The sequence below is a fragment of the Tripterygium wilfordii genome, chromosome 21 (genome assembly GCF_013401445.1).
Source record: "Tripterygium wilfordii isolate XIE 37 chromosome 21, ASM1340144v1, whole genome shotgun sequence".
Classification (NCBI taxonomy): Eukaryota; Viridiplantae; Streptophyta; class Magnoliopsida; order Celastrales; family Celastraceae; genus Tripterygium; species Tripterygium wilfordii.
This window is the reverse complement of record NC_052252.1, coordinates 14,474,285-14,594,052: the sequence shown is the minus strand read 5'-3', so window position 1 is coordinate 14,594,052 and position 119,768 is coordinate 14,474,285. Positions and strand designations below refer to the sequence as shown.

Sequence of the window (119,768 nt, the reverse complement as noted above, 5' to 3'; positions counted from 1 at the left end):
ACACATAAAGTCAATCAAGGTCCATTAGGTTGATAAACCAAAGTCTTGATTTCTCCAAAACCTCTATTAAATTTGTCTCTTCTCCACGAAAACGACCTTTAATCTCCTGTGGTTAAGATTGCGTACACCTTGGCTATATATATCTTCTTACACAAACCAATTTTGTTGAACAAGTCGTGTTCACTGGCTCAGTGGGACGTAGCTACTGGGCTTTGGAATCCGTCCACGAAAACGGTGACGTATTAACACATCACCTACAGTTACTGTGACGCACAACAATACGTAACTGCCGTTGACGTTAGAGTCTCCGCACTTCCCCCTTCATAAATCTCTCCCCCCCCCCCACTCTCTCTCTCTCTTCATCGCATCCTCGAACAACGCGCACTCCCTCTCTCTCTATCTGTTGGATTTAGCATCCATGCAAGAAACAATCAGTTACCGGACCTCCATCTCATCCGCCGTGCAACTGAACGGATCTGGAATCGAAAAACCGGTATTGGAGAATGCGATTATAGTGTTTGCGAGGCAGGGATGCTGCATGTGCCACGTAATCAAGCGGTTGTTGCTGAGTCACGGAGTCAATCCTCCGGTTTTTGAGGTAGAGGAGAAGGAAGAAGCTGACGTGGTGGATCAATTGTTGAAGATGAATAATGGCGCGACTGGTGGGGACAAAGGAGGAGGAGTTGTGTTGGAGAATCTTCCGGCGGTTGTAGTGGGTGGGAAGTTGTTTGGTGGACTAGAAAGAGTCATGGGTGCTCATATTACTGGTGAATTAGTGCCAATCTTGAAGGATGCTGGTGCTCTCTGGCTATGATTGACTGGTTTTTATTAAAAACAAATAATCCATAAATTTGCTCTGTTTTCTGTGTAAATGTTCAATACTTTCAATAATGTTGAGAGGGATTGATGTGAATTTTGAATTTGCTTTACACTTGTTTTGTCTGTTCGGATTTCAAAAGTGGAGGATTTCAATTGTAGCTTAGATGATCATACACCATTTTCCTTCTTCTTGTTCAGATTTCTCAAGATATGGCAGAGAATCTCAAAGAGCCAAACACAGAGTATGAGGAAACCAAAAGGGGAACGGAACAATTATCACCTAATTGATGAACCCATAATTGTTGATGTGAAAATCAATAGCATCTCAAATGGTTGGGAGTGATTTCATCAAGATATCTGCATAAATCACATCATATATTCATCATTATTTTAGCTAAAAAATGCTATGGGAGTTGGGTCTTACAGTGAGATTGGCCTTATCAAAATTGCCACTGAGAATCCCATGATGCGCATAAGTTTATCCATTTTGTGGGCTTGGGGAAATTAGTCAAATCATAAGTCTCTTGTCTTTTAATGAACTTCCAAAAACCCCATTATCTGTCTCCCTTGATTTTTATGCTACACATGTAGAAACGATAACCAGACAATCAGTGATTGGACATTTTAGAGAGACGATTGTTTGTTTGTAGAACATACACGTGTTGGTGTATATGTATCCTCTGTTAAAGTGTTAATCTGATGATGTACTAGCGTCTGGCCCGCGCTCCGCTGCGGGAGCTTTTTGGTAGTTTTAATGGGATGTTTTTCTTTTGGGCCTTGCAGTCGGAGTTGGTTTTCACAAATGTCTCTGCTCAACTTACAGGTAGTGAAAGGATATTTTGTTGCATTAAATGTATTTTCAAGTACCTTTGTTTAAGCTCCACCCCTGCCTCAGATTCAACTTTATCACAGATGACAAATAAATTGAAAACAATTGCAATCCACAATATTTTTCTGGAATCAAAATACATGAAAAATGATAGATTCCTCCCATATTGTAGTTGGTGGGTTATGTTGTTGAATAACCGTGAACGAAGGAACAAAGTTGTGGCATCCGGGAATTTAAATTTTCAAATACAGGTAAAGTAGTTGAAACCCACAAGAGAATAGTCTCTTGTTCCTCAGAGCATGAGAAGCACCAGATAACAGGACATCCATACTTGATTGCATGTTAGTCTGCCTTTGCATACACACATATGGGGTGGCATAAGATAAGAATCCTCAATAATAACCGCATCAACTTTTTTGCTCATATCCAAGAAAGTCACTTGTGCAACTTGTTTGCTCTCAGCCAAGAAAGTCATTGTCAGGAGCCAGAGTGTACTGCAAATTCTACTGCTTTAAGACCTTCCACATTCATGTGCTGATCAGATCAGATTATGGAAACTAATTCAAAGATGATGTGAATTCTCACCCGGATTAATTCATGTGCAAACAAAGATAAAATATCAACAGTGCAGCCCATTAACATAACCATAACTATAATCAAGTATCATACATTGAAATTTGTTTGTTTTGAAATGTATTAACAAGGGATAACGGTTTTCTGTTTGGTAATTTAAGGCTTTATATTGGAACTTTTAGCAGGCATAATTTGCTTTTACCTCCTATAAAGAATGGTCATCCAAAGAGTTGATAGTTGATACATAGTTGGTAATATGAACTCTTATGATAATCGACAGGCCAGACGCGCCAAGATACAATGCTTCACCAGGATTAAGCTTCACATGCTTGAAAAAGGCGGCTGATACGACACCAATATCAGTAGGACATTGGTTTTCTAACTTCAGTACCAACTGTTTGTTATCAGTTAATTGCCCTAACTGAAGGGAGGAAAAATGGGAAATCCACTAGGACCACTACATTCTAATCAACCTGCATTCTAACAGAAAATAGTCATGGCAGTTGGATCTTGAGGTCTGGCAAAAAACAAAACTTTTACCTCAACAGATGAGCCCTCAATTACTGCAGGTGTACTTAAGAATTTTCAGTCATGATTTCTGCTCCAGATCATCCATGGTGGCAAAGGACTAAAGTGAGTTAAATATAACTCTGCAGCAGTAACCATTTCCAAATTTTAAGAGCTAATCCAACTCAAGAGCCAGAAAGTTCAAAATAAAACAAAGTAAAGAGAAGGCTACAATGATGCCACCAAGATATTTGATTTCACACCTTTCAGAACACCACTAAGAACAAAGCCAGCATTTTCAAGATCTCACTCATAATGTTTGGGGGAAAGGACATACAAAAAGCAGTTATGAAAAAAATCCAGAAAACAGGTCAGAAGGCACTTGAAGCTATTAATCAATTTTCTCATGTATGGGCATACCAACCATTTTTCCCTTCCCTAAAGAATAACCTAATGCAGAAATCACCACATGCTTTAAAATCAAAAGCTTGAAGCTATAAAATTGCACCTTAAGAAACCCACAGAGTGAGCAACTACCTTAGAAGATGATTCCAAAGCCTCTCAATGCAAATGGTTTCCCATATCTTCACCTTTGGAAAGATCGTTTTAGTATACTTGTATTCCCACCTGAAAAAGTCCCCAGAAGAAGAAGAATTAAATTTTCAATGTTGAATCCATTGGAAAAGAAAGCCACGGAAAGAATTTGTTCACCAAAGAAAATAAATCAGAAAAAAATAATGGAAGGGTCCATTTTATGTGTCCCTCAAAGTTGCAGATCATAAAGACAGAAAAAAAAATCAAACAGTGAAACAGGGATCCCCTATAGTTTCTGACATGTACATCATGTCCAATGTCATGGATTCAAAGTGCACAGAAAGTTACAAACCTTACCTGCAATTTATATAGCATTCACCAAAGAAAATAAACAAAATTTATTAATAGACTATAGACATGGTATATACCGAGAGAAATCAAACAAAATGCAAGTAAAATGGACACATAGTAAATCCACCAGAGACTGGATAAGGGCGTGTGTATATTTTGAACACAAAGTTACATATTGCTAAACCCAGACCTGGTAAACAAAAGGAAAGCATGAACAAAATAGATCCCAATTTGTGAGTACATACATGTTGACGAACAATATTGGCTCTCATTAGCTTGCTGTCCTAGACAGAGACTTATGTATATTTCGAACACAAAATTACATATCACTAAACCCAGACCTGATAAACAAAAGAAGGAAAGCAGGAACAAAATAGATCCCAATTTGTAAGAACGCACATGTTGACGATCAATATTGGCTCTCATTAGCTTGTTGTCCAACTCAGAAACTGACTTCTTCATTGGTCACCTTGTAGCTCCTGCAATAATAGCTTGTCAACGACCAGAAGATAGAAAGTAGAGCAGATCATTAAATGATCAAAAGAAACAACTATAAAATACTAAAGTACAGAGTAAATTACAGTTGTATTGTTGTCTTCATGAAAAAGGTGACCATTCTACATCCTCTGCAAAAAAGAATTCAACACAAAATACACTAAAGAAGATCAAGTACTCACAAGTATATTGTTTCCCCTCCTAAATAAATCCTTGAAAATGGCCTGGAGACGGTTGATACATACATAAAATGAATAATACAAAATAGAAATCATGAAATGTAACACTATCTGATGATGATAATCTACAGTTGATAATGTACGGTTCATAGACAGTTTGACGCAGGTTATTCAAGAATCCTTGTGGGCACCATAGCTGTGTTTCCAATGAGAATTTTCTCCATCCATTTGTCCTGTCTTCAACCTTAAGTGATAAAGCACAAGATGTAATTTTAATGGTGTTTCAGTAAAAAAAAGATTAAAAACAAACAAAGAAATCTTCACTTAAAGGATAAGAAAATTGGGTAAATGGTGTACCTGAAACCCAGTTGCAAACCTAGACAGATGTATCAAATTTCCAGACAGGCCTGCCATGATTTACATCAGCAGAGAAAATTGATGCTCTTTAATAAATTATTGTCGTGGCTAATAAACTATAGTTTTGTTCTGAAGAATGCACTCTCAATTAAATTTTACATGATATTATTAGGCCTTTGTTGGACAACAAACTTGTGCACAAATAGAATAAACTAGATTGGACTCAGAATAAGGAAAAAAAGAAGACTAACAGACATAAAGAGTATAACTGTATAAGCTCGTAGTCATACTTTGATTGAGCCTCACATAATCTCCATAGAGTGCAGTGTCCTACCATTACGGATACCTACATAAATGAAACAATCAAACGAAAAATAATTTTTTTTTGTGACCGTAACTCAACATATCATATAAAAAATGAGAAGACAACGGGAAACCATGAACACAATCCTTCAAACAAAGCTCCCAAACCATTGCAAACCAAGAGCCGCTCAATATATTATTTGAAGGAGCAGTTATTATTTCAATAGAGAAATAAACAACTTATCACATAACTTCAATAGGGTGAATGTTGTTGCAGCTATGAAAAAGACCATTGAAATTGCAACCCAAAAGTGTTGGAATCCAAAAATTGGTACTTGGTATGCAACTTATATAAAAAAAAAGGAATCAGATACAACAACCATGATTGTCAATTCTATTTTATTTTTTTAAAAAAAAAAAAAAACCATAACTTTATATATATTAAAAAAAAAACCACCTTGATTATCAGGACTATATTTAAGCATAGTGAGAACAGAATTCTTGTAACAATCTTTTTAAGGCCATTTGTCTTACCTCTTTGTATTTTTCTGTGCACCTTCTTGATGTTCTCTCAACAGAATTCTTTTTCCATTTGAAAAAATAAAAAATAAGGACAGGACCCATAGAATATTAAAACTTACAGGAAGGGTCTCCCATATCGCTTCATCACTCATTGTTTCATCATCTCCAGCGATCAAAGCCCTACACATCCTATGTAAAACAGAAACATTAGTTAGCACGGGTAAGGAAACCAAACCTCATCCATTTACACCACTATAAACATTATTGAAGCAAAACTATAATTTAATGATGAAATTATTTTGCCTACACTTTCTTACACCAACTATGCAAATCAAGTAATCAAGAACCCTCATAAAAATTGGCACCGCCAAAATCAATTAGAACAAACAAACAGCGCTGACCTTTGGCTCCTCGTCTATAGCAGAAATGAGATCGGAGAGCAGATCAAAACAGAGGAGAGGATTAAGGGACTGCTGCGCGGCGGAAGCGACTATGGCCTCCAGCTGCGTCACCAAGACCCCGAAACGCGATAGCGGTACATTCCATCTCACTAAATTCCACGCCATCAGAGAATAACAACTCCAGATTGGAGAGACTCACGATTTGTGCTCTCCTTTACTACTCTGGACCGAAGCTCACGCCAACAGCCCATCAATTGCTGCTTGGAGGAAGAAGAACATAGAGAGATGGGATCGAAGAACTAGAAGACAAAACTAAAAGATGAGGACTATTTACATCTTTACTTAACTAAGCAGGTCACATTCTGATAGGAACTTGATTCTAAGTTAACTCGGGGGTACAACAGTCCAAAAAACAAAGGCGAACAACATAATAATTGAAGTATCCAAATAAGTGAATAACCAATCAAAAGAAGACAACTCAACACATGAAAGTACCACGCAGATGCATACACCGAAACCAACATGATTCCAAGTGAGGAAATTCCCACCTGTTAGCGAGATCAACGACGTAGGCAGAGGATATTACCTTCTGCAGATGCTCATCCTTCAGCAGATGCACGCACCTCTGTAGTTTTGTATTTCGCAAATCGAATTTCGGATGAAAGAGAAGTAGAGACGTGCGGAAGGAGAGAAGCGAGGATCAAATGACATAATCCGAACGGTCAGAGGCCATAGTGACATGCAAAACCACGCAAAAATGAAGACAGAAAAAAAAAAAAAAAAAAAAAAAACCAATAGACTAACCAAACCACAAAGACCCTACCCTCTAACCAAAAGAGCCATGATCTGGGATCAAACCTCCTGTGGCTAACCTGTCTAACCACTGCGTCTATATCAGGAGGAACCACCATGGACCAAGAATGGAAGTATGGAAGCATGGCCCCCTCTTGCCCAAAAGGTTGGCTGCTTCATTATAGTCTCGCCGCACATGAGATGCAGTCCAGCACTCCAGCGGGAGAACCTCCCCAATACAAAGAGAATATCATGGACTACAAGTCTCCAGTCCGATCAGTGCCTTAACACAACATGATTCTTCGCTAGAATAGCATTAATAATCGTCAAGCCTCCCAATGGATGCATCTGTAGCCCAAATTAAATAGGGATAAGATCCAAAATGACCCCTCTATTTTGATAAAAGTGTTTTTTGGCTCCTCTACTTTTATTTGTTAAAAATAAACCCTTATATTATGTGAATCGAAACATTTAAGGCCTTAGAGCATCCACAATGGCTTTTGTATAATGACCCTCTATCCTATTTTACCGTTTGAAACACCAAAAAATTCAAAAATGATTGCCACAGCAGTCCCTGCATTTTGCAGGAGCAGCCCCGCTATTTTGCCGAAACACTACAGTGCTCCTCTATCCCTAGCGGAGCACTGTAGCTCTTGTAAACAATTTTTTAGTATTAATTAATAAGAGATATGGCCCACTTGTAATTCTATCCAATCATATATCCCTATTTTGTCAAAAATAGACTTGTTTTTTGTCTAATAAACAACTTTTTTTTTATATTTATATTTCCTATTTAATCGGATAAACCTTAAAACAAATAACAAATTTTTATTAGATTAACTTAAAATTACTTAAAAGTTACACTTTTCTAATAAAATAATTAAAATATAATGTAAAGAGTACAAACTACGATTCACTATAAATATTCCATAAATGCTCGATAAGATCACTTTGGAGCTGAGAATGAACTTGTCTATCTCTGATTTGAAAATGTTGATCTATGAAATCCTGAAGTTCATATGCATGGTCTTCTGGCACTTCTATTGATGGAGGACTTTCATCGATTTGATCATATATGAAGGACATATTTGGTGTAGATGTCGCTCGTCTTCAACGATCATGTTGTGCAATATGACACATGCAAGCATAATATATTATTTTATTTTAAAAATGATATTGTCAAAAATATATTTGTTATTGTATAATGTAATTGATAAAAATTAAACATAAAAGATTTTAAAAGTGATTGGAGAAATGAATATTTTAAGTTATAGAAGATGGTTTAGAGGAGCTGTTGTGGAGTGCTGTTGAATTGTGATTCTGTAAAACTGTAAAATGACTCATTTTACTGTATTTTAGAGAATCTGTTAAGAGGAACTGCTGTGGATGCTCTTATAATGAATTTCTGTTAAATCGTTGTTCACGTGGAGTAACAACACCGTTAACTTATGACGTGGACATTACAGGTGCCACACAAATTACACTTAAAAGAACAAATAAACCTTTCAACTTCAATAAATGGAACAAATAAGCCCCTATACTGTTGGGAAAATAACATCCAAAATAACATGAATAACATTCAAAATGCCATAAATAACATCCAAATTAGCTGCCCCCTTAACATCCAAAATAACATCCAAAATAGCATAAATAACATCCAAATAGCAGTCATAATATCCAGAATAAGCCCCTTTACTATTGAAAAAATAACTTGTTCCTCTCAACTACATGATCTATTGTGGGGGCACGATCTTCTTTGACTTGTTCTTTCCGTGGTCTAGACATTGAAGTTATTTTTTCAATAGTAGAAGGGTTTATTTGTTCCTTTTGTTGAAGTTGAAGGGTTTATTTGTTCCTTTAAGTGTAATTTGTATGTCACCTGTAATGTCCACATCATAAGTTAACAGTGCCGTTACTCCACGAGGACAATAATTTAACAGAAGTTTGTCATAAGGGCTTAAATGTTCCTATTCACATAGTATAAGGGCTTATTTTTAACAAATAAAAGTAGAGAGGCCAAAATGACACTTTTGTCAAAGTAGAGGAGTCATTTTGGATCTTATCCCAATGCAAATTGAAGGGCCAAAAGAGCAGCTGAGGCTTCAGCCAGTAAAGGATTAACACAACCGAGTTTATTAGTGCCTTAACACAACATGATTCTTATTACATTTGCACTAAAATGAAACCAAACAATGCCTTAACACAACAGGAATGCGTTCCATTCACAAATTTCCAAATGATATTCCTAAAATAAACCTCATAATAGGAGAAGGTCACGTGACGGAAAGATTGCCAACAAGGCCATGGATGAAGAAAAACCGAAGGGTGTACTTCGGTTTTTGACCGAAGTATACGCCTCGTTACAAAAAGAAATAAGGTACTTCGGCTCAGTCGAAGTGTCAATCTCAGTGTATAACAGAAGGGGCTACTTCGGTAAACAAGGTTTAGCTACAAAAGAGTCCTACTCCCCTTTGGAGAGGGATACAGATGGAATTTACCATCCGAGAAACCCTTTGGAAAACCAATGAGAGAGAGTTTGACTCCAACTACAACTCAAACACTTCAAACCCATATAAAAGGGGAACCTCTGCCCCCAGGTAAGCCATCTAACTCCTGCACTCTAAAATACTTACTGAGTAAGAGGTAACGCTCGAAGCAACGAGCCATCCTCCCAGGTTTATTACTGTACTGACTTGAGCGTCGGAAAGGTCCCCTGAGTACACCCTCGGGGCCCTACCGAAGCTTACGTTCGCCTCTTGTGCAGGAAGGAAGGAAGAGAACACGTACCAGCGAAAAAGAAGTCAGTTATTCCTACTCAGTCTGACTTGGTTGATTCGTCTAATAAGGCTTGGTTGATTCGTCTAATAAGGCAAACCTGTTTCAGATGTCATCACCAAACTATCAGGAAAAAATGCCCTCAAATCGAACATTACAAAAAAAAAAGCTTCTAAAGTTCAATTCAAACTAGAGAAACAAACACCTCACTACTCCACATAAAATGTATTTCCTCCATAGAAGATATATTCAGGACCAGCACAATGCTCAAGTTTATTTTGGACAGCAAAACTTTTGTAATTTGCATTAATTTTTTTTATTGGCTTTCAAAATTAATATGTTCATATATGTTTTTTTTTGAAGGGCATACACCCTGAATTTCATTAGGATAGAACAATCTTCTTACAGATAAACTGGCATGGGAACGAAGGCAACACAACCCATACCAAATAAATGAACAAGATCGACAACACAAGAATACCGAAGTTTAGCATGTACGTAGCAACCAACCTCGACCAAAACCTCCCACAATAGCGAGATCACACTTGAGCAACTGGATGTAAATCACAATGCATCGCATTCATCAAAAACTGAGGGGGATCAGTAATCCAAAAACAATGAGACCTAGAGATAACGACCTCCTTTGCTAGTAAATGGGCACAAGAATTCAAATCACGCTTGACATGATGAATCATCCTCGTTTCAACTGAACGAAACATAAACAAGGTCTCCTTAAGAACATTTCGCCAACTGGATAGATAGCCTATATCATCTTGTATGGCATCAACAACAATCCTTGAATCCCCTTCTAGTTCATTTTTTTATACCCGAATGAGACAACAAAACGAACAGCTTCAAGAAGAGATTCGGCCTCTGCATCAGCAGCATCCAAAGCAATTGGTCAGGAATTGATTGAGGCAGCAAGAAACCTACCAAACTCATCCCGGATTATAGCACCAAAAACCCGAACAGCATAAACTGCACATTAGATGTCGCATCCCAATTAATTTTAATAAAACTCATCCATGGAGGAAACCATGAACAGGGCACAATGTTGCAATGGGTACTTGGATGAGAATTGTGGCCTACCAAAGGAGGAACCATCGCATCCCCGAAGCATATCATACCTCAATACATGTAACTATATTGTCCGCGGGTTCTTGTTCTCTATATTGTTCGCCTTGGGGTTTTTGTTATTGTGAATACATCAGGGATTATCCTCACTGATTTATTCCTCATGGACCTAACAATTTAGGTATGACCCAAATCACTTAAGCTCATGAAAAATGCATAATTGACATATAAGAGTAGGCTTTATCCATATAAGCCCATCGGTTGGGACATACCCAACCGATGTGGTATATTTGTTCTCAACAAAGCAGGACATTCCCACAAAACATGAAGAACTGATTCATGTGTTTGCAAGCAAATAGGGTATAAATCCTTGTGCAGGATATCACGTTTCTTTAAGTTCTGCTTCCTAGGTAAACCATCATGTAAGGCCCACCATAGAAAAACCTTCGTCGATTAATGGACTTCCAAACTCCACACAATAATATTCTATATATTATCGTCAACAAAATAAGAAGTGGAAGGTTGTGAAGGGGTCAATATCTCCCGAGCTTTATGATAACCACTGTGAACAGTAAAAATACCATTATTTATGATATCCCTACTTAATTAAAAAAGTCTAATTTTTATAATTTTATGTGGTAAGATTATTTAATTTTATAAAAATGTTTTATTTAATCCAAATATAATAGTATGAGGGATTTTAATATTGACCAGTAATACACAAGGGTTTAAAATTCACCTGAAATGTAATAAGAAGATTTAATGTTTGATCGGAGAAAGTAAAAGAGCTTAAAATTTAGTAGACAAGTGTTTTTTTTTTTTTTTTAGTACAAATTTAGTAGAGAAGTTTAAAGTGTTTTTATACCTTAAAAGTAATAATAATAAATTAATTTATCAAAAAGAAAGTTTGTGTAAATTTCATTGAGGCCCAATAAATAATCCTGAAAGGATTTTTTTTGAGTACAAGTACAAACAATATACGACACACTACCATATCAAGTCTATGAAAGTACAGGTGTCAACAGGCCCCACGCAGAAGGCACAAATCAAGCCCACGCAGGGGCAAACTATCAAGCCCACGTAGGGGCAGACGAAGCCCACACACCTACTTATAAATATTCGGAGGAGGTGAGACTAGAACCCATGACCTCAGTCAGGGACATGCAAAGTCATTGCCACTCAACCAATGGCTCATTTGCATAATCCTGAAAGGATTGAATGATATGGGAATCGAAATTATTATTCTAAATCAATCCATTTATTTGTAAACCATATTATATGAAATCGATGAAACAAAAAATAATCAAAGGCCGCATGACATTGACAGCTACTCAGCTTTATATCCACGCCGTCCTTCCCGACCATAACACCGCGAGTTGACTCAAATCGCCCTTCTCGCTTAGGGAAATTACCATATATTCCCTGAAACCAGTAGTAAATTACCCCTCTCGTAGGGTAAAAAAATCCCCAATCCCTTTTTCCCTCCCCAATTTTAAACCAACTCAGCGACCTTTCTCTACCATCTGCAAAAGAGAGTGTCCAAGCAAAGCTAAAAAGCACCGGCAGAAAAACGAAGCAGCGAAAGAGAAACAAGCGACACAGCAAGAGAAGAAATTAGAAGAAGAAACACAGAGTGGCTGGCAAGATGATGAAATTTTTCAGAGGGAAGGAAACAGCCGCGGATTCTTCACCGGAATCATCACCGTCTTTTTCTCCGTCCTTGTCTTGCACGCCGCCCTCTTCGTCGTATCAAGTGACAGGTCCTGCCAGGCCGATCCGGTTGGTCTACTGCGATGAGAAGGGCAAGTTTCGTATGGATCCGGAAGCGGTGGCCACGTTGCAGCTCGTCAAGGAACCTATTGGCGTCGTTTCGTTGTGTGGCCGGGCTCGTCAGGGCAAAAGCTTTATCTTAAATCAGGTGAATCCTTGTTGATTCGAACGGAAAACCTTGAAGAATTTCCTTAGTTGTTCATTGTGTTATGTAGAATCTTGAAATCTAGGGTTTGATCGTTTGGTATGTCCGCTACATGAATTGACGTTGCTCTGGTTACTATAATTAGCTTAGACAATACATTTTGCTTAAACATGTAGAAAAAGGTAACGAAGCTGTCGAGAGCCTAGGAATGGTATTGGCAGGGGTTTTCTGCTTCAATTGTAAAGCCATGTTGAATAGGAAGGTAAGGTTAGGCACTGTTGAAGGGTTTGACTAGTCATCCCTGAGGAGCAAGGGTTTTCGATGCACGCTAATAATATTTTCACTGAAGAGGTTCAATACTCCTATGAAATTTACACAATATCTTTTAGTTGTTGCAACCAGTGTTTAATTTTTTTCTTGCTACTATGGAAAACAAGATGCTAGTCAGTAGTGATGAAATATTTAGTATTACCTCATGTATTGTGTTTTCGTTTTGGGAAACTAGACTAGGTGAGTTTCTGTCCAGTTCATAATTTAATGTATCGTGAAACTGTTTCCTTTTTATGTTTTGATTGTCGAATTCCTTAAGAGGTTTTCTTGCATTGATGTGTTAGCTTCTTGGGAGAAGTAGTGGATTTCAAGTGGCATCAACCCACCGACCATGCACAAAAGGTCTTTGGTTATGGAGTGCACCGATAAAGAGAACTGCTATTGATGGGACTGAGTACAATCTTTTGCTACTAGATAGTGAAGGGATAGATGCTTATGATCAGACGGTGAGTTCTCATTCTCTTCCTCTAGAGTCTACTTAATTACCATTTCGATTGACTATGTGGATTGTTTATTTTTCAAGATGGATCCTTCAAAAAGTTCGATGCTGACTGTCTGTACCTCTAGTGTATAATTTGAGTCTATTTTACTTCATTTATTTGTTGCTGGAGAAATATTTGATTTCTGGTTCTCTTTTTATTTTTTAACACTGTCGATATATTTTGTTAATCAACTAATTCTTTGTTATTTGACAGGGAACATACAGCATTCAGATATTTTCCTTAGCTGTCCTCTTATCTAGCATGTTCATTTATAATCAGGTTAAGAAAACTTATTCTGAGACCTTGAGACCTTGGTTCTTTTCAACTGTATATTATGATGTACTTGTCTTCTGTTTTATTTTACTTTACAATTTCTATTCAGATGGGTGGTATAGACGAGGCTGCAATTGATCGTCTCTCTCTAGTTACTCAAATGACAAAACACATTCGCATCAGAGCCTCTGGAGGGAGGACTACTGCTTCTGAACTCGGGCAATTCTCCCCAATTTTTGTTTGGCTTCTAAGGGTAATTTTCTTAGATAGCAATTTGCAGTTTGCACATGCTGTAGTACTCTCTCTCGCTCAGTCTATCTTATTTCTTTGGCAGTACAGGTTGATTACATGATTATCTTTTGTTTATTAATGATTATTACATGAGTTGATATTGTGGTAATCTTGCATTTTTTCCATGGTTTGGTGGTACACTTTGAGGGTATCTTCTGAGTGACATTTAACTCTGTATTCATAGGACTTCTACTTGGATTTGGTCGAGGATAATCGGAAAATAACACCCCGCGACTATCTAGAGCTTGCTTTGCGTTCAGTCCAGGGGAGTGGAAAAGATATAGCTTCCAAAAATGAGGTATTTTGGCTTTGGTTCAAACTTTAAATTCTTCCAATAAGAAATTTATGTGTTTGTTTTGTTGTTTACTGTTTTTCTTATGGGTATATATATTGGTTTGTCAAGTACTTTTTAAAATTCCAATTCCATTTGTTAGATTTGAAAGCTTTAATTCTATTTCTATAATAATCAACAGATTCGAGACTCCATCAGAGCTCTTTTTCCAGATAGAGAATGCTTTACACTTGTGAGGCCAATAAATCGTGAAAATGATCTCCAGCGACTGGATCAAATTTCGGTTAGCCCCCCCTCTCTCATACTTCAAGGAGAGACTTCTTTTGATGCTTTTATTGATTATTGGTTAGGCTCTTTGTAGCATTGGTGTTCATTATTGTGGAATCATTTTTGGTGGCTCTCAATGCTTTCCTCTATGTAGTTTTTTGTCCCGTTGGTGCCTTTTAAACTTATTTTCCAATTGGAAGAACATTGTAAGCCATTCATCAAACAATTATAAGCCTAGATACTCGGGTTGCTATTTTCTGCCATATATAATTTTTCGTATTGAAATTTGAAACCATCACTTATATGCAGCTTGACAGGTTAAGGCCTGAGTTTAGATCTGGGCTGGATGCATTGACAAAATTTGTGTTCGAGAGAACGAGGCCCAAGCAACTTGGCGCTACTGTGATGACTGGTCCTGTTCTTATTGGTATTACGGAGTCGTATCTGGAGGCTTTGAATAATGGTGCAGTGCCAACAATATCCTCTTCATGGCAGGTTTGTGTGATATTTTTAGCTTTGTTATTTTCTTAGAATTTATACTCTTCATGAATTTAGTTTTTGCATGTACAAAATATTTATCGCTTAAAGAAAAAAAAAGGAGAGGGGGAGAGAGAAGCACATTGAAGAGGAGGTGAAGGAAGTTCATGAACTATAAAGGATTACTCAGAGAGACTTTAATTTGGATTAATTGGCAAAGGAAAATCCTTGGTTCCGTCTTATTTCTATAATGTTGTCATGTACTTGACCCCCTTTTTTTTCGGTTTGAAAGGCTTTACCGATGCTGTAAAGTGGATGAAATTATGTGATTCTAAGTGCCCACAATAATGTAAAGATCAAACACTTGGTGCTTGCTCTTTGAATAAAAAGTGTTGGTCCTTGTCAGTCTCCAACTTGAAATTTTTGTTTTCTGAAAATAAGACCTGGAAGCTTGTTACACTAAATTTGATATTTGTTTCTTTTTTTAGAAAACTAATTTATCTTCATCTTCTTTATTTTTTGCCTTTTTCATTTTATTACTTATAATTGGTTCTGTTGATTCTCTTGTGGCGCTGCCATATGATTTAGTTAAGCTGTCTGATATTGTGTTGCTGGTGTTTTTTTCACCATTTTTTTGTTGAATTATTATTTGTTATGTTAAATTTATTATTATCAGTGGTTTAAAATGCTTTAGAAAAAAAATCACCTAGTGTTTCAATGGTTGGAAAAAGATGGTTAATACTCACTGAATCTTGATAAGGAAATTTTCCAGTGCATCAAATAAGTCAATTCTCTTATATTTAAACACATTTGGTTTCAGAGTGTTGAAGAAGTGGAGTGTCGTAGAGCATTTGACTCTGCTACTGAGTCTTATATGTCCAGTTTTGACCGCTCAAAGCCAATTGAGGAAGTAAGTGATGCTTTGTTCTAACTGTTTATAATCTCTGTCATTTTTCTAATGATACTGCTTTTCTAGGTTGCTTTGAGGGAAGCACATGATGAGGCGGTTCAAAAAGCACTGGCTGTCTTTAATACTAGTGCTGTTGGGGTTGGTTCTGCAAGGAAGAAGTATGAGGGCCTTCTCCAGAAGTTCTTCAAAAAGGCATTTGAGGTAATGTGATATTCATACAGATCGCCAACCTGGGTATGTGGTGTAGCGGGCCCCACCCCACAGAGGTCCTCCCTCTCGTGGGCGTGGGCTGTCAACCCCGAACCCGTCGCAACCCACGCATGGGCCACGGCCTAGGGGCCTAGCCCAACTACAACAGACCTGCAGGCCGCACACTCCAACCCATCACGAGGCTATTACGGCCAACGCAGGTTGTTGGTGCTGAGAGTCGAACCCCAGCACCCTTTAACACTAAGGCGTTAAGCCTTAGCATCAACCATCAAGCTGCACTTTTATGGTGTAGCGGGCCCCACCCCACAGAGGTCCTCCCTCTCGTGGGCGTGGGCTGTCAACCCCGAACCCGTCGCAACCCACACATGGGCCACGGGCCTAAGAGCCTAGCCCAACTACAACAGACCTACAGGCCGCACACTCTAACCCATCACGAGGCTATTACGGCCAACGCAGGTTGTTGGTGCTGGGAGTCGAACCCCAGCACCCTTTAACACTAAGGCGTTAAGCCTTAGCATCAACCATCAAGTTGCAGCCTCGTGATGGGTTGGAGTGTGCGGCCTGTAGGTCTGTTGTAGTTGGGCTAGGCCCGTGGCCCATGCGTGGGTTGCGACGGGTTCGGGGTTGACAGCCCACGCCCACGAGAGGGAGGACCTCTGTGGGGTGGGGCCCGCTACACCAGTATGATAGAATGTACTCAGGGTGCGGTAAACTCAGATATCTTTTATATGCATCTTGTCTGGCTCATTGTGGATTTAAACTGATACTTTTAGTTTGAGGCTGACTGCAAGTATTTGAGGTTTTCGTTGTAAGGGTGGGATATATGTACAGCTTCTAGTATGATAACGCCATGTAAAATGAAGAATATCAATTCTATTCTCCAATTGGCTATTGGCTGTTGCTTTGATTTCTTAAAGCTCTTTGTTCCAATAAACATTCCATGCTAGGGCTAGAGCCTAGAGGTAAGGTTGCAATCACTGCCCTCTTAAGAGTGGGGCCAAGCTTTAAGCTCGTTATATTAGAGTAGGTTGGAATCCAAGAAACTCGGATGAAGTTGAGAGCAATCTCCCAAGTCTTCATAACCAATAGTTTTCTGATTCTTCCTTGGACAATTAGCATCTATACTACCTCTTCTTTGTAAGTTAGCTATTGCTAAGATTTTCGTGTTTGTCCAATTTGAAAAAGCCACACTTGATGGATTCTTAGTCTTCAATCTTAGCTTCTTCATGTAGCTTTTATATCATCTTGGCAGATTATTGATATTGGGAATTAAATCAACCCACTGGCTATTTAGTTCAACTACACGTGGGTGATGCCATAAGCAAGGCGGCAAGGCCGTCCAAGAGCGCATGAGATTTTGATTTTACATTTTTTTTTTCCTTTTCTTTGAATACAGAAAGATGTATGTCATATGATCATTGATAATACAGAATCGTATTGAAGAAAAGAGCGTACGCCTTGAATGTTCTGCTTAGCACAAGAATACTATCTAAACTATCTGTTACTTCCAAAAACAAATTTTCATCTACGATACTACTTTTATATGCCAATTTCGTGAAGTATATGACATTTTATGCATGATTGGCAACAATTTTTCCATAGATGCTATGAAGTCTCACTTTCATCACATATGTGCTAAAGGGTACTGTTAGGAGTTGTTATACCGGCCAAGAAACTGTGCTTAGTTTACTAGTATGGAAATATGCCTTTTTTGCCCCAGAAAAGGGTCTGGTAGATCTGCATCTGTTACTGTTTTCGGAAAGGGTCTCATATTATAGGTAATGATTATTGCATCTAGTAGTACTGACTATCCCTGTTCACTGATGCAGGATTACAAGAGGAATGCATTTATGGAGGCAGACTTGCAATGTTCAAGTGTCATACAGAGCATGGAAAAGAGGCTTAGAGCAGCTTGCCTTGCTTCCGATGCAAACATAGATAATGTTGTGAAAGTAAGTATTTCATGTTTAGTTCTAAACTAAATGTATAAATGATGTGAAATACCCCAATTCAACAATCCAATGAAAATTTAAATATTCTAAACAAGGTTTTGGGATTTTGAGGTTCCTAATTAGAAGCCTTGCTGTATTTTTTTTTTTTAAAAAAATATGTTCTGCAGGTTCTTGATGCCCTTCTATCGGAGTATGAAGCATCTTGCCATGGCCCAGGGAAATGGCAGAAGGTGACAGTTTTCCTTCAACGAAGGTTTGAATGAGGTCCTTTTAATCTCTTATTTATGTGATCTTGTGTTTCTGAGATTTACTGACTTCGCTTTCTTCTCTGTTTTCCATTATAATGCAATTTACTACTCCAGCTTGGAAGGCCCAATTTTTGACCTTGCCAAGAGGCTTGCCGATCAAATAGGATCGGAGAAGAGTTCTCTCATGTTGAAATTCCGATCTATCGAAGATAAGATGAAGTTGCTTAATCAGCAACTAGAAGCTAGTGAGAAATACAAGTCAGAATATCTGAAGCGTTATGATGATGCTATTAATGAGAAGAACAAGCTTTCTGCTGATTATGTTGGTCGCATAACAAATTTGCAGAGTAATTACAGTTCACTGAATGAGAGGTGTTCTAGCTTGATGAAAGCATTGGATTCTGCCAGGCAAGAGACTTCGGACTGGAAAAGAAAATATGATCAGCTGATGACAAAGTGGAAAGCTGAGGAAGATCAGGCCAGTTCAGAAATTGCACTTCTGAAGTCCAGGAGCAGTGCTGCGGACGCAAGGCTGGCTGCTGCTCAGGAGCAAGTTAAGTCTGCTCAAGAGGAGTCAGATGAGTGGAAACGGAAGTATGATGTTGCTGTTAGAGAAACAAAAGCTGCTCTTGAGAAGGCAGCAATTGTTCAAGAACGTGCTAATATGGAAACACAACTCAGAGAGGATACATTACGAGAGGAGTTCTCCAGCAGTTTGGCTGAAAAGGTATTACAACCTAAGACCACACATCTATGTTTTCAAGGGCCTTGATTACTCAAACACAGTTCAATATTCATCTTGCTAATACAAAGATGCAAGTTATTTATTTTCTATGCAAATGAATATACAGGAGGAAGAAATAAAGGTGAAAAAGGCAAGGCTTGAGCACGCTGAGCAGTGTTTGACAACACTAAAATTAGAGTTGGAGGTGAGCTTCTAGACTATTCACTTGTGCAAACTGACCTTAAATCCTGACTAATGGACAAATCCCAGGCATAATTTGTGCACACTCGTAATCCACTTAGGCTCCGTCAGGTAAAATCTGATGATAATTTGATTGAATTAAAAAAATTGTATCTGAAGAAAAAATTTAAATGCTTACTCTTTTTTTTCCCTTTCTATATCCTGACTTGTTTAAAATAAATTAGCCCGTAAAACTCTGATGTATGTTGTTGCTAATAAGCACTTGTCATTGCATGTATGGATGCAAATGTTTGATGTCAACAATATTTTTTCAGGCTGCAAGGTCTAAAATGAAGAGCTATGATGCGGAGATAACATCACTGAAACTTGAAATCAAAGGGTTGGGTGAAAAGCTTGAGACTGTTAATGGTAAGGCCCAATCGTTTGAGAGAGACGCGAGGATATTAGAGCAGGAGAAGATCCATCTGGAGCAAAAGTACCAATCTGAATTCAAGAGGTTTGATGAAGTCCAGGAACGATGTAAACTCGCTGAAAGGGAATCTAAGAGGGCCTTTGAATCAGCTGAAAAAGCGCAGTCTGAAGCGGTTGAGGCACAGAGGGAAAAGAATGAGATTCAGAAGTTGGCAATGGAAAGATTGACCCAAATCGAGAGAGCAAATAGGACAATTGAAAGTTTGGAGAGAGAGAAAACTGACATGATGAACGAATTAGATAGAGTACGTGTATCGGAGATGAATGCGCTTTCCAAAGTTACAACTCTAGAAATAAGAGTTGAAGCAAGAGAGAAAGAAATCGAGTCATTATTGAAGTCAAACAATGAGGATAGGGCAACTAATGTTAAAGTCCTTAAAAATCTTCTGGAAGAGGAACGCGCAGCCCATGGTGTTGCAAACCATAGGGCAGAAACCTTGTCTATTCAATTGCAGGAAGCACAGACGAAACTTGATGGGCTCCAACAACAATTGACTGCGGTTCGTTTCAATGAAACAGCACTGGATGGTAAGCTTAAGACTACTTCCCATGGGAAACGTCTAAGAGAGCACGACTATGAAGTAGGTGTGGGTTCTGTTCAAGACATGGGCACAAATGACAAAAGTTTAAGAGGAAATAAGAGATCGAGAAGCACAACAAGCCCTCTAAAGCACAAGCAGCCGGAAGATGGTGGTTCTGTGTTCATGGATGATGCAGACAATCGGAGTCAAAATATTGATCAAGAAGACTACACTAAGTTTACCGTGCAGAAACTTAAGCAGGAGCTCACGAAGCATAATTTTGGTGCTGAGCTACTTCAGTTGAGGAATCCCAACAAGAAAGACATCATTGCTCTGTACGAAAAATGTGTTCTGCAGAAGTCTTGACATTCCATTGGGGTTGTACAGCGTTAATGCGTGTATTTTTTCGTAATTTACTTGCTCCTGCAGTTTGTGAATTGTGACTTAAGAGGTAGTTTTAATGGTCTGCTTCCCTGAAATTCTTTCCAGTTTTAGCACAGGAAATATGATATTTAAGTGTGATAAAAGGATTCCATCATTTTACGTTTCACTAACATGAGCATTTTCTTTGACATTTGATGTAGGTCTCAAACAAATGTCCCATGAATTTGATCTGCTGGTAATGGGTTGATTGTGGAGTTTAGGTTTGTGATGTGTGTCTTGTATCAACATTAGTCCTTTTGAGTTGGGCTGAGCAAGTTCAAAAGTCGTTCTATTTATCGTGATTGAAAAAACCATGTACTTGTTATCTTGTTTCATTGTGTTGAGCGTAGGCATTTTAGACGTGCCTTCCAATTGTCTTTATTTTTAGGAACATATTTCCTCGGGATGTTTCAATCTTCCATATCCTATTATCCTGGAAACATGGTACGACTTTTTATATGGATAAATGGATAAAGGGGAATGGAAACACACGCACATCGATTCAAGGAGGCCAGGGTACGACTGGAAACAGTTCGGACGGTCATACTGGAAACTGCCAACAGATACCCCATTCAGGTTAGCGACATCCACGAACGATGGGTTATATACTCCGGGCAGCACGTCTCAACCAATCACTCATAAAAGGTTCACGGTAGTTGGAACGACTCGGTGTGGGCCAAATGGTCATGGGCCTGTCAATTAGACCAGAAGTCCAATAAAGTACGACTTGGTGTGGGCCAAATGATCATGGGCCTGTCAATTTGTCCAAAAGTCCAATAAACTTCTAAACTTGAATGGTGCTTGAACTAAAAAATGAAACCCCGCTATGTACTAGTATTTTATATTTTCTTCATTGATGGAGCTCTAAAGAAATGGGCTGATTATATTGTCACACTATAACTGTCGGAGAGTTGCAGGGACATGATATTTTCTTGATTGCTCGCTTAAGAACCTACTATTGATCTTTTGATTTACAGAGGGGTAAGTATAGTTCTACTTTATTGCAACAAGTCTCGTGTAAAATAGAGCTCTTGTAGCCTACCAGTAATTAGCTGCTTACACTTGTATAAAGTGCAAGATGCGATTCTTTTCTTCTCATTTATAAAAAAACATAAAACAAAACAACTTTTAAGAGAATAATTATGATCGAGCACCATATAGCTAGTGCAAAATTAGCCAACAATCACCCTCTTACAAGTACTCTTCATATAATACATACATATAAATATATATACACAATGGTTCTCAGGCGCAAAATCCGGCACTTGAAAATGTGTGAACCCATCTTTTTTAGTCAAGTTTTAGCAAGTGTAGGGCCCACATACATTAGGCCTCCACTTGCTTTTTATGTTGACCTACCCAACAATGGATAGGTCTACACGCTTCTTACGCATATGAGAAGTCTTATATATATGTATATCACTGCATACTAAGTGTGCATTCATGTGACCATATCCGACTCCAACTGAAAAATAGAGTTCTTGTATATACATACACTAGTCGAAATCTCGTGCGATGCACGGTTTTTTTTGTTTAACTCATAGTTTTTTAGATGTTACATTTCATATTTTATATTTTGTTTCAATTTCTTTATTCAATTTTTTTTATAAGAGAGAGTAATTTTTTTGATTATCGATTTGATTTTTAGTAATTATTTATGAGAAATTGTATCAAATATAATTGAAATCATTCAGTTGTTAGTTATAGACTGTACTATTTTTTAAAATTTATTTTTTTATTAAATCATTTTTGAGTTTTTGATATTTTTAATCACATTTCATTGTCATTTTTTTGTCTTTAGTTGGCCAAAAGTTATAGCCCTTCAATATATATCTCTTGATTTTTATTGATTCTATTATATTTTACATTTTTATTGTTGTTCTATAAAGAGGCTAGTGTTGATTCCATTTTACATTAAAGTAAAATGTTAAAAATATCCATAACAAAATTGTTATTCTTTTTTTCAAATGAGATTAAAAAATATATTTTTAAAATTTTATAATACGCATATTTATAGTGTAATTAAAGAGCAATTTATATTATCGGTTTTAAACGGTTTTGTAATTGAATGTGCAAATAAATCTTTTTAAAAAAATTCAATTTCAATATGACAATTAATGTATATAGAGCTTTTTTGAAAAATGAGAAATAGAGAATTCTTATGAATCCACGTAACAACTAATCTTACAAATAGGTTATCCAAGTGTCAAATAAAGAGAACAGTTGGTTAGAATCTCTGTTTTATATATAGTATAGACTTAATCATGAACGTCTGTACAAAGTATATATGAACGTATGATACGACGTAAGAAAAACTAAATCCATAAGAGATCAAGCTTGCATCTTTTTCTTTATTAATGCTACTCACCATTAATAATATACGGGCATAGAGGCACCATTTGCCGATCCCCTTTGCTTGAAAATCTTCCAAAGAACCTGTCTCTTCCTTCCACAAAGAAACCTATCCTTTGCTTATTCTTATTCCTTTCTCTGATCTTTTCAAATTCCCTACCTAATAAGTTATTCAATTACACTACACAACATCAATAACAACACTCAAAAATGAAATTCTTAATTATTAAGCTTCCCCTTGCTTGTATCAGAAGTTAATCGAATGAACGATGACCCTTCACCTTGAACAACCATATTGGGAATCAACTGTGTTGGGCTTTCTCTACCATGACTCCCATGATCATAACCAATAAAAGAAGGATTGTAGTAGTCAACAAGAAGAGCAGATTTAGTTGCAGGATTATTGTGAAGATAATGACTTGGGTTTTTCAGTTTCCTATCAAAAGAACCTTTGATGCTTGAACCACATTGTCTTGGCTGAGTTTGATAGAACACCTTAGACACAACTAGCTCTCCTTCTTTTTCTTCTTCATTGTTGCCAAGATGGTATTGGTGCATCACCCAATTAGTCTTTTCAGGCTTCCTTTGCCTTCCATAGTTGGTGTATAACACTAGTATCTTCTTGAATCCCTTAATTGTTCCATCAACAAAGACTGGCCTTGTCTTGCCTGTTTTGTGCCATCTTGTCTCACTTCCATCATCATCTGTGTGTACCTTTCTTCGTTTCCTTGTTCCCGTCGTGTATGCCTTTGAAGGTCGATGAAAGAAGTGTCGAATTTGGCCATCTTTGCTTACTCCTGCATTGTCAAATTTGTAGACGAAATAATAATGTGAACTACAGTACTGCTGAGGAAATATTAACAGTTCAAAAGAATGTAAATTTAATTAGTGGAATTATGGATCAAAAAAGATTTGCATGATACTATTAACATATCGAATCTAATCATCAATAAAGCAACAAGTCATTTCATATACAGATGTGTCTGATTCCCGATCTCGATCATACTCAGTGCATGAACGTAAGAGGAAATCTCTGCACAAGCTTTTTACGGATTGCATGTGTGTGTGTGTGTATATATACACACACATATATATACATATATATATTCTCCAAAAAAAAAAAAAAGAATAAGTCAACAATCAGATATTTTTCCTTGGAATCAAAAGAAGTAAGGTTCTACAGGCAACCTTAATGGGGTATAAAAAATTGAAAGGTAGGTTGCACAATGTTATTTTTTGACCCAAGAATTGTCACCTGCATTCTTATAGTCAAAATTATTAAGACTCTTTCGAAAGAAAAATATATACATATAACAGATTATCAAAAGCTTATATTATTTGGCCCAACAATTATGTAATCTCTATTATTAATTGGCTTTTGCTATAAATTGTTATATATCAAAAACAGATGCTAGCTAATGAAAATTGTGATCGATATATGTATGTTTTTCTGGATTAGAAGTGAAGGTCTAACAAGATCTCCAATATCTTTGTGGTTACCTCTTATGGGTTTTAACCCAACTTATAGGTGTTTATAATTATAACATACTCAAACGATTTGGTTAGCAGTAGCAAGCAAATCCGTCCATGTTACATAGGCTTTTATGTTTAAACTAAATGTCACCTATCAATGGAGATAGATACACCATCAAACATGAGGAGATCCCTCACCCTCCTTAAAATACAAAATTTGAGATAAAATCTATTTACGAATCAAAATAAAAATATAAAAACTTTTGTAATTTGAATATCCAAATATGCACATGCTATTAATTAGTAGCACTCAACCATATTGGATCAGGAATAACTTCTTGAATAAGAAAAAAAAACAAACTTGGAAGATATTTATATAAATGTATATGTATGTACATACCTGGGAGCTTCTCTGGGTGGGTATAGCAAATACCATTCTCCCCCTCTAGTGTTGGAATAAATTCATCAATAAGAGAATTGAACTTTCGAGAATCTGATAATTTAATCTTGGCCTCTAAGTGTTCTAGTATTTCCTGGTCACTTGGATCAAACTTCACTCCTGCTGGTAGCCCTGCCAAATCCTCTACTCCTCCCTATTATTTTTTTGCCAACACATATTTATATAAATAACAGTAATAATAATAATAATAAATTCAATATTTTTATACATATTTTTTCAAAAAAAATCCCAAAAATAAAAATAAAAATAAGTACCTGATCTTGAATTTGAATGTGATGGCCACAGGAAGGGCATGTTATGGTACGAACCTCATCGATTAAGGTGTTGTTTTGTTTAGGGTTTTGTGTGACTGCTGCTACTTGAATGTCCGAGTTATTATTGCACCATGTCATCTCTCTAGCTTTCTTTGCAATTATGTTATGCCCATGAACAAATGATGAATTCCTTCGATTCCTCCCCCAATAATTCAAACCAGATCGACACAAAGAAAGAAGCTAGAGTCTCTTTGAAAGCACGTTTTCTTCAGATTGTTGAGTTGTGTACTCCTCCTCTCTCAATTTGGTAATTCTTGCAGAACAAACAGAAAGAGAGAATTAGAGAGCGGAAGGGTTTAAAGGTTATAAAAGAAAGCACAAAGAGAGAGGGGTGGAGAGAGAATTTCTAGAAAGAAAACAGGTTGCTTGGACGTCAAGTTTGGTTATGCTACTCTACATACGCTTCTATTAGAGAATATATGCACTCTTTATTTTTATTATTGTTATTATTATATCCAAACATTGATTTGGTAAAGTTGACAATAAATAAGAGATAAATTTTAAAAACCCTAAGGGATTGGCCGGGTTGATTCCTGACATTTCGTATAAATTCATGGGTCCTAAGTTTCAAAATCTCTTATCAATACTTTGGGGCCACATCCCCTAAACAAAAAATGCTAGCGAAATACCTTGATTCTGTGTAGGAAAACTTCCGAAAATACGGTGTACTGATACGAGGGTTTACTCCACTAGGTGCGTCCAAAATACTCTGCCTTGGAGAGGTTCCACGATAAAAAAAGGAAAATACAATTTAAAGAGATATATGGTGCGTAGAGTGGGTATGGTGCAACCTTGTGATTCTTGTGAGACGTTTCACCTTCTTCTTGTACATGTATGTATATAGAGAGAGAGAGTGATGAAGATTTAGCTGTAGTGTCAACCTAGAGTGTGCTTAAAGATAGTTATATATACTTTTGATGAATATACGAACCAACAAATTATGAAAATAACTACATACATTGTTGTCGCAACAACCCAACCCCTCGTATGAGTAGCTACTACTATTCTTCTATTCCATTTCTTCGCTTAGACTTGTCATGTCAAGCAAGGAATATATCATCTTATTTAACACGAAAATTCATTACAAGTTTTCAATATGGAATATCCCTACAAGTAATCAATAATGGTAGTGAATGACTCTTCAATTAAACTGTTTGACTATATATATATATACACGATGCTTTTTCCAGACAAAACATATATATGTGTGTAATTGTAATTTTAAATTCTTTGATTTGGTATACAGAAGTGATAGAGATCCCAGTAAAAGATATCTCAGTCATCCCAGTAATCAATTATGTCCCTTGATTTATATACATCAGGTTTTGTAGGGCCTACACGTACATCAATCAATGGTCAAGATTGATTACTGTAATAACTGAGATCCCTAACATTTTTGTTTGGTATATAATTGGCTACAATCACAAACATATTAAATGGTATCTTACTATCAACATACGCGTATGTATATTTAGTGTATACCATAATTTATTTATTTTTGAAAATGGCATAAACCTGATGGTATTAATTCACCCAATAAATTAAGTAATTGAGACTTATAGGCACTCGGGTCACCATAAAAGATGAAGTACAACCAAAAAAACCAAACGAAAATAAGAAAAAAACAAGAGAATACAAACACTAAAAAGACCATCGCCGGACACTCCTGTACAATCCATATTACATTGGACATTGTTAGATTCCACCGGATAAAAATCTCACCACCTTTAGTGTACCATGATAAATTGATGACACATTAGAAGTGGTGAGATTTTCTGTGTATTTAGTTACATGCATGCGAATCTACTTTATATATACTCTTTTTTGTTGGGTAGGTACTTATATATACACATACACGTCGACACTTAACATCTATATATTAATTAATAGACAAATTAATATACTGAAAACCTGTAATTAATGGCATAAAAATTAAATGAGTTGGTTTTGCTTTTTCCACAAGAATACCCAGTCAGCACGCATCTAAAGAAGCTACGCAACGAAAGCTTATGCAATAAGCTATAAACATATATCATACATATATATGGGGCCATTAACTTGAAAGCGTGGATTAGGGTTTGACCCTGTATGGACATTTTATAAAAATGGAGGCTGCACTGTTCATTTGGTCTTATACGGCACAAGCGCGTTAAGACAACTAACATAAATAGAAATATGTTATAAATTAAATTAAATTTTGTGTATATTATAATGTCACAAAGTATTCCTTGGCTACTAAGTCTCAAACGAAAAAATAATCGGCTACTACGTGGAAAATTCACGTAAATAACTCTATATTTAGCTATATAAAGAGAGAAAGAAAGGGTTGCATGTGTATATCTATATATATATGACAGAAATAATATTTTTGCCAAGAATTCATAGTATGAATTCTTAATGTTACGACTTGTGTCAACTTTTGCTTTATGGAAAAACGTTTTCGGTTTCGCTTCACTTGCATAAGCCTAAGGAGGGAATTAACTTGATGGGCAAAAGCTATATATGACTTTGTCATCTACCTTGACTTCAAAACCCACTTTATATAAATGAGCAATGGAGAATCTATAACTTAATCTGCATTCCTACAGTTGAATAGGAGCGTAGACATTTTAGTCACTTCCATTTTTAGAAAAATCAATATTTTTTTAATATTCTAACTAATTGAATTGCCAGTTTAATCAAAATGAAACCTTCTTTTTTTTTTTTAATTCAGGCACATATTGGGTGGCAAATCTTTTTCATAAAATCTTTCCTGGCCCAAATATTGTGTCAAAAAGATAAATTCCCAAGCAGGCCTTATAATGCGACGAAGCATTTGCCTTTTGGGTTGAAAAAGCTAGGCCCAAGTCTCACGGGCTTACGGTCCATGCAATATGGGCCGCATTGCTGCACTAAGCTGTTTTCAGTATTTCTTTCCAGTTTCCACGTACTGTTAGTGTTCGATATGGGTCGAAATTACCTCTACTACAAGCCCAATTCAAGGAATGAATATGAACAAGAAGCCCATATAACCTTCAAAATAAAAAATTTCGAATACCATTTTGCACGTGTTTATGTTGACTGAAATCCGAAAAACAGGTTTATAGTTTATACTCCACCATAGCTATGCAGAATCTAAGGACCTTTTTTTCTTTTTTTTTTGAAAAGATCTGTAAATCTGAATATATTCAATAACTCAATCAATCTGGGATCTGAACTGGAGGCCAAAAAATGGCACTCGTGCAGAATCTAAGGACCATGATTGCAATATTAGCTCTAATTTTATTTTACCAAATATGAAAATGGACCTACATTTTGTTGTTTCTCATCAGCACCGACAGGTAAACAAAGGAATCCTCCATTTGCCATACAAAAATACTAAATAAATAAAGAACTTATATTCTGTAATAATTAGTTATTGATTGAAAACTGTACGTTTGGCAAGGTACCAACAGACATTTTCTACATAAAATTAATGTTTGTTTTTCGTAAGGTGTCTTTCTTCTGTTAAGAAATTTACATGGAAGAAATTTCAGAAGCCATAAAGAGTCATGTAAAGAACAAATAGCAAACAAATTAAATAGAAAAAATTTTAATGGCCATAAAGAAAGATGGGATCCCTTTCAAGTAAGTATACATTAACATTGCCCAATTTATATACAAAAAGTGATGTATATTCCCCACTCCACACGCAAAAGAAGATTAAATTCACCGCCCCCAATTGACAACCCACCTTGCCCCACCTTTTCATTTCAACATTAATTTCTTCTCCAATACTCTAATTCCTGGTGAGACCAGACCAATCTATCACAGTCGTTGTTCAAAAGTCCAACCAATCCCAAATTCAAATTTTACTGTTTTTCTTCATTTCTCCTGTTCAAAATTGGCGACTCATAAAAGTCTTGGCTGGCTCAATCACACACAGAGACGTCAATCTCCACACTGTTCAAAATTGCTGCAATTTGAACAATTGATGGTCTACTCTTTCTATTATTGCTTACACAAGCTGAAGCAACTTTAGCCAATCTGATAATGGGTTTCATATCTGAAGGCATTGCAATTCTTGGGTCCAAAGCTTCACTAAACCTCATTTCTTTAATCAAAGGCAATGCCCACTTCACAAGCAAACCTTCTTCACTTCTCCTCCCACACAAAAGCTCCAACAAAACAACTCCAAACCCATAAACATCACTTTCTTTGCAAGCGCCACCACTGCTATTGTTAATCCAATACTCATCATCCACATGCCCCACAAGCCCCCTTTTTTCCTTTGGTGCCAAGAAAGACAACCCATAATCACAAACTCTAGCACGAAATTTCACATCTAATAAAATGTTTGAGGACTTAACACACCCATGTATTATGTTTGGTGTCATCCCTTCATGTAGATATTCGAGTCCTCTCGCTGCTCCGGCGGCCAATCTTGATCTCCGGCTCCAATCTAATAGTGATGCCCCATCTGGGTTTTGATGCAAATAGAATTCCAAACTTCCTATACCAACAAATTCGGTGACCATAATTCGCTCACCAGGTGCTTGTGAAAATGCCAGAATGGGGACTATATTGGGGTGTTGGGCTAAAGATAGAGTTTTGATTACTGAAGAGAAACCAAATCCAGCATTGCTTAAAACAAACCTCGAATGTATTCTTTTAACCGCAAGAAGCTCTCCTTTTGCGAATATACCGGCATATACAGTCCCCAGACGTCCTTGACCCACAATTCTGTTTTGTTTGAATCCATCAGTGGCAGCATCAATATCCGTTAATGGAAAAGCACACGCAGAACTCTTGACTGGAACCGAAAGAGTTTCTTCAGATTCTTTTTGAGCAGGTATCTTTCTTCTGCATAGAATGTAAAGAACAATCCCCATGATGATGAGTGACACCGGGAGAAGAACCATAACAAAATCATAGCCAATCTGCCCGCTGCGAGTCATGCCGGCCTGTGATCTTAATTTGCTAGACCTCTCTCTGTAGAGGCAGAGGAAATGGAAGCATCAAGGGAGGTTATTTTGGGCTAATAAATTAGGTTGAAGTTGTTAATGAGTTTTATCTATATCTATATGTATAAAATAGGAGAATTGGTAGCTTGTACGGACCATAGAGTTTTCAAATAGAAAAGTAAGAGAGAACTAAATTTGACGTAAATGTGGATGCTTTGAAGAGGCTAGCCTAGGAGGATGAATTTGGTGAAGGAAGTAGGAAACTTGATAAGTCTGTTTTAGTGGTGTTGGTTCATGGTTGGACGTCTCCTTAATTTTTGAAAACAAAACAAAACAAAGGGATCACATAATGATAATGTCAAAATGTGGTAAAGCTGTTCAAAGAAAATCTATATCGTTAGATGTCTTTTTCTTCTCTGGGTATGGTCACTTTCAATGATATTTGTTATGATGCGTTACCTTCGTGGGCCTCCCTAAATCCTGGGAAAAAAAAAAGGAGTTAACTTGTCCAGTTTCAGAAGATAACTTGATTAAAATATATGCAGGTGATGGTTACCTTCACTTTCCGTATGGGGACATCACATTTCTTATAATGATTCATAATAAGCCAAAAAAATGTCGAGTAGTGTTTTTTTATCCTGATTATCTCAAAAATGTTAAGATAGACGCATATGATTCATGTGAAATCTTATACTCTACATGTCTCACATAGGGATGGCAATTTGTGTCCGACCCGCCCCGATCCGCACGGATTTTCTCCGATCCGAGACTTGTGCGGGGTGGGGATGGGGGTAAAAATTTTCAACTAGCGCGGGGGCGGATATGCCTCGCAATCCGCCCCGCACCCCGCCCCGCAATAAATGTTTATGTACATAATATATATATATATATGTGTATATATATATATATATATATATATATATATATAAGATTTCTTTTATAATATAGATAAATATTTGTTTATCTAAACATTTATTAATTTGATATTATTATTAAAATCAAAGTAACCCCTAAACTTCTTTAATAAGATTTAAGTACTTAAACATTAAAACCCTATACATAATATTTACAATACTCCTATACTCTTCATTAGATTGATTATTGAATAAATATTGATAAAAACATAAAACCCTAAATCTTAAATTAAATATAGTCTACCCCTAATTCAATTGAAGTGATGTTGATAAAAAATAATTTAAGATTCCTAAACCCTAACTTAAATTGACTTGATTTGAATTTTGAACACATTGATTCTAATATAGTAATAAACTAATAATGTCAAAATAGAGATTTGAATGCTTAGTTTTAATCCAATATAAATAATCCTTAAACCCTAAGCACTAAATAATCCATGAACCCTAAACCATTAAACCTAAGTACTAAATAATTCATAAACCCTAACCCCTAAAGCTGAGCGCTAAACCCTAAACCATATAATTAATCCAATATAAATAATCCCTAAACCCTAAGTCAATTGAATTGATATTGATAAAAATATAGGACCCTAAATCTTAAGTTAAATATGACCCTATACTCCCAAATCCTAATCTCCAAAACCCTAGAGGTTCTAAACCCTAAACCCCAAATCCTTAAATACCCTAAATCTCTAAACCCTAAAGGCTTTAAACCCTAAACCCCAAAACCCTAAAGACTCTAAACCCTAAAGGCTTTGAACCCTAAACCTAAGCACTAAACCCTAAAGCCATAATATGACCCTCTACTCATTAATGTTGATAAAATCTTTAAGACCCTAAGATTTTATAAAATAAAGTATAAAATTAAACAATTTAAAACTATAGATGTGTATAATATAAACTTTAAAATCAATACCATTAAGTAAAACTAAAATTATTTAATGGTGTTAAAAATATAATAGGTGGTATGTAAAGATAATAATTTAATTAGTTGGCAAGTGTAACATGAAAATAGCTTGGGCTTGTTGGTTAGTTCATTACTTTCCTATCTAGAAGTCTCATGTTCGAATCCTAGAATGTGTAATTTAATTTTACAATTTTCAAAGATGTTGATAGGGGCGGGGATCCGCGGGGTAGGGCGGGGCGTAAAAGTTGCCCCGAGGTGCGGGGCGGGGAGCGGGCGCCACCTGGAGGTGCGGGGCGGGGGCGGGGCGACCATGATCCGCCCCCGCCCCGCTCCGTTGTCATCCTTAATCTCACATCATACATATGAAACTGTGTGTGTTCGTCAGTTCATCTCAACATTTTGATTAGTTGAAACAAAAAACGTTGGGATTGTAGTACTATTGACGAATAAGATAGTATTATTATGCAAGTGCATGTGCATACAAAAACAAGGGGGTCTCACACTCTCACATGGTAAACAACGATTTTGGTTATAACAACTAAGATATAAAGTATAGCTTGCCTTTTAGTGGTTGTGAGACATAAGGTTGGTAAACATTAGGTGCACGATTTTAGGCTCTGCCACATACTATATAGAATCTTTTTCAAAAAGTAAAATAAAATTAGGATTGATGTGTGGGTTCTCTATTTACAATTACCATAATGACCTTGTTTTGTACAATATTAAGAATGAGTTTGTTAAATTTACACACAAATCAACCACAGCTCAATATTCTCCTCCCTCACCGTTCTCTAATCTTGACCGTCCCTATAATCCCATGGTAGAAAGAAGAGCCAGGTTAGAAATCCAAAACCCTACTCTCCAAAAGAAGAAAGAATCATGTTCTCCCTCAGAGCATCTCTAATGGAAGACTTGAAATCTATTTTTCAAGCACACAAAACATCAGTTTCAAGTGCTATTTGGCTACAATGGAAGAAAAATAACATTTGAAACACACTTCAAATTTTAGATACTCTTAATATATCAAGAGTGACTGGAGAGTACTTTTTAGAGTTGCACAACCAATCAACACTTGACACTTGTAAGTTTAGTCAACAGAGAGAGTATAATAGAAAAAATTGAGGGAAATTGTAGTTGAAAATATGAGTTTGGAGTGTTTTATATTATGTATCATTGTAGATGAAACTCTTGATAATGTGATGATACACAAATTATAAGGTATTTTGGAGTGTTAAAATTTCTATAGCATTAGAGATGTTCTCGCTCCCTCTCACTCTCGTATCTCTCTCCGACAAATACTCCAATGAGCTTGGTTGACGGTGGCTTGATCTTCTGTTGGATTTTCCCAACTTTCAGAGGACATGGCCTAAACTTGCATAAATATCACTGAAATAGAAATTCGCACTGCATATTTAATTTGATATAATCTCTTCCGATCTCATACATTCTACATCAGTAAGACATTCAACTTCAAATTTTGGGTTTCTTATGCCCTAAAGGCATCGATTCAAAACTTCCTCACTCGACAACAAAACGAACTATTTTGATAATTACAAGAAAATTTTCATTTTTCTGATTTGTCCCTCCTCTATCTTTACTCTATATCTATGCCTTCCCTCACCCGTGACCTTCACCATGGATTGGACGGGGCACGGAAGTGGATGGGGCCATAAGAGGGCTCGGTATTAGTATGTTTGCGAAGGAGTTTCCGTCGTAGTCTCTCTATCTTGGGTCGATTTTGAGAGACGCGAGAGTCAGAGGGAAACTTTACAGACTTGTTTGGAGGGCAACTTCTGATCTGTTGTATAAATTTTGTATCTCCACTGATTTTTTATCCAATATGTGATGTATGCTTTAATGTCTTTATAAAAAAAAAAAAAAGGTTTCAAAGTAAGTAATTCTAGAGATCTGAAACAAATATGGTGATGAGGGCTGCAAAACAACAAAAGGAGGAAGGTAGATGAAAATTGGTGGTGAAGAGAGAACTTGACCCTCAATTTATTTAGAAAATTATAAAAATAATAATTGGATTTTTTTTTCGTTTTTAAAATTTTTATTGTAAACTTAATATTACTTAATTAAATATGTAAAAATTATTTCTTTTAAATTTTAAATTTAAGGATTAATATGTTATTGTATATAAGCATATTTATATAAATTATAAAAAATTAAAAATTAAAAAGTGATGTAAAGATAATATTTTTGTGATGTGGTTATAAATTTTCTCGTAAAAATTAAAGTTGCTGGGTCAAAGGCCGTACAAGGGCCTTATGCTTTGACCCAGGCCGAGCCCGTTAAGGGCAAAAGAAGAGTAGTTGAGCGGGTCTACATATTGGGCTGTAAAGAAGGAAAGTCGAGTTTCAAATATGGGCCGATTGACGTATCCCAAAGCACAGTTCTCTTCCCGCTCCCTTTGAACATAAATGGGCTTTTCCTAAATCTACTACTACATACAAGCGACCCAATGGTGGCCCAATGTGCAAGAACTGGTGTGGTGGTGGGCTCAGCCTCAGCTGTCCAATTATGGAAAATGGCGGGGAAATTGAGATTTCAACGTTGAAATTGAGTTCTGTGGTCCATCTGGTGTGTTAAAGTCAGTGCAGGAAGACCCATACCAGATTAAATCATGGTCCCTCCCCTTTAGAATAATGAGAAGACCCAACTACAGAAGGTTGCATTAACTACCTCTCTCTCAATGGTTTCAGGCTTTCATCTCCGACAGTAGAGTCCTTGGCAATTGGTCCACCCGTGCACCACCACTAATATTCTTACCAACCAATTTTATTCGTCATTATAGCAATTGCATAAATACGTACATAGTTGTTGATGAATATGCATTTATATTTTGTCATGAAACTGACCAATCCGACCTAAATATCGAAAGCTGAGACAGAGTTTACCCTGTTTAACAGGGCTCCAGTTACTGAGGACCCAAACTTTCAATTTCAAGTTGAAAACTACAGCAGTGGCTACGTTGAAGGTGTTCCAAAAAGACCAGGTCGACCAGGTTTGTGAATTGTGATTGTGAGTTCCTATGCATAACATTGACGGCTTAAAATTCCCCCACTGATATTTTAGACTTGAAAATGAGATCTGTCCTTGGATTTTTGATAAATCTCTTTCAAAACTAAATTCATGACAGCAATTCGACAACCAATTTACCAACCCAAATGTACCCTCAACAGTTGAATTACTGTCGTGTCCTAGTTATTTTCCCAAAAGACTGCAGTCCATATGCCGCCACCTACCCTAATAAGAGGGGATGCACGGTAGCAGGAGCTCTGTTTCACTCAAGGGAGAAGAACCATGGACTAGTTCTAATAACCAACCTGGGTCTATCCCACAAAACACAGTGCACCACTGCAGAAGTTATATCATAGATTAGCTTAGCCTGGAACATTAACCGCACAGGCTTCTACATTTTAAAGTCACCTGACCGATTCTACTTATTCTAGGAACGAATCATTTATTAATGAACTGTGCAAGTATCGTATTCAAAACAAGTAGAGTTGCTAAATCCAGAATAAAAATTAATAGTAACTGATCACTTTACAGTGTACAATAAGACCACCATAACTCCCCCCCACAATAATTTCTTGTTGTTTTTCTGCAGAAACAAACCTTCAATCCACTCTTTCTTCCCAGAAACACAAACCGGGGATCATCATGGAAATGTCAACAAGTCAACAAGAAAAATAGGAGCTTTTTAAAAGCTTACTCCTTCCATGACTTTCACACCACAATTGTGTAAAATAAATAATAAAAAAAAAAAACACAGTTCTCAAGCTACACTACCATTATCTGAGGCATCTTCATAGTAATAAGGAGTCAACTTCCCATCCTTTGAATCAATAATAGTCGTCTTGACCTGCTTCTCACCACCCACTTCTTGCAACATTTTCACAACCCTTCTCATAGATGGCCTGTTGATTGGGAGGGGACTGGTGCAGAGGAGCCCAATGTTGAGTACTTTACATATTTCTTCTTTGAAACAGGAATCAAGTTTTGTATCAAGCACATGGTCCACTCCTTTCTGATCTAAAGTGGTGCACACCCACTTTACCAAGTCTTTTTCCCCAAATTCTGGATCAACTGGACGTTTCCCTGTAACCAACTCAAGTATCACCACACCAAAGCTGTATATATCGCTCTTTTCGTTCACGCGAAGTGTGTATGCATACTCTGCAACGAGTTCAAGCAAAGAGAGATTGTTTCAGAGTGAGCTCAAAATGTATAGATAAGAACTGTTAGGAAGGAAAATCACAGTTAAAAAGTGCAGAAGAAAGCACAACTAAACAAGAAATCTAGAAATCACAAGCTAAATTGAACACAGCAGACATATAAATGTAATAGATTCACAAGCTAACCTGGTGCAATGTATCCACAAGAACCGGCAATGATGGACATGGACTTAGGACCTTTTCCAGTTACATCAACAATCTTGGCTACTCCAAAATCAGCCACTCTTGCTCCATAATCCCCATCCAACAAAATGTTACTAGACTTGACATCTCTATGCACAATTGGAGGAACACAATCGTGATGCAGATATGAAAGCCCTTCAGCTGCGTCTACTATAATCTTATACCTCGTAAGCCAATCCAACAAACCCGCCTTGTTGCTATGAAGCAAATCACCCAAGCTACCGTTTGGCATGTACTCATAGACTAAAAGCTTGCAATCTCTAGTAGTGCAACAACACCAAAGCTTAACAATGTTCTTGTGCCTGATCTTTCCCAAAGTCCCAACCTCAGCATCAAAGACATCATCTTTGACCTCGCCTTTCTCGATATCGCCAGTGTCGGCATTCTCACAGTCCTTTTTCACCACTCCCCAAAGCCTCTTCACCGCAACGGCCTCACCGTTGCTAAGCACAACCTTGTAAACTTTCCCTGAAGATCCACTGCCTATGACATTATCCTCGTCAAGGCTATCCAAGATCTCCTGTTCACTAAAACCAAGTTTATGAAACGACATCAATGTCCATTTAGACTTGTCCACAGCTCTTGCTTTCTTGAAATTCCAGTACTTCCAGAAAAACCAGACCATTCCAACAATAAACACCAAACCGGCTAAAACAAAAATAGACCTAAACAACCAAGCATAAGCTTCGTTGTTATTCTCCCTTCTACGTTCACACAAACCCTCCATATCTCCACATAAACCACGGTTACCCATAAAGCTAGTCCTGTATATCTCCTTCGCAAATAATGGAGGGATCTCACCTGAAAGCCGGTTATTCGATAAATTGAGCTCGTTGAGCTTCAGATTCTGTAAACTGAGGGGGATTTGCCCAAAAAGTCTATTAGCAGACAAATCAAGATAATTAAGCACAGACAAGCTTCCAATTTCCTCAGGAATCGTCCCTGAAAAAGAGTTATTCGCTAGATTCAGCTCGTTTAATTTCTTCCAGGACGCAATCCCATCTGGTATCTCACCCGAAAGCTCGTTGTTGTGAAGATCGATAGTCCCTAGTTTGGTTAGTTTCACTATACTCCCAGGCAAAGCCCCACTGAGCCTATTATCACTGCCTGAAAACTCCACAAGATTATCTAGAAAACCAATCTCCTCCGGTATTGCTCCTTCAAATTCATTTCTTGATATCTTTATCAAAGACAAATTCGACGCGCTAGCGATGTCCTTCGAAATTGGGCCCGAAAGTGAATTATCGGTAAGATCAAGCAGGTAAACATGAGGGAGACCCCAGAAGCCGCTCGGTACTTCACCAGATAGCTTGTTGTAACACAGTCTGACCCGGCGCAAGCTCCGGCATTCGCTCAAACTTGAGGGAATTCGACCCGAGAAAGAGTTGTATATCATCAGCAGCTCCTCTAGGCGGCCTTCGTCGCACACAGTTTGCGGGATTTCACCGGAAAATTGGTTGCTGGAAACGTCAATCCACCGTAAAGGCGAGTTTTTGCCGAGATTTTGAGGCAGCTCGCCACTCAGTCGGTTCTGAAACAGCCTGAGTTCGTACAAATTCGGCGAGTTCGCGATGCTTGTAGGCAAAATACCTTCTAAATTGTTCTCGTACAGATTCAAGCTCTCGAGTGGCAGCCGACACAGCTCGTCGGGAATCGTTCCTGTCAACCGGTTCATTGACGCGTCGAGCAGTCGCAATGCGGTCAATTTCCCCCACCCGCGCGGCAACTCCCCTGTCAGCGAGTTGTTGTAGAGCTCCAGCTGAACGAGACTGGTCATCTCAGTGAGCGAACTCGGAATCACACCGACCAAATCGTTGAGAGCGAGGTCCAAATCGTGAAGATTTTGGAGTCGACCCAGCGAGTCAGGAATCTCGCCCACCAAATTGCACTCAGTCAGCCACAAAATTTCCAAATTCGTCAAGTTCCCAAGCTCCGCCGGGATCCGACCAGGAGTAAAAGGGTTGTATGACAAATTGAGCGTCTTAAGCGTGGAAATGTTGCCCAGAAACGCCGGAATAATCCCATCAAACAGATTATAAACAACAGATATGACCTCAAGCTTCTGAAACCGCCCAAAACTCTCCGGTATATCACCGGAGAAATTATTACCAGTCAAGTCGAGGTGCTTGAGATTTCGAATCTCCGGGAGCGTGTTGGGCAGAGGGCCAGTGAGCAAGTTCTGAGCGAGATCAAGGTGTTCGAGGGAACTACAGTCGGAGATGGAAAGAGGGAGGGTTGAATTGATGGAGTTGTTGTCTAAGGAAAGGAAAGTTAGGTTCTTTAAACGACATAGCAAGGAAGGAAAAGGACCACCTAAGTTGGCATTGGAAAGATCAACAGAGTAAACAGAGCCAGAAACGGCATCGCATTTGATGCCGAACCAGTTACAGGGAGTGTCGTCGCGGTCATTCCAGTCGTTGAGGACCGAGTCAGGGTCGGAGAGAGCGAGTTTCAGTTGGTGGAGGATTAAAGCTTCTTGGTTGAGTGAGAGTGTGAAGAGCGGAGAGAGGAGGAGACAGAGGAAGGAGAGAAGCAGAGGAGTCATGTTAAGTTGTGGGCGTGGAGAAGAGTGAGTAATTTGAGAGGGGGGTGGCGTGAATATAACAGAAGAATTCTACTTATTTTGTCCATTACCCACTTGTGCGTGTTCAATGGCGTGGGTAGGCAACAATAATAGTGCATAAGAAATTCAAAGTAGAAGTATTTTTTACGTGAGTGAAAAGTTGGTTCTTTTTTGTTTTGGTTTTGATTGGATTAGAAATGATGATAAATGGCGTGGGATTTAGAGACGTTACATGTTTTGTTTATATGACATGGATTTTCATGTGAATCTGTTCGAAACTGTTGGGGAGCCTTTTTCTTTCCACTTTTAGGATAAAGAGTAGTCTCAAGAGGTTTCAGAAAATTTTGTAGAGGATAAAGAGTTAAGAGCTCGTAACAAACCATTCAACAAAGCAATATATATTATGTAATCGGATTGCCTTTTCTTGACTGTTGAAATATTTCCAACTTACGTTGCTAATTGCAACTGTTGAAAAAGGGGGGGGGGGGGATGGAGTATCTGCAAATGCATGCTTGTTTGAATAGATCATTACCGGCATTTTTTTATTATTGTTGGATTACAACTAAATACAAAGGAGAAGTGGATAACGTCTAAGTGGGTCAATATACATATATATATATCATTAATGCGGGGGGCAGGTGGCAATGATCTCAAGTAGCAAGAAAGAATCCAGCGGTTAATAATGGTGTTGTTACTTCTTAGGAGTAGTTAATTAGATTGTATGAGACAGATTAGGAAATTGTGTTTTGGGAGGACAGAACAAGGCAACAAGCAGTGCAGTATTGTTTTGTGTGTTAAAAGTCAAAAAGTGGTGGGTTGACCAGAGAAAATTTTACCCCGTATTCAGAGTCACTGTAACTTGCGTGCAATGGTCAAATCTTTTTGACACAAAGCGACTATAAAAAAATCTGCAAAAAACAAGACTTGCAAACAAAAGGTAATAGTCAATCCGAGTGAAAGTGAAATCTATTTTTCATATCTTTTCAAATTAAAAAATTAATCGCTGTCAGTCACTGATTTATATAATCTGGATTATTAATTATGAATTCTCTCATTTTCTAGACAGTGTATCATGACGAATGAAAAGTAAATTTGTGGGAAACTCAACTTGATAAATCCAAACAAAGTTGTTCTTCCAAACACATGTTATTGTAAAACACACAACTTTATGTCTTTGGTTTCACGTCAGATTGACATAACTCTCAATTGAGTGGTATACAGGGGCGGCCCTGGGCCTGGGCGAACTGGGCCGCCGCCCAGGACCCCAAATTTAAAAATTTTTAGTTATAGGATAGTTTATTTTAAAACTTATCTCATCCTACTTTAAAGCCCACAAATATCACTTATAAAGCTCAAAAAGAATTGAGAGTTAAAACAAACTAATAAAAGTGAGGGGCCCAACCCAATTAGAAAGTAAGAAAGACCACTTAAGGTTTTAGACTCTTAAAAGTTAGATCAGCCCATAAAGAAATTAAGGGAAAAAAAATCAAAAGCCTCTTCAAAAATCAAAAGACTTTTTAAAGTGTGACCCTTTTTATGATACTGATGGAAGAGATTTAACTTTAGAATCAAAAGTTTTGTGTAACATTTTACCTAAAGAAATAAAAAAGCCTATTTAAATACTAAATCATTTGCAAACAATGGATGATGGTTTTCTAAATGCATGGATTGCATATAAAATATTGTTGACTATTCCAATAACGGTAGCATTCGCAGAAAGAAGTTTTTCAAAGTTAAAGTTGATAAAATCATATATTCTGTCCACCATGTCGCAAGAAAGGTTAAATGAGTTAGTTTTGTTGTATATTGAAAGTGATTTGATGAAAACAATTGATTATATTAAAGTAATTCATGATTTTGCATATCAAAATGTTAGAAGAGTCATATTTAAGTAATTTTTTTAGAGTTAAACTTTTAAGAACTATATGATAATAACGAAAAAAAAATTAAGGGGCCCCTTTTTTAAAGTTTGCCCAGGGCCCCCGTAAACTTGGGTACGCCACTAGTGGTATATAAACAAAGTTTCATCTTGTCTCACACAAATGATGTTTTTTCTGAGCATGAATAATTGGAAAACGGCCCAAAAGAACAAATTCGTGCAAACTTTCGATCCAGAGCGGACAATATCAATTTGAGATGTTTGGATTTTCAAACACTTAATACGTGTTATTTAGTGGGTGATTACTAGTTGAGACAATTTAAGTATAACTTAATAAAAAAGTTAACCTAAACTAATTGGACATGGAATAGTCTCCACTAGAAATTGAACATGATCTACAGTCAAAAGTTGTTATACAATAAAGTGATAAGCATTGCGAAACTTCAATTTGATGGTGTAATTAATGGAAGATACAAAGGCAGGCTTTAAAAAGGGAGGAGAACGAGCGTCCAAGAGAATATTGGAATAGCAATACAAGTACACGTTATTACCCAAGAAGTCCAAATTAAACAGAGAAAGTGAGTCACGGGATTCTAAAGAGAAATTTCCTTTTTTAAACACTTACCCAAATGTATTACAAATCCCCATGAACTGGATGTTATTGTATTGCTTGTGGATTATCTTCAAGCACAAAAATGAGCACTAAACTCTATTCCCAGACACATGCCACTTTGTTCTAGGACAAGTGTTTTTGTTGTTTTGGTAGTGGAAGCTAGCTCTTGCGGTTCATGACAAACACCACAGTCAATTTGTACAAGGGAGGATTGTTACTGCAAATATGTGTAGTATATTATCTCCATGCACATGCATATTTATAGACAGACATGCACGTGCACATGTATTTATCTGCGTAACTATTGTCTGTACAATTTAATAATATTGTATGAACAAGATAACATATGAACGTGGAAGATTTTTGTGTGATCTCCAATCTAATTGGAAAAAATATATATATTTCAGTTCAAACTCGTAGACAGCAAAGGTGGGTCCAAGCTCTCTCAAACGATTGTAAAATGACAACACGAGAGAGCATGGTGTAATTAGTAATGCAATTGTGTACGGGGTATTCTAAGCAAAAAAGTAAGTAGATATGGTAGGATTCCTAGGAATACTCCCACCGATTCAAATTTTGAAATCTTGTGTGTTAATTGACCTAGGTTAAATTCAGGTTCAAGGGTCTGGTCTGTCATATTTAAATCTAGGTCAGAATCCTTGAAGAAATTAAAAAGAGAGAGATATCACACATTAAAGAGAGAGTGCAATGACTTTGCATGTCCCTGACTGAGGTCATTGGTTCTAGTCTCACCTCCTCCGAATATTTATAAGGAGGTGTGTGGGCTTAGTCTACCCCTGCGTGGGCTTGATAGTCTACCCCTGCGTGGGCTTGATTTGTGCCTCCTGCGTGGAGCCTGTAGACACCTGTACTTTCATAAGCTTGATATGGTGGTGTGTTGTATATTGTATTTGTACTTGTAATCAAAAAAGAGAGGGTGCAATGCATTCAAAATAAATACGATATTTATTGTTACAAGATAATATAGTTGATATATAACTATTTAGCAAAAAAAAGAAGATGTTGGCCAAAGAAATACAAATAATCAAAATCAATAATTATTGTGTCCATTCCACTGGAGCAGTAAAAACGGCAATTATTGGATTACATGAAGAGTAAAAAAACAAGATTAAATAGGGGAAAAAAGCATTCGTAAATATACAAAAAAGAGGTCAACGACCCGTTCACTGTCCAATTGACATGGCCTCTTCTGTGTCCCCCCACATTTCATTTTAGTGAAGAAGCCCACCAAATATTGATTCACAGTGACTTCGAGAAGAAGACCGTCTTTGAAAAAATAGAAAGAAATCATTGAACCGAATTAAGATTAATATGGTCCACCTGGGCAACCGTACATTGATGTGGAGTGTGGGCTCCACTTTTATTGTGCATAATATTACATTATATATATATATATATATATAATGATTAATGGTAAGTCAGTTCCAAAATTGTCTGTGTGCGTGTGTTTGCATATATATAGGGTTATTTTTGATGACCTACAAACACAACACAATTTTCTGAAATTTGGCATGGATTAAGAATTAATTGTGCACGTTTTTGAGGAAAATAAGGATTTGATGAGGAGAGCAATGACTTAATTAAGATTTTAAGTTCCACTTTTGGGGTTAAAATATAAGGGAGACAAAATATACACATGAAAAAAAAAAGAAAAAAAAAAGATGATAATATGTCCAAATTAAATTAATTAATTATATGTGAAACTTTCTACGCTTCCACATTGTCTTTATATGTGGAGAGTCTTTTAGTGAATTGTCTCTCATTGATGTGATATATTTTGTTGCAAAAAGTGAAAAACTATACACAAATAAAGACAAAAAAGAAAAACACGACGGATATCTGTACTTGGAATTTCTATTTTGTTTGCTTTTCAGACATATTAATCAGAATCAAAGGAATCTATACCTAGCTAGTAATTAATTTTGTATAATTCATAAATTAATTGCTTTCAAAAATACACTAATCAATGATTAGTAATTTTGAGAATTTTGTTCCATGCTGACCCATATAACATGCATGGGATTGGGGTCCTGCATTTAAGTTGCAAAATAATTAAAGCTGTCATGTGTTTGCATGATTAATGAAGTAAAGAATAATAATTAGGTGAAGAAGGCTTGATATTGGAAAAGTATGTAGGTTTTGACCCTAAACAAAAAGATAAAGAAAAAAAAAGGGTAGTAGTACCTGAAAAAGGTAAAAGACCAGTAGCTTTTGAGGGTAGCCATGTGTGATAGCATGAGTTTTTGGGGAGAGATTTTAACCCACATAACATCATCATCAGTGGAAGAAAGAAAAATATAGACAATCAAATGTCTCTCTGTCTGTGAGTGTGTAATGAATGGATTGAGTGAAGAGTTTGTGCTAGTGTAGTGGGTGAAGCTTCTTGTCGAACACTCTTGGTATACCACGGGTCGTGTTGGAATATTGGGTTGGATTCGTACAATATATGAACTTAGCTAAATAATTAACATTGTTCATCAATTGAGTGTGCCGATTACCGTGATGGGTGATGCTAATTCATCTTTTTCAAATTTTAATGAGCCGATTGATCTAATAGATACAAATGATTCTTCATCAATTGATTCAAGCTCAGTTACGTTCTCAGTGATCGATGTTAAATCCGATCCTGATTTAATCATCATCATAAGAAACATTAATTACCCTAGAATCTGATTTAATATCAAGCACTGAGGTCACTGAGCTTGAATCATCCATATCCATTAGATCAACCGCACAAAATTTCGATCCAAAATATTTTCATTTCCTAACCATTAGTGGTACTCCAACAAAAGGAACTATATCTATTAAGAAAAATAACATTCAATGATGATAGGAACTTAGTGTTCTGGTCCAAAAGATGTAAAAAATAAGTGATCTAACCAACACATACCCAACTCAGCACCTTCTTTTAATTCAATGATGATCGAGTTTTTTTAGTATTTTGTACAATAAAATGTGCTAAAGAAATATAATAAATTTCAGTGCACAATTGACCCATGTCACCCCTCACCGCCTTTATTGGAGATATCAAACTATATATTAATGTGGAACTCTCAAGAGCAAGATTTTTGTAGGACCAAAATCAAAGTCCTTTACAAACTTTGAGGCAAGCTTCTTTTATGCACTGATTTAGTATAATATATAGTCTTTTAAGAATGCAAAAGGAATAGTAAAAGCAAAAGGTGGCTCCAACCCATTTGAGTCTGTCCCAAACCGCAATCATAATTGTCCTCTTATGCTTCAATTAATTTCCATGCCACCAGCATCTCCTATGCCCTTCACACACTCATACTTCTTTTGAATGAAATTTAATTGCTAATCTTGTGAATGATTAGTAATTAAATCTGATCATAATTGTGCATGCAGTGTGGAAAATCTGACCTCCTTTGGGATTAGGTTGGGTTTTTAGTGCGTATTAATTACTATAAAGTATTGTTGATTTAATTGTTTATGTACATTATGGTCCATTTTGGATCTTTTAGATGAGCAAGTCAAATAAACAAGTACAATCTTTGGAAAGGCTGTATTATACAACTTTTTTTATTGACCAAGAGTGAGATCCTAGATTTTAACAGGAATCTGGTCAAATTGTGAGAGAAATACTCACACGATGAACTACCAATCCAGCTAATAATGCCTAAAATAAGGCATAAATTGTAAAAATCCCACGTCGTTTAAAGATGTGGTGACTATGCCCTTTATAAAGGTTAAACCCACCTCTTATCATCAACAATGCATTTTTCTAGGTTTGAGTGAGTTGGGTCTAGTCCACTTGTTTGGGCCTAAGGAGAAACAAAGTCGTGTGGGCCCGATGTATTCTTGGAAATCGGACAACCCAAAGCGGACAATATTGTTGGTGTATGTGGGAGTGTGGATTTACGATATGGTATCGGAGCAATTCGATCCAATTAGACATGACCTCTACTCCACTTGTTGGGTCTGGCATAACCCAGCCCACAACCCAGCCAACAAGTGTGGGGGAGTGTAAAAGTCGCACATCGTTTAAAGATGTGGTGACTATGTCCTTTATAAGGGCTAAGCCCACATCTTACCACCAACAATGCCTTTTCCTAGGCTTGAGTGAGTTGGGCCTAGCCCAGTTGCTTGGGTATAAGGAAAAACAAAGCATTGCGGATCCGATGTATCCACGGAAACCGGACAACCTAAAACGAACAATATTATTGATGTATGTGGGAGTGTGAATTTACAACATAAATTGCTATCGAACAGAACAAATATCATGCTATGAACAATGATTGTGAGATGATCATGATTTGTTATGCACTCAACAATCATAAAATCAGATGAGTTACTGGATATATATATATATATATATTAAATATGCATGCATGTGTTAGCTTTAAAAATAACAACAGATTTTGCAAAGAAATGGGGGCTGCATGATAATAAAATCCATGTGCTTACCATAATAAGGTTGCATTTCCAATATTGTTGCCCATCTTAATTGTTTGTTCATATATGATATATCTAAGTTTCACTACTTCGCTTGTGTATGTATGTATGTATGTATGTCAGTATGTGTATATATATATATGGCCAGGGTAGAATCACATGTGGCAAAGGCCCCACAATCAATGTTTTTTGCAAGAAGAAATTAGCTAACCTAGGTGGGCTAAATATATAGTGAGGAAGTGACATTGATTGATAGCTACCCTTTGTTTTGGATTTCTTGTTAATAATATTCATCTGTCACTGATCAAGTATATCGTCTGCATAGAATCATATATACAAAAGGTGAAAAATATATAGATGGATTGGATGGTATTGTGGCTAGCTTAGGGGCAGACCCGGCCTGTCCTGAATGATCATATCCATGTTGTCCTATACTCCTATATTACTGGATATAGGACAGAACACATGAGATAGAGACTATAGAGAATCACATATGTATTGGGTTCCTAACCCGACCCACCCGAAACCATATGGAGAAAGCTAAATGGGTCATCATGTCCAATGTAAATGAGAGTGTTGATCATTGCTTGTTTGTGCATACGGACTCCCTTATTCTCATTGCAATTTAGACAGTATTAATTAATTCTTCATCATCACACAAACACTCTCCCTCTCTGTCTCTCCCTCTCTCTCTATCATGATTGGCTCAATTGACATTGAACATTTTCTGTGCCTTCGTAGGATTAATCAATAAACATAAAAGGGAATGTCTCGAATACTTGAAGCACAATGATTATTTTTTTTCTTTTGGAATTTAAAGAATGGCTACTTCCAGTGATCAGCATATAATATTACAGAAACCCACATGAGCCCTGTGGTTCGTATCAAGATCATCAAATTTTGATGGAAAAGTGTATATATATATGTATATGTGTATATGTGTGTATATATATATATAGTTTTATAATGATTGTCTAATAGTGGCGTTTACGATTAATTAATTACGGACTTTGTCTTTTAATGATTATTCCAACTTACTGATTCTCTTCGTAATAAAAAAATAAAATTTATAGAAATAATAACTTCACACTCCCGACATATTAAAAGATGGATACCTACCCATATTGACCAGGTATGAATTCTGAGAAGATTCATCCCCTTCAAAATTACTATACTTCTCAGATTTTTTCACGTGACATACAATCTGGGCCGTAAAGCCCACTATCACATGACTTACTTATGGGCTTCCTGAAGTTGGCCCAGTGTGATTGTCCACTGCAATTTTTTTTAAATTTTTTCAACTCAAATAATAATGCGTGACGCGAGCATTAGTTCACATGCTCGATCGTCGCAGCTTTCACACTCAAACGAGTTATGGTTGTTAAAGTGGTTGGACAAACGTGATTAATTACTTATTTATTACCAGTTCAAGTCATGAGAAAACTAATTATTATGAAATCTAATCCTCCTTATTAATCAATAATGTGACGTAGAACTAGACCAACAAATTTATTATTTTTTTTAACAAAACCAGACTAGGTATGGTTGCATGAAACTTGACATGGCTTAAATTCACGTGAAATGGGGACATTTTTAAGGTCATAAAAAAGACATTTGAGAACAATTTTTCTAAAAATCCTAAAAAAATTGTCATTTGTGCCATTAATTTAATTAGTCCAAAACATTGTCATATCAAGGAAGACGAAGACATATTATCTATTATCTACCATGTAGTATGCATCTATCACTTTCATTTATATAACAAAAATATCTATTTCCCAACTGGTTTGGTGTGGAAAATAAAAAACAAATGGAAGAAAGATGTTGAGATCTTGGAATAATTACTTAAAATGTGTTTAATTAATTTCATAGCTCTAACAAGCATTAAACATAAGAAATCTGATACTGATAGATAGGGCCAGTTTACCTACTAATTAATCAAATAATATATAGTAATAACCATTTTAAAACAATCATTTGTTAGAAATAGAGTGGATGCATGGGAGATATAATTAAATAGAAGTAGCTTGATTTTTTTTTTTTTTTTGTCGAGGGAGATAGCGAAAACTAGTAAATAAGTACATAATATAATTTTCAAAATAAAAAAGACTAGTAGATAAGAATTAACGTTAAAAAATGGATTCCATTCGTGGCCTACCTAACGTTAATATTTTACAGAACAATATGTATAGACTACGAACATATGATGGCATGAGAAACAATGAAATTTGTGAATGAAGAAAATCTATCTTAGCCCAAGGCTTGTTTGGGCCGCATTAATATTTCATGCATACAGAAACAGATAAAGAGCCCAATTCAATGGGCTTCGAGCAATGGCAAGCCCAGTCCACAAGATCCAGAATCCAGATGAACACAGCAAGTCAGCAACAATGAAACAGGTAATGACAGCCAAGCGTATCTGTGGGATCTCTTTCAGAAGTCATGGCGTGCAAGAAGCAAGACTCGCCAACAAGTGCGTTTGCTTTCCATTAACCCTAACCATCAAATCCCCCTAATCAGTTATTTCTGCAAATGGTCTTTAGAAAAATGAACCAGACACTGCCGATCACTGTTCCTTGGATTGCGTTTGAAGAAAACAAAATGACAGGTCACAAAAGAGATAAGCAACAAAGCCCCATAAGAAGAGAAGTTAACCCATTAAAGCTAAGCAACCACTAAACAAAAACCTCACTCAACTCTTTCGCTAACTGCTTTTCATACATAACTGTGAAGTCAACCAACATCAGCAATGCCTTTAACCAACTTCTCCTGGATGCCAAACATGGATGTTTTTAACATATATCCCTCAGGAATTCTGGAATTAACCGACTTTTCCAAAAATGGGTTACAGATTAAGTTTCTGTTTCTTGCAAGGCATCAATGACAACCCAGATCTTCTCCCTTCACCGTCACTCTTATGTGATTCTCTCCTTATAAAACACAGTTCCTCTGGATAAACATGATAGATATTAACAAACCGAGAAGGATACCGAACATAGTTGTCAATCATGGTGGAGATTAAGGTTGAAGCTGATGACAAGGAACAAAAACTCCCACTCTTGCAAGATGTACCAATACCCAATCGAGCAGAGAAGACCTTGATACAGAAAGCTATTAGTCAGACATTTCAGAGCACAGCACATTTAGCAAATCTCTTGCCTACAGGAACAGTTCTCACTTTCCAACTCTTGGCACCCATTTTTTCGAACCAAGGTAACTGTGACCCTGTCAGCCGGTTCATGACTGCAGGGCTTGTAGCCCTTTGTGGGCTCTCATGCTTCCTGACGAGTTTCACAGACAGCTTTAGGGACAAGAATGGCATTGTGTGCTATGGGCTTGCTACATTTCGAGGCTTATGGGTCATTGATGGTTCAGCAACCATATCGCCTGAGCTTGCAGCAAATTACAGGGTGCAATTTATAGATTTCGCGCATGCCTTAATGTCCATTCTTGTGTTTGCAGCTGTTGCTCTGTTTGATCAGAATGTTGTGAGCTGCTTCTGTCCAACACCATCAGTTGAGGCTCAAGAAATACTCACAGCAGTCCCAGTTGGTATTGGTGTCATTTGCAGCATGTTGTTTGTTACATTTCCTACCAAGCGCCATGGAATTGGCTTCCCACTATCTGGCAATTGAGTGCAAACTCCGTTGATTTCATATGTACTTCATTGATCTTTTTGAATATGGTGACCGTTTGTGCTGTCCACAAATCATTTCCTACAACCGAACAATTCTAGTCATAACTTATACAGACTGGTTTACCTGAATTTCTCAATTCTCAAATGCTATTCAGCTGCCTTAATTTTCAAAGAATCCATAACTTACAACGACTGAAAAATGCAATAAGATGGCAATTTCAAAAAATGGGGAAAAACACGTTTTCCTTGTATTAGACTGCATAAGACCATAAAAATGACTGCTTATAGATGGGTGTTTCAAAATTCTTTTACAAAAGAGAACAGAATCTCAAACTTCTTCGAATGGAATATGAATGATATCAATGTGGATTCATGCATTTTAACACATCAAATATGCAGATAGGGCCTTCTAGCAGCCGAGAAACTATCAGCATTGGAAAATTAGACCATAGATGAAACCTCATAAGATCAATGATTAGAGTTTGATGACACAGAGTGGAGGAACAGATAAGATGGTTACCTTGAATATCGATCCTCAGCCACTCATGCGTATTGCAGCAACCAATCTGCATTTGTCGACACCATCCTGGACATCATCATTATCAAGCAAACTGACAGAAGCAGTCGCTGAACTTCAAAAATTTATTAAAAATTTGTCAAACAAACAGCTGGCGATTCAGGGGGCAATATAGCTTCAGCCCAAATCACAATGTCAATCCAATAGTTACATCATGGATGAATTGCCACTAACCAAATAAAAGAGGTTGCTGACAACCATTTTTGTTGGCATACCAAATGGCCCTTCAATCAAGCCACTCTGTCCATAACAAATGTGAATCATTTCAAGCGGTCTAGAAATTCAATTTAATCTAAAATTTGAACTTATATGACACCTCAAGGTTCTCTATCTAAGATGTCACTCATTGGCTGCATGTGCAAATCCTATTTCCTTCCTAATAGAAAATTATATGAAAACAAATACATTGAAAAATCTGAACATAACATATAGATTTCAACGTAAGGCACCTTGCTGCTTGTCATCCAAAAAAGTTCCACGACTGACCTTTTAAGTCCTGTAAAAAGTTCAGGATAATTTAAACTTTTAAACCTACACAAAATACACTTACATAGTCATAAAACTTTGTTTGAGATTTGTATCACAGGCTCATCAACTTAATCCATAACGATTGAGTAGCTTCCCTTGCCTTCTTCCGATCCCAAAATCCATTGATCACTGTACTCTAAGTTCCTTCATCGGGAACACATTCACTAAGAACCATCTCATTGACAATGCGATAAACTTTGTGCAAGTCTCCCTTCTTACAATAACATTTCACAAGGAAATAAAAAATTTCAGCATTAATTGAGATACCCATAGCCTGCATGCTTAAATACAATTGGAAAGTACGATTTGGATCACCATTACTACAAAGGCCTGGATGACCTTATAATGAATTCTAACATGAAGGCTCCAAGTTAATCTGTTTGGTGAGACTCCAGTGAGGACAATCTCATCAAGGAAGTTTGCAGCCTCCTGGAACTTGCATAATCACAGAAGCCATTGATGATCTCCCCACACAATCCAGCATCTGGTTTCACACCCTGAAGCTTCATTCTGTCAAGGATCTCTACAGCTTCTTGGAGCTTCCCTTCTTTACAAAGGCCATTGATTAAAGTACTATAAGTTATCATGTTGGGCTTCTGGTGCTCGCTAACCATCGTCTCCAATAGCTCCAGGGCTTGTGCCCACATTTGCAAAGATCATTCATCAAAGAACTGTAAGTAAACACATTGGGCTCATTGCCATAGGTCTTCATCTCTTCAAGTAATTCGAATTCTTCATCTACATTGCTAGACTGGCACAAGCCACATATCAAAGAAGTGCAGGTAACCACAGAAGGAAAGCAACCTTTTCCTTCCATTTCTTTGAACAACTCCTTTGCCCCATTGATCTTCCCAATTTTAGAAAACCCATTAATCAAAGTACTATAAGTGTATGAATCAGGCATACACTACACCCACAGTTGGGCATCTCATGTAATATTCGAAGAGCAGCATCAATTGTTCCACTGCTTTTGCAGAGTGCCTTAAATCAAAATATTCAGGGAAGCAACGCTGGGTTGAATACCCATTCCTCTCATATCCTTGTAAAACCTCAATGCAATCTTCAAAATATTATCTTCAACAAGAATGGAAAAAATTGCAATCTAAGATTTCTCAGTAGGTTTGCAGCTGAAGTCATTCATCTTATGAAAAACCCTGACAGCATCCAGTAGGCTCTGAAAACAGTAAGGAATATGTCTTCTGTGATTGCACACTTCTCCTCCATTATGTCAAGAAGATTCTCAGCTAATCTAAATTGGGTTGCAGAAGTCAGTCTAGAGATCATGACACCAAATATTCAGCAGTCATGGCGGAAACCATTACAGTACTCAGCTGTGGCTGAATCAAATATAAGAGTTGCATTATGTATATCTTTTTCAGCCCATATCAGCTGCTCAACTTGGGAAGGCATAATTTGTTTTGACCATTTATACATAGCTTTACTGCCCATTAGTGTCACCTTTTCTTCTGCACAGTTATCCTTACAAATTCAGATGTTGCTCTTATCTGTCATTTGTGTCTCTGCAGTTCCAGTTGTACGCAATATCATACACAATGCAACAATATCAGCCACACTCCATAAGAGATGGATCCTTAAAACGTTCCTGATGTCAACGAATCAAAACTAAATAAAATATACCTAATAATATTGGTAGGTTTCAGTCATTCAAAGTCTGGTAATGTCTAAAGAATTAGATGCTGTTTTGAGATATCATTCTTCTAATAAACCTTCCAATCATGTTATTTTTCTTTTATATTCACAAATTATATGACAGTAGAATCTCCCAATCCAAAAACTACTCATTGAAGTTAATTCGGGGAATTGCAATTGACAATTTGAGTTCGTTTTCTCACTTAAACAGCAATTGTTTACCCACTGTTTTACGCACCATTTTCTTTCACTGGTAGCACAGATGGATGCAGAACGGTAGATACAAACTAACCTCAAAGAACAATTGAAATTATTGCTATAGTATCTGGAAACCGTAAATTAAATCTGAGAGAACACATGACAACGCATTCAAAGCATACCTTTGAAAGCTGATGTGGAGAAGGTTCCAATGGACGATAGTATGATCAAAAGGACCAAACAAAGATAGGCCCCCAAGGGAGAAGCGGGCTCGCACATAGGTGAGTGAGGCAGAGAAGGCTGCCGAGGACCAGACATGGTCGAGAAGGTGAATTGCTGCCATATACGAATTCTGCTAATTACAATTATGCCATTTATGTAAAAAACGCTGTCGTATTTATGGTTTTTGGGCAAAACCAGGGGTTAGGACATCGCGTTTACACCCCTCAAGCTTTCATTTTGTCTTTAAACTATTTTTACATATGATATAAATAATAAATATTATTTTAGTTCTTTTATTATTCAAAAATATTAGAGATTCAGTAAAAAACATTCCAATAGTGGATCTTGTCATTTGATTAATGTAAACGTAGAGGCTCACAAAACCTTGTGATTGGATAAGAGAGTGACACATCCTTATGATTAAATCAGAGAATGACACATCCACTACTGAAATGATTGAGATATTTTTTATTGGGATCCATATCACTTCTATTTATTATTTTAGTCTGCTTATATGGTCAGAACATAAATCTATACCTTCCAATTCTTGTCAATTACAAAAGTAATTGTAATTTTTTACTCAAACCAAACTTCAAACATGGCCAAAGAACTCAATGATGTTAGAAAAGTTTTTATAACAATGTGATCCAAAATTTGACGTGGAATAAAGATGTCAGGAAAACAATTTTACTGTCATCCTCTCTCCATTCCCCTCCCCAAATCCGTGAAACGAACTAGCTGTAAACGTAGATTATTTTTCAACAAAAAGAAACAGCATAATCAAAACATGCTACAAGCTGGAAAGTCGAAATAACGTTGATGCATCCGAACTCAAGCCCAAAGTGATCCATTTCGCTATTTTTGGGCCAAGGAAATGCCAAATTTTAAGGTCAATATGGCAACAATATTAGTTATACTCATATGTGAGTGACCTAGTATTTACACCTCCCTATCATAACTCACAAGAAAGTAATATGGGAGGATAAGGGAGGTGGATATCGATTGGACAATACATGGCCTCCATCACAAGCTTCTCGCTTCAGATAAGATTACCCCACTCCATATCCTCTTCTCCCACACTGTGCACCACAGCATCTCCCAATAAAATTTCTATATCCCTCTCAAACCCCTCCTCACCGTCGATCATTATTTTTCTGTACTCTGCTTTTACCATTCTCTTTTTTTACTCAATCACACTGGCCGATGAAATTTTGTATTGTGCACCGCATTTCATAGGATCATAACGGAACCGAATGAAATCAAAATGATTATGACCGCTCTACGCGTCGTCATCTGATTTGGGACGGCACAAAACGGTTTTTGCTCTTCCCAGTGTTTGCGAATACCACATCGTTTCTCTGTGTAGGTACAGCTATGGAGTCTCGGGTGCTTTCACGCGCTGCCGCATTTGCCGCCGTATCGCGCATCCCGAGGCTGCTTCGAGAGAGTGGAAACTCTGCAAGCGTCGTGGCTGTGAGGCAGATCGGAGCCGTTGGCGAGGGCGGTAACTTGATATGGGGGAGGCAGCTCAGGCCGGCTCTGCTGCTTGAGAGCTCGCCGGCCTCGTGCGTCTTGTCTGGGAAGAGGGAGACTCTGAAGCCGTGCTTCGCATCCGCTTCCTCTCCCGCTGAGGGGAGTGATTCCGCAGGGTGAGGTCCGTTTCCTGTATGTGACTCGGTCTCCCCGCCCTGTGTCGGAGTTGACTCATTGTTTCTTCCGACTCGGTGTTTTTGCAGGGAACCGAAGGTTGCTCCAGTTGGCTTATTTAACAAGTACCCGGCTCTGGTTACGGGTTTCTTCTTCTTTATGTGGTACGTCACTTGCTTTCTCTTAATAACGACTCTCAACTGTAAAACAGTCCTCGGACTGACCTTCCGGTCCGGTTTCGTTTACTGATTTTACTGAGATTGTACTCCTGCAGGTACTTCCTGAACGTGATATTCAACATACTAAACAAGAAGATCTACAATTACTTCCCCTATCCATAGTGAGTGATCCTCCGTTCGTGATCCTGTTGGGGCCATTATGTAGTAATACGTTCGTACGCCATGGTTCCGAATTCTAATGAGCGATTTTATCTTGTGCTGTGCCTGTGCAGCTTTGTGTCAGTTATTCATTTGCTGGTTGGCGTGGTGTACTGTTTGGTGAGCTGGGCCGTGGGCCTTCCGAAGCGTGCAGTACGTGATCCTCATTAAGCCCATAAACTCTGAGAAATGAGATATTGTTTGATTTATATATTTTTTTTGGAGTTGTATTAGTTTATTAGACCATTTGTTTAGGGATATTTTATTTATTTCCTTCGTTCAGAAAATGTGAAATTATGTTTAGTGATATTTTCAATCGTCTGGGTTTTATATCATTTCTGTTTCCATGATTATAATTGCAGCTCACGTAATTGATCATGCCACGTTATTGGTGTTTCTATGTGTAGCCGATTGACTCAAAAGTTTTGAAGCTGTTGATCCCTGTTGCTGTATGTCATGCATTAGGCCATGTGACCAGTAATGTATCATTTGCAGCAGTAGCCGTCTCTTTCACTCACACAATCAAAGGTGACATCAATTGATTAGACCAGGGAAAATACAACCCTTTGCTGTACATATATGATATATTAGCACATTTTAATTCTGTTCCCTATCATTGTATTTCAGCTCTTGAGCCATTCTTCAATGCTTCTGCTTCTCAGTTCATACTAGGACAACCAATACCCTTGACTCTATGGCTTTCTCTGGCTCCTGTTGTTCTTGGTAAGTTATTCTGAACTTTGCATTGTGCAATTGTCTGAAACTGTCTCTTTCATTGTTTCAACACCAGTTTTTATTGGATTGTTCATTAATATGCGCACTACAATGCTTATCATGTGATGCAAGCCATGAATTGTGTGACTCAACCCAATTGTCTTTTCAGTGACAAAGAATTTCAACTAGGTTATGAATTGTCATTATATAATCATAATCAAAACCTTTTACCCAATTCCATATTCGAAATTAGAGAGAATCCCTTGCCATCTATTTCTATCAAAAGCTAGAGCTATAGTGCTAGACTCTCAGCTAAACCCCATTGGCTCTAGGTTAGAATTAACTCAGTATATTTTTCTATCTGTTCCGATTTTTATACATTGATCACAGGTGTGTCCATCGCATCACTGACTGAGCTGTCATTCAATTGGACTGGCTTCATTAGTGCTATGATTTCCAACATCTCCTTCACATACAGGAGTATATACTCAAAGAAAGCCATGGTAATCTCTCATAACATCCTTGGTGTCCTACTTTCTAAACCTACCTCTCTCTCTCCCCCTTTTTATTTGAATTTTTGAATCAATTTCTATCATTTCTGATTATTACATTTTCATTTTTCCCCCCTGCAGACTGATATGGATAGTACTAATGTTTATGCCTACATTTCCATAATTGCTCTCTTTGTTTGTATTCCACCAGCCATCATTGTGAGTATAGACAGAAAGCTACAAGGCCTGGAAATTTAATTCCTCAGATTAAACTAAAGTTTTGACCATTCAATCTTGTAAAAGGCCCTCCTTTTTTCGTTTTCTTGTGCTATCTTGCAGTTTGAGGGACCACAGCTGATGAAGCATGGTTTTAGCAGTGCAATTACTAAAGTCGGAACAACCAAGTTCATCTCAGACCTCTTTTGGGTGGGTATGTTTTACCACCTTTACAACCAGGTAAGACCGATATATGCATTCTTATTTTAACCTAAGCTTCTTATGCATTGTCCTGAAATTGTTCTTTATCCAATTACTAATAAGTAATCTGCAACTAGTTTCATAGCATGATACATTGTTTCTGCTTCATTTCTTTTTAATTTCCAGTGCCATAATTTTCCAAACAAGGCATGCCAAAATTTGTGTATTGGGCTGATAAAAGCACCTTTTGCTCTATTTTCAGTTGGCTACCAATACCCTTGAGAGGGTTGCTCCTCTTACACATGCAGTTGGCAATGTGCTGAAACGTGTATTTGTGATTGGCTTCTCAATCTTGGTCTTTGGTAAATATATATTTCTTTTCGACGTTGATTTTGTCTTTTTGCCCTCTTCATTATTTGTTCAAAATAGCAAATGAAACAATGGCGGGCTATGCTATGATTTACAGGAAACAAGATATCAACACAAACAGGTATCGGTACAGCCATTGCAATTGCTGGAGTGGCAATCTACTCTTACATCAAAGCCAAGATGGAAGAAGAGAAAAGAGTGAGTCTCCGATACTATATAGCAACTTTAATATGATTAATTTTTATTCTGAATGAAAATTTAGATAATTTAAGGACTCGGTGTCAGTTTTTAGCATTGGCCTAGCGATCATTTTAAGTGTCTATTGTCAAATCAATTGCTTGTTTAACCTTCTCTCCGTTTTCATCTACTTAGTTAGGATGATTTGTCCATAACTTGAATCTGCATTTCTCTACGACGCCTTATTGGCCAAGGTGATTGAATTAATCAATGCTGCTTTCTGCTAATTGCTAAAGTTTTAGAATAAGTGGGTCTTTGGATCCAATGAGAAGGCCAGCCTCATTTTTTTAAGAGGACTTTACAGATAGAGCACCCTAGGCGCCTTATTTTCTGTCCCAAATGAACTTGTCTCAAGGAAAGGAAAGTTGGAAAAACACATGTACGGGTTGCTTGGTTAGCTCGTAGACATGCTCTTTAATTATTGAAGGGGATGGGGCAATACGAGGAGTTCAGGACAAACACAAATGGCTGGAGATTGGTGTTTTCTGCTTAAAAGTTTTCTCAGGCTGGAGCCTGGAGTAACTGATTTTCATGTATCCATTTCTTTTTGCAGAGAACTAAAGCAGCTTGAATTGAGAAGACGAGAAGGGTGGGGCTGGAGCCTTCTTGGGTGTAAAAATCAATTCCTATGATGTCGAAAATTAAAAAGAAATTTGAGTACATTGTTAATGTTTTCCAGTTATTTTTCACTAAAATTTCTTATATTCCGTGAACAAACAGTTGCAAATTATCACCAGCTCTTGTTTGGCTATCAATAACGTAATCTTTACAGTCTCTCAGAACACGCTTATATAAGACCTGACCAGACACTTTCTGGGGGAATTCGACAAGGAGTGATAATAGAGCATGTAAATAGTAAACTTACCACTTGCAGTTTGAGTGGTTTGAACAAAACACTATTTCTGAGCTTCTGGACATCTTTTACATATCCTCATATTTCTCTAAAATTTTCCTTTGTAAAGTTTCAGCATCAAAGCAATTATATGATTATAGAAGTAGCAAGGCATACTTGTCTACTTGCATAAGAAGTCATATACCCTATTGAAGCCACGAGGAAGGAAAGAAATCCTAGAAAAGTTTCTCCTAGCTGAGGTCCACTAAGACGATGTGGAGTTGAATGAATGACGGAAGCCCAAGCCCATAAAAATGCAGCTGATTGGCCCCGCAACAACAGGATCCCGAAACGTTCGATGAACAGAAGAAATCACGAAACTGGAGTTTTAGACTCGAACCCAACTATAATCCAAAACAAGAAAATAAGGCAAAAAAAAACAAAATTAGTGGGTTTCTTCAACGAAAACGAAAGTTAATTATACAAATAAGAAAAACAAAAACAAGGAAAGAAAGAAAAGAGGAAGAAACACACAGCAGAACCGGGCTCCGCAGAAAGTGTGGATTAAAATGGTCCAAATTAGCACACAGTCGCACCCAAGGATTAAGGATTTCATATATATATATATATATATTATTTTTTTTTTCTTTTTATTTTGATACTAAAACAAAAACAAACACACCGTTCGATAAAAACTTAAGAAAAACAAAAACACGGAGTGAAAATTATGATGGAATGTGGAATTAGAGTCAAGATCAAGGACAGTTGGTTTTTGGTTCCTGATTTCTCCTTTTCCCTTTTTCGATTTGTTTTATTATTATTATTTTTATTATTCTCATTCATATTTACTCATCCAATCCTCAATCTCCATGCTTTACCATTATTATTAATGTTATTGCTATTCGATATTTCTTGACTATGACGATATCAAGAGATATAGCTGGATAATAAATCCCAATCTTGTGATATTCGCTTTGCGTTTTCTCTCGGAAACCCTAGGTTTTCGTTTCCTTTGTTGATTTTCTTGATCTTCGATGGAGGCGAATTCTGAAGCAGAAGATCGCGAAAGAATGGGCAAGAACGCCAATAGTTCTAGCGAAGGACAACAGGCCAGGCCTAAGCGCCAGATGAAGACGCCTTTCCAACTCGAAACACTGGAGAAAGCATATGCTAGTATGTGATGTTTCTCCAGATTTTATATGCGTTTAATTTGTATGTTTTTTTTTTTTGAATATTGGATGATTTTTTTTTTTTGTTTTTTGTTTTTTGTTTTGGTGATTTGATCAGTGGACACGTATCCCTCAGAGGCGGTACGAGTGGAATTGTCCGAGAAATTGGGACTCACGGATCGGCAATTGCAGATGTGGTTTTGCCATAGAAGGCTGAAGGACAAGAAGGAGAATCAGGCAAAGAAGCCCCGTAAAACGGCAGTTATGGAGGCTCCTGTTGAGGATTTTAGGACAGAGGCGGGAAGTGATTACGGGTCAGGGTCTGGTTCCGGGTCTAGCCCATTAGCGGAGCTGAGGAAGCCCGTACTTGATGACGTGCCCTTGGGAAGGAGACACTATGAGTCCTCGCCGCAGTCGGTGATGGAGCTCAGGGCTATTGCATGTGTTGAGGACCAGTTGGGGGAGCCAATAAGGGAGGATGGGCCAATTCTGGGGATAGAGTTTGATTCCTTGCCTCCAGATGCTTTTGGAGCCCCTTTAGGTAAAAGCTGCTATTGTTATTGAATTGGAAACTCCATTGGCTATAGTTTATGCAATTAAACTCTCAGTATATTATAATTTCAATTGTTGGTACTTGATACTAGTACCATTGTGTAGGGCTATAGTGAAGTTGACATTCATAATATCGGCAATGTAGGTAATATGTAGTATTTGATGATTCGATAAACAATTGAGTGCTAGTGCATTTCTTGATAAGTTCCACTAGGGTATCAGTTTTTAATTATAGTGATGTTTCATTTATTCTATGAGGTATTGACATGGTATATCTATATTGATTTCATGTTTCTGCTTAAAAATGTTTTTTCTATAAAGTTTGGTTATCAATGATGTACGTAGGAGCTGCTTCCATCTTTTACTCAGTTTAGTTTATGCACAATTTCTTTTGGCCTTAATTCATTCTCACTTGTGTTAAGAGAAGATGTGCATTACACATGTTTTCCTCTATAATTGGTCTAGCTGGAGGACTCGTAGTTTTGATTTGATGTCAGTGTTTCAATTCTTTGAATAATTTTTTTTGTTTCCTTCAACATTTTGTTCATTTAATTGCAGCCTCAACAGCGGAGCAGCAGAAGCGGCTTGGGCATTCTTACGAGAGTAAAATATATGAGCAACGTGATGTTAAGTTAGGCAAGGTTGGTTTCCCAATCCTTTATTCATATTCTTATTTTAAAGTGTCACATATTAAAAGTGCGCTGTTACGTATGAGATGCATGGTTTCTTGCTTTGGTGATATAAATCTGAAATAAGTTTCAGTTTCCTTGTACATGAGCACCATTGTGGTTTGCATGCTTTTAGTCAGTTTAGCATGAATATTCTCTTTGCCCTATCAAATTCAGGCCTTGCTACTTCTATTTAATCATTTATTTTATTAGAAATATTTTTGTAATCCTTATTTCCTCTTGTGATGTCTACTTTAGTTTTGCGGGTAGATATACCCAACAGAATTGCTAAATCCTGAAGTGAACAAACATTGTTCATCAGCTTTTTAATTACCACCAAGCAAGTGGAAGTTATCTCCCGTACTTAGTGTTTAGGGGTAGTTTCTCTGAATTGATTCTATAGTTTTGTGTCAAATTTTAGAATAGACTCGGCCATTAACTTTTGTGCTTGTGTGATCGAACTCCCACCAGGTCATTTCAACTTCTTTTCTGCTTATGCAAGTATAGGTGCACCTGGATGCATCTGGTTGCATGTTTCAGTGTATTGAATCTATTTTGTGTGAATGGCCTGAGGTACAACCACCATTGATTTGGTATTGCAATTTTTCTGGTGTATCATGCTGTCCGTCTTTTCTCGTAAGATCATAAGATGAATGCCGGATGACAATTAGTCCTATTGAGATGGCTGATACTGAAATTTTTTTAGTTGGAGCCTGTATGTACAATTAAATATCTGTCTGTGTTTGTGTTCTCTTGTTTTGCAGTACTTGAGAAAGTTCTTTTTTTCATTAAAAAATAGATATTGTTGATTATCACCTATCCTGCACTCTAAGGGAATTTTTTTCAACGTGCTATGTTTTGTTACAAACGTCAACCTTGAAATCTTTTATGCTTAGTTGACCTTGCTGCATTGTTTTTCTGCTGCTTCATGTGCAATAATAGGTAGTCTTCTCCATGCTTGCTTTAGTCTCCCTATTCTGTTTCCTCTGCAGTAGAGTTGTTCTTATAACGTCTGTTGGTGGGGTTATTGAAATAGTGTGAATTAATGCCAGGGCTCAAGGTTACTCCATGATTATCGTCCTCTGCAAGACCCTTCCAGTATTAGATCCGATACATATGGGCAAGTTGCTCAGTCTCATTTTCATGATCCATCAATTGATGCTCTAAGGGCTAGATCTTCATTGCTTGTTCATGGAGATGAAGTCATTTCAAGAGTTCATGGTTTCAGAGGCCATGCATCCCGTTTACGTATGTTGCCTCAACAGGAAAGTAATGGTCAAGCCTTTCCATCTCCTTATAGTGATGATGACCGTCTCCCACAACACGAGTCCTCTACGAGCAACCGAATGAATACGCACCTTAGTGGCCACTTAGTTGCTGGACCGGAAAATATGGATTTCTTGCCAGATGGCCAAATCTTCCATGGTGAAGGTGATCTTAAGAGGAAACGCAAGGTAATCAGGGGAAGTTACTCAGAAAGTGTTCGTATACTGCTTTCTATATGTTGAAGGATTAGTAATTAAAATGTAGTTGGCTCTTGTAGAATGATGAAGCTAGGATTGCAAGGGAAGTTGATGTCCATGAGATACGGATCCGGAAAGAGCTTGAGAAACAAGAAAATCTGAGGCGAAAGGTGCTGTTTAACAGCTATATTTCATGTTGAGCTTGGCAAATATCCTTTAACTTACATTTGTTCCTATTTTTTATTGTTAGAATGAAGAACGGATGAGGAAAGAAATGGAAAGGCATGACCGAGAAAGACGGAAGGAGGAGGAGAGATTGATGCGTGAAAAGCAGAAAGAAGAGGAGAGATCACAACGTGAGCAAAGGCGTGAAATGGAACGAAGGGAAAAGTTTTTGCAGAGAGAGCATCTAAGAGTAAGTTTCTGAACCTGCTATTTGAAGCTTCTTTATGGAAAATTATTGAATATAACTTATTGTTCTTTTCCCGTCTTCCTTCTCTCATTTTGTTCTTTTTGTGTCCCTATATATATATTTTTCTCTCTTTGGTTTGATATTGAAAAGGCTGAGAAAATGAGGCAAAAGGAGGAGCTTCGGAAGGAGAAAGAAGCAGTGAGACTCAAAGCTGCCCTTGAGAAGGCAACTGCACGCAGAATTGCCAAAGAGTCTATGGATCTTATTGAGGATGAACAACTGGAACTCATGGAGTTGGCTGCAAAAAGCAAAGGGTTGCCTTCAATGATTCATCTTGACCATGACACTTTGCAGAACCTTGAGTCATTTAGAGGTGAAATGCTGCTGCTTGGGTTCTATTTCAGGGGTTCTCCATGCATTTTCCTGATTTTGTTATTATTATCATTATTATTTGCACCGTCAGTGGTGGGTGGTTCTCATTGGAAAGTTAGTTAAATAAGAGAAATTTTATTTTGTAAGTTAACCTAGAAGTCTCAAAACCTTTCGCCTGGTCTGTACGTTCTGTAGCCAAGGTAGTAGTTTAGTTCCAGTCTTCTAGAAGATTCATATTACAAATAGGTGCTGCATTTTAACATATTATTTCAGCAGTTTGCATTTATTTGTAGATTCTATCTAAATGCCCATTATTTGGATTTTAACCTCTCATGCAGCCGCTTTTACTTCATGGTGTTCTATTTGGATTCTGGCTCAGTATCTGTGTCATTTTACCATTGACCATTCATGCTATTGTGATTTTTGGTTTCTTTCATTTGTTAATTGGTCTTCTTGGTTTCTTTTAATGGTTAGAAGTTTTCTCACTCCTGTCCCCTTGACCATGATTTGGAAAGCTTGGAAAGATGGAATCTCTGAGCTTTCGAGGGTAATGGTAGACACATTCATTTATTAGAGATAGATGGTTACATCTCCTTAGTTTTTTTAAAGCGCGGTTTCTTGTAGTGATGATGAAAATAAGCTTCTTCATGGAACTGATCTCTTCTTTTATAATCAGCCCTACTCTGAACACTTGGGTCGCGGCCCGTGTGCCATTGTGCCTTCCTTTATTTTAAAAACTTCTCTTTAGCATCTCAAAGAAAAAAAGATTATTCTTCGTGGGTCTTGAATACCATGCTTGAGGGGTATTAATCTTGAGTGGGGTTTGAAGCCAGCTTAATAAAAACTTGTTGAATTAATTTTGTTGTGCTAAGTTATTCTTTTTGGATGAGTTTTTCTGTTATTATAGACTTAAGCTCATCGTGATGGTTGCATTAGAAGAAGTCATCAACATCATCTAAGCCTTTATCCCTAAAGTTTGCATTAGAAGAAGTGTTGGTGATAATTTTGATATCAGAGAACATTGTGTGGTTGTTGGTTTTGAGTATGTAAATTGAGGAAGCTTTTCATTTTATTGTTACTTGAATTCATCAGAAGATTCTTTGAATGTGTTACCATTTCCTTTAAAAATAGTTAACATATGAAGCTCAGGCCAATTTATTGTTGGAATTTTTTCACCTTAGTCTCCCTGATACTTAGTGAGTTTCCATTGTTCATATGATCAGTTTGGTAGTGCAGTTAACTTGTGTCTTGTTGTGCCAATTTTTGTGCTGTAGTTATGACCAAAACTTTTTGAGCGGGCATAACTTATCTTTTGTGCTTCAGATTCTTTGAGCGTGTTTCCACTGAAGTCCCTGCAATTAAAGAAACCATTGTCAACTCAACCTTGGGTTGATTCGGAGGAAAATGTTGGGAATCTTCTTATGGTATGTCCCAGTGATGATTTCTTTTTCTTTTATTCATTGTTTTCCCTGAAGTTTTTGTTTGGCAGTAGAGTAAATCTTGCAACAGTCCTAATGTGATTATCTGTTGGTGTTGTTGACCTTTAAAATCTTTGTCTGGCTCATGCTGAGTAACTTGGTATATCTTTGCCCTGGTATTGTTGTGCTCTGGTGTTAAGTCCTTCTGACCTCATAATTTTATTGTTTGCTTACTTGAGGTTGAACATTGTTGTGTCTTCCAGGTTTGGAGATACTTGATTACTTTTGCGGATGTTCTTGGGCTGTGGCCTTTCACTCTGGATGAACTTGTTCAATCTTTTCATGATTTTGTGAGTCGAGATTTAGTGTTCTCTTTTGCCCTCAAAAGCTGAAAAGAGTTTTTATCAATGCTGTTTATCTAGTTTATTCCAATCATTCGCTTTCTATACTTTCTGATATTTTATACTATCTGATGTCAGGATTCGAGGTTGCTTAGTGAGATTCATGTTGCTTTGTTAAAAGTGATAATAAAAGATATTGAAGATGTTGCTAGAACTCCTTCTACTGGGTTAGGAACAAATCAATATTGTTCTGCTCATCCTGAAGGTGGACATCCACAGATTGTTGAAGGGGTAAGCCTCAGTTATTGATGTGTTTAGTCATGTTTTCTGTGTGGCATATGCTTTTTTCCATTCCTGCTGAACTATGTTCTATAGAGCCATTTATGATGTTTAGTTTTGTGCATCAGGCTTATGCTTGGGGCTTCAACATACGCAGCTGGCAGCAGCACTTAAATCCTTTAACTTGGCCTGAGATATTTCGGCAATTAGCGTTGTCTGCTGGATTTGGCCCACAGTTGAAGAAAAGGAGCAGTGCTTGGGGATACTCGTGCGACAAGGAAGAGGTTCTTATATATTGCTTTATGCCATATGATATGATACTTACAAAGTTTAGAAACAGATTTGTGCTATGATACACGATTCAACAACTTTTTTCTATCTACAATTACAGGGAAAGGGTCGTGAAGATGTAATTTCTACTTTGCGTAGTGGTTCGGCTGCTGAAAATGCATTTGCATCAATGCGAGAAAAAGGATTATTACTTCCGCGGAGATCCAGGCATCGGTTGACACCTGGAACTGTTAAGTTTGCTGCTTTTCATGTTCTTTCACTTGAAGGTAGCAAGGGATTAACTGTGCTTGAACTTGCAGAGAAGATTCAGGTGAGTTTATATTATTGCTAAATATGTTTGACACATTTCTTGCAACTTTTTTTCTCATCCTCTACATCCTGTATATGACTTATCTATTTATTGGTAGAAATCTGGGCTACGGGACCTGACAACAAGTAAGACGCCGGAGGCTTCTATTTCTGTCGCTTTGACGAGGGATACAAAACTTTTTGAGAGAATTGCTCCTTCGACATATTGTGTAAGAGCTCTTTATAGAAAAGATCCAGCTGATGCTGAGGCAATACTTACTTCAGCCAGAAAGAAAATTCGGATATTTGAAAATGGGTTTTTAGGCGGGGAAGATGTCGATGTTGAAAAGGACGAGGACTCTGAATGTGATGTTGATGATGATGCTGAAGTTGATGGTTTGGCAACCCCATTGGTTGCAAGCAAGGATGCTGACCATTGTATTGAAGAACAAACTTCCTCAAAAAGGGGAAAAGACAAGGATTGTGGTGATGTTGAACAAAATAAAAATGAGTCAGAAAATTTACTTTCAATCTTACCTATGAATGGCTCAGACGGTACAAACAAACCAAGTAGTGATGAGCAATGCATTGCTGGTAAAGATGTTGAGGCTAGATATCTTGGTCCAGAAAGTATTGAGATTGATGAGAGTGACACTGGTGAGTCATGGGTTCAAGGACTTACAGAGGGGGAATATTCTCATCTCAGCGTTGAGGAGCGTCTCCATGCTCTTGTTGCATTAATTGGTGTTGCAAATGAAGGAAGTTCTATACGTTTTGTTCTTGAGGTAAGTATTTTAGTTTTGTGATAGAAAGGTATGTATAACGGATTGTGAACTGATAACATGTATTGCAGGATCGTTTGGAAGCAGCTAATGCTCTTAAAAAGCAAATGTGGGCAGAGGCACAAGTTGATAAAAGTTGCATGAGAGAAGATATTATGAGGTTTCCACTATTTTCTGGGAGCAAAGCTGAAATGAAACTTAATTGTTCTCCGTCGGAAGGTCGCCAAAGTTCATTGCCTGTGGTTGATAATCAAAGTAATTACGTATCTCCAGGCACTGTTGAAGACCCAAAGCTGTTACTTGGTTCACAAAGCATAGAGAATCATCCAAATGGCCTTCCTACTGAAAGGGCATCAATAGTTCAAGATCTTTCCATTAATCCAGATAATTTCTCTGTTCAGCACCATGGATTTGCGTCAAAAAGGTCACGCTCAGAATTGAAATCTTATATTTCTCACCTAGCTGAAGAGATGTATGTGTACAGATCACTGCCGTTAGGCCAAGATCGCAGGCGTAATCGATATTGGCAATTTGTTGCATCTGCTTCTAGAAATGACCCTTGTTCTGGCAGGATCTTTGTTGAATTGCAAGGTGGCAAATGGAGGCTTATTGATTCCGAGGAGGTAACTTAAGTCTGTTTTTTCCCCTCGACATTTTGCATTGGAACTGTTAGTGTTGCTTCATAATTAAGTTCTTGAGGTCTATATATTTCAATAATTTAATATTCATTAAGAAGTCATTTTAGTTGTATTATAACAGTTTTTGACATGTGGAGTTGTTTAACAATGAGATATGAATGGAAATTCTATATGTGGCCCATGGGTAGAGTTGTAGGGGTGCAACCTAGAGGTCATATGTTCAATTAATGGGAACGGCTTCTTCACATATTATGTGAGGGTAAGGGATGCGTACATCCGCTTGTCCCTGACCCTCCCTACTGCGGGAGCCTTGAGCATGAGAGCTGTTTTTTTTTTAATATAAATATCTTTCAAGGATGTATTAATGGCAATTTGTTCTTTCTTGTAACCTATAGTTTAGTGTTTTGAGGCGATTTTCAGCTTCTGGCTTATCCAGAACTGGTGTTTTTCCGCATCAGGCTTTCTTTAATAAAGTGCCTGTTTGCTAGAGCTTATTTTTGAAGTTTATTTTAGAGCTTTTTTGTTTTATTTATTTATTTTAAGATAATGTTGTATATATTATATTATAAACTTTTTAAATATTAATTTTAATTTTAGTTATATAAAAATATCTTGTAATTTATAAGCTTGAAGTTAAATTAAATTAATAAAAAAATTTACCAAAAAATAACAAATCATAGGATAACAAACTACAATAATTTATGGTTCTCATTTTTTTGTGTAGTTTTTATTCTATCTTCCAAACTAAACTTAAATAGATTTTTTTGCAGCTTATAAGCTTGCACCTAGCGTCAACTTATTTTTCACAGCTTATAAGCGTTTATTTTGACAGCAAATAAGCTCTACCTAATGGAACCAAAGTTGCTTCACTTTTTTAAATGAAAATTTTGCTTCCAAGCTCATGACATATCAGAACCTTGCTTTTTGTTTGTTTTGCAATTTGGTCTTTGGGCTTGGCCAGTTCTTCTGGTACCTCTAAGAGTGACTATTTTAGTTGTTCATTGTTTCCAAACAGCATTTAACTGTATTTTCTATAACTTTTGTTGAGTAGCCTAGTAATGGCTGGCCATTATGGAACCTTTTATAGATATTGGCACTCAACATTGTCTAATCTCCCCAATGTTGGCCTAGACATTTATACTTGAGTGATCAATTTGTGTTCATCCTGCATTTTTCCCCTGATAAACTGATTGGATTGAATCTCTATGCAGGCTTTTGATACCCTATTATCATCTTTGGATACAAGGGGGATTAGGGAATCTCATTTGAGTGTTATGCTGCAAAGGATTGAGGCTTTCTTCGGAGAAAATGTCCGAAGGAATGTGTGGTGTTGCAACAATGTAAACAAAAGTGAAACCACAATCACAAAGGAAACTTCTGAAATGGATTCTAGCTCGGATTGCCCCGCTGGTGTGGACAGTCCTAGCAGTATGGTCTGTGGTTTGAATTCTGATATTTCAGATGCTTCTTTCAGGGTTTCCATAAGAACAACTGAATTTGAGAAGGAGGCTACCTTAGAAAGGTACCAAGATTTTCAGAAGTGGATGTGGCAAGAATGCTTTTGTTCGTTAAAACTGTGTGCCTCAAAATATGGGAAAAAGATGAACATGCAGCTGCTAGATTCTTGTAATGTGTGTCTCCACTGTTATCTCCCTGAAGAAAATCACTGCCCCAACTGCCACCAGACGATTGGTAATGCTGATAGTGGTTTCAGTTTCTCTGAACACACAGTTCACTGTGAAGGCAAAAGGAGTTTAATTTTCAGTGACGGAAATATTTCTTGTTCCTCTCCCCTGGGAATCAGGTTGATAAAGGCTCTGTCAGCTTTTGTTGAGGTGAGGCTGCAATACTTAGATTGTTGTTCTAAAATTATTATTGTTACATATCTTTTGCATACTAAGTATTGGTAATCAGTAACATGCTCTCTCATCATGTACGTCTACTGATTGGCAGGCATCTCTTCCCCTAGAAGCTCTTGCATCTTATTGGACTGAAGATTATCGGAGGTCTTGGGGAGCAACGCTAAATGTTTCATCATCCCCTGAAGAACTTTTACAGGTCTTGATACATTTCTCAATTCTGTCCTTCATGCTATTACCATGCCCAGGAACTCCCTTATTTTTTAATGGGTTAGTTGGGAGAAGGAGATTTTTTTTTGGGGGGGGGGGGGGGGGATATTCAAACATGATCCTATGGCCATGGGCGGTGGGATCACAACCACCTGAGGCAGGTGGTGATCCCCTATTTAAGTTTTCCTTTGTTAGTATATTTAGTCTTTGTTGAGTGAGATCATTTCCAATATAATTATGCTCATTATCCTGGTGATGTTACAGATTTTGACTCAACTTGAGCGTGCCATAGACCGAGAAAGTTTATCAACAAGTTTTGAGACAACTAAAGAACTATTGGGCTCATATGTTTCATCACATAATGTTGTATTTGATTCTGCTGGTGGATTAGTTTCTGTACTTCCATGGATTCCGAGAACGACTGCTGCATTGGCTCTTAGGCTTTTTGAGCTTGATGCAGCCATTATTTACACACAAGATGAGAAAATTGAGCCTTGCGAGGACAAGGAGGATAAATTATATGTGGTCAGTTTAGTTTCCCTTCCCTCTTCCACTTTATCCTTAATTTCGCTCTTGTTGCTTTCTTCGTCCAAAATTATTCTTTTTCGTGGTGGGATTGTTAGGATAAGGCACATCATGATGATGGTATCTTATGAAGACTTGAAAGGCATCTTATCAGTTCATTGGTCATCGCATGTTGGCCATTCCTTTGGCAAAAATACTTACACTCTTGGCTGTACACTTTAAAAATAAAAAAATTCAGCTAATTTCAGCTCTTAATGCATTTTAAGATTACCTTGTTTGCCTTAATTTTATTTGACATAAAATAATTACTTAGCTGTTTTTCCTCATTTTGCAGAAGCTACCTTCAATGTATTCCCCTCAAAAGACTAAAGAGGTTGAACCTAAAGTAGAACAAGATAAGTATACAAAAGAAGAGAACCTTGCGGACTCACGTAGTAGCCGCAGCATCTACCGCCGTGGGCGAGGCGGTCGTGGCCTAGGATGTGGGACAAGGTGGCAGAGAAGGGGTCCTGGTCTTGAGTCTGGTTCTGGCCGGCAAAATGCTAGAGAAAGTGAAAATTTAAATCAAAAGTTGAGACATCAGGGACGAAGAACCAATGGAAAAGGATATGGACGTGGTCGCCGAACAATTAGGAGAAGAGCTGAGAGAGTGACCGCTGAGGTATTAGATGATGATGTAGCTGATGAGACCATCAATATTGAGACTAATGGACAACCACGAAGAAACGTGGTAGAGGAAGAGTGGGATGGTGAAATAATTGGGACGCATATGGGGGGTGTCGGTAACATTAATTGTGCAGAAGCTGCAGACTCTGATGACAATGCTGAAGCAGTTGGGTATGATCAAGTGAACTGGGAGCAAGGTTTTGATGATGTCTCCAACAAGTGGAACGAAAACCTTATGGACGAGAGTGACGAAGACATCATGAATGTATCTGGGGATGATAATGGTTTTGAGGATGAGGGTGACGAAGAGTTAGTGGGAAATATTGATGTGGGTGAAAGCTCAGATGAAAAAACAAATAAAGTAGTGTTTGATGATGGATCGGAATCCGAATCCATTGATGATGATTATAGTGACTAGAGTAATGATACGCAGAGCAGATATCTGGTATACTACGAGAAAGGCTATTGGTTGAGGCTTGAATAGGGGACCTAAACTTGTGTATAATAATTTTAGTGAATGAAGGCGCCTCCTATTTACATATTATCGTTGAGAAGGGTGGGAGGCGAAGGATTCGTGACTAGTAGGAGCAAGCCTTATTTTACAGTGTAATTCAAGTTATAGAAATTGAGATATTGATGGCGAGCATACCTGATAAGAGTGATAGGGGAGGGTTCTGCTGTTTTTTTTTACTCCCTTGAATCTTTTCCAATTGTACTCGTATGGCTATATTATCAATTAAATTATGATTTTAAATATGAATTGAAAGCGAATGGATTTACGCCAAAAGAGCCGAGCATACGTGATGATTTTGGGCTCGTTATTGTGAATCCTGAATCTGCTCTAGAGGAAGATGTTCGGGGTGTAAATGCTGGAAACCTTTATCTGGAGCGACATGAGAAGCTAATTGAGAACATGGACGCCAAGATTCGGGATCTGCAGTCTTCTATGTTAACCGGTAAAGTTGTGTTTCATAGGAGAAGTAAGCATACCATTTAAGATTTCATTGTAGCTTCAATACTGCTATGTTATTGTTTTCTTGACGTATGGTAAATGTTATTTAACTCGAATTTATGTGACATATGAACAGACAATTCTCTGTGTTATAATTTTCCAATAAATTGTAAATATATAATCGTGATGGGCCGAGATTCTAGTTTAGGACTTTACAAATGAGAAATGGGCAGCTTGGGTTGGCCCAACCGAGAAAGAAATGGGAGTCTTGCCTGGGCTGAGTTAAGTGACTTTCACGTCGTGCAAGTTCAGTAGTCAGTACCATCATTTGTGGCCTCTCAGGCCCTTTGAGGCTGGCTTTGATTGTAATTTTCCTTGTCTAATAATACTACTCACCAAAAAAAAAAAAAGAACTATAATTTGTGCAAGACTAAATTCAACTTTGGCTATTGTAAAATACATTTTCATTGGATAATGAGTGTAGTATAATCATATCTTGCTTTTCAATCCAGATTATAGAAGAAAAATTCGTTTTTGGTTTCCGATTTTGCATTTAATAAGTTCTGATTAATTGGATAAATTTCCTTAAATTGCATTAAGTAGTCCCTTTAATTCATATTTTTCTCATTTTTTAAAGAAAAATCATATTAATGTTTAATTTCCTTTTTTTATTGTTTAATATTATTTAAATCAGATTTTATATTATTTAAAAAGAAGACATGGTAAACATGACGAGGAGATTGGATATGGTGTGAACTTTTGTTCTTTAGTTTCTTTTTTCTTAGTTCGAGTTCTCTACCCTCTCCACAAGTGCTTGATTGATGTTTGAGGTTTTCCCCGTTGGTTTGTAATTCTCTTCCTATCTTGATTGTGTAAGCATCCTAATATTGTATTTACATGTATTAAGAACTATGAATAGGTTGGTGTTTGTTGAAGATTAATTATATATGGTGGGTTTTGGTTTGATATTGGATAGGTTGTCTTGATTATGGTACTTAGGCGTGGTTGTAGTGTAGGAATACTTGAGTTATCTTTCCTATTTGTTGAAGTATTGCTAGCAGTTTTATTGATGATGCACATAACTTGTTCGATGAATGTTCTGATCCATTGACGCTGCATCAGCCTGCCTCATTCTCAGCCTTATATTGTTGAGAATTTGTGGATAGGACTGTCAACATGGAAGACACAACTTGGGAACAGAGAATCCATGCCCTAACCCATATCCTCACAAGCCCCACCACAAATCCACCTCTCCATTCTCAGTTCTTCATCTCCACACAAATCCCTTGTTACCTAAACTGGGACTACCCTCCAATCCTCTGCAACAAACCGACCACCACTGGCTTCCCTTCTCTTCACCTAAGGTGGGGATTCTCTCTATTCCTCAAAAAGATCTCAAGATCTGGGCCTCCCAAGACTTCCTGGAGGTGCAAGTGCCCTTACCAACAGCCCCCACCTTTGATTCTGGCCAAGGGAGTGGAGGAGGCACAGTGGGGTGATGAGCAAAGAAGGGTGTATGTGAGAAGGAGACTAAGAAGGAAACGCCTAGGTAGTGATGTGAACCCTTTGATTCCTATCTTGGTACCCAATTTGTTTTTGTTTTCTCTTCTGTTATGGAACCCATTTCCTGATCTTGATAACTGAGAAGTGTTGCATTCACAGGAATTCTAGGATGCTTTTAATGCAATTGTTCAATATTGGATTTGTAAGTGACTATGGTGGTTGCTTTTTTCCACTTATCATTTACTGGCCGGTTAGATCTGAATTTGGCGCAATTCATTACAATAGGAACTTGAAGGACTAGAAAGTATCAGTACATAAACCAACATAGAAAGATGAGAAAATGGTTACTCTTGCGAAGCCATAAAACAGGGACACAGTTACAGCGGTAGATGGCTGCATGAGACAGAAACCAATTGCAGCATCACACAATTTGGAGAATTAACTCGGTTAAAGTCTTAAAGAGGTTTCCACTTTCGAAACCAATTGATAGCTGAAGTAGTTACCTTGGCTTTGGCTGTACTGAAAATTTACTTCAGCTCTTAAATTAAAGTAAAAAAAAATAAATCTGATTTGGTATTGCCTTTGGGTTTGAGCTTTGGACAAGTCAAAACTCAAAACATTAGAGGATTTAACTGTTTTCTACTGCCAAAAGGCAGTGAGATATACAAGACTTAGGCCTATAATTACACATTAAATTGAGGATGAAATGGATAGCCCAACAGCAAGGAGAGAGACCCTTCAAATTCAATACCACTAATTGCACCGGAAATCTGAGTAGGGACGAGTGCCGTATCACTTGGGGATGGCGGTGTCGGCGGCAACCATAATTATACTTTTCGCGTACGCTTTTAATTGTTATTAATGGAAGGAAAATATGATTGTGCACTGTTGATCCCACTTGATCCGTTCAACTACTCCGACTTCTTTCTTACTAATGAATTTTAGTTTTATATTAACGGTAGTGTTAAGCAAGTATTGAGTGTTCATTGGCCTACAAAACCACCTTCTTCTTCTTCTTTGTTTTTGTTTGCTTGAAAATAAGTCTAGCAAGACACATTTATGAGTGATCTAACAAGATTTCTATGATGTGATTGGCTAACTGTAAATCAATTGTTCAACAATTCATATGAAAGGACCACAATTTGTGTCCTTCGATGGATTTACTTAGGTAGGCTTTCTGATCTGTTCGACAAAACCCATGACCTTTGCCTGTAATGACTAAAGAATTGTGGCTTGTGGGGTGTCATGTTCCATTCAATCCAGAGAAGTAATGATACCGATGATTCAGCCACCACACGAGAAATTGTCCACAACTAGTTCATAGCTGTTTGAAAGCATTTGTCATCAGGTTGTTTAAACACATGGTCGTGCGTTGATTATGTGTTGGGGGGAGTAGTTGTGATTATCAAGTTGGTAAACAAATTATTTAACAAGAAAAAAAAAATTATTTAAAAATCATGGGATGATTTGAAACTTGAACATCCAAGTGGGTCCCGAACCCATTAATATTCTTATTTGTTTTGAGTGAAGAAAATTTTGAAGAGTCTTATTCATAAAACATAAAATTCTTAGCTATTGTGGGGGGTGAAGTCAAGTCTCTAGGTTCATCATTTTCTATCCAATTCCTTCTTTGTGGAGATTGTTGACGCCATGTCCACAGAGGTAAAAAAAATCACACTGTTCTGCTACTTCTATTGGTTTTGTTAATCAAGAATTAATAACTAGACTACTTAATTGTTCTGTCAAAAAGAGAATCAGTTTCTGGATTTGCCAGTTTCATATTATGATCTTTATGATGATCTTTATGTGTTCTTGTTTAATTTCTGGGTTGGATTAGGATAGACAAGTTTGATCTGTTTTCTTCCCAACAGCCCCTGCAATTCCAAAACCAAGAAATCTGCGATTATTTGTTTGTTTTTGTATAATAATTTGTATACTGATTAATGAGTCCTTGTTGACATTGGAAAAAAAAAAAAAAAGGATGAAGAAAGATTGGGATCAAATGGATGGCCACTGGGACTTGAGATTATGAATTTGAGGCTACACACTGCTCCAGCGGCACAGAATCACTCTCTTCACATGCACTCCACCAGTTTCTCTTCAATCTTATCCTCCAACCTTGACACTGGGGTACCTTAATTAACACAGACCATTTAATTTTCATCAGTTATATATATACACACACACACACACACACAGAGTTACTAGAACCCATTAGTACTCAACTGAGTCTCATGGTTTATGTTGATATTTGGCTATCAATCAGTCAACGGCGTCGTTTTTCCAAGACAATAGCGTGTCGTTGGGGCGGTTGATTGGATTTAAAGCAGGAGATGGAGGAGGCTTGTACTTGCCTGACAGTATCCATTTTAATGAAGAAGAGAGGATGTCTGCAGTCTCTAGAGGAGGAGGAGGAGGTAGCATGGATATGTCTCAGGGGATTTGTATTCCTAGATTGTTTGGTAATCTGGTTCAGATAAGCAGAAAAAGTAGCAGAACAAGACACTGATGGAGGCATTGTAGGAGAATAAACTCCAATTTTATGATCAGTGACAGTTGATTCATTATTGTAACTTGAACACTTCATTTTTCTGCTCAAATAATTTGGAATTGGAGTACTATTAATACAATCTTTATACCAAAAATGTCATGATTTTATTGAGCAGAATTTACACAATTTGACATTGGAGAATCTCTGCAGAAAGCCAGAAATCCATTCAAAACAAAACAATGCAGAAATTCATGAGAGAACGACGTCGTAGAAACTATAAAATTTAAGAAAAAAAAATTCAGGGAATAAAAGACGGGCATGATTTTACTTTGTCTTTTAAATAATGGTGATTCCAGCCGCTCATACACAAGCTTGTGTACGAGCGTGTAGTGCATAAGCTATAGTTGCAAAACCCTCACCCTAAACTAAGCCCTCCTATCTAAGAAGATGAAGATCAAGCAACGAAAGATGGAGTTTTGGATGTAATTTGTTTCAAGCCTTGAAAGCAATGGTGATTAGTTTTAGTCTTCTGTAGGTTGGGGGAAAGACTTTTTCATAAAAATGATGTAAAACACTTCAGAGGATGAACGTTTTCATTCATGGAGTTAGAAATGGCCAATGAAAATTTATGTTTCTTTTTTTTCTCTATGATTGTCATTTCAATTAGATCATCCAAAAAGCTAGAGATATCTGAGATTTTTTTTTCTTTGTTTCTTTATTCATGCAATACTTAAACCAACTCAACTCATGGTTAGTTCTTTTCGGTGAGGGAGGCCTTAGAGGCGGCTAAGGCCCTCAAATTTTCACGTTCTAAGAGAAACAGCTGCTGTTATGCATACTATTTTGAGAGATTAAAATGTTCATTTTCAATGATAGCTATTTAACGTGATATTTGATCCTTCTAGTTTTGGTTCAATTCTGTTGAGTTCAATCGCTGTTGATTTTCTGCTAATAACTTAAAAAGGGTTTAATTTTCCAACTTCATTGTGCATTCCAGTTTTCTTGTGCAACTGAATTGAGTCTTCCTTTATTCTTGTTCGCCTGAAAATAATATATAACACAACCGCACTAATTTGTGGTATTCACTCTGACTGCAATGATGATGTATAATGAATGTCAAGACAGTTGGAGCAAAGTCTTTGTACATGCGCTCTAATAAAAGGTGGTGAAATAAAGCTTTGTTGTTGCTTTTTAGATCCTAACTGGGTATCCAAAGAAGTCTGCTATTACTCAAGTAATGTGAAGGAGCTTAAGTTGTAAAAGGTTGCCTTTTAATGGTTTTGTACGTGAAGAATCTTAAATTTAGGTGATCACTGTAAGAGACAATTTTTTCATTGTTGAAGATGGTGTAATAATCTTCAAAGCTCTGAAGATGCAGTTGATGTGGGTGTTTTTATTGATTTCGATAAATGCATGAAGATTTGGTTGTATTATATTTTCAACCTTGACTCTGATTGTCTGTGTGTTGTGTATATTCTAAGAGACCAACTTGAGAGGTTCCACATTCTCAAAAGAAAGAGGGGAAAGAAGAGTTTATAGAGAAACTTGAGACACAACGCCCGGTTGAGGGTAGGACTGGTGATTATAATGTTGTTACCCAAGCGGCCAGCGCCATCTTTGGTGATGGGGAAGGTCAATAACATTATTTGCTTAGACAATGTAATCGCTGCCAAGTGCCAGGGCTACACGCAGATTGAAATTCAATTTGGACGTGTTTTTGGAATGATATAACTGTACTTCCACCTGCTCTGCTCCGAACCCCTGAACCAGCCTTTTTCATCCTTCATACAAGTTTTTTTTTCTCTTGTTTGACTTTGTATTTTGTGTTTAGGTCCCTGATCTTGCTCTTGATTGTAGATGGATGATTGTTCATTGTTGGGATGCAGTACAATTGGCCGTAGCTTTTCCTGGATTTCTATGGAACTTTCTTGGACTTGCCAGGACATTAATATCGTAATGTTCTCCAAGCATACTGAAGTTGTTATCAATCTACATTCCCCAACTTCATTTTTGACAATTATTTTTCTGCATTTCTTTCTCTAATTTATGGATACTGTTATCAACCTTTCAGTTTCAGGGAACTGATGTAGCTGCTTCAGATGCTTTGTAGATTTTTAGGGGGGAGTTCAGTCCCTAAATATTTAATGTAGTACTGACATATATTGAAAAGACAAGTGTGTTTTGTCACTCTCTTTGTTTACTTTGGTTGTTTAACAGGGTTTGCTTGTCCAAAAGCAAAAGTTTGCTTGTCCAAAAGCAAAAGTTCTTCAAATCCTGACGACATGAAAATAATGTTAACAGAAATAAGTAGGTGGGGACAAAAAGAGAACATAGGATAGATATACTACGAATTCAACAAAGACGACTTGTCACTAATGCAAATACTGAGCCCAAGTTGACTGAACTGAAGACAGGACTGTTAATTAGCACTTGAATAATTTGCTTATCCACATAAAGCAACCAATATTTGTTGATCAGAGACATAAAAGACATCATTTAGACATTTACTATTCAAATCACATCAAACAAATCCTTGCGAAGTTAACAAGATAATAGCTTATCTGTGTCCAGTTAGTCAACTAGACAAAACTTGCACCCCAATAATAGTAATTCAAGAGGCCAAAGGGTAAAACAACCACATGCCTTTGAACTTCAACAAAGTAGTAGTCCTCCTTTTAAGCATCAAAACAAGCCATACTTCTGCAATATTTGTGTCACTCTTCAGTCACATTCACCAATTCATATTCAACCAAGGACAGATTGTTATCCTCCTTAACTACAAATTCAGCAGGTTGGGTGACTTCAACGCGGCCCCATTTGTCAACAGCTAACCTCATTGAACTCTTGAACATGTCAATCTTAGCATTACGAAGAATTAGTGTCGTGCCAGGCTTCATCACATCAACTGCACAAAAAAACCACGATCAACTTCATAGGTCTCTTGCAAGGAATAGCAAACCATTTCCCACACTAGAACAGTCCTCACTTGTGAGAGCAAATAAGAAGCTAGAGATTCGCACTAGAATTGGGGTTGAAATGTTATAGCAACAAAATTAACATGAGCCTTTTAGGCCAACATACGGCAGCAATATCAGATAGAAGTAATTTTAAAACTAAAGCCTCCTCAACCACCATAGACCTTTTACCACCACACACGTAGGACAACATTCCAGCAAACATGATGATGCAACAGCAGAAATGCCAGACTAAATGAAAATGGAAAAGGAGGGGGAAAAAAAAACGAAACCAAAGTACCAAACTTCTGGTTCCACCACCTTGTTGCTCTCCAATAAAATTGATTTGCTTTCAAAAAAGACACAGAATCTCCACAAAGTAATATAATAACAACAATCTAAAAAAAAGCCTGGAAAAGGGAAAATAAAGGGATCTCCAATAGCAGGAAACAGAAGCAAAGGAATGGGAATATGAAAGATGATAAGCCATATTAATTAATAGAAAATCACACCACCATATATAATTAACATCTTAGGAGGAAAAATAGGGTAAATAAAATTCGAGAGAGAGAGACATTTTTTGCTGTCTTCCCAAAAAACAAGGGCATGCATATTAACTTTCCTTCAACCCCCTTATACCCTTCAGCTATCCAGGTCTTCCATGTTCTTCAAGCATCAAACAAATGCCATGCACATACAGTCTAAAACATTTCCCAAAACATGACATTGGGGCTAGCAGTGGTCGTCAATCTCAGGCCCAGCTAAACCCAAGTATGTAAGCCTAGCCCTTAAGTGAAATTCGATCCTAACCACAGGCATTTAAATCAGTATGCTTGCAGGCATTACAGTCTCCGGTATGATCATTCAATTATATGGTTATCATACTGTCAGCATGCTAAACAGTCTTTGCAATGGGACTGAGTACATTTATAAATAATATGGATGAACTATTACCCAAAAAGACAATAGGGAAGAGTTCTTAAGAAGCCCAATCTCACATTGTGCCAAAATGGACCATTATCATGCTCTTAGTACCAGCTTACACTTGCTATATTCTAAGGTTCTGCCAAGAAGCAGTTAGCTCAAGTTGTTAGGGCTAATGTGAGCTGGACATATATCCTAGCTTAAAAAAAATGCCAAAATGACTCAGTCAATCCAAACAATCAAAATTTTAAGTCAAAACAGGTTGAAGGCCATCACGTGTATTAGTTAGGAATCAACTACAGTTTCTATGAAGAGAACAAAAAACACGTACATTAACAAGTGATAATTGCAATACCAAGAAGTTGAAAACTGAGAATTATACATAAGCCAGAGAGGAAATGGCATAGGGATATAGATAGAGACGTCAATCAGAACTTTGATTCTTCAAATGAACTAGGAAGTTTAGTTCTTCATGGTAGAAGAAGGAAAAAGTTTGATTCTTGAAAAAGACATGATTTTAAAAGTTTCATTCTACCATCTCAAATTTTTTCAAGGGCCTCAAGGCAGATATCTACCGAACATAGCCTTGAAGAGAAAACTAAGTACAAATTCAAAATTTTGGGTCTAACACATCTAAGATTCACAATGAATATAGTTATCTTCAAATAAAAACAATGAAAATGATGACAAAATTGGAAGTCTTACTGCATAAAACACAGATACCCACCAAAATTTGGATAATAGCCCAAAATATATCGAAGCATCAGCGTTCTAAAGTTAAAAGAACTGAATTAACAGCATTTGAACCAGGGCAGACCTTGATCGTTACGAGCAGTGAAGAGAATAGTGCCAGTCTCATCACCAATAAGGCATTCGGAAATCCGGGTTTGGCGAAGGTGCTGGGAGGCGGCGCGGCCCTTCTGCAATACGGTGTTGGAGTTCAAGACCTTGACGATCAGATTGTGGCCGTTGGTTCCCGGCGTCAGCTGATCCACCTTAACAAAGACCGGCTTTCGCTTCTCCGTAATCTTGTTCGCATTCTCTTGTGACTCCGATCCTTGACTCTTCTGGGTCTTCGTCGTTGTTGTTGCCATTGATTCAGATTCTTTTTCTGTTTTGGACAAAGAAAACCTAGAGCAAAAGCAGAGTCGGAAGTTGTGTTTATTGATTGATGCCGCGTCTGTTCCACGCAGTCCTTCCGCATACCTTGCTAAGAAAGTCGTTGAAACGACGCCGTGCAAAGAAAAATGTACAAAGCAAAAAACGACAGCGTTTGCATTACCATTTTTCATTCGGATAAAGAAAATTTTCAAGATAATTTAAATTTCCAAATAATTTGACTGTCAAAATGATATATGTCCATAATTTTCTCATCCATACACTTACATAATTTATGTGACAAGCAAAAATACATGCTACATAAATTAAAAATAAATAAATAAACTTTATTAAATAAGTCACATAGGTATACCACATGTTATGGATACTTATTTTATGGATGTGTAATGCTTTTGATTTGATTGTGCGTGAATTTTGATACTTGAATTTGGGCCAATATTTAATATAATTAAAAAAGAAAATTAATGAGATGGTCAACTAAAAATTTTCCAATCTTTACATAATTGGTGATTATAAAGTTGAGACTAGTTAATTAAGTACACCACTTGAGTGATAGTCTAGTGTTTAATTTATGTAGGATCAAATCGTAAGGACTCAGAAAATTATCAATTTGATTTTTCACTGAGAGTAATATCTCTAGGATCACGCGATATACTTTGACCCAACTTACCCTGTGTGCGCAAGCTTGAAAGTCTGAGTTTAGAGTCATATTGGATATCCAAAAAGCAAACTTATATATTGTCATTCTCGATTATCAAATAACAAGTTAAGGATAATGCTAGAAACCCCCAAAATATGACCCTCAAAAGTCTCCCAAATCTATGTGGCATTAAAATATTCATTGATTAAAAACACAATTGTAGAACTACTTCACATCCAACACTACACAATAAATGAAGGTCTTTTGGGGTCACTTTTTGAATGTCTCAAGCATTATCAAAAAGTTAATTAACTACCACATTAAATTATAATTATAGTGCATCACACAGAATTTTTTTTATTACATGACCTAGTAAATCATGTATTAATTGAAAAAATTTGCTTTTGGATTATAAATTTCAATACTAATAAAAATCCCAAGTGGCAAAAATGAAACAGGAAAAAAAAAGAATTAACACAACATAATTTTTGAACCGCTAATTCTTCATAAACTTGCTAAATTTGTTGTCTTTCTTTTCTTCAAAAATCCGACACGATTATCCACGTCATCATAGCCTAAGCTTTATCTCTCCTTAAATGGCTCGTCAACACTGAAGCATACACACCCACCATTGTTAGAATAAGTCAAAATAATAGGACCTCTCTGGCTCTCTCAGACCTGAAAATTGTAAATATTACTACATTTATTTATTAAAAATAGATATTGACGTCTCTCTTTCCCTTCATTTGTCTCCCTCTCTCTGATCAATCCGAAGCTATCCATCCAGAATCCAAGAAGAAGAAGAAGAAAATAAGGAAGTTAATTAATTTGGATCCTCTGATTATAGTATACGAACCAAAAAGAGAAAATTCATTTATTTTTCCGTATTTGGTTGAATATATTTACGACGCAGCTTCAGACCCGATCTCTGAAAATGGACTCCGATTTCTGGACCTCTCGTCTCGCCGCCGCCAAACGCCAACACGCTTTGCAGCAGCAGCACCAGAACCAGAGTTCCTATCTGGGTATGTCCTTTCTTGTCCTTCATTTATTGATTGATCGATCGATTTATGTATGATTATTCATTTAGGAAGATATAGTGGTTAATCCTACGCGTATGTTTTGTTGGATTTTAGATCGATTGAGCTTCGATGATTTCGAGGTAGAGGAGGAGGAACGACCGGATTTTCCCTGTCCATACTGTTACGAGGATTTCGACATCGCTTCTTTGTGTTTGCATCTGGAAGACGAGCATTCTTGCGAGTCTAAAGTCACGGTAAGGGGATTTGATTATATGTTTTTGTCCATGTATGCTCTTTATTGTGTTCTTTGTTGTGGTAAATCATTTCTCTATGTGTCTTGTTGGTCTATGAAGAATTGGTAGGAAAAGATTGTAACTTGTTGAGCAATAACTCTCTTGGCATGAAATGGGTTATCTTTAGCATGTTCTGTTGCAAATTTGAATGTGTTTATGGTGATTGTGTTGGGGAAGGGTTAAGGCAGAGTGTCCTTATATGTACATGATTAAACAGAAGAGTCTTATATATATGTGTTCAAGTAGTTATTGAATTGCAGTTGTTACATGGTGCGAGTTACTGGTTGGGAGTTTTTGCTGGTTACAAAGCATTTAATGTTATCGGATAAAGTGGAGAACGTCCAAATTAATCTGAGAGTAATCCTAGTAACTTTGTGTATAACATATTCGTTGAGGAAAGTTGTCAAATATGTTCAACCGTTCAACAATTTTCGGACAATGTCCTATTTGAGGATCTGGTGAAATTTTGGTGAGGATTAAATAAGATGATCCTTTAATGTGATAGATAGGATCAAATGGTGGTGAATGAGTTGGTGTCGCAAATAATACAAGGCGGACTCAAGTAGGTCTACTGAGGTTTCGCATGACAGGCCTCAAATATTTTAATTTCAAGTTTGTTGTTGCCATAGTATTAGTGTATTACATAGTACAATTAAGTAAAAGATTCTTGAAAAGCAGAGCGTGGAGCATTATTACTTCCATTCTTTCCTTCGATTGGTTGCTAAATCTCATGGCATAGTTGGTGCAAATACTGCTATGTATTTTACATTTAACTTTGGAAGATTGTGAAATTTTTTTCCCGGTTGGGTCATTGTGGAAGGGGAGTTGTACATTGCCAAGATTCAGTCCATGTTTAGGTTTATAAAGATTGATTATAACTTTGTATCATGACTAGCCATTAGACTTGAATAATTTATCTCTATTGATAAGGTTGCTTTCTAAGTAGCTTTAGCATGTTGTGGACAAAAATCTGTTCAATCACTCATGCAATCAATTGCTGTCACTCTTGTTCTTTTACGTAGACAATAAGACCTTCCCTCTAATTTAAACTGGTTAGCCAGTTAATCCACCATCTAATTCGGCTATTGTAATCAGCCGCCTGTATGTTTTGGGCGAATATTGAAATTAGTTTAAGAGGAGAATGAGATATTTTCTTGCTTCCCTTTTCTTTTCTTTTGTCGTTTCCTGGTGGAACTAGCTTGAAGTTCCGAATTTTTCCCGCACAAAGTTTAGGCTACTTGCCTTTAAGGAGGTAATTTGAACTCTTATTGGTTCAAAGATAGTTGATGTTCCATTAGGGCTTTGTTGATGGTTTAAGCAGAACCCAATATATTTAGACATGACCACCTCTTCGAAGTTCACACTCGACCATATAATTGCACGTCAATATTAAAGGGGCTTAACATAGGAGCTGATAGTGCTTTCACTGTAAGAGCAGATTTTATGTGAATAGTAATTCACATGGTCCATATCTTTATCATGACTTGGTTCTCTAATAGATTTTTTAGTGTGCTTTTAATCTTTGGCCCCCTATAGACAACAGAGTCGTTGAAGTTGGATTTTAAGGATGTTAAAAGTTACCATATCTTGAGATCAAACATAACATTAAAGGATCTGCACGAAAGTAGATTGAATTTTCCTTTGTTCCTAGGAAACGTGTCCTCCATAGTTTTTTTTCTAAGGGCTTGAGCCCCTATCCAGTAAACAATACAATAAAAGAGTAATATTTGAATAGATGATAGGCAACATGATTTTTGGAGGAGCGTGACTGCCAATGGAGGATTGATTTATCTTGGTTATTCTCCATAGTTAGAAAATTATTACCACTTCTTTACTGATCTGGTATGAATGTACTATATTATAACAATATTGCTTGTTGTTCATCTTACCAAACTGATTGGAAGAAGCTATGTATTCTGATAACTTTATTTTCCTTAACTATTAATCAACAAGAAATGATTCCTTACACTTTCTGTTCATTACTGTTAAGATTTGTTACCGATACCATGTAAAGATTTATTACTTTGTCATTCAACCCAATAAGTTAACTTGTCGATTTGGAGCGTCTCACATAATGTATATATATTATACCATTACTTAGTGGCTTTGAAATGGGAAATTGAAACAAAGAAGGAAGTTATTTTAGGAGGCATAAACATGCATCATCATAAGTTTTTAAGTGGTTACTTCTTGACCTGCGAATTCATGGTGAAATATATTCTCATCACGTTTTCGATTACTTTCATAGTTTCATGATTAATGAGCTTCATGCCGCATTGATTTTCTCCCTGCAGGTTTGTCCCATATGCTCAGTTAAAGTCTCACAGGACATGCTAAGCCACATTACGCTGCAACATGGACAGTTTTTCAAGATATCCTTAAAACCACAAGATCTAATTGCTAGCTTTTATCCTTAAAATTTCATGCAAATGGATGATTAAATATTCATTCACAGAAGACAATCCACATAAAATTCTCTTGCATGCAAAAAAGAAAAGAATCCACATCTATTTTTCCTTTGACTGAAGATTACTTGCAGAGACGTCGCAGATTAAGAAGAGTTGCAATCCCTAATAGTCAGGCTCTGTCTCTCCTTGGGCGAGATCTCCGTGAGGCCCATCTGCAAGTGCTGCTAGGTGGTGGTGGTGGTGGTGGTGGTGGATACCGGTCAAGCAATGCTAATGGGTCTAATGCAGCTACTGATCCATTCCTTTCATCACTTATTTTGAATTTCCCTGCATCAGAGGCGGAAGAAGTCTCAAAATCTGTGGTATCAAGTTCTGAGGATGCTTCCGTGAAAAATGCTGCTCCAGCGCACATGTGGAAATCAAGGTACTGTTTCAGATTTCCATATCAGGGAAACGCCATCACTCCTCTTTGTATGTTTGTTTGTGCTTCAATTATTTTGTGTTCCCTGTCAATCAATTGTCTTTGCTCATCCTTGGTGCAAAGGGCGATTCCATGATCTTCCTAATTAGGAAGTTGATAGGGGCTATTCTTTTGTTCTTTTCATATCTTCACAAAAGTTAAATTTGTATTATCGAGTTTCATGATGCTTTGGCAATAAGTACACCAAGAGCTCCCATCCTCATAGATGTAGGAAGGTTTCATGCTTTTTGCTAGCAGTTGCTGCTTTCGTGTACAGTCCAAATATTTTTCTGCAGAAGTAACTATTTATATATGTATGTCTATAGATTAAAGTGCTAACATTCCCATTTCTTTCACTCTCTCAGTTACGATCCTTCTTTGAGCTCTGAAGAACGGGAGAAAAGGATGAAGCAGGAAGCTGCAAGAGCTGGTTTTGTCCAAGAATTGCTTCTCTCAACCCTATTAAAAGACCAGTGAAAGCTTTGAGTTCAATGAAGAACAATGGAATTATTTATTTAAAAGAAATTGAAATGATGGTATTAATGAAGTGAGATTTTCATGGTTTACTTATTAAACCCCCCCATGCCTCATGAAATATTGAGGAGGCACTCTTCTTTAAGAATATCCATCCTTGTATAACTCCCTTAGCCATAACCAGAAGAGATGTACTTTTATTCTGGAAAAACAATGATAAATTTTTTAGTTTATGAAAGAATTTTATATCCTGAATTGGTTGAACTTTTCTTATAAGAAGTTTCAGCTTTGCATAATATTGAGGAGGCACTCCTCTTTCTGCTCTGGTTGGTTCTGACAGGACTCTGTTTGGAGTCTAGGATTTTGTGGTCGCTCAATTGAAAGTTGAAAGTATAATGTTCGGCACAGCATTGCAAGTCATATCATATGGTATGAATGTAATTGAATTCCATAACATGCAATATGCTCTCTGTTTGACGCCAATATTTTAGAAATCATTTATAGGAATTCTTTTTTTAAGTGTCAAAAAGGGCTCTCCTCTGTTTTGTGTCTTTTTATTTTTATGTTTTTGGCAAAAACAGGGTCTCCGTCTCTCCCAAATATGTTCTTCACCCCAAATATGTTCTTCACCCTATATGTATGTGTGTGTGTGAATAGGGATGTTAATGGGGCGGAGATTGTTTACCCGTGCCCTTTTCCTTCATGGAGCTCAATTTCCTCTTCCATCTTCTTTTACAACATTTAACTATTCATTCTCAGGTACTTCTCCTAAATCGATTTTGTTTTCGGCAAAAATTGAACTCGAGATCGGTAAAAATTGAACTCGAGATATCCCGAATTCTTATAATTTGGATCCAAATATATTCACCACTAAATTGACATTCGGCATAAACGATAAAACCAAAATATTAATATATTTGTAGTGAAATTGAGTACCGTTTAGCTTTGAATATGAATAATTAAATATAGTTTATATAAATTGAGTAAATCCAGTCACGTATTTATCTTTCGAAAATAACTTATATCCCTAATATTTTACATTTAATTTCATTATTATATTATCTAATTACATTGAATTTCGTTATTATATTGTCTAATTACATTTACTTTCATTATTATATTTATCTAATTACATGTTATATTATTGATTATGATTAAATTTGTTAGGCACATATATACCTCTCCCGTTTATCTTTCCTTCTCAAAAGTTGCGATAACCCCGCCGCTGATGTGGTCTTGTACGGTGGTCATTTGTGAAGCCCTGGAACTGGTTCATGTGGGCGGCTTAGAAGTCCCCATGATTATTCCTTACAGCGAGCATACTCGAACGCTCAATAAATAACAGGCAGAGGCAGCTCTCTCTGTCACTACGGGTGATGGACCATGAATCTTTCGTGCCTCATATCCCGCCAAATTTTTTATCCCAAACGACTCTACCTGCCTTTCAAACCTTTCTCCTTCAAAACCCATCTGCTAATTTCCTCTAGATTCAATCAAACCTCAGCTTTACGTAGCCCAGACCCACAAAACGACACTTTAATAACGTCAATCCAAAAATCCACCTCCATATCCTATAATCATCTCGTCTCAACATGCGCTGCCTCAAAATCTTTGATTCAGGGCATGGAAGTGCATGCTCATGTAGTCAAATGTGGGTTCTCTAAAGATGCAAAAACAAGGAACTCGTTGATTAAGATATACACGAAATGTCAGTCTTTTGGATATGCACGGAAGCTTGTTGTAGAAAGTCCTGAACCAGATTTGGTGTCTTGGTCTGCTTTGATTTCTGGGTATGCGAAGAATAGGCTTGCTGCAGAGGCAATTTCGGCTTTTTATGAGATGCATTTGTTGGCTCTTAAGGTTAATGAATTCACCTTTCCTAGTGTACTTAAGGCCTGTACGATTAAAAAGGATTTGAGGCTAGGGATACAGCTTCATGGGACTGCTGTGGTTACAGGGTTTGAGTTGGATGAGTATGTTTCAAATGCTTTGATTGTTATGTACGCTAATTGTGGTAAATTTGGGGATGCAAGGACGCTGTTTGATGCAATCCCAGAACGAAGTGTTGTAACATGGAATTCCTTGTTTTCATGTTATGTGCAAAGTGACTTTCGTGAAGAGGCGATATGTTTGTTTCAGGAAATGGTTTTGTCTGGTATTAAACCCAATGAGTTTAGTCTATCTGGTATTATCAATGCCTATACAGGTTTAATGGATGAAGATCAAGGAACGAAAATTCATGGGTATATTATAAAGCTTGGGTATGATTCAGATCTGTTCTCAGCAAATGCACTTGTTGACATGTATGCAAAAGTAGGAGACCTTCAAGATTCCATCACTGTATTTGAGGGAATCGCAAAACCTGACATTGTTTCTTGGAATGCTATAATTGCTGGTTGTGTTCATCAAGAGCAATATGAGCGGGCTCTAAATTTGTTTTGGCGAATGAATAGATCAGGATTATGTCCTAATATGTTCACTTTGTCAAGTGCTCTTAAAGCTTGTGCTGGAATGGGGCTCAAGAAATTGGGTAGTCAGTTGCACTCCAGCTTGATCAAGATGAAAGTCAAGTCAGATTTATTTGTTGACGTTGGACTTATAGATATGTATTCAAAGTGTCATTTGACGGACGATATGAGAATGGTGTTTAAGTTAATGCCTGAGAAGGACTTAATTACATGGAATGCTGTGATCACTGGATATTCATTTAATGGAAAAGACATGGAAGCTGTGTTACTTTTTCCTTTGATGCACCAGGAAGGAACGGGATTCAACCAGACAACTTTCTCAACTGTCCTTAAATCCGTAGCCAGCTTGCAGGCTATCAATGTTTGTCTGCAAGTCCATGCACTTACTCAGAAATCAGGTTTTGAATTTGACAACTATGTGGTGAATAGCCTCATCGATGCATATGGAAAATGTGGCCATATAGAAGATGCATCAAAGATATTTAGAGAAAGCCCAGTCGTTGATTTTGTAACTTTCACGTCTATGATTACTGGTTATGTTCAAGATGGGCAAGGTGAAGAAGCTTTAAGGCTTTATTTGGAAATGCAAGATAGGGGAATTAAGCCAGATTCATTTGTTTGCAGTGCTCTCCTTAATGCGTGTGCTAATTTATCAGCATATGAACAAGGGAAACAAGTACATGTTCACATCTTAAAGTATGGATTCGTTTCAGATATGTATGCTGGGAACTCTCTTGTCAATATGTATGCCAAATGTGGAAGCATAAATGACGCAGACCGTGCTTTCTCTGAGATACCAGAGAGAGGAATAATCTCATGGTCAGCAATGATTGCAGGACATGCTCAACATGGGCATGGGAAAGAGGCCCTCCAATTATTCGATCAGATGCGTGCAGATGGTGTTGCCCCCAATCAGATAACATTAGTCAGTGTCCTCTGTGCATGCAATCATGCAGGTTTGGTCACAGAGGCGAAACAATATTTCCATTCAATGGAAAATTTGTTTGGAATCGAACCAATGGAACAGCATTATGCTTGCATGATTGATCTTCTTGGCCGAGCGGGAAATTTGGATGAGGCAATGGATCTCGTAAACACGATGCCATATCAAGCAAATGCCGCAGTTTGGGGGGCACTTCTTGGTGCTGCAAGGATCCACAAGAATATTGAGCTCGGACAACGTGCTGCTGACATGCTTTTTGCACTGGAACCTGAAAAATCCGGTACCCATGTTCTTCTTGCCAACATTTATGCATCAGCTGGCATGTGGGAACACGTAGCAAAGATGAGAAGACTTATGAAGGACAGCAAGGTGAAGAAGGAGCCTGGAATAAGTTGGGCGGAGGTGAAAGGCAAGGTACACACCTTCCAAGTGGGAGACAGGAGCCATCCCAGAAGTGAGGAAATTTATGCAAAGCTAGATGAGCTGAGTGACCTTTTGAACAAAGCTGGCTATGTTCCTATGGTAGAAATTGATCTCCATGATGTGGAACGAAGTGAAAAGGAGAAGCTCCTTCTCCACCACAGTGAGAAGCTCGCGGTGGCTTTTGCATTAATTGCCACACCTGCTGGAGCTCCCATTAGGGTGAAAAAGAATCTCCGGGTATGCATCGACTGCCACACTGCATTAAAGTTCATTAGTAAAATTGTATCGAGGGAGATAATCGTGAGAGACATCAACAGATTCCATCATTTTAGCGATGGCTCATGTTCCTGCGGGGATTACTGGTGATCTTCCAAGAGAAAGATTCATTCAATTTGTACTACCGCCAATAACACTTCCAGATATTCTTTGAGATCAATTTTGTAAAATCTGCTTTATTTATTTTGAACCTGATGTGAAAATAAAGATTCTCTGAGAAGAGCTGGTTGCTCTCAGGTTCTAATTGCCTGCCTGCATTACATATGCTGTTCATCTGCTGCTAATTAAGTCTGCTATCTTAAAAGACAAATATCCAGTGTAATAGTCTAATAGATGCTACTAATACCAATGCTTACGGCCTTTTCTTTTATTCATTCCTTCGTTGTATTATATAAGGCTCAAAGAACTTGAATTCATCCTACATTTTATCCATCACGTCAGTGTTTCCACTGGTGAACGTTCATGTATTCTTATTTTTCTAACACTTGCTGCTATGAATTCAAAAGAAATGTCAACGTGCTGTGGGCAATGTAACAATGGTCGATTTCCGACCATGTTTTATGAATTGTTGATGTTCTACAACCCTCTACGCAGAGCTTGGCTCCATTTCCTTTGTATCCGCAAGGTTTAAATCCTGTGCTGAACCTTGTGCTAATCAACATTGAAAAGACACCTTATTTCCGTGATGATGTTGAGGGTTCCCACATTCCCACTCCCATCTATGGATCCTGGCAGATTCCACCATTGAGTATCCAAGCCTCAGGAACAAAACCACCTTCATCCCAATAACCTTGACCTCAAACCAGGCCGTTGTCGCTATAGATGCAGACTCATCAATGCGAGCATCATTGTACTCTACTGGGGCTGCATGCAAACATGAGAGAATATGCTCCATTTGAAGAATTAAAAGTCCGTTCATGATTGACGAAATTGTTCATGGAAATTTCTAGTCACCAACTATTTCTTACATCCAGTCAGTTGGAAACGCCATGTTCTTTTTGTCTTCATAAAAGATCTTTTGAGATACATTTGATAACCAACACCTTGACAGTAAATAAAGACAGTAACCCACTTCACATCTAAATGATTTTATTCATGTACAAAGGTTTTCCAGACAATTCACAGGAGTTTGCATCTCCTGAAAACTTCTCTTCACCTATTTGCTTAATATTTTCTGCACTTCAGTGGGCTGAAGATATGAATTCCGTAGCTGCTTTTATTTGGATCACCAGCTGCAATGGTGAATTGGTGATCTACTTACTTTCTGAGTGCGCTTTACACACTGCCTTTAAGACGAAAAATACAGGCCCATGTTTTCTCTTGGGCTTCCTTTCAGTCTGTCATGTTTTCTTTCTTTTTGACCAAATTTAATGCTCCTGTAGAATATTAGGTTCAAATTTCAATGAAATGTAATAGAAATCTCATACTAATAATCGTAGATATGCGTTTATGGCAGGAGCTTGAATTTTCAAAGATTCCCTAAATAAGACTCTTAAGGCTCCGTGTTTGCAGCTCCGTATAGACTAGTATAATATTGCTATTCAATATATAATTTAATCCTTATATAAATTGATGTATAATTTAATCATATCCGGTGATTGAAAAGAATTTGATATTAGCCTTGTTTAGTATAAGATTTGTGATAATATGTCTAGATTACCCCCAATTAAAGTGAGAGTGAGGGTTTTTTTATCATTTGAAATGTTATTTTTTATACTAAACGTTCGTATAAAATAGAAACGAGTTGGAGGTGTTGTAATATTATACCACCGACATGGTATAAAAACTATTTTTGTATAAAGTTATATTATCCCGAGTATTTTAAAAATCGTTCAAACACCCGATAACTTCATTAAAAGATAATTTTATACTATACGAAGTCTTATCTTCTCCTCCAAACAGAGTCTATATTTGGATTGAGTGATTTAGGAGAAGGAATGACAAGAAAATGAAGGAAGGAAAGGAAAGAGAATGGAAGGTTGATTGGTCTTTCTTTTCTCATGTTTGGATAAATAAAAAAAGAAATAAATAAATTGTTTTTTTTCTCTTGGTTGGATAGCTATCATAAAAAAAAAAGCAAATTGGTTTATTTTACTAATTTATCCTTATTTTTATATTAAACTATTATATACAAGAGTAAAATATATTTTTCACATATAAATAACTTAACTCTCCATTCTCTTCCTTCCAAATGATCTCATTTTGGGAATGGGAAGAGGAATGAAGTATTTTGACAAAAATTTGAGAGAATCAGAATGAAACCTCGTTTCCTTTATTTCCTTTTCCTTATATCCCTCAATCCAAACACACTCAAAAATGAACCACCACCATGATTGCCCACATACACAAATGTCAAACCCCCTCCCTCTGGGTGCGGTACGTGAACAGTTGAACTTCCTGGTCCAAACAATAATGAGTTATGACTATAGCTTTTGCAACTTTATATTATTAGTTAGATTCAAAAAGCAACAAATTCATGGGAGTTGAAGCAATCTTTTCAGCATTAGATTAAAAGGAGGTAAGAAACACCACAGTTTGTGTTTCACCCCGCAAGGAAAAAAGGCTCCAGTACGACCAGCATACCCTACCTTAGACTTTTTGCTTGCACTAACTAGTGCATCGACCTCAAAAAGAGGCAGCATTCAGTCCTATCATGGACCAAGATAACCACTTATTAATTGTCAATTATTATTTATTATTATTATATAAAATTTTGATTTTTAACGTTATTTTTTTCCATATTTTCGAATACATAATTAATAAATAACCTCAAAAAAATTTCAAAAATGCTGTCCTTTGGTCTCTGCTTAATTTTACCAATAAATTCTTGCGTCCTGTCTCTGGTAAATACTGAAAATTTTAGTTGAAGCATACATGAGGACTAAAAGAATTGACGATGATGGTCAACACGCAGAATGATTAGATTACATGAACCATAAACACATGCATGGAGATATACACAATAGCCGTGCCGACCCTTTGAGGGGGACACGACAAGAAGCACCGCATTAGTCTATGCATTCCCATTAATTTACACGCATTGAAGTTTATGGATCCGATAAAGTTGCCGGATCTCCAGAAGACCATCATGATTTTGACACGTACATTTGAACTTTGATCCCATTATGTCGCTTTTAAGGATGATGAAACGGTTGCATAGACATATAATACAGCCGAATAAGATGCTGCTGCTGCTGTTTCCGGGTGGCTGTTTCTGTGTGTCATCAAATATTTAGTGCAGCTTTTGGTCAAACACAAGTTGGTCAAACGTGTTTCATGTTTTCAAATTATACTTTTTTTGCGTCCATTAATGTGTGTCAGTATCTGTTTTTCTGGAATAGTTTGCCACCACATTCTCGACACGTAATGTCGTATGCAGCCGCCCTATGGTTATGTATGTGCTAATTACTATAATATTATTATATTAATTGGGGATTATGATTACGATATTAATTTGTGCCCCTGGGGGTCATGCAAGTCCAATCAACACACGGGATATATATGGTGGGGCCTACTTGCATGGGTGTCCGAGTCCAAAGTATTTTAAATAATCACATATGTATAATATTCAGTTTAACGAATTAAATGATATTTTTTTTGTTTGAAAATAAAAATTAAATTTGTTTGTAAAAATTGATTTTAAGATTAGATTTTGAAAATAATTTTAAGAAATAAAATTAAAAATAAAATTCATTTGACAGAAGATTTTGTGCGGAGAAAGAAGAACAGAGGAAAGAGAAAACAGGAAAAAATTTTATAAAACATCAAAAAACAGTTTTCAATTTTACAAAATAATTTCTGAAAACACTCACTCAAACGAATTTTCAAAACCAAAACAATTTTTGAAAACAAAAAACTGTTTCCAAACAAACCCTTCAATATTTTATTTTTTATTTTTGACAGTTTAGAGTTGTTAAAATTTTTTTATATTGAACTTGATTTTTGTTTAAGAATCAAAACATCGAAAATATTTTGATTTTACATCCGATGATATACAATGGTTATGTTTTTTTATATTAAATTCAAATTTTGTTCCGAACAAAAAAATTGTTAGATTTATTAGGCTGAACATTATATTTTTTAAAAAAATTAATACCTAGCCATCCCTACTTACACCCAAATTAAAACCGAAAGCACTACTATATGTCCATAATTTATGCATTCACAATGTATTTATAACTAAGTGGTATGAGAAAAGGTATAAGGATTATTTAGAGTTAATATGTCACTTAGATTATAGACAATTATAAACACATATTATTTTGGAATTAAAACCTCGCCCAAAAGAGAGAACCTCTTTTTGGTTAGGGTCGTGTATATTTTGAATTAAAATAGTTTGATGAGGTGTGTTGAATATGGGTCGTTGGATAAATTATGTGGGTGTGATTAGCCTAATAGCGGAAACAGCAGGGCTTCCTAATAGAGAGTAACGACCTTTATTTATGTCTGCAATGAAAGTGTTCATACGAAGTTGACTGTATATTCTACGTCCACACAGCCGATGACTACTGACTAATAAGCAATAAGTGGCCTATCACATAGGTGGGAATCATGCACGACACATGTCAAACTTTTGATGAATCACAACTGCCCATTTAATTAAAGAGCCAGCAAGAGAAGAGATGTGATTGCAATCCAACAGGAACCCACAATACCTCTAGCAAAAGGTCGCATGATTAGCTGTCTGCCTCTATATTCGTTTACATCTAACAACCAAGATTCTGAATCTGAGTCGCCTCTATTCATGAACCTTGTCCATTCCCATAAATCTATGGATCAAAATTGATTAGGTCCTTCTCAATACCTCACTTGCTTTTCCTAATAAAGGCCGAGACCAATAATTGACTTGTTGAGCCGCTACGATACATTAGCCACAAAAGGACTCCATATATCATAGCATATTGCTTTCCCTACGAGGCGGGCACCATGCAAGTCCCTTCAAGGTCTAACACATGGAACCAATTAATTAGGACATACACCCTCTCAGGCTCTCCTATGTTTCACATTTATGGTCTTTTACCTACTTATATATTCTCATTAAGAATATCAAATTCAACAGTCCATAAATTGGCTTTATGCTGCCAATTTGTTTCGCTTGCTTTATCCTATTTATGTCTTAGTACAAGAGGAAATGCTTTGACCGAAATGCCTCTAGGTTCCTTTTTGATCGTATTTTTAGGGAAGATAAAATTCTGTTCGGTTTGAATAATCGAATTTTTTTGACCCAGATTAAACCAAGTTTGGACATAAGTTATATGTATGAAATCTGGATCTAAATACAAAAATTTTATCAGATTTAAAACCAAGTCCAGGTACAAACACATAAATCTTGTTCGTATCCTAACCTGGATGAGATTATTGTCTGATTTACTTATTCAGATTTAAACCAATCAGGGTTTGATAAATTAAGTACGTTTGAAATTCAATCCGGACTAGAATTTGGACAAGTAAATATTTTATAAACACGTGATCTTGTTTGATCCATAACTGAACCAGAATCAATTTCTTGCCACCCCTACGTACCGTTATTCACTAATTACTATTTTTTTGATAGAAGTTATTCACTAATTACTAGTAATTAGTACATATACTGATGTACATAATCTACTAAGGAAGGAATATCCATATCAAAAGATTTAAGTCAAATTGATTTTAAGCCAAAGGAGCGTGTGGGGCACCTACTTTTGAAGGAGAGGGAGGTGATGGGTTTGTCGGATGAAATTGATGCTGGTCGGAGAGGTTGCGGCTGCGGAGAGAGAAGAAAGGGAGGTGCGTTGGGTCTCCACATTTTGCATTCAACGCTTAAATAAATAACAAGTCGTGTCGATTATTTATTGGTTAGATTGACCAACACCTGTTTGCTCAAGCGAGCGATTCAAAGGGGATAAAAGCGTGGGCTCAAAAAGCCTGGAGAGAGAGAGAGAGAGAGAGAGAGAGAGAGAGAGAGAGAGAGAGAGAGAGAGTAGTGGGGATAAAAGCGCGAGCTAGCAGTTCTGTCTCTCTCTCTCCCCCCACAAGTAATTGAAAATTTGGTCCAATTCATGCGGCGATTTAGCAGAATATACCGACAATTTGATCAACCGCATATTAACTCGTTTTATGGCTATCAAGTCACAATCACATCCTGCCACGCGTTTTGGTTTAAATTTAATGTGGGTGTTTAGTAATACGTTCGCACTGCGTTCAGTTGCATAGCACTTCACAGTATCACAATTTTTTGTGACACGTCAAACAGCTTTTACGTTCCAACTCATCTCACAACACCTCACCACATCTCACACTACGTAATCAAATTAGGTCAATTATTTTATTTTAGATTAATGTACAATGTAAACATTAAGTGATTTTATATTAATATTATTAGTAATCTAATATAACCGTAATTTATATACGCCAAACGCACCTCACAGCACCACAATTTTATAACTCACAGCACCGTACAACACCTCATCGCAATTAACAACACTCCCAAACAGGCCCATATACTAAATTAAAATGATTTTTCAACTTAATAATAAATCCTAACTTGGGGAAAAAAAAGCTTTGGCATGATATTATTAATTGTAATGTTTATGGTGTCATCTCTAATAGGGAAAGAGAAAAAAAAATTCAAACTCGAGATTTCCATGAAATATCACACAGATGTCATCTACCTACTCGTGAGGCTATTCCAATGTTAAATGTTAGATGGGTTTGGTTGCATAGTTACCATAAAGACTCACGGCACCGACACCACCGCACGCAATCTAGTATGCATTTACGGCCGTCGATTATTATGATGTGATGGTCACGTTCTTTTAGACAAACCTACATGCCACGTAATCAGAACGCACTAGGCCTAAATTACTATAATGGCCACCCTTTCAGCCGCCCTCAGAGTCAAATGCTTCGTTGACGCTCTTCTCTCTCACTCTCTTCAATTCCTCGCCGATTATTCGCCTAGCAATCTATAAAACCATCCATACCTCCCACCCCCCCTCCCTGACCCTACAGCAACCCCTTATTTTCTCAACAAATACGCAAAGCTTTCTCGGAAAACGATACTTCATCCTTTGGTAATGGCACCGAGGGAGAGAACGGCCCCCAACACCGCCGTTAAAGTTAACGGAACTGGGAAGGAGCCGCATTTCAGGGGAGTGAGGAAGAGGCCGTGGGGGAGATACGCGGCGGAGATTAGGGATCCGGGGAAGAAGAGCCGTGTTTGGCTCGGAACTTTTGATACGGCGGAAGAAGCCGCTCGTGCATATGACGCCGCTGCCCGCGAGTTTCGCGGTGCCAAAGCAAAGACGAACTTCCTTTCGCCTAGTGAAATTGTAAACAACATCAATCACGGCAATATAAACAATAAGATCAATAGTAATAACCAGAGCCCAAGCCAGAGCAGTACCGTGGAGTCCTCTAGTCGCGAGGCGGCTCCCATGATCGAATCAATACCGTTGGATCTTAATCTCGGGGGCGGTGGATTCGGCTCCGCCGTTAGGTTCCCTTTTCAGCAGGTGCCGGCTATGTCCGGGGGTTTTGTCCGCAGCGTCCCCTCTCCGAATGTGTTGTACTTTGATTCCGTGATGAGAGCCGGACCTCTGCCGACTCAGCAGTACGGACGGCTCAGATTTGATCAGCATAACCATCGTCATTTCAACGCCTTGTTCGCAGGTGGGGCCCAGAGTGATTCCGATTCGTCGTCTGTTGTTGATTACGGTAATCAAGATCTCAGCAACAAGACAAGGAAAGTTCTTGGTCTCGATCTCAACCTCCCTCCCCCGCCTGAAATCGCCTGACTTTTCCTGAGATTTTGTGCCGCTGAACGGCCACCGTAGATTCATCGGTTTTCTTTTTTAACTTTATTTCATCTGCTCTATTTTACTTATTCTCCGATTTCCTTCTGGTTTAAGATAGGCCTTATAAGGAAAAAAAAAAAAAAGAAAGAATAGAACGTTGAGAAGTTTTGGAGAGCCTGACTGTGATCCGATGAGATGTTTAACGATCAGCGATCAGCTCTTGTTTTGTATACGTTACTAGATCCCCTTTTTTGCAACAGAGAAACCAGCGTTTCGCATTGTTGTTCATAACTAGCTACTCACTGTATGTCCTTTGATTCACTGAATGAATTTAACTTGAGATTATTATCATCCTCATTATAATTTCTTCGATTTGCTTCAATTGTATATATGCAATTTTTTTCCTGTTTGCTCGCCGGAAAATATAGTCGGGAATACGATTGAGATTTTTCCGGCAGCGCACGTGATTACGGATTGCAAATTCATGATTTATGGATTATTATTTTTTTATCAATGTTCTCCTTTGACGTTATCTAGTAGTTTGGTAGTGATGTCATAAACTCCAACTCTCCTTCCTCGCGATGTGGCTCTATCTGATAGAAACAGGAAGCACCAGGTGTCAGCAATCGGTACCTTAAGTAAATTCAATATATACACGTTGCATGTTTTGATTTGAGGTAATGGCTACTTTCTTTCTAAGAAAGCGTACTTCTTCACAATTTACATAAGGGGAGAAGTGAAAATTTGGAAATAAATAAGTGAATTGCCATTACAACTACCAATAATTGAGTGTGATTTTTTTGTTTATTGCGAACAGTATTAGTCCTAGAAAATTAGAGATGCTTGCTGGGCTTCTTGTTTTTTTGTTTACACACAAACGGACTTGTTATTTAATGCATTGTTTGGCTTCTTTTTAAAAGCTTGGCGTTATACTAACTGGGAAACCAAGTATTTGTGGTAGTTAAAAGAACTTCAATACCAAACGTCTCCCATATGATTCGTTACAATTGCCTTCTAACGACAAGCATCATTTTTCATATATGGATCCGAATAATCAATAATCATGGTTGTTGAAGGACTACTTGACAAAAACTAGCTGTTGTACAGTATAGTACTTTTCTTATTCGTTGGTGACTGGTGAGTTTAATTTGATTTAACCAAGTTAATTAGCGACAGAATTTACATATAACAAATTTTGACGGGGTTGTATTTGTCACGTCTGATTCGAGAACTGCACGACTCATAAAAAGTCAAAACTTTTGGTATCGTCGATGGTATAATCAAAATAGACGAGAAGCGTGTGTTGTTGGGTTTAAACCTAGGGGTGTCCATGGTTTTAGCTTTTTTTTTTCCTTCAAAATGTTGATAAAAATTTAACTGATCAATCGATTAGTTATAGTTGATTTAATTGTTTTTTTGAGTTTCCCATCCAAATCCGTCCCCATGAAATTATGTTCGATAATAACCAATCAATCGATCAATTCGATTTGACACGGTTTTTTTACAGGCCTACAAAACCATACACGCGTGAGCATAGTAAATGAGCGGTATTATGGGTTGGGAATTGGGATACAAAACGGTAATTCTTCTGTTGACTGAGCGTTTCTTGAGATCCGTGTCCGGATTGCACGACTTATATGGCCGTCCGATCCTCGCGTACGTATGTAAAAGTCTGTTAGTGAGATGCCAAAAAGTCGTGGGAAGAGACAAAAAGTGGGGGCCACGTGGGAAGTGGGGAAAGAGGAAGGTGATGAGCGGCTGCCGCTTTTTGGTAGGCCCCACTATCCGGTCGTCCATATCTACTTCCAGATCTTGCTTGCCGATCTTTTCGTATTTTTGTTAAGAAGACTTTCAGGATTCTACATAACTAATTGATTGTGAATTAATCATTATCATAATACAAAGCTTTTGATGATGGAAACAAAAGTATGTGGTCACGGCGGCAGCTGTCTCAAATAATTTGCGGATTCAGGTTGCATGCATGTCATAAGGAAAGAGCATGTGCATATATGACTTCGTCATGGGATGGGGGACAGAAATTTTCTGGGTTCAAGTCACCTTAAATTCATCAAATCTCAACCATCCATTTCATCTGATGGCTGAGATTTAATAACAATTCATCAATATGTTTAAATCCTTCCGATGTTCTCTATGCTCTCTTCCCTCTTGAATTTGGCTCTCGAGTGGCAAGGGACAGCGTAAGCCACAACGACGTTGACCACCACTTCAAAATGAGGACATGAGAGTAGTCGCCTATGAATAGAATCGCTTGCCCTGACCCCTTGTTCATAGGGAATATGCTTTGGTCGTGACTCTGTTGATGATGATGAAATGGCGTACGAAGAGCAAAGAAGTTTACGGTGCAATCGGAAGCAGGGGAAGAAAAGAGGGAGGAGGGAAGAGGATCCTTAGGTTGTGTTTGGAAATGGTTTTGGTTTTTTATTTTAATATTAGATTTTGAAAATAATTTTAAAAAATAAAACTGAAAACAAAATTCATTTTACAGAGGATTTTGGGCGGAAGAAGAGGACAGGGGGAAAGAAAATATGAAAGAATTTTACAAAATATTTTCTCTGTTACTGAAAGGGATGGATATGATTAAAAAAACAAAGGTAATTAATTTTAGGGTTAAAAATTCAGCCCCACTCCTCCCATTGGTCATTACATGGGGCATACAAAGTATCAAAATTATTGACTCGGATGATAAACATAACCGTGATAACGCTTATCTCAAATGGGAGGTCGTGAGTTTAAATTGCATGGGTGATTTTATTATTACAATTTGTTAGAGGGTCCTTACCCAATCTTATTTGTACGGATGTCATCCTGCATTATCTTTTTACATTGTGTCTCGACCCACGTCTTAACTGGTATATGGGGGCTATTGGTCCTTTATGTGGCATGAAATTTCGCTGTCAATTATCGGGCGGGTAGTTAGGTGGGTTCTACCTTAAAAAAATCGTCCAATTTTTTAAATTAAAAAATATTATTAAAATAGTACGGCGTAAGGTGGCCGTGAGACAGAGTGACGCGTTTGATAGGAACACACAGTAACGCCGTCGGGCCTGGGTGATGGCTGTAACGCTGTCTCTGAATGGGCCCATTTAATCCTTTTATTTTCAAAGAATGGGGCCCATTTAATCGCTGATACTGTGATAGATAGGATTGGCTGCGTGTTACGCAAAAGTTTGATAAAGTATGTATATATATATATATATATATATATGTAAAGTTGGATAGAGACAGACTATATAAAATAAGCAACAACCGTCAAACAAATGATAAATTTTTTTATTTTTTTATCTGCTAATAGAAACACACACATATGTATCTCTCTAATTCACACACACACATATAACCAACACACACTCACATAATTCACATAAAATGCATACACAAATGTTATTCACATAGTTTGAACCGTTCACCACAAAGATAAAAATACAAGAATGGAAACAAACTAAACTGACACGTGGCTTGTAATAAAAATGTTAGGTTGTGTGTGGGTTGGGACGGCTGCTGGCTTGCGGCCTTTTTAAGTGGACTTTTGTTGCCTCTTGAGGTGACACCTAAACACCTATCTATGGGCTGGCTGATTTTAGCGGTGCAATTAAGCTAATAATTCTAGAAGAAGACTAAAAAACATGATGCAATTGAGAATTCATTATTTCCATACTTAACTTTACCTTCGCTTTTCAATTCATGGTTCTAAGATATACTAAATACTACGCCCCACCAAGGTTGACTCAAAGGGTTGGTTTGATAGACAATTCACGGTGCAAGTCGTGGCGCAAGGTCTCCGCAGAAAGAAGGTGTTGCGGAAGGAGGAGGAGGACAGTACAATACACAGATGGACTTTGGGGTAGTCTTGAAATTTCATTAATAAGAAAGGGAAGAGTGGGGTACAAAGGTGAATGTACGTGAACCATTATTGTCTTGAAGATGGCCCCATATTGAACAATTTGAAATTTGTCTTAAACTGGTTGAAAAGTTGGAATTTGAGCCTTACAATTGATGTTTGTTGCACCGTCAACATATGGTTTCGTTTGAGAAAGCTTATTTACAGTCAAAATAAAATAATTTATAAATTGTAAAATAAATTGTTAGTTGTTTGACGAAACTTATAGTATAAGCTAATTTATAAGCTTTAAAAAAGTCTATTTAAGTTTAATTTAAAAGTTAAAATAAAAAATTTTATAGTATTATATATAATATTATCTTAATAAAAAAAAGAAAGTAAAAAAATGAAAAAAAACAAATATAAGCTTTAAAATAACTTTAATTTGAAGCATATTTTTTTGGAATTAAGCTTATTTTAGAGCTTATTAGAATTTAGAAATTAGCTTATTAGAACTTATAAACTAGCTTATGTTGAATATTTGATAGAACTTATTTTGAAACTTATAAGTAGCTCTACCAAATAGGCAAATTGTCTAGGTAGTATATATTTGTAGTGTAAAATTGTCCACCAAATAGGCACAAAGACAAAGGAGTGACTGCCCGGCCGCTGTAATAACATTTTGATATATTCATAAATTTTATTTTATTTTTTAATTAAATAAAATTAAAATCCATCACAATGAGAATATCAATAGTTTTGAATTTAAATTTGACGGTCTAAAATTATTGTACATTTTTCATGTCGAATTTAATTTTTATTTCAAACAAAAAAAACACATCCTTCCATTTGTTAGACCGAATATTGTGAGGAATCCGAAATATATGTTGGAGCTCATCGTTGTTATCGAGTTTACTATGGAGGATGTAGAAGTGATCATCTATTGGCTGATTTTTGATTAAAAATATATATATTAATACTATTTTTTTTGATAAATTATATATTAATAATATTTAAATCGGCTTTTATTTGTAGTTGCTTATTTTGGTTTGTCCATGCAAGACAAGAGCTAGTTAAAGATGATTGCATCTTCCTTTCTCCCTAAAACCCTCCATCCAAACACACTCTAAGACCTAATTAGCACCAAGTTTCTGAAAATTTCTTGATAGAAGAGGTTTTTGAGCTGTACAAGAGCAGCCTTCCTAATTAGACGCGTGATAACCGTGGGACAGAAGAAGTTTCAAGATAAATCATCACAAAGACCACCAAATTTGAAAATGATACATTTATGTTAGGTATTCTGAAAAAATATTTTCTATGTATCTGTCTATTCTTTCTGTAGAAGAGAAAAGAAAGTCGATAATTATATTGATGACCCGCTGTCTTTTTATTTGCTTTTGATATATATATATATATATAAGGGATCCCTAACTTTATTTGAAATGAAGGATCCATCTACCATCAATGATTTGATATAAATATGATTCCCACACGTGATGGAACTCGAGTGTGAATTGTGTTAGATGGATCCCACATTTTAAATAAAGTGTGGGATCCTACACCTTATAAATCGTATATAATACGCTTAAAATCAGTACATAAGGTCTTTGCGCATAAAAGGACAGATCTTGGTGACTGACTGCACTCGCAAAATAAGAAGAGAGGATGGCCGATTGCGCCACCGTCCATCTTTAGCTCCTTTTATTGTACACGACATTACTCCCACATTAGTGACACTTACCCATTCGAAATATTTTTATTTATCATTAAATCAATTATCTGCCCATTGACCATTGTTTCACATACTTTTATTTCAAGAGCAATATTGCCCATCTCTCCAAATTGTTTTTTCTTAAAAGAAAAGGACAACTTTTGATTTTTATTTGAAAATTAAGAAAAAAATTAAGACCCCATACTCCCATAGCTTTAGAAAGTTAGAAAGACCAGTCAAAACTAATGTCGTCCATCGCGACCGTCTTTCACGACTCCTGATGATATGATGATCACGATTATATATGTTAGTACCAAAAAGAAAATGGCACAAGGCCCAACGGCTAGGCCCAACACCAAGGCTCATTACTGTTACCTAGCCCTCTTTAGAATGTTCACTCAAAAGGGTCTTCAGTCACGCACTGACATGCTGTGTACTTTCAATGAAGATCATGTCTTTTGAAATGTTATGACTTAGTCCCAGATCGATTGGGCATATTAACTCATTGGTTGGGCAATGCCCAATCAATGAGTTAATATAGTCAAAACTCACCCTTAACATGTAACAAGATATTTTCTTAAACTAAGTGAGTTTAGCTTTGATCCATGAATTTTGGTCCTTAATAACTAGGTTAAGAAGAAACAAAGGAATTGCAACCCGATGTATTATCGGGAATTGGACAACTCAAATCGGATAATATTGTTGACATGTATAGGGGTGTGGATTTCTGATATGGTATTGAAGCAATTCGATCTCATTGGACATAACATGTAATCAATTTGTTGGGTTTGTCATAACTTAGCCCACAAGTACAGAGGAGTGTTATGAGTTAGTCCCCCTTTGTTTGGGCAATGCCCAACCAATGGGTTAATATAACCAAAGCCTACCATTAACATGCAACAATGTCTTTTTCTTTGTCCACGTGAGTTGGGCTTTGATCCATGGGTTTAAGCTCTTAAAAACTAGATTAAGGAGGAACAAAGCTATGCGGATTCGATGTATTTCAAGAACCGGGTAATTTAAAACAGACAATATTATTAGCATGTATGGGGGTATGGATTTCTAATATGAAATGAAGAGTTGTATTCTCTCCAATAATCAATGTTTTATCAATTCAAATGAAGTAATGCAACTCTTTTAAATGGATGCAATTTAAAATTGTAACTTCTTCCAAAATACACATCTTTAAAGTGAGAGACTATTTTCTGAGTTAATTGAACTTTTCATCATTGAAGATAGTGTTTGTTCCAACTCAGCCTCCCAATTTTCAAAATGTTCTAATTCAATCACCCCAAGTTCAAATTCATTTCAACCTTATCAGTCGGACAGATTTCACCAAATTCGATTAGTCAGACACTCAATCTGCTTACATATGATCCATCATGACGATGTTATACTGTAATAACATACAACAAACTAACGGCGACGTTAATATTAAAAAAGAACATGGCGTCAGTCTCCCGGTTGGACGACCAGAATTAAAAACGCCGGGAAAGATATCGTCACGGAACTGAAACAATGAGAAAAGCATGAACTTGGGAACTTTCTTGGTGTGGTGATTTGCTGTGTTGGTAATGTTTTCTACCGCCGTGACGCCTCTGCTGCCGACAGATTCGCTCGTGAGGGTGAGTGGGGGGTCCATTCATGTCTTTAACGATCGTATCCTGCGGCGTTGACACGCACGCACGACCTGCTGTTCCCCATAAAAAAACCACAAACATAGGGAATACGTCACAACGTTTTCACGCATATCTCATCATTATCGTCTCGGACACCTCTCTTTATTATTTTATTTTTGAAATATACATACCTCAACTATCACTCTATCAGGGGAAAAAAAAATTTGTTACAAACAAAATATATATATATATATGTATAAAATTGAAAGAATAAAATAAGGGAAAGCGGGAAAAAGTCGTAAAGTGAGTAGGGACCACTGGATGGTCAAATCAGTCGTTGTAAGAGTTGAAATGACGGCCGGCTCACTGCATCTGTACAACTGATGATGCGAGTTTTTTTTTTCCAAAATGGCATTCTGATACAAATTTTTTCTCAATATAATACCCTCATGAAAATATTTTTCAATATAACACCACACGTCATTCAAATTGACGTGACTTTTACTTTTTTTTTTAATATCACGTTATTTTAATCATTTAAAATGACGTGATCAATCACGTCACTTTTAATGACGTAAATAGTATAAACATATTAATTACGCTAATTGAATTGGCGTGACCTAACAAAAAAATAGTCTGAACGCATTCACCTTCACCATTTCATCCACCACTTTCTTCAAACCCTGAATCCGTGGGTATGGACAATGGATCCTTAGAATCACTAGTCTTGGTCGCACCCTCCATTGCAAAAGAGTGACAAACGGCTCTCCCAATCCAGAATCTCCACCAGTAACCAAAGCCACCATGCCCTGCCAAAATTGAAACTCAAATCATTATCATCTAGAAATCTTTCCAACTTCAAAAATCAATCACGGAAATTAAAGATCTGACATGGAGTTTGTTGGAGGGCTTGTAGTCGGGTTTGGTGAAGTGGGATCTGGACTCCATGGGATGATGTTCTTTCCCAGGTTGTGCCGCCTGTTTTTGAGGAGGGAACTGTTGTCCTTGTGAAGCCATTGATCTTACAAATGGTGTTTTAATGGGTCTCTGTCTTGTCACCGGAAGGAGGTTTTGATGGCGGCAGGTTTCGTGAGGATACGTAGAACAGGGTCTGCTTGATAAAGCTCTGGTGATCGATGTGAACAATAAAGAGAAGGAGAACATGTATCTGCCAAGGTGCATGGAGAGCCAAAAGAACATTCACACCAACAATGTTGGCGTGATTGATTTTTTATATTAGTCACGCCGTTCGTGATAGCGTGGCTAATGTAAAAATTGATCATGCCATTTTAAATGGTGTGATCGTAAAAAAAATACAAAAGTCACGTCAACTTCAGTGACGTGTAGTGTTATATTGAGAAATATTTTCATAAGGGTGTTATATTGGAAAATAATTTGTGTCAGAATGTTATTTTGGAAAAAAACTCCAACTGATGCTGCCATTGACTATTGCTGATGCGAATATTTAATTATATATTTTTACATTTATTTATTTATTTATCTGTACATACTTGGTAGAGCCTACAGAGAGATTACGTGTCATAGAGTTTGTGGCATAACGATTATGTTGATTTTCAACGCTAACTGCTAAGTTATGAAAAAACATTTGAGCGTAAAATTGTGAAATAAAGTGTTAGATGTTTGGTAAAACTGTTAACTATTGTTAATGGTTAAGTTGTGTACAATATATTTTTTTATATTTTTAAAAATTTAAATTTTTTTAGACAAATTTAATTTACTACAAATTACAAATAAGCAATTTGTAATTAGTTAAGTTTGAGAACAATATTTATAATTTTTGTATACAATATGTATAGTATTAATATACTAAAATGGATAAAATAATCTTCTCAAAAAAATGAATAAAATAATATGTGTTATAATATTTGTATATGATATTTACATGATATTTATATATAAATATCATATAACAAATGTCTAAAAAACTTTAATTTACATTCGGGTTGGGTCGGGTTTGGAGAGAGACCTCATCCGACCGCATAGGTTCGGGTGAGGGTTCCTTCAACCCTTAACTGACCTCGTTTTAGGTTGGGTTGGGTTTGAAGTTTGAACATAGGTATAATATGTATAAACTACGTATATTCATATATTGGGTCTTAGTATAATATGTATTATATATTTTCTCATGTGAGTTTTGATTCTAGATGTTTAAAACGTTAAATTTAATCAGATAATGCAAATGATGTGTTTTAAATAGTGACTTAGTGTATACATTCTTTTATTCTACCTGTGAGATAATGGTTCAAAAAAAATTAAAAGAAAATAAAATAATCCATGAAACATTGGAGGATATACTTACTACACAAGAAACATTGAAGGCCATACTTACTAAATAAAACTAAACAATGTATTTATATATTGATATATTTATATAAGTATAAACTATGTAGTATAATCCGAAATGGGGTCGGGTCAGGTCAAAATGGGTTAAGAAAATTCAAAACCTCACCCGACCCATGTTAAGTTCGGGTTAGACATATCTAACTCATATATAATCCTCAATCATGCGAGTTGGGTCGGGTTATAAACGGGTTTTGTACAATCCTAATACTGTCAGCTTATACGAGTGGTACTGTCCAATTTATTGGGTTGTTTGGTGAGGCGATCCGCATAGCGGGACCTCTAACGGTATGGCTATGCGGATCATTTCTTATTTTCAGGCTCCACACCACCTGTACTCGGCATATTTGTAGCCTCGCCATCACAATCCTCAAGAGGTTTCGCTTGTACTTGGCAAAAAGGAGTTGGAGTCGAACCTTTGAAACCTCTCCGGTATCTACCCATTTAACATATTATTTGAAACATTAAGTTGAATAACTTTTTGTACTTTCAGAGGGAAGTTGTCCTGTGAGACCATTGATATAACCAAAACTCATCTCGCACTATCCTGAAAACAGGGTTTGTGGTGGTACAGGTAATTCTTCAACTAGTGAAAAACTCAGTCATTTGTGCCGTAGAAGGGGCTGGAGAAGAGGAACAAGAGAGAGGATGAAAAGAAGTGTACGTGTCATGATTTTGCGGGTTGAGCGATTCTCAATTGTGCATTATTTTTTCGTGGGCCATTTTGCTCCCATTGTGAATCACTAGTGCTATACTTATCAAGAAAGATAGTTTTGAAATGCTTTATATCAAGCCTATTGTCGATGCTCTAAGTCTTAACTAGTGAAAGTAAAATTATTTTGCATTTTTTGATTGTAATAATTAAACGCATGGTTATGTAGATATATGTGTAAAAGGGAATATTGAAAAAGTTTGGCCTAAACATGCAGACAAATAAAGAACATTAGAAACTAAAGCATATACCGTAAAGTAGTGTATATTCTTTTGTATACTAATTTGTTTGAAAGTGACAAGTGAGAGTGTGTGCGGGGTTGAAATTCCATTTCCCATTAAATTAACGTGTTTATTTGCAAAGCCACCGGCCCTAAGAGAGAAAAGGTTGACACGACCCATTTCTTCCCCAATACATATATTTTATTAGTCTGTCAACAACGTTAATTTCTTCATGGCCTCATAATTAATTTGATTATAAAAAAATAAATACCCAAAAGAATTTTATCTTATGCATCCACATTTTTTTTAAGAATCACAAGTATTCATGGGATGTGACGACTCTTTTTTTTTTTTGTAAAATTGGCATATATAACCTGAATAATTGAATAGATAATAAATAAATATGATTTTAGAGTCTGGATTGTAAAGGCAAATCTATAAACGCGAAGGGCAATTCAGTCCAGTCGATTTAAATTCATCTTGCCAACATGCGCATTTAGAAGAGAGTGGGTCTAGTTTCACCTAAATCGTACGCTGCTAAATTTATCAGAAACAGATTCCCTGGACTTGCCAAACTTGAAAAAGGAATACTAAACGCACACGCTTGCTACGCTTACTCCCTAATTGCCAACATTACTCTCACCTCCCCCACGCGTGCATACCAACTTCCAGTTTCAGGTTCGCCGTGTTAATCATCGGAGATACGTAAAACCAATAGCAGTGAAAACCATAAAGAGTGTCGAAAAAAACATCATAAAACCATGATATTGTAATCGTTCTTGTTAACCTTCCTCACATCACATGACACAGAAATCAGTAGGGGAAGGTAATAAAATACAGAGAGATAAGATTTATCTTTTTTTTTTCTTCTAAAGCTAAGAAAACGACGCCGGTTAATGACTATAGAAGCTAAGCAAGCTCAACCATTTACAGCCAGACTGGTGGAGGCTCATTCAAATCAATGGGCAGGCCACGTCGAAGGATACCGAACGTGACGTTCTCCGGAACCGGAGGCGCGCTAGTAACAGCACCATCACGTGACGATGATGACGGAAGCTCAGTGCCGTTAAAGTTCATGCCTTTAAGAACATCAGTTCGGAGAAAATCACGGAGAGCGAGACCGTCGGGCAAACGATGATGGTGGTGATCTGATGGGAGATTGAGGTCCAGAGAAAGCCCAGTTGGAGGGACCGGGAAGTTGGTCTTCGCTTTAGATCCACGGAGAGAACGAGCAGCTCCGTCGTATGCAAGGGCAGCTTCTTCTGGTGTGTCAAATGTACCCAACCACACCCTCGTCTTCTTCCACGGGTCACGTATTTCAGCTGCGTAGCGACCCCACGGCCTCTTCCTCACTCCCCTGTAGTGCCCCTCACGTGACCCAGAGGACGCCATCACAACAAAATAAACAGCAAAGCGAGCGTGGGAGCTTTAAGAGGAAACTAGAAGGAGAAGTGAAGAAGGAAGAGAATGGTAGGACCCACGCAGTCTTGCGTAATCGTCGGCTGGGCGGCAAAACTGCTTGCCTCCTGTCGTATTTGCTCTATCTTTAATCTGCGCCGTTGCGTTGATATGATTGTGTGTTGTTTTAATATTTCGATTGATCCAACGGTGTATATTGAGTGGAGGCTGACATGATTTGGATCGAGAAAAAATGGAGTGCCAAAAAGTGGGGCCTACAAAAGGAACGCAGAGAGCCGCCGCTTGATTAGACCTGAGAGAGGGCGCCTGTCTGGGGCAGGTAGGGTTATCATGTGATAACGTGAGTACTCTCCGTGCCGGTGCTGACGTATGCCCTATGACTAATTAATTTTCTTTTCGGCCAATAATACTTTGTTTTGAGTTTTTTTTTTTAAAAAAAATAACATCATGTACAGTTGTACACATTAATTGGGCATCGACTTCGCTATATATATATATATATATATATATTACCTGTAGTCCATGTAGAGCCTCATAGACAACCTGAATTGGCCAAGTTTTTAGTGCCTATATATATATAAGACCATATTGTTCAGGCCAACTCAACCACACCAGAGTATTCATTCCATCACCGTAATGATCGAAGAATGAAAAGCAATATTCCAAATTTGCCTATATATGAAATTCGGATTAGGGGGTTCCGCAATTAGTTTCAAATTATAGAGTCTACAATTGAAATCCAATGGATTGAGAGATGTGCTACATCATACCACATTTTTGTTTTTTCATTTTTAAAATTTATATGATTTTTTCTTCACTATTGGATATGAATTGTAGACTCTAGAGAATTGCAGAGCCCCCAGATCCATAAATATCCATGTTGTCAATAGCGGTATTGGCCTAAAACTCTCAATAGCGGCTTCGCTAAAAAAAACGTAGTTATTATCAATGACAATGGCATGTTGCTAAACCGGATGTTACCCAATTAATGTGTATAGAGATATTATTTTGAAAAAAAAAATTCCTTTGTTTCTAAGTCTATCAGTATTGAAATATAAATAACTAGTGTTAACGGTCGCCTATAATACATTTGTTAAGAATTGAATACAACAATACATGTCACATAATATATTATATATGATGAACACTCTCAATTATTTTTATAAATTTAAAATATATGACTTTTTAAGATTTCAATATTTCTTTTTCATTATTATCTAATTTTCTAAAGCACCCAATAACATTCTCCAATATAAAAATAGGGGTGATGATTGTGATTACAAAAATAGGATCAGATTTGCAGGATTTGAGGGTTGCGTTGTCGGATTGTGAGTGGAGGGTAGCCTGCTGTTGTGGTTCCCCAGAGAGAGGCCCCACGTGGAAGGCAGAGAGCGAGGTGTCTGAGTGCGGGAGACAAGACCGAGTCGGCTTTTGAAGGACTGAGTCCAATAATGGCGTGTTTGACTCGTTAAGAAAATGGAGTGGTTCACCGTCCACTGGTGGGTGGTAGGGCACGCATAGGTGAAAGTGGAAAATGGAAATTTGTACGGTAGTTGATTTTTGAACTTTGAAATGACAGGAGACTCCGCTGCAATGGACTGACGCATGTTCACGTGATGTTATTTTTTACACGATTTTGGTCGATGTTTTGACCGTCCTTTACAAGTATTGCATCAGGACACGTGTGGAAAAGACGAATCGTTGCGATTCTCTACTCTTTTTTTTTTTCAGTACTTTTTAATCCTACGTACCACCTAAAGTAAGCTGGGTTTGTGTATCTATCTGGACCATGAAATTTGGGAGGAACTCCGCTTTTCAGGCCCATTTTGATTTTATTTCTTGTACTTCTATGGCACAACCGCACAAGGACATGTAATTACAAAATAGGCATCTTTAAAATTGGTCAAGACAATTAAGATTATTTCGTTCTTTTTGCAAATATATTGCCAATTTGTCATGTAGCGAATGAGCATTTTAGTATTTCAAGGTTACTGGTAGAGCTTATTTGGTGTCCAAATAAGCTACTTTATAACATATGAAAAATAAACTAGTTTATAAATTCTGAAATGTTTGACCAAACTTATAGCATAAGCTTTAAAAAAAAGTCTACTTAACTTTAATTTAAAAGATAAAATAAAAAATTATAATATTATATATAATATTATCTTAATAAAAAAGAAGAAATACAAAAACAAACATAAACTCTAAAATAAACTGCAATTTAAATGTTTTTTTTGAAGTTAATTAAATATATGGAATGTTTGACAGAATTTATTTTAAAGTTTATAAGTTTTCAAAATAAACTTTACCAAACAAGCTATACATGTCATTTGCAAGGTCTAGGGTCCAAAGGACCTATTAGAGCAACTCTCAATGCTAAAATAAATATCAAGTACTTCAAAACCAATCTCTCTCTTCTCTTCTATCTTGGGTGGCATAATTTAATTGGGTGAGTGGGTCCCACAATATACTTTATTCATCAACACTTCATACTTTCCAACACTTCAAACTCATTTCTCTATTTTCTCTTTCTTTCTTTCTATCATCTCTCTCTTACTTTTCATCACCTCTATCTTCATTTTCATCACCTCTCTCTTCCTTTTCATCATCTCTCTTCACTATTCATCAACTATATCCATACTTCATATTTCAAGTGTCATTTTCCACAATAACCTATAAAACAAGTGTCATTATCAAGAAAGTGTGTTTTCAAGTGTTCATTTTCATCCATTGTAGAACTCTAGCACTCTAAATTTTCCATAAAGTTCACTTTTGGACACTTGAAAAATAGTTTTCAAGTGTCCATTGGACATGCTCTTACACTGGTGACTGGTTTAAGGAGGGAACAAGAGGAAAAGTTGAAAGAAAGAATAAAAGAGAGGTTTTTTTTTTTTTCTTTCCCCATATACTTCGTTTTTAAAATGTCACAACATTTCTTCTCCGTAATGGAACAAAGAATTGAAGCAATGTACATGATTCTGGGATTGATGCCATCGAGGAGAATTTGATCAGAATCTGGGTACTGAAACAGGCAAACTTCAACTTGGTAGGATTGTGAGCGCTGGTCAAATAATCATGATAGTAAACTCGGCCCGTTTTCAGCAGCAGTTTTAGCATGGCCATGATTAGAATGCCTTGTCAGTTGGATATCATGCGACAGTTGGGTCCTTGCTTTTGCATATGGAGCACCTCTGGCTGTAGGACACAAGAAGAAAGATCATAAATTGTAGTGGAAGAAGAAGCTACTATCCGTTGAGCATACATTCGATGGAAGATGAGAGAAATTTCGAGAAGATATTTAACTACCTAAGGATCCTTAGAATATTAAAGTTACGGAGGGCAAATCATGCTGTTCTCTAACTGGCCAACTGGCTTATGATAGGTACCTGCAATCTGCTGTGCTCTGAGAATATTCTGCCGTCTTTTCCACCAACACATTGAGCAAATAACAATGAGTAGGCATGCCACAGAGGCGCCAAATGCGATGCCAACTTTTGCACCAGGAGAAAGGTGCGGTCCACAAGTAGGGAGTCCCGGTATACCACAAAGACCTGCATTATCAGTTAAACTGCACCAAATATAGCAGTAAGGATTGATTTCAAATGTAGCAAACAAAATACGTAAACACCACATTTAACTTAATTTTCTCAATGCCTGCAAATTTCTCGAACAAACATTGACGACAACATACTTGAAGCTAGCTCTATGTAAAAGCCTTGCCCCTAGTGTAGCTGGGACTCTTCCTGACAGAGAGTTTCCATTGAGATACCTGAACCATGGAACATATCTTTAAATCCTCATTTGTACATCCCTACTTCATGGTTTAATAAGCTGTTCAAAGGACTTACAGTCTTTGTAATGATGTCAACTGCCCAAGGCTTTCAGGAATTGATCCAATAAATAAATTATAAGAGAGGTCCCTGTCACGCAGCATTCGTTAGTGATACTGTAGGTACTATGCTTAGAATTTTCTCTACAAAGCAATAGAGATCATAACTGTTCCCTTTTTAATTTTCTTTTCAATAAAGACTGTTCACAGACTTCGACCATAGACTGAGTGAAACTTCATCAACCAAGAAGTAATTAGGGGATATGACCATTCTTCACTCCTTCCTAGTGCAAAACATTTTTTTTTTTGTAATCCTGATGCCATGATGGCATTATTGAATGAATGAGTAAATTACACTTTTGGTCACTAAAGATAGATACTTTCACAACTCAGCCACCCACCAAAAGAAAAAAAAGAGTTACAAATTGGTCACCCAAAGTGTAAAAATCACCTATCGTCTGGTGACCAAAAGTGTTACTTTCTCCTACCTGAACATTCTTATTCTTAATACTTAGTTCTAGCGAGTTGACAGCCTATTATTGTTGCTTGACCTATTTACAAGTGCTCTAATCAAAATTAAGGATAATTATTAATTACTCTCAATGTACTTAAAATATATAGTTCATCATCATACATTAAATAAATAATAAATGTATAAAAATAGATTGTGTACAAGTAGATGAAGGAGCAAATTCAATTCAAGCATAGATGAGCCACAGCTTTGGTTAGAGAAAATTTTTTATGTCTACAAACTAGTGGCATCCAGTTATTGCTGAAAAACATGCAACAGATTCTTCAGAATCACTTCTAAAAAAGAATAATAACAATAAAAAGATGCCTCAGAATCACCTTTTAAGTAAAGATGCAAATTACTACGCATCATGCTTTATTAGAGGTTAGCATACTGAGTATGTCCAAGGAAAAGAAATATAAAATTGTGGAAAGCTATACCACGAAAAGATATCAATTGCGGAAACTGTATTATGTTATAAAACCATAAAATTTAACAGTATCTGAAAGAAGAGTGACACTTACAGCACTTCTAAGCTAGCTATTATCCCAAGAGACGAAGGAATAGCCCCATGAATGCTGTTTCCACTCAAGTTTCTGTAGAAACCCATATCAAACAAATGTAGAGATGAGACCATTGGATTTTATAATTGATTTGAACTTATTAGATGTCTAACTACTTTGTTGGCCAAAAAGAAGAAGAGTTGGGAGAGAAAATAATACAGAATTTTTTTCATGGTTATAACCATTGGAATTGGAAGTGCGCGAAGAGTTGGAAGAGAAAATAATACAGAACTTTTTCATGGCGATAACCGTTGGAATTGGATATGCGTATGCCACTAGATCAAATTTCATGTCAAAGAAAAATCAACCAACACCCCGAAGCTTACAATTCATAGTGAAGATGGTAAAAGAAACTTACATGCTCTGTAAGTGACGTAGTCTGGATACGTCATTTGGCAAAAAACCTCTTAGACCTTGGTTGTCAAGACCACTGACCATATGAAAATAAATGCCAAAATTATTCCACACAACATATATGTGCAACATATTACTGGTTTAAACTTCTAACATTAACTTTAAATGAGGCAAAAGATAAAGAAATTACAGTCCATCAATGAACCATTTGCTTTTGGTGCTGTCCAAATGACAATCTACTCCACTCCATGGATGTTGTTGGGGAACACATGGATCACCATTCCATCCAAACCGAAGAGGAAGCCCCAATGCCGTCTTTAATGACTCTAAAGCACTAACTACAGGGGAAAAAAGAAGGATAAACAAACTAGTACATTCAACAGAGGGAAAAATGCCCGTGTCCATGAAGCCTCATTTTAGTATTTTGATAAATATAATATAGAAACAAAACATGTAAACATAGATTATGGTGTAACGTATACCTTCTTCTGATAAAGTTTTGAACTCAGCTATGATAATTTCAAAGACCTCAATGGCATTGACAATGGCATGACTGCCCACTTTAGGGTGCAGATTTATTGTCAAAGTCCTCCCACTAACAGCTACGGTCGTGTTTAACACAAGAGCAGTATAACGATCACCACTCATTTTGACAATGTCTACATCTTTGAATGCAGTATCACCATTTATGATGACGTCAAAGACCCTTTGGCCTACATCAGTTACTGAAGCATCAATCTCAGCAAAGTGTAACCAAATCGAGTAATTTCTGTTGGGATCCACATCCATTGTGTATGCTAAATCAGGTTCAGAATCAGTACTAACTAGGGCAGTCTGATAAAGAGCTTGTGGATAGAAGTTTGGTGCATTTGAAGCCTTTTTAATGCTACTCTCAGTAGACCTGGGATGATCGAAATTCTGACTAAAACTTGTAATAGGATTCCAAAACCTATCTCCACCCCAGGGATCCCCACCATAATCGACGCCGAACTTCGGCTTTCCAGTACCACTGGTAAGTCTCATTGCTGTTCTAAGGATTGTACCTCTACCCCACTCCGGGCCAAAATTATATGCATTATTGTCAATTTGAAGAATCTCAATGGAAAGAATTGCTGGATCTCCATGACCAGTACTATGGAAACAGATAGAGGCAGTGCCATCAGTAAGAAACACAAGAGCTTCAGTAAATACTTGGTCATCGTGGCTCGTCCAACCCGATTTCAATGAATAAATCTGGGTGCCTTCAACAGAGACATCAAACAGAGGTTCGTTATCAAAATTTGGCTGTCCTACCAGTCCAAAAAAGACTCTCACTGAGTAGTGCCCTTTTGGCACTCTCTTAATATTGTAGCAATTTTCCGGCCCTCCAGACGTAGGGAAATACCGAAGTGTCTTAAGTGGGGGGCTGATGTAACTTGGGCGCGTAGCATTAGTAAAAATCCCTCCTGTATAAGCAAAATCCTTGAACCAAAGAGTATTTGTTGGTGGAGTTTTTACATTTTCTCGAGCCCCACAACTTATTCGCATAACCCATGGTGCTGCAATAAGAGAACAGAAATTGTGAAGGCAGCCCAAATTAAGATCCATTAGAAAGAGACAAGAACTAAAGCTGGAAGATTCAGTCATTCTAACTTCTATTGTAGAAGCAGCAGACTGGGAACCAAAAAAGTCTTATTTCACCAAAAAAAAACAAACAAGCATCTTATTACCATCATGTTTATATAAAAGTATTCCAGCAAATTTTGTTCATTCACAAAAGGACTAAGTGCTTGCATAATGAACACAGACTTTCTACTAGCTTGATTCAGTTTATTCAAATGACAAAAGGTCAATATAACTATAATGTTCTACAAGCAATGGTTGACAAAATAAGCAAAAATATATTAGCGGTCCTAACATAGCTATAGTCGACAAGATACAGAAATTTGTTTCAAGCTTCAGACGTCACAATTCATTTTCAACACACATTAGCGGCCGATTTAATTCCTGGGCCAAGGGAGACAAAACATGCGAAATATTTCTTCAGTAATTTTGAATTCAAAAATCATTTCCTTTTAAGTTTCCTAGTTCGTCCATTCTCCCAGCTACCAAGCAGATCAAAATCGTCATACCACTCATTTCATCTAAATCTGATCAATCAAAAGTATTAATAAGGAAGCACACTCTTCACATCAATTATGTTCTCTTCTTACATTAACTCCACGACTGACTGACTGACGTCAATGCAAGATAGAAGCTAAACGAAGCATCTCAAATCTAAGTAAATACAAGAATCGCAATATCAACGAAAAACATTAGCAGTAGCCTATGAAGATTGAAGACAACCATCATTCCAAACGACACTCGTATTGGCCAGAATTAATCACTATCCAAGCTAATTTCACTTCTGAGACCCTAAAAAGTTCGTAAAACAAGTACAGATCAAATTCTGCAACGAAATTAAAAAAAAAAATACTCGGATCAACGAAGTAAAGCGAGAGCTAACCAGGTCGAGCCGAAGACGAAGCGAATGCCAAACACAAGATGAGAAGCCGTGAGAGAAGAAGTATTTGCATTTTAGCTTTGCTCAGCTCCCCTCGTCTCTCTATATTGTCCCTTGTTTTCACATCCTATCTTCAAAGCTTTTTCTTCCCCCTTTTTTTTTAGAGAGAGAATGAGAGAGTGAGTGTTGCCTGAGACGTGAGTGCAGGTAAACACAGTTGGACTTTAATTTTCTTCATTTAGCTGACTGGTAAGAGAGCAATTGTTTTGCGGGCGGTGGGTGCATTGGTTATGATGGATTCCTTTAATCAGACGGTGCATGTGGGCCATTATCCCATATGATGATCATGACAAAAGTTGGGCATCATATGTCTCCATCAGAGTAGAATAGTGAGCAACCGCGCTTTGGTTTCAGTATTGGGACTTGGGACCCATCCAGAACGGTTATGATGTGAGGTGAGAATAGTGGACACAGTATGTTGCTCTAAACTCGCATCATATAAATAGAATTTGCTTATTTCCACGTAATTTTTTTTTGTTTTTGGCTACGTTCAGTCGTTCACATGAAATTCTTTTGTTTCGTAGAGGACAAAAAGCCAGGAATCAGGGTGGGATTATGCTGCCGTGAGATGTAATCCGACGGTTGAGGTCACTCGTTGATTTTTGACATTTCACATTCTAGATGGGCAGGCAAGAATTGGTGCGCAATTATCGGAGTCTCTGAAAATACATGTTTAGTTACTATTTATTTTTATCTAATCCACCAACTATCCATAAACTTTGTTGATAGCTACTTCACATAATTTACTGATATGTATCATAGAAGATACATATATTATAATCAAATGAAAGAACATGAGCAAGGCTGTCAAGAATATCACATCGATTTGGTAATATTTGCATGCCCATGTCTGAGGCTTTTTCATGGTTAGGTTAATTTAGTGGGTGTTGTTCGTTGTAGGTGACTAAACCTACAATCATTGAAAAATCAACTTTTTGATGACTCATGGAGAACAAAACCATACAGACTTGATGTATCCATAGAAATTGCTGAGTTCGCCTTCACCCACAATATGAGGGAAGAAAATGTCTGTGCAGATACCATGGGCAAGCAAGGTGATATTAGACTCCATTCGTCAGGATTGGACCTGGTTAGGTTAATTTAGTGGGTGTTGTTCACTGTAGGTGACTAAACGTACAATTGTTGAAAAATAAACTTTTTGATGACGTAGGGTCGTCTGTTACCTTTGGATCCTACAGCCCTTCAAAAAACAAAGCCGTTACAAGCTCCTAGATCGGATTGGGGGTTGGGGTGTCGGTGAAACAGACTTCGATGATCAAGTAAGTGTAGGAAAAGAGGAGAAATTTGATAAGGAATTGTGTTTGGATTGAGTATTTTGGCAAAGAGTTTTGATAGAGTGTTTAGGCTTATTTTTGCATATCATTTCGAAGGATGGGGAATGGCTATTTATAGAATTATTTTGCAATAAGTGACATGTTATTATTTGATAAAAGTATTTGTCTAGGAAATGGTGAACTTGTGACTTGGTATTTTAGACAATTGGTTGGCAAAGGTGATACTTGGAAATTAATCTATAAAGTAATAAAAAGATGAGAATCAAACACGCTAGGCGCCTTAAAGAATGTAGGGTTTGCCACGTGTCATGAGGAAATATGATGGGAGCGTAAAGGAAATGCATATGCATGCTTTAATTGACGATATAAGGAAAGAATAATCAAACCTGAGGTCATCATACTTGTCAAGTGGGATCATGATGGAGTTAGCTGTCATGCCATTCACATTTAAGAAACAAGTTTGTAACTGGTTTATAAGTGGGAACAAGTCACAAGTTGAGATGGCTTCTGGCAGGTTGCTGATTATTGTAATGTTGGGCGATTGTTTGGTGCTTGTCAGATTGGGATACTCTCTTGTAAGCGGATGTCAGCTTGCAGGTTGGTGTGACGTCTATCGTGGATGACAAGTGTGATATAAACTATTATGGCATCTGATGGGTGTCAGACTATATGATGCATGACATGGGTGATTTGTAGGCCGTGAGCCTTGATCCTTTAAAGAATTTATATTATAAACTTAAATGTGTAGGGTTTGAACCCATGTTTAGAGGTTAGTAGGCCCAATTGATTTTTGGCCATTACATTCGCTTAGGTGGTTTTTGGTGGGCTTTCCCTTCTCAATTCTCCCGTTTCTTTCTTTTCTTTCTTTCCCGCCTGAACATCTCCCTTGTGTCCGTTAGTTTGTACTATTTCTCTTGAATCATTGGCTTATTAAAAAAATCCAGTACTAACAATTTCAAAGTTCAAACAATGGATCGTTTTCGTTTTGAAATTCATGTAGTGCTTATTATCCTCCTCGTACATTAATCCAAACAGTTCATAGTCGCCCAAGCCAATACGGCAAAGAATAGAATTGGAATACATACTCTTACCAATGATTCAATTCCCTTATGTCACAAATATAACTCTAGATTTCGAACAACAATGCATATCAATCTACTACGTATTGGATTTCTATTGATTTGCATTTGATGACTTGCTTTACGCATCCAATGTAAATACAAATGTACCTGGCTATTATATGGTCATAATGACTTGAAATGGAAAATGTAATTGTGCATGGATTGGACATAAAATAATGACAAGTGTCTTACACAATCATGTCATAAATCAAATATTAAAAATGCTTGAGATGCATGGGACAAAATGAAAGAATGTGTAGATTTGAAAGAGAAGTGGATTTTTTTTCTTCTTATTTAGCATCCGGTTCAACATATTTCCTAATACACCATTCCAAATTTACGTGACACAATGTATAAATTCTTTTTCTTTTTTCTCTCTTTTAATGTATTTCACTGTACGAATTCACTTTTCTCTCTTTTTGTCAAAAAACACACGCAAACGATACAAATTCACTTTTCCTTCTCTTTGTCAAAAAACACATGTAGAGAGAGCTTTAAAAGCATCTCATCTCTCTCTCTCTCTCTCCTATATATATATATATATAAAAGCAGACCCATGGAGATACATATTTAAATAAAAGCAGATACATTATAAGATACATGGAGCGTGTGAGATGTTTCAAGCTTAAACCCACATATATAAATATTATCACTACTACGTAGATTCCATGACACTAATTCATATTAGGACATGACCTCCTAGTGTGTCCTACAGTATGACAATGACTACAACGATGGGGTATGCGGGCACCATCCCTAGCATTCATCTCACTGTGAAAGTGAGTGGACTGAGGCCGATCTTTCTTACTCCTCCGCAAACTAGGATCTGGAACAATAACTGAGCCATAGTAAGTGGGTCATGTTGACTGGTCTGGTATTGGAAAGAACAATGGAGCCCAAGTATTAAGATAACTCTACATGGAATAAAACCCGTCCACGAACTGAGAACGATTAATTCTTTG

General features: G+C 37.1%; 17 protein-coding genes, 1 long non-coding RNA gene and 1 pseudogene across 29 annotated transcripts; 10 read left to right on the top strand and 9 right to left on the bottom strand.

Moving 5' to 3' along the window:
* The first annotated feature begins 326 nt into the window (after positions 1–326).
* LOC119989219 (glutaredoxin-C9-like) lies at positions 327–1,010 on the top strand. Its single transcript, XM_038834611.1, has one exon. It carries the CDS (start codon positions 419–421, stop codon positions 812–814), a length of 396 nt encoding a protein of 131 aa, XP_038690539.1. The 5' UTR covers positions 327–418; the 3' UTR covers positions 815–1,010.
* A 711-nt stretch (positions 1,011–1,721) lies between these two features.
* On the bottom strand, positions 1,722–6,869 carry LOC119989221. Of its 8 annotated transcripts, none has more exons than XR_005465755.1 (10): positions 6,694–6,869; positions 6,419–6,495; positions 5,871–6,127; positions 5,589–5,658; positions 4,935–4,990; positions 4,645–4,694; positions 4,195–4,531; positions 4,013–4,092; positions 3,266–3,355; positions 1,722–2,871 (listed from the first exon to the last, which is right to left on the bottom strand). It is a non-coding gene; the product is annotated as an uncharacterized LOC119989221 (long non-coding RNA). The 8 variants fall into 8 exon arrangements; XR_005465756.1 differs by having other exon boundaries at positions 6,457–6,495; XR_005465754.1 differs by lacking the exon at positions 6,694–6,869 and having other exon boundaries at positions 6,419–6,659.
* Positions 6,870–11,919: 5,050 nt separating this feature from the next.
* LOC119989259 (guanylate-binding protein 1-like) lies at positions 11,920–20,812 on the top strand. Of its 2 annotated transcripts, XR_005465775.1 has the most exons (15): positions 11,920–12,429; positions 13,041–13,202; positions 13,452–13,517; positions 13,621–13,764; positions 13,987–14,100; positions 14,276–14,377; positions 14,671–14,856; positions 15,659–15,748; positions 15,815–15,949; positions 17,788–17,910; positions 18,078–18,163; positions 18,273–18,885; positions 19,010–19,087; positions 19,398–20,526; positions 20,660–20,812. XR_005465775.1 is itself a non-coding variant. In XM_038834671.1 (14 exons), the coding sequence occupies exons 1-14, from the start codon at positions 12,157–12,159 to the stop codon at positions 20,439–20,441; spliced, it is 3,216 nt and encodes a 1,071-aa protein (XP_038690599.1). In that variant the 5' UTR covers positions 11,920–12,156; the 3' UTR covers positions 20,442–20,625. The 2 variants fall into 2 exon arrangements, 1 of the variants encoding a protein (XP_038690599.1); XM_038834671.1 differs by lacking the exon at positions 20,660–20,812 and having other exon boundaries at positions 19,398–20,625.
* A 1,997-nt stretch (positions 20,813–22,809) lies between these two features.
* Positions 22,810–25,416, bottom strand: LOC119990161 (NAC domain-containing protein 73-like). Its single transcript, XM_038836011.1, has 3 exons — positions 25,038–25,416; positions 24,724–24,916; positions 22,810–23,647 (listed from the first exon to the last, which is right to left on the bottom strand). Exons 1-3 carry the CDS (start codon positions 25,173–25,175, stop codon positions 23,070–23,072), a joined length of 909 nt encoding a protein of 302 aa, XP_038691939.1. The 5' UTR covers positions 25,176–25,416; the 3' UTR covers positions 22,810–23,069.
* Positions 25,417–28,666: 3,250 nt separating this feature from the next.
* LOC119989659 (serine/threonine-protein kinase-like protein CR4) lies at positions 28,667–30,235 on the bottom strand. The gene has a single exon (XM_038835321.1). The coding sequence runs from the start codon at positions 30,011–30,013 to the stop codon at positions 28,988–28,990; it is 1,026 nt and encodes a 341-aa protein (XP_038691249.1). The 5' UTR covers positions 30,014–30,235; the 3' UTR covers positions 28,667–28,987.
* A 5,114-nt stretch (positions 30,236–35,349) lies between these two features.
* Positions 35,350–39,016, bottom strand: LOC119988925 (receptor-like protein kinase HSL1). The gene is made up of 2 exons (XM_038834187.1): positions 36,208–39,016; positions 35,350–36,022 (listed from the first exon to the last, which is right to left on the bottom strand). The coding sequence occupies exons 1-2, from the start codon at positions 38,807–38,809 to the stop codon at positions 35,622–35,624; spliced, it is 3,003 nt and encodes a 1,000-aa protein (XP_038690115.1). The 5' UTR covers positions 38,810–39,016; the 3' UTR covers positions 35,350–35,621.
* Positions 39,017–48,482: 9,466 nt separating this feature from the next.
* Positions 48,483–49,519, top strand: LOC119988932 (protein DMP4-like). The gene has a single exon (XM_038834196.1). The coding sequence runs from the start codon at positions 48,762–48,764 to the stop codon at positions 49,386–49,388; it is 627 nt and encodes a 208-aa protein (XP_038690124.1). The 5' UTR covers positions 48,483–48,761; the 3' UTR covers positions 49,389–49,519.
* Positions 49,520–50,415: 896 nt separating this feature from the next.
* Positions 50,416–52,649, bottom strand: LOC119988928 (annotated as a pseudogene).
* A 984-nt stretch (positions 52,650–53,633) lies between these two features.
* Positions 53,634–57,633, top strand: LOC119988929 (triose phosphate/phosphate translocator, chloroplastic-like). Its single transcript, XM_038834192.1, has 12 exons — positions 53,634–54,214; positions 54,302–54,376; positions 54,487–54,552; positions 54,664–54,742; positions 54,997–55,117; positions 55,217–55,312; positions 55,694–55,806; positions 55,936–56,013; positions 56,134–56,250; positions 56,474–56,573; positions 56,678–56,778; positions 57,371–57,633. The coding sequence occupies exons 1-12, from the start codon at positions 53,940–53,942 to the stop codon at positions 57,386–57,388; spliced, it is 1,239 nt and encodes a 412-aa protein (XP_038690120.1). The 5' UTR covers positions 53,634–53,939; the 3' UTR covers positions 57,389–57,633.
* Positions 57,634–58,194: 561 nt separating this feature from the next.
* LOC119988924 (homeobox-DDT domain protein RLT1-like) lies at positions 58,195–70,661 on the top strand. Of its 2 annotated transcripts, none has more exons than XM_038834186.1 (18): positions 58,195–58,822; positions 58,937–59,359; positions 59,938–60,011; positions 61,091–61,492; positions 61,582–61,671; positions 61,752–61,916; positions 62,064–62,286; positions 63,609–63,709; positions 63,967–64,053; positions 64,183–64,335; positions 64,452–64,607; positions 64,715–64,924; positions 65,022–65,687; positions 65,756–66,307; positions 67,534–68,157; positions 68,276–68,380; positions 68,656–68,916; positions 69,251–70,000. In XM_038834186.1, the coding sequence occupies exons 1-18, from the start codon at positions 58,684–58,686 to the stop codon at positions 69,998–70,000; spliced, it is 5,181 nt and encodes a 1,726-aa protein (XP_038690114.1). In that variant the 5' UTR covers positions 58,195–58,683. The 2 variants fall into 2 exon arrangements, with proteins under 2 accessions (XP_038690114.1, XP_038690113.1); XM_038834185.1 differs by having other exon boundaries at positions 58,198–58,822; positions 59,929–60,011; positions 69,251–70,661.
* Positions 70,662–71,265: 604 nt separating this feature from the next.
* On the top strand, positions 71,266–72,248 carry LOC119988934. Of its 2 annotated transcripts, none has more exons than XM_038834198.1 (2): positions 71,266–71,406; positions 71,701–72,248. In XM_038834198.1, exon 2 carries the CDS (start codon positions 71,711–71,713, stop codon positions 72,176–72,178), a length of 468 nt encoding a protein of 155 aa, XP_038690126.1. In that variant the 5' UTR covers positions 71,266–71,406; positions 71,701–71,710; the 3' UTR covers positions 72,179–72,248. The 2 variants fall into 2 exon arrangements, with proteins under 2 accessions (XP_038690126.1, XP_038690127.1); XM_038834199.1 differs by having other exon boundaries at positions 71,273–71,377.
* Positions 72,249–73,556: 1,308 nt separating this feature from the next.
* LOC119988936 lies at positions 73,557–74,682 on the top strand. The gene is made up of 3 exons (XM_038834202.1): positions 73,557–73,699; positions 74,018–74,167; positions 74,304–74,682. The coding sequence occupies exons 1-3, from the start codon at positions 73,688–73,690 to the stop codon at positions 74,544–74,546; spliced, it is 405 nt and encodes a 134-aa protein (XP_038690130.1). The 5' UTR covers positions 73,557–73,687; the 3' UTR covers positions 74,547–74,682.
* Positions 74,683–76,913: 2,231 nt separating this feature from the next.
* On the bottom strand, positions 76,914–79,581 carry LOC119988933 (uncharacterized protein At4g28440). The gene is made up of 2 exons (XM_038834197.1): positions 79,224–79,581; positions 76,914–77,433 (listed from the first exon to the last, which is right to left on the bottom strand). Exons 1-2 carry the CDS (start codon positions 79,498–79,500, stop codon positions 77,243–77,245), a joined length of 468 nt encoding a protein of 155 aa, XP_038690125.1. The 5' UTR covers positions 79,501–79,581; the 3' UTR covers positions 76,914–77,242.
* Positions 79,582–80,798: 1,217 nt separating this feature from the next.
* LOC119988930 (protein DEHYDRATION-INDUCED 19-like) lies at positions 80,799–85,084 on the top strand. Its single transcript, XM_038834193.1, has 5 exons — positions 80,799–81,190; positions 81,302–81,441; positions 83,775–83,852; positions 84,014–84,312; positions 84,714–85,084. Exons 1-5 carry the CDS (start codon positions 81,100–81,102, stop codon positions 84,823–84,825), a joined length of 720 nt encoding a protein of 239 aa, XP_038690121.1. The 5' UTR covers positions 80,799–81,099; the 3' UTR covers positions 84,826–85,084.
* A 925-nt stretch (positions 85,085–86,009) lies between these two features.
* LOC119988926 (pentatricopeptide repeat-containing protein At5g04780, mitochondrial-like) lies at positions 86,010–89,196 on the top strand. Its single transcript, XM_038834188.1, has one exon. It carries the CDS (start codon positions 86,206–86,208, stop codon positions 89,020–89,022), a length of 2,817 nt encoding a protein of 938 aa, XP_038690116.1. The 5' UTR covers positions 86,010–86,205; the 3' UTR covers positions 89,023–89,196.
* A 6,709-nt stretch (positions 89,197–95,905) lies between these two features.
* Positions 95,906–97,067, top strand: LOC119988931 (ethylene-responsive transcription factor 4-like). Its single transcript, XM_038834194.1, has one exon. It carries the CDS (start codon positions 95,991–95,993, stop codon positions 96,708–96,710), a length of 720 nt encoding a protein of 239 aa, XP_038690122.1. The 5' UTR covers positions 95,906–95,990; the 3' UTR covers positions 96,711–97,067.
* Positions 97,068–97,243: 176 nt separating this feature from the next.
* On the bottom strand, positions 97,244–104,895 carry LOC119987976. The gene is made up of 3 exons (XM_038832892.1): positions 104,770–104,895; positions 104,529–104,687; positions 97,244–97,303 (listed from the first exon to the last, which is right to left on the bottom strand). The coding sequence occupies exons 1-3, from the start codon at positions 104,893–104,895 to the stop codon at positions 97,244–97,246; spliced, it is 345 nt and encodes a 114-aa protein (XP_038688820.1).
* A 3,014-nt stretch (positions 104,896–107,909) lies between these two features.
* LOC119988935 (ethylene-responsive transcription factor 12-like) lies at positions 107,910–108,651 on the bottom strand. The gene has a single exon (XM_038834201.1). It carries the CDS (start codon positions 108,562–108,564, stop codon positions 108,100–108,102), a length of 465 nt encoding a protein of 154 aa, XP_038690129.1. The 5' UTR covers positions 108,565–108,651; the 3' UTR covers positions 107,910–108,099.
* A 2,805-nt stretch (positions 108,652–111,456) lies between these two features.
* LOC119988927 (receptor-like protein 4) lies at positions 111,457–116,574 on the bottom strand. 2 transcript variants are annotated; one of them, XM_038834190.1, is made up of 9 exons: positions 116,334–116,574; positions 114,331–115,386; positions 114,039–114,186; positions 113,853–113,924; positions 113,456–113,527; positions 112,440–112,511; positions 112,283–112,360; positions 111,898–112,159; positions 111,457–111,786 (listed from the first exon to the last, which is right to left on the bottom strand). In XM_038834190.1, exons 1-8 carry the CDS (start codon positions 116,401–116,403, stop codon positions 111,922–111,924), a joined length of 1,806 nt encoding a protein of 601 aa, XP_038690118.1. In that variant the 5' UTR covers positions 116,404–116,574; the 3' UTR covers positions 111,457–111,786; positions 111,898–111,921. The 2 variants fall into 2 exon arrangements, with proteins under 2 accessions (XP_038690118.1, XP_038690117.1); XM_038834189.1 differs by having other exon boundaries at positions 111,978–112,159; positions 116,334–116,566.
* Positions 116,575–119,768: the final 3,194 nt, after the last annotated feature.

What these genes read in the sequence shown, in the direction of transcription:
- LOC119988929 (XM_038834192.1), top strand. Translation starts at nt 53,940, where the DNA reads ATGGAGTCTCGGGTGCTTTCACGCGCTGCCGCATTTGCCGCCGTATCG. An exon ending in TGGGCCTTCCGAAGCGTGCA is followed by an intron (nt 54,743 to 54,996) that starts GTACGTGATCCT and finishes TTCTATGTGTAG; the next exon opens with CCGATTGACTCAAAAGTTTT. An exon ending in TATACTCAAAGAAAGCCATG is followed by an intron (nt 55,807 to 55,935) that starts GTAATCTCTCAT and finishes TCCCCCCTGCAG; the next exon opens with ACTGATATGGATAGTACTAA.
- LOC119988927 (XM_038834189.1), bottom strand. Translation starts at nt 116,403, where the DNA reads ATGCAAATACTTCTTCTCTCACGGCTTCTCATCTTGTGTTTGGCATTC. An exon ending in CAAAACTTTATCAGAAGAAG is followed by an intron (nt 114,187 to 114,330) that starts GTATACGTTACA and finishes TTTCCCCTGTAG; the next exon opens with TTAGTGCTTTAGAGTCATTA. An exon ending in CTACGTCACTTACAGAGCAT is followed by an intron (nt 113,528 to 113,852) that starts GTAAGTTTCTTT and finishes GGGTTTCTACAG; the next exon opens with AAACTTGAGTGGAAACAGCA.
- LOC119988924 (XM_038834185.1), top strand. Translation starts at nt 58,684, where the DNA reads ATGGAGGCGAATTCTGAAGCAGAAGATCGCGAAAGAATGGGCAAGAAC. An exon ending in TTCAATCTTTTCATGATTTT is followed by an intron (nt 64,054 to 64,182) that starts GTGAGTCGAGAT and finishes ATCTGATGTCAG; the next exon opens with GATTCGAGGTTGCTTAGTGA. An exon ending in CTCTGTCAGCTTTTGTTGAG is followed by an intron (nt 68,158 to 68,275) that starts GTGAGGCTGCAA and finishes ACTGATTGGCAG; the next exon opens with GCATCTCTTCCCCTAGAAGC.
- LOC119989219 (XM_038834611.1), top strand. Translation starts at nt 419, where the DNA reads ATGCAAGAAACAATCAGTTACCGGACCTCCATCTCATCCGCCGTGCAA.
- LOC119989659 (XM_038835321.1), bottom strand. Translation starts at nt 30,013, where the DNA reads ATGACTCGCAGCGGGCAGATTGGCTATGATTTTGTTATGGTTCTTCTC.
- LOC119987976 (XM_038832892.1), bottom strand. Translation starts at nt 104,895, where the DNA reads ATGGCTTCACAAGGACAACAGTTCCCTCCTCAAAAACAGGCGGCACAA. An exon ending in AGCCCTCCAACAAACTCCAT is followed by an intron (nt 104,688 to 104,769) that starts GTCAGATCTTTA and finishes CAATTTTGGCAG; the next exon opens with GGCATGGTGGCTTTGGTTAC. An exon ending in TGGTGGATGAAATGGTGAAG is followed by an intron (nt 97,304 to 104,528) that starts GTGAATGCGTTC and finishes TGTTTCTATCAG; the next exon opens with ATAGAGCCACATCGCGAGGA.
- LOC119988931 (XM_038834194.1), top strand. Translation starts at nt 95,991, where the DNA reads ATGGCACCGAGGGAGAGAACGGCCCCCAACACCGCCGTTAAAGTTAAC.
- LOC119988926 (XM_038834188.1), top strand. Translation starts at nt 86,206, where the DNA reads ATGAATCTTTCGTGCCTCATATCCCGCCAAATTTTTTATCCCAAACGA.
- LOC119990161 (XM_038836011.1), bottom strand. Translation starts at nt 25,175, where the DNA reads ATGACATGGTGCAATAATAACTCGGACATTCAAGTAGCAGCAGTCACA. An exon ending in ACATTCAAATTCAAGATCAG is followed by an intron (nt 24,917 to 25,037) that starts GTACTTATTTTT and finishes AAAAAATAATAG; the next exon opens with GGAGGAGTAGAGGATTTGGC. An exon ending in CCACCCAGAGAAGCTCCCAG is followed by an intron (nt 23,648 to 24,723) that starts GTATGTACATAC and finishes TTGACAATGCAG; the next exon opens with GAGTAAGCAAAGATGGCCAA.
- LOC119988935 (XM_038834201.1), bottom strand. Translation starts at nt 108,564, where the DNA reads ATGGCGTCCTCTGGGTCACGTGAGGGGCACTACAGGGGAGTGAGGAAG.
- LOC119988932 (XM_038834196.1), top strand. Translation starts at nt 48,762, where the DNA reads ATGGTGGAGATTAAGGTTGAAGCTGATGACAAGGAACAAAAACTCCCA.
- LOC119988936 (XM_038834202.1), top strand. An exon ending in CCTCCAACCTTGACACTGGG is followed by an intron (nt 74,168 to 74,303) that starts GTACCTTAATTA and finishes GCTATCAATCAG; the next exon opens with TCAACGGCGTCGTTTTTCCA.
- LOC119988930 (XM_038834193.1), top strand. Translation starts at nt 81,100, where the DNA reads ATGGACTCCGATTTCTGGACCTCTCGTCTCGCCGCCGCCAAACGCCAA. An exon ending in CTTGCGAGTCTAAAGTCACG is followed by an intron (nt 81,442 to 83,774) that starts GTAAGGGGATTT and finishes TTCTCCCTGCAG; the next exon opens with GTTTGTCCCATATGCTCAGT. An exon ending in GCGCACATGTGGAAATCAAG is followed by an intron (nt 84,313 to 84,713) that starts GTACTGTTTCAG and finishes TCACTCTCTCAG; the next exon opens with TTACGATCCTTCTTTGAGCT.
- LOC119989259 (XM_038834671.1), top strand. Translation starts at nt 12,157, where the DNA reads ATGATGAAATTTTTCAGAGGGAAGGAAACAGCCGCGGATTCTTCACCG. An exon ending in TTTTTGTTTGGCTTCTAAGG is followed by an intron (nt 13,765 to 13,986) that starts GTAATTTTCTTA and finishes CTGTATTCATAG; the next exon opens with GACTTCTACTTGGATTTGGT. An exon ending in AGCGACTGGATCAAATTTCG is followed by an intron (nt 14,378 to 14,670) that starts GTTAGCCCCCCC and finishes ACTTATATGCAG; the next exon opens with CTTGACAGGTTAAGGCCTGA.
- LOC119988933 (XM_038834197.1), bottom strand. Translation starts at nt 79,500, where the DNA reads ATGGCAACAACAACGACGAAGACCCAGAAGAGTCAAGGATCGGAGTCA. An exon ending in CACTGCTCGTAACGATCAAG is followed by an intron (nt 77,434 to 79,223) that starts GTCTGCCCTGGT and finishes TTTTTTGTGCAG; the next exon opens with TTGATGTGATGAAGCCTGGC.
- LOC119988934 (XM_038834198.1), top strand. Translation starts at nt 71,711, where the DNA reads ATGGAAGACACAACTTGGGAACAGAGAATCCATGCCCTAACCCATATC.
- LOC119988925 (XM_038834187.1), bottom strand. Translation starts at nt 38,809, where the DNA reads ATGACTCCTCTGCTTCTCTCCTTCCTCTGTCTCCTCCTCTCTCCGCTC. An exon ending in TTGTGGATACATTGCACCAG is followed by an intron (nt 36,023 to 36,207) that starts GTTAGCTTGTGA and finishes AACTCGTTGCAG; the next exon opens with AGTATGCATACACACTTCGC.